The sequence below is a fragment of the Castanea sativa genome, chromosome 12 (assembly GCF_040712315.1).
Source record: "Castanea sativa cultivar Marrone di Chiusa Pesio chromosome 12, ASM4071231v1".
NCBI lineage: Eukaryota > Viridiplantae > Streptophyta > Magnoliopsida > Fagales > Fagaceae > Castanea > Castanea sativa.
In genome coordinates, this window is record NC_134024.1 from 27,243,691 (window position 1) to 27,360,792 (window position 117,102).

The window sequence follows — 117,102 nt, forward strand, 5'->3', positions numbered from 1 at the left end:
TCTGTTCTACTATTTTGTCCTATTTGGCTCCACTACATTCTCAATCACACTACATATACCATCATTACCCACATATTGAGTAGAGAGCTTTTCAGAAGAGAAAACTCTAGCCTCAACCCTTGAGAGTGTGAGATTGTCATACCCACAAATCTACACACCATCCATTGTGGTTTTCCTCTTCTCTTACCTCTCCATTTCTAAATCCTTGAGAGATTGATAACCCAAACACTTACTACACCCATACTGAGAATGGGTTTGGATAGAGATAATCTCAAGTCTGCGTTTTCAATGTTACGTTTTCTCTTTTTCTTTTTCTTTTTTAGCAGCAACATTTGACTTTTCCACTGTGAATAGTGCACCGTGCACTGTTCACGAGTCCCACAAATTTCACTTTTTAGCTACTTTTTCATTAAAAATGGGTCCCACAGCACTATTCACACATTTAAAAATGATTTTGCTACAGTATTTTCAGTTTCAGCAAAATAAGTTCTATCCAAACAAACCTTAAGTGTCCAGTGTGTTTTGGTGCTACTGGGAAGTATTGGAAGAAGCCAAACTTTAGCAGATGTAATCGGGCGTATTGCGGGATTCGGAAAGCTAGACAAGACACGGTTCCGAAAAGCCTTGTTAGAGTAAAAGCTTGGAGGGCTTAGGTGCATTGGGTAGACTAGGCTTGAAGGGTCTTTTGTTATTCATGTATCCCAACTTATTGTCTAGTGGATCGATTTACCGCTTGGAAGGCAGTGGAGAGGTTTTTTGCCGAGTTCTTCAGTTTCCTCCTCGATAACACATCAGCGTGTTATCTTGTGTTTGCATCTCTCTTCCCTACTCTTATAGTTGTTTTATTTGTTTGCTCGCATTTACTCTTGTTTCCACACTTAGTTTAAGTTAGAGTAAAATTAATCTAGCCGTAATCTATTAATTGAGGGTCTAAACAGCTCGTGTTTTTTAACACAAATTCGAGCTTTCACAATGGATAACAACAACGAATGAATGTTAGAGGATGGCTACAAAACAGCTTCACCAATGACCAAAGCGTGGCTACTATGGCTGACGGGCAATTACACTAGTGGCCTAAGGAATATCAGCAAAGGACAATAACACCATGATGGAGCACATGATTGAATTGGCAAATTTTGCATAGGTTGAACCCAAAAGAATGAGCGATGTGCCAACTTGTGTGACTTGAGAGTCTCAAATAAGAAAATAAGCCCTAAAATTAGAATATACAAAAATCAAAGTGCAAAAATTGTATTCGTAGAGAAGAATAACGGTTGTTCAACGGCAGCACGCAGCGGTCAAAAGTGTGCGGGCTCGAAATCGACTATAGCTTGAGTTTTTTAGGCTTTCTTGGGACAAGAAAGTAATTTATGCAATCAATTTGATGAAGAATCACAATTGGTGGTGTCAAGAGGGCTAGTTTGAGAGTAAGCCGATAAGTGACGGCTTGGTGACAGTATAATGACAGTACACTAACATTTAAGAATATTAGAATTATAATTAAATGATAAAATTTAGGACAAACTGCGTATTTGGTTTCTAACATTTACACGAAATTTTAATTTGGTTCATGACATTTCAAATATGTCAATTTGATCTTTAACTTTTTGGATTTGTGTCAATTTTATCTCTGTTGTTAAGTGATAGATAGAAAATGCTGGCATGGCTAATAGCTAAAATTTTATAAAAAAAATTATGACACATACGTGTATTGGCATGTAGAATAAAAATAAAAGAATAAAAGTTAAATAAAAATAGGTAAACCAATTTATGTTAAAAATTAGGATCTCACCCTGAACAAACAAATTTCACAGTGCCGCATCAACCAAAAATTAACAAAACTTGTATAGTTGCGGAGAACCACCGTAGGAAAAGAAAGTAGAAAGGCAATTGAAAGACCTACAATCATTTCAAAATAAAACTTTTCCAATACCATAGGAGATGGAGGTGGAGAGAGCCGAGAGGAGGATAGTGCAAGGTTAGGGGTATGATCAGAATTTAGTGAGAAGTCAGGGAACATGGTGTAAAAAATAAAACGGTGTCATTTGGGAGCCTCGAGTTCTTCTAGGATAAGTCTCTAGTTAAGACTTAAGACTAATGCATGCTTGTTTCGAAGCTCAATGGTAATACAACAAAAGATTTTTTAAGTCGGCGGTATCTTTCCACTATTTTCTTTACTAGTTACTAATGAACAAAGACAAAATGGGTACAAAACCTTGGCTATAAAGGATTTCGTGTCAAATAACCATAATCAAAAGAATTGTGTTTATGTTATTTCCTATATTTGATTCGTTACAATTTGCAACGAAAATAATAGAAAATTTTCATTTTGGATTGATTTTAAGTTTTTCAGTTGCTTTTTTATTTCCTTTTCTTACAGTTTCTCAGCAACCAAACAGGAACTTGTTAATTTTTGGTCTAAGCAGAGGGTTAGCCGCGTGAAACTTTGATTGCTCAAGATGAGATCCTAATTTTAACATAAAATGGTTTTCCTTTTTTAATTTTTTTTTCCACATAGCATGCAATACACATGTCATTTTTATTTTAGCTGTTAATCACATTAGCTTTTTCATCCATCATTTAACTACAGGGACCAAATTGACACAATACCAAAAGGTTAGAGACTAAATTGATCAATTTAAAAGACCAGGGACCTAATTGACATTCAGCTTAAAGGTTAGGAACCAAATATGTAGTTTACCCTAAAATTTATTATTTTCTAATAATTTAAACTTTTAAGAAAACTAGTAAGTTGCCTATGCGATACATGGATAATTTTGTGATATTTTATGTAAAACAATTTTGAATAATGTTGTACATAAATTATAAAGAAAAAGTAAACTAAATTGGAGTTAAGAACCATATACATTTGGAGATATTAAAAATTGGTTTAGTAACTTCACTACATATTTGTAGCCTTCTTAAGGTAAGATTATTATATTTTTAAACATTAAACCAAAAATAAATGCAAAAGAGTAACGAGACCACGAAAATAAACTGATTTGTGTTGTGTTCACATATTTCATACTATGAAATAAAAGTATACTCAACTCTCTGACTGTCTTCCACTCATCGATAGTGCGACATTAAGACATGGTGTGGGCAAGTGTGAATGCATGTGTCTTATAGATAATTTAAAATTAAACTATGGTAGAATATGACTTTACATTGCGCACCAAATAATCTCTCTATTTATATACTCAAAACAAAAACTAACTAACCAAATTACCTAATTAAACCTAAATCATATTTAAGCCCCTAATTTAAAAAGAAAAAAAAAAAAAAAAAAGATTACCTGTAGGGGTTTCGGTGTCTTGATGGTGGTGGGAGGTCAATATAACGGAGGTCGTGACCCATCAGATTCCTCTTTCTCTCTCTTTCAAATGTTTTGTTAGTCTTAGGTCTTTTATTTTAGTAATATATAGTGAAATATACTAAAAGACATGAAGAATAGTGAAAGGTGTGGTGTAAGCTTAGGCAATTAATGAGATAAATATAAAATAAGATAATATGAACTTTTGGGTAACAATAAAAAAATAAAAATAAAAACTTTATAAAAGAGGTAAAAAAATGCTAAATGCAAAATTAGAGTACCACTTAGCAGGACCTTGTGCACTCTTGCATGAGGTCTCTGAGAGAGAGACATTTTGTAACAACTTTTATTCTACAATATTTCTCCAAAAAAAAAAAATTTTTACCCATTCCTTGAACTAAATAATTATAATGGTTATGTGTTTGCAACTTATAATTATTGTTTCACTGCATATTTATAGCCTTCTCAAGGTAAGATTAATTTTTTTTTTAAATCATGAAACCAAAAATAAATGCGAAAGAGTAATGAGACCATGAAAATCAAATAATTTGTGTTGTGTTCACATATTTAATACTATAAAATAAAAGTATGTCCAACTCTCTCAATGTCTTTCACTCATTGATAGTGCGACATTAAAATATGGTGTGGGCAAGTGTGTATGCATGTGTCTTATAGATGATTTAAAACTATGGTAAAATATGGCTTTACATTACATATCAAATATTCTCTCTACTTATATATCCAAAACAAAAACTATCCAACCAAATTAGCCAAACCTAAATCATATTTAATCCCCTAATTAAAAAAAAAAAAAAATACTCATAGGGGCTTCAGTGTCTTGATGGTGGTGAGAGGCCAATATGACAAAGGTGGCATCCCTTCAGATTTCCCTTTCTCTCTCTTTCAAATGTTTTGTCGGTCTCAAGTCTTTTATAATAAAACAATACGTTTTGATTTTGTAGTGAAAAAATGCATTTTATTTAACAATCCACAACATTTTTGTGTCTCTCTATCTCTCTCCAAGGCCTTATCTGGTTAGTTATTACTATTAGTCCATAATTATTATTTTTTTCCATTTTTAAAATATTAAAATGGTGGGTATGCTAAAAGACATGAAAAAGAAATAAATGTGATGTAAGCTTAAGCAATTAATGAGAAACTAATGAGATAACAGTAAAATAAGTTAATGTAAACTTTTGGATAACAGTAAAAAAGAACTTAATGAAAGAGTTAAAAAAATGCTAAATGCAAAATTAGAACGTCACTTAGCAAGACCTCATGCACTCCCGCATGAGATCTTTGCTTATATATATATTAAAAAAATTGGTTCAAGTTACATCTGGTTAAACCATTGAATTTAAGTAAATCTAACTATAAAAAAAAACACTCATTAATGTTAATATTCTTATAATTTTATATATTATCCCTTATTTATAACATTCTATACATATTTCTAAACCCCAAAAACGGTCTCTCTCTCTCTCTCCTTCACCACATGTTTCTATATGCTCTCTCTTTCTCCTTCCATTGCCTACAGCCAAGTCGTTGGCACGGACAGCCAAGAAATTAGTGACTTATTCCAGAAGTCTGGAGAACTCAACTCATATTGATTTCATTCCTTACATTTGTTTGTCCTGACAACTGCATGTTATCCTACGCTTAGCCACTATTCATGTGATTTTTTTATGAAAATCATTTATTAATTTCATTGATAAAATGCAATGGCTATGTACTATGAAATTATTTGCTCAATTAATTAACAAAGGATTGTACAGTAAATCAGAAGTCATTGTTGTTGTTTTTTTTTTTGATAAGTAAGAAAAAAAAAACTTTATTAAAAGAAAGTACTACTTCATTCGAAAAAGATGAAGTAGCTTGAAAAACATATGTACAGGAAACAACAAAAATGAAATTATGTTCAAGAGAATAGAGAGTCTATGAACAAAGGCACAGAGTTACTAGAAATGAATCCCCAAGCAAGATGTGTGGTGTGTAGTTCAACAAGAATTGTATCTTGAATTATATGTCATTACAGCTAACAAGGATGCGTCTGTTAGATCTTTTGCTTGAAGGCTTCCCATTGATAGGACTTAGGAGGGCATGGCCATGGAATATAAGATTTTATCTTGATGTTAGTGATTGGGAACTAGAGTCAGTTGACTCTCTGTTTGATGATTATGTTCTAAATTTCCAAATCAATGAGGGTCCCAATCGAATGAAGCAGACGTTAACTAGTTATAGTCAGTTTGATGTTTGCTCAATGTCTATATTATAATATTAATATGTACATGATTAGTTCCTTTTTAGTTCCCTTCCTGCAAAAAAAAATTACAAGATAAAAATGAAGGGAAACCGACCTTTCATAGATCCTTGAAGGATTGAGTACAGGAAAGCATTTGGTTTTTTTCTTGGTTTTGTGGATGTTCTTAGAGTCATCTTTTGGTCTGGATTTTTTAAGTGTTTTATTCTGTGGATGCTGATTTTTGCTTTTGTCTGCTCCTCCTAACAATTTGTCTGGCCTCAAGAATGGGATAGAAAATTTTCAGTATGAAGATAGATAGGCCGGACACCTTGCAAGATCTTAGATAGTCCTGTTTTTGGACAAAAGAAGACCTGATAATGTCCTGGTAATGGAAAGTTATCAGGTCTCCTTTTTTGCTGCCGGCGATCTAGCCTTGGAGGTGGAAACCTATGGTAGTAGAGGTGGAAGAGCAATGGAGGAGAAAAAGAGAGCAGAGAAAACATTCAACTTTTTTGGGTTTAAAGATAAGTATGGAATATCATAAATAAGCAATAATAAATGAGATCAATTGAAATATTAATATTAATGATGGTTTTTTTTTTTTTTTAACCATTAAATCTACTTAAATCCAATGGTTTAAGAAAGGTGTAACTTGTGGGTTCCAATTAACTCAACTGGTAAAATCTCTGATGGTTGTATAAGAGATCTGGGGTTCAATCCCCGCCTACACCAAAAACTGATTGGTGTCTTAGTCTGATGATAAAGAGCAATCATCAGGAGCGGACGCCATAGGTTGAAACTCTTAATAAAAAAATAAAAAAAGGTGTAACTCTTACAAACTTACACCTTTTTTACACCATAGATTTCAAAAATATATAACCATTAAAAAAACACCATCAAATGCTATTATTTTCCACCTTATTATCTAATTGATACTAGCATTCTCTATAACCTTATTTATTTCTTTCCACCAACTAATATTTTCTTCAACACAATCTAACAAAAAAATTGAAAAATAATCCAAAACAAGAGTCAACAAATGACTTTCAACTTGCTCCTTAAAATAAATAAATAAATAAAGGAACTTAAAAAAAACTTCAAATAGCCTATCATACACTAAACTTATATTTAAGTTTATGTACTTAAAAAAAAACTTCAAATAGCCTATATATCATACACTAATTGTCGAACATATGAACCATCTTTCAGGGTCTATGCAACAAACTACTCTACTAAATGATAATATTCTCTTATACACAGTAACCAAAAAAATGCACACGAAAATCTACATCAAAAAAATGCACATGATAATATTCTCTCACTTTCTCCCTAATGTATCCAAACTTTCTAAGAAACCATAAGATCATCCAAATGGCATAGTTGACACCCCATTTTGTAACCTGTATTTAACCTCACATGGAGGGTAAAAAGGTAATTTTGTCTTGGAAATATTCATCTTGATTCTGGTCATTAGATCCTTAATCTCATTTCACCAAAATGATCTTGATGTTGTAACGATTAAATTGACCGGTCATAAGCCCTAATTGGATCATCAAATTGAAAGTTATCATCAAATCAAGTTTTAATGGCCGAGATGCACTATCACAAATTGAGTCCAACTATATGTGATTATGAACAATTGATTCTAATTGGTTATAATTATAATCAATTAGAGATTAATGATGTGTCATAATTTGATTGGTTAGGACTACATTTTATGGTAAGGTTGCACACACCTCATTAATTAGATAGTTAAACATTAATTATTCAATGAATAATTTGTGCAATTATCTTTTAATTAGAATAAATTTGGAATCGATTAAGTCTGAAATAAGAGTGATTAGAGTCATTTAATGTTAATTGGGAGCTAATTTGGGATCTATTAATGTTAATTGTGCTGAAATAATTTTCTAACAAATGACATCTGCTCATCATTTCATCGATATCTCTCGGAATATTTTGAATCTGTGAATGAGGTTAATTTTCCCAAAAACTAGACATTCGGGGCTTCAATTTGAGCACAAAAAAGAGATAATTCCGATCAAAATTGAGTCAGATATGATTTTTTGAATTGGCTTTACAGGCTATTACAGCAACTACGGGAAAACTGAATTTTGGCTTGCTCCTCACTCCCATCAATCTCTTCATTTAATGCACAAGATTTCCCCAAAGGCTAAAATGAGGTCTAGGTTCATGATTCTTTGTCAACCCTCATTAAATGGCCCTCCATTCATATTTCCTCAACCACTACTATATAAACTCCTATTTTCCTCCATTCCAAGACACAACGAAAAACCCCATCTCTTCTCCTCTCTTGAGTTCTAGTGAAGTTGAGTAGTCTTGTCATATCTTGGTCTTCCTGAGACTCAAGATATTGCATGAAGGTATAATCTATTTCCTTAACTTGCTTTATTGTGTTGCCATGATGAGAATTTAGAATTAAAGCATGATAGTAATTATCTAAATTCCCTTGAATATGTTTAAGTGTTCTTAAGTGTTCTTATGTATTCATCACATGTTCTTGATTGTTCATCACATGTTCATGCATAAACACTAGTTTTGATCTTAAATCTACATCAAAAATATGAAAAACATGTTTGTTTCATAATTATTTCAAATCCTTGAATCTAAGATATCACCATACACATACATTCACTAGAATTTATTTTTCAATCCAAATGCAATGCTTAATAAATTGACTTGGGATTCATCACATGCACATACATTAAATTCAACATGCAAATTGATTGACATATTAGATGATATGATATGAATGTTGGTCACCATAATCTAGAAGACTGGTTTCATTGGGCAAGGTGGGTGCCTAACACCTTCCCACCTTGTAATATAGCCTCAGAACTTAGATCAAGGGTTAATAGACCAATGTTTATCTTTGTAATTTTCAATTTCTAGATTGTAACTAGAAAACAAAGCCATGTACTTTATCTTAGATTGTATTTATGACCAAAGCCATGTAATTTCTTATGATCAATGTAAACTTAATTTTAAATCAATAAAATGAGAAATTTTTCTATTATGGTTTTCTTATTTATTCCAACAATTAAATAAGTGTCGAGTCCATTATAAAACTCTTAATCTAAAGGGAAAAATATAATAAGTCGAACCTCCATTTTGAGAGGCGATAACACGACACCACCCATTCACGTGGGTTTGGCCCAACACAACATTAAAATGGGCTAGGGGCGCAGTCTCTCACAGGCATTACCAATAAACACCAGCCCCATCAAAGCCAACCACATGAGTACAAAAACTTTCAATTGTTTAGCGTATGATAGGCTATTTGAAGTTTTTTTTTTAAGTTCCTTTATTTATTTATTTTAAGAAGCAAGTTGAAAGTCATTTGCTGGCTCTTGTTTTAGGTAGTTTTGTGAAATCAATGAAAATGGAATTATTTTTCAATTTTGTTTTGTTAGATTGTGTTGAAGAAAGTATTATTTGGTGGAAAGTAATAAATAAGGAGAGAGAGAATGCTAGTACTAATTAGGTAATAAGGTGGAAAACAATAGCATTTAATAGTGTTTTTTTAACCATTAGATCTCTTAAAAATCTATGGTGTAAGAAAGGTGTAAGTTTTTAAGAGTTACACTCGGTGTAACTTGAACTCATCTCATATATATATATATATATATATATATATATATATGGGTACAAGTTACACCTGATGTAACTTCATAAGAGTTACACCTTTTGTGAACCATTGATTACTATTAGATCTAAAGGTCAAAAAAACACTATCATTATTACTCCCTAGAAATTAGCGATTTAGACATTAACTCTTCTTATTAAAAAAAAAAAGCATTAACTCTCTCCTTTTTTTCGTCCATATCATCATCTTCTTCCTCTTGTCTTTCTTTTTGCACTATACTTTCAAGCCTCCACCATTCATAAAATTCTCATAGTTGGGTCGGAAGTCAGCCACAAAGCTTCTCTTTTGTTTATTTGTCTAGTGTTACTAGGTAATTTCATAGTTGACGTTGAGGAGACCACATGTGCTCTAAAACTATTGCAGTGAAAAGATATTTCTTAAATTTGGATTTCAATTACCAACATTAATAATAGTCTTGTATCTATAAAGGAGCTTTTAAGCGGATGGCATGTTTTCTGTTGAAGAAATTTCTTTGTGGAGGAACCATGAGAAGAACTTTCACATTAACTTTAAGAGAGAATCATGACTAAAATATTTTGTTTATATATAGAGACGTTATATTCAGAATTCTTTCAACAGCGACCCTAGCAAGAAGAAAAGGACTTGAGAGTTATTTTTAGAATTTTTTCCAACAAGGAGTCTAAGAAGAAGAAAAGACTTGAGATGTTATTTTCAGAATTATTCCAACCACCATTCATGATGGAGGCCTAAAAGTATAGTGCAAAAAGAAAGACAAGAGGATGAAGATGATGATATGGACGAAAAAAAAAAAAAGTTAATGCTGTGGTTTTATTTTTTCCTTTAATAAGAAGAGTTAATGTCTAAATCACTAATTTCTAGGGGTAATAATGATACTACTATGAGTGTTTTTTGACCCTTAGATGTAATAGTAATCAACGGTTCATAAAATGTGTAACTCTTGTAAAGTTACACCAGGTGTAACTTGAACCCATCTATATGTGAGATGGGTTCAAATTACACCTAGTGTAACTCTTCTAAAGTTACACATTTTTTACACCATAAATTTCAAAGAGATCTAACGGTTAAAAAAACACCATTAAATGCTATTATTTTCCACCTTATTACCTAATTAATACTAGCATTCTCTTTATCCTTATTTATTGCTTTCCACCAAATAATATTTTTTTCAACACAATCTAAAAAAAAAATTGAAAAATAATCCAAAACAACAGTCAGCAAATGACTTTCAACTTGCTCCTTAAAATAAATAAATAAAGGAACTTAAAAAAAAAAACTTCAAATAGCCTATATATAATACACTAATTGTCGAACATATGAAACATCTTTCAAGGTCTATGAAACAAACTACTCTGATAAATGATAATATTCTCTTGTACACAGTACCAAAAAAAATGCACACAAAAATTTACATCGAAGGAATTACTCCCAATCTACATCAAAAAAATGCACACAATAATATTCTCTCACTTTCTCCTTAATGTATCCAAGCTTTCTAAGAAACCATAAGATCATCTGAATGGCATTACTAATAAACACCAGCCCCATCAAAGCCAGCCACATGAGTACAGAAACTTTCAATTGTTTAGTGTACGATAGGCTATTTGAAGTTCTTTCTAAGTTCCTTTATTTATTTTTTTAAGAAGCAGGTTGAAAGTCATTTGTTGGCTCTTGTTTTAGGTAGTTTTGTAAAATCAATGAAAATGAGATTATTTTTCAATTTTTTTTGTTAGATTGTGTTGAAGAAAATATTATTTAGTGGAAAGCAATAAATAAGGAGAGAGAGAATGCTAGTATTAATTAGGTAATAAGGTGGAAAACAATAGCATTTAATGGTGTTTTTTTAACCGTTAGATTTCTTAGAAATCTATGGTGTAAAAAAATGTGTAAGTTTATAAGAGTTACACCTGGTATAACTTCACAAGAGTTACACATTTTGTGAACCATTGATTACTATTAGATCTAAGGGTCAAAAAACACTATCATTATTACTCCTAGAAACTAGAAATTTTGGAATTAACTCTTCTTATTAAAGGGGGAAAAAAAACACAGCTTTAACTCTCTCTCTCTTTTTGTCCATATCATCATCTTCTTCATCTTGTCTTTCTTTTTGTACTATACTTTCAAGCCTCCACCACTGATGAAATTCTCATAGTTGGGTCGGAAAACAGCCACAGAGCTTCTCTTTTGTTTATTTGTCTAGTGTTACTAGGTAATTTCATAGTTGACGTTGAGGAGACCACATGTGCTCTAAAACTATTGACGTGAAAAGATATTTCTTAAATTTGGATTTCCATTACCACCATTAATAATAGTCTTGTATCTATAAAGGAGTTTTTTAGCATATGGCATGTTTTCTATTGAAGAAATTTCTCTGTGGAGGAACCATGAGAAGAACTCTCACATTAATTTTAAGAGAGAATCTTGACTAAAATATTTTGTTTATATATAGAGACGTTATATTCAGAGTTCTTTCAACAGCGACCCTAGCAAGAAGAAGAGGACTCGAGAGTTATTTTTGGAATTTTTTCCAACGAGTCTAAAAAGAAGAAAAGACTTGAGATGTTATTTTCAGAATTATTCCAACCACCATTCATGATGGAGGCCTAAACGTATAGTGCAAAAAGAAAGACAAGAGGAAGAAGATGATGAAAAAAAGAGAGTTAATGTTGTTTTTTTTTTTTCCTTTAATAAGAAGAGTTAATACCTAAATCATTAATTTCTAGGGGGTAATAATGATACTACTACTATGAGTGTTTTTTGACCCTTAGATCTAATAGTAATCAATGGTTCACAAAAGGTTTAACTCTTATGAAGTTACACCCGATGTAACTTTAACCCATCTATATATGAGATGGGTTCAAATTACACCTGGTGTAACTCTTACAAACCTACACCTTTTTTACACCATAGATTTCAAAGAGATCTAACGGTTAAAAAAAATACCATTAAAAATTTATATAAATGTATTTCATAAAATTAACAAAATTTATCATAAAACCCTTTATTGTATTTTTAATATCACTACATAAAAATGAAAGAAGTTTTTTTCTCAAAAAAAGTTCTCCAGTCATAATATTTACCAAAAAAATTCATACCAAAAAAAATCATGCAACACATGCCAATAACCAGTCTTTATATATAATTAAAGCCAAAACTGAGAGAAAATCCAATTAGATTCTAAATTAGTTTCCAATTGTTATCTAATTTTGCGTCACGTGTCCAATTTAAGATCTTTTTTAAAAAAAAATTTTGATTCCAAATACCGATGGACTCACCATTCCAAATACATTGCAATATACTAACTTTTTTTTATGAGATGGTTTTTTTGATGAGATAGTTGCTCCTAAAAAAGGGCCATATATGGGACTATGATTTAATGAACAACATGTAATTTTAAATAGAGTGATGGTAGGTTGCTATACATACATATATATATATATATAGCAAAAACTGAGAGAAAATTTAATTAAATTCTAAATTTGAGTCTAATTCCTGTTGAAGAAATTTCTTTGTGGAGGAACCATGAGAAGAACTTTCACATTAACTTTAAGAGAGAATCTTGAATAAAATATTTTGTTTATATATAGAGACGTTATATTCAGAGTTCTTTCAACAGCGACCCTAGCAAGAAGAAAAGGACTTGAGAGTTATTTTTGGAATTTTTTCCAACGAGTCTAAAAAGAAGAAAAGACTTGAGATGTTATTTTCAGAATTATTCCAACCACCATTCATGATGGAGGCATGAACGTATAGTGCAAAAAGAAAGACAAGAGGAAGAAGATGATGAAAAAAAAAGTTAATGTTGTTTTCTTTTTCTTTTTTCCTTTAATAAGAAGAGTTAATACCTAAATCATTAATTTCTAGGGGTAATAATGATACCACTATGAGTGTTTTTGACCCTTAGATCTAATAGTAATCAATGGTTCACAAAAGGTTTAACTCTTATGAAGTTACACCCGATGTAACTTTAACCCATCTATATATGAGATGAGTTCAAATTACACCTGGTATAACTCTTACAAACCTACACCTTTTTTACACAATAGATTTCAAAGAGATTTAACGGTTAAAAAAAATACCATTATAAATTTATATAAATGTATTTCATAAAATTAACAAAATTTATCATAAAACCCTTTATTGTATTTTTAAAATCACTACATAAAAATGAAAGAAGTTTTTTTCCCAAAAAAATGTTCTCCAGTCATAATATTTACCAAAAAAAATCATGCAACACAAGCCAATAACCAGTCTTTATATACAATTAAAGCCAAAACTGAGAGAAAATCCAATTAGATTCTAATTGTTATCTAATTTTGCGTCATGTGTCCAATTTAAGATTTTTTTTTTAAAAAAATTGATTCCAAATACCGATGAACTCACCATTCCAAATACATTGCAATAACTAACTTTTTTTTTATGAGATGGTTTTTTTGATGAGATAGTTGCTCCTAAAAAAGGGCCATATATGGGACTATGATTTAATGAGCAACATGTAATTTTAAATAGAGTGATGGTAGATTGCTATACATACATATATATATATATATATATATATATAGCAAAAACAGAGAGAAATTTTAATTAAATTCTAAATTGGAGTCTAATTTCTGTTGAAGAAATTTCTTTGTGGAGGAACCATGAGAAGAACTTTCACATTAGCTTTAAGAGAGAATCTTGACTAAAATATTTTGTTTATATATAGAGACATTATATTCAGAGTTCTTTCAACAGCGACCCTAGCAAGAAGAAAAGGACCTGAGAGTTATTTTTGGAATTTTTTCCAACGAGTCTAAAAAGAAGAAAAAACTTGAGATGTTATTTTCAGAATTATTCCAACCACCATTCATGATGGAGGCCTGAACGTATAGTGCAAAAAGAAAGACAAGAGGAAGAAGATGATGAAAAAAAAAAAAAAAAGTTAATGTTGTTTTCTTTTTCTTTTTTCTTTTTTTATTTCCTTTAATAAGAAGAGTTAATACCTAAATCATTAATTTCTAGGGGGTAATAATGATACTACTATGAGTATTTTTTGACCCTGAGATCTAATAGTAATCAATGGTTCACAAAAGGTTTAACTCTTATGAAGTTACACCCGATGTAACTTTAAGCCATCTATATATGATACGGGTTCAAATTACACATAGTATAACTCTTACAAACCTACACCTTTTTTACACCATAGATTTCAAAGAGATCTAACGGTTAAAAAAAAACACCATTAAAAATTTATATAAATGTATTTCATAAAATTAACAAAATTTATCATAAAACCCTTTATTGTATTTTTAAAATCACTACATAAAAATGAAAGAAGTTTTTTTCCCAAAAAAAATGTTCTCCAGTCATAAAATTTACCAAAAAAAATCATGCAACACAAGCCAATAACCAGTCTTTATATATAATTAAAGCCAAAACTAAGAGAAAATCCAATTAGATTCTAAATTAAATTCCAATTGTTATCTAATTTTGCGTCACGTGTCCAATTTAAGATTTTTTTTTTTAAATTGATTCCAAATACTGATGGACTCGCCATTCCAAATACATTGCAATATACTAACCTTTTTTTTTATGAGATGGTTTTTTTGATGAGATAGTTGCTCCTAAAAAAGGGCCATATATGGGATTATGATTTAATGAACAACATGTAATTTTAAATAGAGTGATGGTAGGTTGCTATACATACATATATATATATAGCAAAAACTGAGAAAAAATTTAATTAAATTCTAAATTGGAGTCTAATTTTGCACCACATGTCTCATTTAATTTTTAAATTTGTGTGTCAAGTGAATTATTAAGTGCAAAAATCAAAGAGCCTAAATTCAATTAGATTCTAAATTGAATTTTAATTGAAGTTCAATTTTGTGTCATGTATCCATCTAATATTTTAATTTTTGTAGCAAGTGAATTATTTCGTATAAAAACAGAAGAGTCTAGATCCAATTAGATTCGAAATCATATATATATATATATATATATATATAATTGTGATTGTTTTAAAATGTATATGTACATATGCATGGAATTACACACTACTTTTATTAAATTAATGTATCAATTTTAAAACACAAAATAGAAAAATAATTAGGAAATTGATTTATTACCTTGTTAACATGACACGAATTATATTTATTACCATGTTAGTTTACAAGATTTTTATAATATAATTGGTAATAATTTTAACTTCTTAAAAAAATGATAATGTAATAAATTGACATTTGACTTTTGTTTTTTTTTTTTTTTCATTTTAAAATTAGGTAAATAGTATGTTTTTTAGATGATGTTCATGAGCACTTTAACTAAACAGTCAAGACTTAAACCATTTGGTTGCCAAGAAAGCAGAGGAAAAGAAAAGAAATATTCAATTTCTGCTAATAAAATGACATCTCATTTACTTATGAAGATGCAATTAATATATTTTCAAATAGTTTATTTTATTTTCTAATTAAGGACACGTGATAATTCAAAGTATAGCTTAGATGGCATAAAAATATTATTTATATATTAATGTTAGATACATAAATTCTTTTCATGTACCGCTTAATAATAAGGATTATTTTGACACAATACCAAAAGTTTAGAAGCAAAATTGACACATTTAAGATGTTAAAAACCATTTTGAAACATAGTACAAGTGTTAAAGACTAAAATGGTAATTAAACATGTTTTTTACATATTTTTATTAAAGATTAAATTCTATAAGGATGTGGTTAAGCCCAAGTTTTACACCCTTCAATTCTAACATGCCGCATCATCTTATCACGTATTAAAGAATAAGAACAACCACACTCAATCAATTATAATACTCATCTGCAAATTCAACCAAATTGGGAGTTTATTAAAATGTTATTAATTGTGGTATGATGTACTAAATTTTAAGTAAAAAACTGATGTAACATTTTTTATTGAATGGTGTAAAACATGAAGTTTACACCCCATTCTTACAAAATTCAAACTCTTTTTATTAATATCCTCAAAGCACTTTTTTTTATTAGCTAAATTTGGAAACTAATATCCTGTTTGGTTGTAAGGGAGATGAAAAGGAAAGAAGGGAGGAAAAAGTAAGCGAAGGGAAAGGGAAGGAGAGAGAGTTGTACATAGAAGGATTGCATTTAACAATTTCTTCAAAAGAAAGGTCTTTTTTGAAAAAATAATGGGACCATATGAAGGATTGTGCTAAGAAAATTTCTAGAATACAAACTTTTCTCAAAATTATGAGTTGTGAGAAAAATATGAAACTTCATCAAAAAAAAAAAAGGTATGAAATATTTGCGAATCAGTTAAATTGTGTATTCTCACTTTTTAATAGAAAACTGAAAAGTGAAAACGCTTGGGACCAGCACATATTAATCTAGAAAAACTTAATGAAAGAGGTAAAAAAAGGCTAAATGCAAATGCAAAGAGCGCCACTTAGCAAGACCTCATACACTCCCGTATGAGATCTCTGCTTTTATATATACTCTCGTATAAGGTTTCTGCTTTTATATATATATATATATATATATATATATATATATATATATATATATATATATATATATATATATATATATTGATAAGTAATTTATCATGGTATTAGATCATAACAGGTGGTCGTATGTCCCAAACTCAATAATTTATCAAGTATAAATTAGAAGAATTTATCATCAGACCAAAACACTAATCAGGTTTTGGTGTAGGAGGGGATTGAATTCCAGATCTCTTGTACAACCATCAAAAACTTTATCAGTTGAATTAACTGGAACCCACAATCTAAATGTGGACATGCGGAAAAAATGGAATGTAAGCTAAAAGTTTAAGAGCAAAAATGATAAAATTAAAACTGAGGAATCAAAAAAATAGCAACCCCTTCTTCTAAAAAAAATAACAATAACACCCATAAATATATATATTTTTTTTTAAAGGAGAGAACAACCATAAACTTGGTGCAATTCGTAGTCTAGTTTTATTGGTTTTATTAGGATTGACTAGTAAAAAATAAGTTTACCCAATTATAATAAACTATAAATGCCTAATAACAAAGATATCACAACTAAAATACTGACTACGATTAGCCCTTTCAACAAATCCTTAAAATTATTTTTTAACTACATGAAAGGTGCACATAGTTGACCTTGATGCTCTTTATATTCTTTGATGATTGGCCTACTTGTAATTTTATCGACGACTCGTTCTTCTTGCTCATTAAACATGGCCTATAAAATGTACTATAGTCTAGCTAACCAGAACAACCAAATCAACGATGCCCAATTGATAATCACAACATCAAACCCCATTTGTTTAGCTAACAAAACAAAACTTTCACAACAATAAATCAATCAAAAGTAAGGCTACAGAAATTGAAAATTAGACTTCAGAAAAAAAAAAAAAAAAAAATTAGACTTAGACTTTAGACTTAGACTTAGACTTAGACTTATAAAGTTCATTTGGATAAAACTGAAAATTGAAAACTGAAAACACTGTATCAAAATAATTTTTAAATATGTAAATAGTGCTGCGGGACCCATTCTTAATAAAAAAAATTGCTGAAAAAGTACGTGTGCACTGTAGTTTTGTCGTCCTGCAGCAGAAACGAAGAAAAAAAAATGCAAAACACAAAAATGCAGAAAAAATAATTCGGATTCAAACGCTGCAATAATGTACGTTTAGATATCGCTTATTTTGCTAAAAATTAAAAATATTATAGTAAAATAATTTTTAAATGTGTGAATAGTGTCTAAGATCCATTTTTAATGAGAGTTTGGTTAAAAAAAATGTTTATAAATTCGGTGAATAGTATACAGGATCTACTGAGAAATGAGACTTTGACTTTAACATAGACTTAGACTTAGACTTTAGACTTAAAAAAATCTAACACTGCCCAGTAGAGAGACAGAGTTCAGTGAAGGAGCACAACACCTTGAGGAGAAGATCAGCGCCACCCTAATAGATACACAAACCCAAAAGCGAAAATCAAACCGCTCATCAAAGATCTAGTCTAGTTGGCGCTGCCAAGAAAAAATCAAACTGAGTTCCTAATCGGAGAAAGGCTGTGAAGGAGAAGGTCGATTGGGAGGGAAGCTCCAGAGAGATGGCCTTAGTGCACTTGGCAATCTTGCAATTGACCTTGCTGTGGATAGTAGAAGCATCAATTGTCAACACCAACGCCTTCCCTTTAGCCAAGGACGGCTGTGAAGACCATTGTGGCAATGTCAGTATTCCATACCCATTTGGCACAAGGGAAGGATGCTACGCTAATTTTAGCTTTCTCATCACTTGTGATCACACATACAACCCTCCCTTGGCGTTTTTGACAGGTAGTAATATAAATGTTACAGATATATGGCTTTCGGGTGAAATGCGCATATATGCCTTCGTAGCCTATGATTGCTACAACGGAACTGGAAGGACACGATACTTTCAACCTTGGCTCCGATCGGGAATATTCCCAACCTCCAACACTCGAAACAAGTTCATGGCTATTGGGTGTGACACATATGCTGTGATAAAAGGTTCTAGAGGGACAAGCTACACAACTGGGTGCATGTCTTTATGTGATAGCACGAGGGATGTGGTTGAGGGGTCTTGCTCTGGTATTGGTTGTTGTGAAACTGCTATTCCAAGAGGAGTAATGGATTTCAATATCAGTGTAACGAGCTATTACAACCACAATAGCGTGTGGGAATTCAATCCTTGCAGCTATGCTTTTGTGGCAGAGGAAGGTACTTACAAATTTTCTAAACAAGATCTTTGGGATCTTAGAGATCAAGGTAATAAGATCCCAATGGTGCTAAATTGGGCAATAGGGGATCAAAATTGCAGTGAAGCTAAAAAGGGTCCTGAAAGTTATGCATGCATGGCTAACAGTGAGTGTCATGACTCGAACAATGGTCCAGGCTACCAGTGCAATTGTTCCAAGGGATACCAAGGCAATCCTTACCTTAAGGAAGGCTGCCAAGGTTGCCATTTTACTTGGAATTATTGTTGACTTTTGCTACTGATGGATTTCTTTTTCTTATTGTCAATTTTTATGTGTTTTTTTTTTCCAGATATTGATGAGTGCTTAAATTCCACCATATGCGTCCAAAACTGCACCAATTTGCCTGGTACTTATAATTGTTCCTGTCAGCTACCAGGATATGATGGCGATGGTAAATGGGATGGAACAGGTTGCAAACTCATACCAAGCCCTGAGAGGTTTCCATTGATTAATAGGATTTCACTAGGTGAGCAATATTGATCACTTGCTAATCAATCATATGAATTATACATAAAGTTTGCATATAGTAATGTCTGGGATAAAGGTCGAGCCTTGGTGTGATGACAAGTGTCTTTCACCAAAAGTGACAAGTCATGAGAGAGTTCGGAAATTAACCTCTCCAAATATAATTGGGTGTTAATCCAGAAATCAACCTCTCCAAAAATAATTGGGGTAAGGTTACCATGACCTCTCCCAGAACCCTAAGGTAAAATGAGCATGTAGGAACTTTAGTTTTTTGGTATGAAAGCTTCAATTTGCTGCAAAATGTGTAGGTGTCAGTGTCAGCCTCTTGGTTCTAGTTTTGGGCATTTCTTGGTTATACTGGGGACTCAAGCGTAGAAAACTCATCAAGCTCAAAGAGAAGTTTTTTAAACAAAATGGTGGCTTTCTACTACAACAACAACTTTCTAAGCACAATGGATCTATTGAAACAACTCAAATATTTACAGCAGAAGAACTTAAGAAGGCAACAAACAATTACCATGAAAATAGAATCCTAGGTCAAGGTGGCCAAGGAACGGTTTACAAAGGAATATTACCAGATAACAAAATAGTTGCCATTAAGAAGTCCAAAATAATAGATCAAAGCCAAGTTGAACAATTTATTAATGAAGTGTCTATTCTCTCCCAAATCAACCATAGAAATGTGGTAAAGCTATTGGGATGTTGTTTGGAGACTGAAGTTCCTTTGTTGGTGTATGAATATGTTACCAATGGTACCCTTTTCAATCACATTCACAAAACAGACCATTCTTCAACGTTGCAATGGCAATTACGTTTACAAATAGCAGTTGAAACTGCAGGAGCACTTTCTTATTTGCATTCTGCTGCATCCACTCCCATCATTCATAGAGATATCAAGAGCACTAATGTACTCTTAGATGATAATTACACAGCTAAGGTATCTGATTTTGGAGCTTCGAAGCTAGTTCCTCTTGATCATACTCAGTTAACCACACTAGTGCAAGGGACGCTTGGATACTTGGATCCAGAATACTTTCATTCAAGCCAATTGACTGAAAAAAGCGATGTTTATAGCTTTGGAGTTCTCCTTGCAGAGTTGCTAACTGGAATGAAGGCACTTTCTTTTGAGAGACCTGAAAAAGAAAGAAACTTAGCCATGCATTTTGTCTCGTCAATGAATGAAAGTCGATTGTTTGAAATTCTAGATCAACGAATGCTGAATGAGGGAAATGTTGAGCAACTTAATGAAGTTGCGATGTTAGCTAAGAGATGCTTAAAACTGAAGGGAGAGGGGAGGCCTACTATGAAAGAAGTTGCAATGGAGTTAGAGGGCTTGAAAGCAATGACAAAGCATCCATGGGTTAAAGGCAATATGAGTTCAGAAGAGACTGAGTACTTGCTCCAAAAACCAAATGATGATTGTGTTAGTGGTGTCAGTGGCAATTCTGCATGTTATGACAGCATAAGGAAACAAGTCAGCATATCAATACTTGATGATGGCAGATAATTATCTACTGTGTTAAAGGATGATATAATGCTAGACTTTATCATTGTACTTTTTATTCATAGTTTTTTTTATCATTTTAAAAATGTATTTTTGTTATTAGTTTGGGACTAGATAAACAGACAAGATGGGGTAGATTCGTAGATTAGTTTTAAAATAAATTTTATCTACTTGTAATAGATAAATATTAGATATCTGTTGAATTTAAATGTTATGTTTATCTTGTAAAACTATCTATTTATATGGTTTCATGTTGAATAATTAAGCAAATTGAAAATATGATTATTGAGTGAAGTTTCACTTTGGAGGCCTAGACTCACTCTCAGAAATCCATTTTACCAAAGTTGAGGATATTGGTTACTTTAAAGCAACAAATAAAAAATTGGGCCCATAATAACGTACCTTTTCTTTTCTTGCACTACGGTGAAGGATGCATTTGCACTTGACACAAGTCTTCTAATCGCTGCTTTGTTATTATATCTGATGAATGAAAATTTACAAATTCAGCTTGGTTATATGTAGGCTGTTTAGATGACTTGGCTGTGGTTTGGGCGAAGCATGTCTTGGCGCGTTAGTTTGGTTGCTTAGTGGTAACTGTAAATGCAAAGTAATGTGCATTTGTATTGCTCATCAATGGGAATATAATATTTAAATCGAATGTTGTTTTGTTTCTCCAGTACCGGAACCGTTTTAATAGAATAAACAACAGCATTATGAACTCAGAACACATTTTAATTTGATAGGCTACCACTTATGAGATAAATATTATTCTAATATTCTTCCTAACAGTTGCAACTTCCACTAGATGAGTGTAAGGTTGTGAGCTCAAGACTTTTTGGTTGGGTGTGTGTAACTTACCAATAAAAATAAAAAAAAGAACTCCAACATGTAATTATAAGATTTTAAAAAATACCTACCACTTTAAAACAAGACATTAAAGAACTTTATGAGTTATAAATTTCTACGTACTTATATTCGAATTCATCTATTATGTTCTAAAAAATGTAGTACCTAATATACAAAACCTTAATTTTGTCGGGTCTATAATATAAGAGATTATTGAGTGATCTCCATTTTTTTTTAAGTACACAAAATTTTGCATTCACAAACAATAATATTTTCCGTACCTAATGCACCCTTCTCACAAAAATTCATATCAACCTTGGGATGAGGCACCGTGAACTAATAATTGACACAGGAGAAAATTACATTAGTATGATAACTCCAAATTTATGAATGATCCTAAATATCATTTTATACCATAGGATAATAATATAAATTAAGGGGGGAAAAAAAAAATCCAATGTGCAATATCCAAATTTATACTGAAGAATGAAAATACAGCACAGAAGAACAGTATCATTTACTTCAGAAATCATGAGCAATATCCAAATGTATACTGAAGAATGAAAATACAGCACAAAAGAACAGTATCCTTTACTTCAGATATCTTGAACTGTTCTTTGGACAATTCATTTTACAACAAAACTGAGAAACATTAGCTTCCAATATCCCCTCAAAAATATTTACTGAAGCACAGAGCAGCAAATTTAACAGAGCCTCTCAAAACTCTCCAACTAAACTGGTGTCATAGTTCCTGTTCACTTTAGCAGGGTCAAGGCTACATATAATAGTTTCTGGAGCTGCTGACTAGCAATATACAACCGTAAGAATCATATCTTCCCCAAGTTATGTTTCCAAAAGTCAGCAAAGTCTAACCGTTTACAACCTACCAAAATACGTAAACAGTGCAGCAAAAATAATATTTTTGGCATCGGGGGATACAAGTACAAAATCAAAAACACTACTTGACCAAACCATTAAATTCAAATGTCGTCCTCTGCAAAAAATGTCATCCTTTTTGTAAGTCCGTCTGAACAGCAGCCAATTTCTCTTCATAGTTCAGAGTGTGGGCTGCAGTTAGAAGCATGTCCATTTTTTCTGATCCCTCTTCACGTTTACAACTCCATTTCTTTCCAAGGTTGTCAAATGCCCTTAAACTCCCATCCCTTCTCTCTTTCTGTTTCTTTTCTAGAGTCTCATATGCTCTTTTTGCCTTGCGTATTGCCTGGATCCCTATATCACATTTTCTGCAAAACCATTTCCCTTTTGGAATCATTGTGCGCGGTGGTTTCATGCAATAGATGTGATATGCATGATCGCACCCATCACATAAAACAATCTTTTCATCATCCTGATCCATGAGGCAAACTCTGCAAAGACAAGATGGGCAGTACCAACAGGGACCATATGATTTTAATTGCTTATTTGTCAGGCACCTCGAATGGTAGTATTTATTTGGACATTCGGAGTGGCTACAAGTCTTCAACTTTTCACCATCCACTATCTTGCTTCCACAAATTTTACAGGGGTCAAAGTTTTTGCCACTTTTTGATAGTTGAAGCCCATCATCAATACTACAATTTGAATTCTCTTCCAATTCAATAGGTGTTTCTTCAATTGTAGGTGAAATTCCATCATCATCTCCATTACTTGGGGTCTTGGGGGCATTCAACCTCTCACACACCACACAATCTTCATGGGGTGATCCGAAACCCCTTGCAGTGCAACCGGCACAATACCAGCTTCTGTGGGGAATCTCTATCACAGCAGGCTCAATGCAGGACATATGGTACATCTCCTCACACGAATCACATACTAAACAATTCCTTCCATCTGCCTTACCTCCGCAACGCCTGCAAGTGCAAACTTTGTACACACCACAATCTTCTGTTTGCTCCGGTTTAGTGTGTGAGTCAGATTCCCGGGGAAAAAACTGTTTTACAGTAAAAAAATAAAATAAAAATATTACTCAATACCAGCTTAACGTTTTGAGAAAAATCTTAAGTTCCTAACCCTATTATCTAAAAAATGCATTTAGCACAAATGAAGAACTTATCCAACTAACTAGGATATGGTTTCAGAATTCTCCTATTGCACAAAATTCCATCACAACATTCTGCGTAAAACCATTTCTTAATAGCCTACATAATACTGAAATTTGGATATAACTCGAAGAGTACAGAAAAGACAGGATTTATCACCAAAATTGAGAGATTTAAGAGACAAACCAAATTCATATCATAGGGAAAGAAATCAGAGGAAGAAAGAAGAAACTCAAAAGGGGAACACAAGGTTTCTACCTTGCCTGACAGTATCAAAACCTAGGTACCAGCAGAGTCTCAGAAGCAATTAGTTATCCAGCCTTACAGATTGCGTACCTCACATGTTTAAAGGAAAAAAAAAAAAAAAAAGGCCCAAGTTGAAATGAAATTTTTTGATACCTGAAGATGAAGAAAAACCCCAAGGCTTAAGGTTCAATGGCTCCCAAGGCCAGAGGTTAAAATGCATCAAGAAGTACGGCCCGTGCTCAAATCCTTTTTTTTTTTTAATTATGTAAGTAAATTTTGGCCTCAAGGGTGGAGGAAAGAGGACTTCCCATGTTCAAATCCTACCATTAACCCTTGGGTAGCCACTTACCAATAATTGTTTAGTGTGTACAGAACATGGGGCCTACACGGATATGCTACATGTTTCTTCTTCTTTTTTCTTTTCTTTTTTTGATAAGAAAGATGTATATTCAAAAAACTACTTTATGTAAAGAAGCACAAAGCATATCAAAGATTACAAAAGAAGAGAAAAAAGCAACAAACAGCAGATATGCTACATGTTTGCAATCAGCTCTATAGAACACATTACTTCAATAGCAATAGTAGAACAAACATGAGAGCACTGGAAGTTTTCCAAAATATTTCCTAAATATAACTTGTTCAGGGAACCAAATGCAACCTAAACTATCAAGATTAGTAATTCTAACATCCATCTGAATTCAGAGATCAAATTATTCCTAATGCTGATTACAGTAAATAGAGTAATAGTACTACAATTGAATATATAAACTCCCTTACCTCATGTTTTCCATCTTCATATGTGCTGTGTACCAATCCTCCCACCTTGGAGTACAAAGTTAAAAAACTAAGTTGAGATAAAAGAATACAAGCAAACCATAACATAATTCACAAACTCAAAATAACGACAAAATAAAAAATCTATTATATATCTTTAACATAAGGCACGTGGAGTGGCACAGCAATATTTGCAAGTTGGTTTTTCTCACCTGTTCATGGTAGGAAGTCCTTGACATGTCCGAGAGGCTCTTTGCAAGAGAAACAATTTCAGTTCCAACCCCTTGTAGCTTTCTCCATACCTAAAAAGTAATTGTTCAGATTTATGGCATGTCCAATGACAAAAAGAAATGGAATCATCTTCATGGAACACGTGGATGTCCTTAAGCTAGACACTAAACATTGCTTATGTTGCACAGTAGCTTCTACATTGCACGTGATCATGACCTGGAACTCAAGTTTCCTTGCAGTGAGACATGACCAATCAATGCAACACAACACATCAAAAAAGATTTTAGGGTTGATTCTTATCAAAAAAATAAAATAAAAAAGATTTTAGGGTTGAATCGGTTGATTATACAAATCCACCCTAAAACTATGGGGGTGCTTGCACTTTACACTGTCAACTTTAAAACCTTGACATCAACACCCCCATTGGGACAAATTTAGTAATTTTCACCCTACTGTTCAAAGGAACATTAACTTTAACAGTCACGTGCTATGCACATCATCACTAAAATGACTAGACTGCCCTTTCACAATTAAAATGACTAAACTGCCTTCTGCTTGTTAAGTTCCCGAATCTTGATTCCCCACCCCCCAAACCCCTCCACGCACATATATATACATATATCACAATGTTTAGGTAGGTGGCTTGCATACCAATGAGCACTAGCTCAAAAGACACCCTTGAATCTCGTGAGATCAAGGTAGAGGGCAAAGTTGTGGATTCAAGATCCACTACATGTGTGTGCACTGTGCAATTATCAATTTTTTTATTTTAAAAATAAATAAATAAAAAAAGCTTAGATAGCTTGTTTATATACTAGCCACACTACAACTGATCTCTAAAAAGTGTTGACACTATCAAAATGGTTCTATGAAATTAATAAGGAGTTCGTTATCATAAATTCAAAAGATTCAAGATACGTGCATCATTAAGAAATGAGTAAAACAAGATTTGCACAGATAGTAAGATTTGCACAACAAAAAACCTCCGGACATCACCTTGTAAGAAAAGTCACTATAATGTGTTTTAGTTAGCAAAGCAGAATCTTAGTCAGCAAGAGAACATAAATTATTTTCAGTATCACAAGAAGCTTCCTCCAACATTAGTCAAACTTGCCTGGTTAAAAAAGGCTCAAAATTTTATCAAGGCCTTGCATAAGCATGCACTAGAAATTCCATGATGTCCAAAATGAAGGACACCGAAGCCACAGCTTTGCTCAAGAAATCCCTCATCTAAACTTAAATCTCAACAGCAACTGATATATGTATGTAGATAAACCTATCTAGAGAAACAATTTCTCATACAACTTTTGCTAGTTCCCAACTTATATGTACACCTACTATTTGTGAAATCATCAAAGAGAAGCCCATCTTAATTCTCATTGCTTTTTTCCCCCTCCATTTATCTTTCATGAGCTTCATGATATCAGCAATTGACTCCCAAAGGTAAAGATCCAACATCTTCAACAATTCAGTTCTCCATGAATTTTAGCCAAATCTCATAATTAATAAAACAAAATTTTCCATAAGATTCATAAAGTATTATTTAGATTTACAGAAGCAGTTTTAGAACGACACTATTCCTCTATATCTATAAATATAGTCCCCTCAAATGTAAGAACCATAAAGTCCAGAAAGTACCAAATATGAAGAGCTTATGAATGGACTCTAGGCAGCACCAATACAGATGCAAATATGATATGATATGGACATAGGCATTACCAGTTGTGTTTCAATCTCATAGATTCTTGTGAAGGGCATGATCCAAATTTCTATTGTTTTGTATCCAAGGGCAGGGGGTTAAACTCAGGATCAGATTTGTTTGGATAAATTATCAGGATCATAATTCACATGAATAAATGTAAACGAGTGGAATTGGATTGTAAAGACACCAAAAAATTATAAAAGGGTGGTTCATGTCTTTATGCATGTGAAAAAATGGATTTTAAAAGTTCTTTCCAAAATTTAATTTTTTAATACCAAAAAAAAAAAAACAGCAAACACTATATCCTGTGTACTTGGTGCATTCTAGTTTATTCTAACAAAACTTAATACTTATAATAAATAAAAATGCAGCAAAACACTAACACTATTACTAACGTCAAAAGAGTAAGCAAGACCATATAAAGATAAATAAAAGAGTGAAAATAAGCAATTAACACAATAGGAAACTCAAAATTACCTGTTGAATATCTGAAGAGAAAAGCATAGGTGAACGTTCATAAGCTCCCTCTTTCATTCTCGTGTTTATGGTACTTAAGTCAAAAATGTCAGCTTTGATGCCTTGGAAATTCTCCAATATTAGCTTGCAGAGTGTGCTGAACTTGTCTGAAATTAAAACATTCAAAAAAGCTTGCTGACACTTCCTGGTTATAGTATAATGATCTGATTCGTTTATATATCCACTAGATATAATGCCAGGATGGCCATTAGCTGCTTTCTGAGATCCATCAGACATCCACCCAGTTTGTGAATATTTGCACCTATCTTCATTACAATGGTCAGATTCCTGCAAAATAACAATCAAAAGGAACTTAGTAATGATTAGAAATGATGACTAATTTCAGTTGAACCAATGCAACTTTGGCTGCAGCATAAACCTTAACTGTCATCATACAATCAATTTCACGGTTAGTTACAAGCGCCTCCCGAATGCACCCCTGTATACCACCTTCATCATCACTTAATGACTGATATATCTGTTCCAATACAACATTTCTACAGTGCCTCTGTGAACAATTATCTGAGCCATTCATCGGAAGACAGACTTGCTCACTAGAATTACTGCCTTTAACCATGCCACAACGTTCCTTTACAGTCTGCAAGATTTCAAATATAGATTGGGCAAAGAACAAGAACCAATAAACATCATTACAAACAGAACGCTTGAGAGTTCAAAGGAGGGAGAAAATATAACCATAGAGAAACAAGAAACACTTGGTTGTTTTTTTCTATGTTTAAGATATTTAATGAAAGAAAACAGTAATTTAATTCCCTATTTCAAGTCATTGATAATTTCGGACTTGATAAAACAACACAGGCAATTTCGGATGACCTGATTGTGTTTTCATTACCACCAAACACAGAGATGCAGCCAAGAGTGCCAGACATCCCCCTAAAACAGCAAATATTCAATTGTACCATACAAGGATTCTCTTATGTATGCCAAGGTATGAATGTATGCAGTCACATGTTTAAGAAACGTATAACCACAGAGATTCTCTGCACATGTAACCATCAAGTAGCCAAAAGACAAATTACCACAACGAAACAAATATTTGCTATAATTTATGATAGGTGAATCAACCCGTCTAATGAAGAGTCAATTAGAAAACCTTGGGCATGAATTCATCATTTTGATTAACAATATTGCATAGTGTTGTAAGGTCACTACCTGATAAATGTCAAGGATACACATCAAACAAGGACATACATTTTTGTACCATATTTTTTATAAGTTTTGGTCCCAAGGGGCAAGGGATGGGGAGATTCAAATAAGTGGCATCAAAAGTTCAAAACTAACTTGAATGAGTGTATGTGTCTTCCCCACATTTCAATTAAACGTACTTTTAGTCATGACCTTAAAACCCAGACCAGACCGGCCAGGTTAATTATAAACCAAAGTAGAATCCAGTTTTTTGCATAAGAAACCGTACGTTTAAAATTAGTTGAACCCCCTAAATTGCTGATGGAACCAGTGAACCGCTAAACCGTTTGCCGGTTCAACTGGGTCAAGGGAGTATTATTTTCTTGAAAAAAAAAAATGAGAAAGAAAAGATAAGGGGTTTTGAGCCCCAAGACCCTTCTCCCCCCCAACCCCCCAATATATGGCAGGCACGACAACCATCAAGGCACCTTCCTTTGTGTTGTCATATATGGAATAAATATCATATTTATTTTTCAATTCATTACATCACCACTCCTCCTCAATGTATTAATAATTTAATATCATTGAATTCTTTCATTTGCTAAACTTATTGTGATTCACAGGCGTGCTTTTGCATGTTAATGTGCTGTTTAAAGACTTAAATTTCAAATGGTTTTATTTTAAATTAAAATGCTTTCTACTTGAAGGATTACTAAACAAAATATTTTTTGTATGCTTTATTATTTTCTATTAAACTTATAAAAAACTTGAAGATTCATTTGAAAATTGTTTAAATTTCTTTAGATACTTTTTGGTCAATTTCACTAATTTTTACAAATTTAATATCATTATTTGTATTTTGATACATCAATAAATTAATTATGACGCCATCACGGTTCGACCTCTAATTGAACTCTTGTCCAACCTAAAAATCTTGAACGTGTCCATTTTCAGATGCTTTGAATAGTTATGTTTTTAAAACATTACTTCTAGTACATTATATAACAAAACTTTTCACAATTGGATTTAACATGCAATATTAAAATTTGTTCCCACTGCCATTTTGAATGTGGTATGTTGTGGGGTCTAGCTTGACAAATCTTTAATAACCAAAAAAAAAAAAAAAAAAAAAGAAGATAAAAATGGATGCATGTATGCTTATAGAGCTATAAGCCTATAACCAGTCAATTTTCGTCGGAGTTTTGAGCTCACCGTTATTTTCTTGGGATTGAATTTGCTTGTTGTTCTCATGATATTTTTTTTCTGAACAGAAATACGGTCTTGATCTTATGTCTGATAGTTGTTTCTAGGGTGCTTGTCATGCTGATACTCTTATGGACTCCACTGTTAAACTTAATGGTGTGGTGAACTGTTTAACGATGTTGGTCAATGCCAAGAAATGGTGGTGAAATTACTTTACCTTATTATTACTCGTCCTAACATTACCTATGATATTGGTATGGTTATTCAACATATGCATGTTTCACGTCAGCCTCACTATGAAGCTATTGTAGTATCTTTTATTAACTGAAGGGTACTCCTAGAAAAGGACGGCTGTTCAAGCCTTCTACTTCTCTATCTGTGGCAAGTTTTAATGATGCTAACTAGACTGGTGGTCATTTTGACTGATGGTCCACTTCTAGCTATTATACTTTGTTAAGAGGTAATCTTGTTACCAACGCAGTAAAAAGCAAACTTCCATCACCCATTCTAATGTCGAAGCTAAATATCAAGCTATGGCTCATACTACTTTCGAGATATTATGGATTTGCTCTCTCCTTCTGTCCTTCACGACTTGTGTATTGATGTTTCTACTCCTATGCAGATGCTATGACAAACAAACATATTGAGGTTTATTGTCACTTTATTGTGGATTTGTCCATGAGATAACGGACTCACTCTCTATGTTCACTCAAATGACCAATTGGGTGGAATTCTTACAACACTTTTTTCTCGTGCCTCCTTTCAGTGACAATCTTACAAGCCAGGCATGTTTGATGCATATTTCATAGAAACGATTAGTGAAGCTCATCCTTGTTAATTTTATATGAGCGAAAAGGTATTTGAATAATCTTGTCATATCTCTCTCTCAACCCTAATCTTTTATGATTGACAACTCAACTATTCCAATATTTCTTCATAGTTAAAGAGCTATGCTTCCCCTTTGTTATTTTTAAATCTATATAGTTATACAGCTCCTGTGCTTTTTTCAAGAGCCTATTACCCGTGCTGATTTTTCCTCAAATTAAAGATTAAAAGCATTTTAACTTGTTTCAGATGCAATTCATTCTATTACAACACAAACTTTAAACCTTGAAACTCATAACCATTTACAACTGCTCAAAATGGAATAACATAGCAAACCCATCGTGCAATTGAAAGTATAAAATGCAACAAAAAAAAAAAAAGAGATTTGAGCAAAAACCTGTGCTGCTAAACGAGATGCTGCTTCCACACAAACTCTCTCATCATCCCGATCTTTGCTATCTGCACTCGACCTCCCATGCCTCCGCCTCTTGTAAGTTCGAAAACCCTCACTCCCACCAGAGCTATACTCACAACCATCATTCCCAATACCAATTGAAATCCCATTATTCATTGCTTCAGTTTTCAAGTAGTGAAACCCTACAGTGCCTTCTGTAACACCACCATTGCTCGTTCCCTCTTCATCACCCATCACTTAAGCACTTCAAAAAACCCCAACTTTCCAAAAATTAGGGTTTCAAAGTAACACCTACATTCCAAGATTCAAAAATTTCCGTGAATTATCCCATAACAACTTCACAAACACCAACAATAATAACCTAAATAACCACAAACTAACCCACTAAAGCAAAAAAAAAACCCACTGTTTGTTAGCCAAGAAAACGAAGGAAAATAAACGAAAATGCAGTTTTCAAATCCCATGTTTTCTCTGACTCTTGGTTTCTCAGGAAATGAAAAAATTCAACAAAACCAAACCCAAAAACCTCCACCCAACTCATTTGAGTTACATAATTTGCTATCTAAAGTCACCAAGAACGAAAATAACACATTTTCTCGCCTTGTTCTCTTTTCTTTAGCTACATTTTCTCAGCAACCAAACAGAGCATTATAAAAATAAACAAAAGAACAAAAAAAAAAAAAAAAAAGAGAGAGAGAGCAAGAGAGAGAAATTGTTACCTGAGTGAAAATTTTGAAGCCCTAAAGAGAATCGAAACCACACGAAATCTAAGAAGTTGGGATGGGACTATGGTCTGTAAGAAGAGACTTATCCAACGATTTTAAAATCTTGCTAGTGTCAAACTAAAAAACACAGAACCTTTAATTTTTTTTTTTTTTTTTTTTTTTTTTTTGTGCCAATTTTATTGTTTTGAGTTATTGGGTCGGACCCGGGTGCGGGTTAACCCGGAAGTTGTGGGTTTGTGAATGATGGTGTAAAATCTTGGTACTGTGAAACAAAAAAAAAAAAACAGAGCCTTTAATTAATTAATTTTAAAAGTTAAAAAAAAAAAATAGTTTTTGTATATTTCATTTGGGTTTTCTTTTAATTTCCAATTTAATTTTTTTTGAGGTTTTGGGTCGGACCCGGGTGCGGGTTAACCCGGAAGTTATGGGATATGTCATTTTTGTGAATGGTCAAAGATTCAACCCCGCCTGAATCACTTGTCAGAAATCAGAATTCAAAACCCCAATGAGAAACAACAATGGAGCCTAGGAATGTGCATTTTGGTCTTTTGACAGTGCAGGGTAAATGGTTTTTTTGATGAATAGGAATAGGTCACCTAAAAGAAAAGATAGCACTAGCAGTTGGTATATATTGGAAAATTATGGATCTGTTCATGCCAGGCATGCGATGAGAGTACATTTATTTTGTCACTTACCAAAACCAAAAAGGCTATATTTTGTGCTAGCATAGCAGTATATGTTTTTTATTTTTTACCTTCTTCTCTTTTTGTTTTTTTGAGTTTTGTTTTGCCAGCTTTATGGAGAAACGGATGAGGCATGTTGGTGTTTTTTGAGTCTTCTTGTAATGAATCAAAGCTGTACTCAGCCGAGTCAGCCCAATAGACAGCCATCAATACAAACAGATGCACGTGTGCAAGGCAAAAGCATGAGAATAAACTTGCTGTTTTTATAGCATGAGAATAAACTAAAACTTTTTTTTTTTAGCAAAAAAAAGCTTGAGAATAAACTAAGGGCTTGTGCAAGACGAATTCGAGAAAGAGAATTGGTTAGTTAGAAATAACACGAGGCTATTAGCATTCACACCTGACTGAAAGGTGTTTTAACTTTTAACCAAATTGATCCACAAAATACTAACTTTTTTTCTGTTTTAGCCAACAAATTTTCAAATACAGTTACTTCAACCTCAATGCTTTACCTCTCATTTCATTTAGATATTTAACTTCTTCTCTCTTCATGTAACATTTATTTTCCTCCCCATTCTTCCCTAATTTCGGTCCAACTCAAACATCGATGATCTTGCCACCATCAATTGGTGTCAATTTATGTCAACCACCACCAATTAACGTCAACCCAAATCAACCCATCTTTTCAATTTTTTAGTGTTTCAACCTAAACGTTTTAGTTCTGCTTTGATTGATGTCATAGCTCCAAGCTCGCAATTCCTCTCTGAGCTTCACAAACTTCGATCTCCTTCCTTCCTATGGCATGAGAGAGTACATGGTTGCTTGTGTGTGTGCGCACGCGCGCGCGTGTGTGTGCGCACGCGCGCGCGTGTGTGTGAGAGAGAGAGATTGTGAGAAAACAATAATTATAAATTTGGCTGTTGATGAACAATATCTCAATAAGTGTATTGAGACATTGTTGATTTGTAATTTTGTAGTCAAATTGTTGCGCTTGATGTAAGAGAGATTTAAGTGAGTTCAGTTATATTTTTGCTAAAATGTTTTTTTGTTGAACCTAATGAGAGTGCTCTAAATTAGTTAAAGAGTAAATCTTTATCTTTTTTTTGTATGATTGCATTGTATAAATTTTAGAGTCACTATGTTTCAAACACTCTTTGTCGTGAGTCCCACATTGGTTAGGGGTGTAGTCCTACTTTTGTTTATAAAATGTAGTGGACCTCCCTTTATAACTAAAGATAGTGGGGCTTGAATGGGCATGAGCCCTATTTATATCACACATGTGTACCTCGTTTTTTCTTATGCATGTGAATTCGAAACTCAATTTTACTTTGGGCCTTCAATTTTTCTCTATTTTCATAATTTTTGAGCTTTTATAGCCCTTTGTAATCATTGATTTTGGCTTCTTCTTCTTTTTTTTTTGTTGAAAGAATTGATTTTGGCTTATTGGTGCTTAGCTTCCTTTGTAAGCTAATTTATTGCTTTACTAATATTTGACTAGGTAGAGCATTAGCATTGGGGTGTAAACACCCCCCCCCAGTTGCTATTTTGCCCACCAACAAGCCAAAACTCTAGCTCCATCCGGATATGTATAATTTAGAACTTGTGAACAGTGGGTTCTTAAATATAGAACCTATTGTAGCTTTGGTTGTAAAGCAAAAAATAATATTTTATTCTCACATTCTCTCTCCATATAAATAAAAAATCTCTTCTCTCTCTCTCTCTTCAACCACCACCGTTCTCTCTTTCTCCTTCTCTTAGACTAGAGCTTACTCTCTCTTTCTCCCTCTCTCAAACCTTGCTCTCTCACTCAAACTAGTGTAGATCGGAGGTAGCTAAGCACAGTTTCGGTCTGTGGTTAGTTGGCAAGGTTTGGGTCCATGGTTAGGTGGTGGGTCATGGGTTTGATGATTGATTTTGGGGTAGTGAGTCGTGGGTGGGCTGGGTTTTTGCCGTTATGGGTCATGGGCTGGGTTTTGCCATCGTGGGTTGTGAGCTGTGGGTCTTGGTTTTGCCATTGTGGGCATGGGTTTGTTGAATCGATGTTTGAGGCTTCGATTTGAACGTGTTATGGGTTGTGGGTCTTGGGTTTGATGGTCGTTGGTTGCTGGTTGTTTGGGTGGCTGTTTTAGGTGTTGTTTTGGTGGTTTGGATGTGGGTTTTGGGTGTTATTTTGGTGGCTGTTTAGGTGGTTTGGATAGGTTGGGGCAATGGATTCGAAGGTGTTGGTTTGGATCGGTGCTTGGCTAGATCAGTGGGGGTGGCAATGGTTTGGACTTTAGGTGGGGGTTTAGGTGGCTGTGGGTTGTGATTTGGAGGCAATGGTTTCAATTTCAGGTCAGTGGGTTGGGATTTGGGTGGGGGTGGTTGGTTCAATTTTGGTGATTGGTTGATGGTGGTGGTGCCTGAGCTTCGGTGGTAGGTGGTTGCTAGTGGTGGTGAGTTTGCTAGATGTGGTGGTTGTTGCTAGGTTTGCTTGAGAGAGAGACAGAGGTGTGGGTGTAATGAGGAAAGAGAGAGAATTTTTTTATATTATTTAATATTGTAATTTATATTATTTTAATAAGTTGTATTAAAAATAGAAACTGATATGTGGGCTAAGTTGTAAAATGAGATAATAAAATAGATAAAGTAAGATTTTAGGGTGTAAAATAGAACTTTTTGGCATTCTGGATGCTAGTGCTCTTAGTGACCTATTTAACACACTATCAAAAAACTTTTTCACTGGTTCTATTATTGCTTTCTCAATTAGACCACTCGATCAATGTTCATTTTCCTCAAAGTGTTCCTGCTCTTTGCCACCTATTTCTCCTTATCTTAGAATATTCTCTTGGTAGATAAAGGGTATATTTGCTTGGGATGATTTTGGGGAGGATGAAAAAAAAAGAGTGAAAAATAGGAGAGAAAATGGATGAGAGAGGTGTTTGGTTGGAAAAGGGAGGAGGAGAGAAAATTGGTAGAGCCCAACTATTTTTCTTGCGATGCTACCAAAAATTAATCTCTCCCTTATGAAGAGAAAATGGGGAAGTGTATTTTGGAAAATATTTTCCTTCTCTCAACAACTAGCAATTAACAACTTTTTTTTTTGTCTTTTTCTTCTTTTTTGTTTTTTTTGTTTCTTTTACTATTATTGTTTACTGGTTTAATTTTGGTTTTTTTTTTCTGCTTTTTGTCTTTTTCTTCTTTGCTTTTATCCGTTTCTTACTTCTTTTTTTTTTTTACTCTCATCTGTTTTGCATCCTTTGGCTTGTGGTATTTTTTTAAAAAAATAAAATTGAAGTGTCCATACACAATATTTTAATTAAAAATGTATTACTTTTTGTCGTATTTAATAGGGACATAATTGTAAATTTATAACAACTTTATTTTTCATCCTCTCAACCAAACACGTATGGGAGAAAACTAAATCTCTTCTATCCTCATATGAGAGAAAATTAAATCTCTTTTATCCTCCCAATTTTCCATCTTTTCTCCATTTTCTATTCTCTTACTTTTCTACATGGTCAACCAATCAAGCCGTAAAGGAAAGCTTTTATAGAAGGTTGTATTGAACCTTTGTGTGTGGGAGTACGTCCAACACAAAAGTATATCCTATAGTCTAATTTAAGGCATTGTTCTTGTTAGGATGTGTGCCCTTAAATCCTATTATACGATGCTATGTATAACAATATGTATGACTTAATGTTATGATTAATAAAATTGTTTTATTATTATCTAAAATAATGGTAACATAAATATTTAAACATTATCATATAGTCCATGAGATGCATTGTATGTGATTTATGTGAAAAGTCACAGAATATATAAATCACAAGTTCTTTGTAAACTCAGAATTATAGTTCGTAGTCGGTGATGAAATTAGGCATTTCATCTGCGAAGATTATAACATATCAATTAAGATGATTTATCTTGATCATGAAAGTGGAGACTTCTAATTGGTATGTTGATATGTTTTAAAAGTTAAGATATATTGAACTGGACCGCTGTAAGATTTATTATTCTCCTAACAACTGTCAAATGAATAATAAATCTCACGACTTCTATTTGCATGAACTCTTAATCCTGAGAGAATAATGGACCTGATCATAAGGTGTAGGTTACTTTAATATATCAAGAGTGAGATCTAACGTCACGATCAAAATCTCAGTATGTTGGACATCACATTTAGTGTTGATGGAACATATATTCTCAAGATAGAATTCATAATCTCTTAACAGAGATATAAAATATTCCATTGAGATAAGTTTAATGAGTTTGTTATTCAGAGTATTAGGCCTAACCACTTTAGTATGGAGTTACTAAAGTACATATTTATGAAATTGGATTTCATAAATATATGATGAATAACTTAAAGGATTAAACCAGGTATTCAAGGATTAAGATGCAGTAATCTTTAAAGTGGCAGTCTACATTCATGACTTTGTATTACTACGAATATTTTATGAAGGGGTTGCATGTATAATAAAGTCTTGGGATATAATTTATTAATAAGGCCTAGAGTGCAATTATATTTATAAAGTGGTATTAAATATAATTAATGGTAAATTTGGACTTGTCAAAAGTTGACAAAAAAAACCCAAGGCCCATTGGAGCTAGTGTCTTATTGGTCCATTTTGGTCATATTCCAAGCCACACACTAAAGCCCAATTGGAAAGGCCCAATAGGCTTGCCCAATTAGATAATCAGTTAGTTATAAAGGGAAAAACATACATCATTTTTTATTATGAAAAAAAGAGACATCATTGTGAAATGGTGTGCATGTGTAAGTAAAGTCACTCGATTAATCTCCCTTAAAAACTGATTGAGAGACCACACTTCTTAGGCGTAAAGTAGAATTGGAGTGAAGATTAAAAGTGTTTCCAAGTACTTCTAATCTTTCGTTTTGAATTTCACCATACCAAGGTACGCTATTTTGTTCTTAAATTCTGAAATTTACATAGTGCATGTTATCAATCATGAATGAAAATAGATCCATTTTTGTTGCTTTCGCCGTGTGTTTTGTATGAGATATAAAACTAGATTTTTCAACAATTGGTATCAGAGTTAAGTTTTCATATCATGTTTGTATAACATGTGATTGGATTTTTGAATAAAAGAAAAACAGTTTCTCGATGATATCAGGTTCACACTGAGGATGAATATTCTCTTGTTTTGTTCGAAGTGACCTTTGATATGTAATTTGAATTGTGCCGTGTCTTAATATGGTTATTGAATGGTTGTTGAATCTAAGTGATATAACCGTCAAGATTGTCATATGTGTGAACCAACTTTTTTTGCACCGCTTGTCTTGGAGTGAAAATCCTTGATGGTCATCTTGCATGTGTTAGTTATCTTTAAGGAAGTGATATTAGAATTCAAAGTTTAACTTCCTAGATTGGTTTAGGTATATTATATATATATATATATATATATATATATATCTTGGCATGAGTTTATTATAAAGCTTTGGCTTTTTGCATGATTACGTGGACCAATGTGGCATTATCTATATGCCATTAACATGCTTTCATTTATATAAAACTTTATAATTAATATTGCCAATTGTTTTTTATTTTTGCTAGACATACATGTATCAATGAATAGCATTCATTCTTGAATGATAAACGTGTAGATGTTAGTCTAGTGATATATATATATATATATATATATATATATATATATATATATATATATATATATATATATATATATATGATCAAATTTTATATTAATGCTAGGATTATTTATTTATAATGAGATTAAGATTATGTTTTCAAGGTGTCTAGCATTATTATGGTTCTTGATTTTAAAAACCTTTAATTTAAAATATCTAGTAGGAGAGAGATACAATGGTTGGATCTCATGGCCTCCATTGTCGGTTCATAATAGTGTGAAATATATACTTTGTCTTTGCTTTGAGTTTAGCATTCCATGCGGAGAGTATTTATTTCATAGTCCTACAAGATTGAATTTCTTGGTTTATAGTGGTTTGATCAAACACCTTATCTTAGCATTGAGCTTTGCATTCCATGCGGGGTGTTTTGTATTATGGTACTACAAAATAAGCCTATTAAGGGAGATGAAATGTGGCTACACATGATTCTAGACAATGGTATACACTAGACTAAGTATTATAATATCATTTATGCTGAGTTCTCACTATTATTACTTAGAGGCTAAATGTACAAACAACATATTATTAGTGTTTGATAAGAGTTATCATGATAACACTAATAATGAGAATAGTTCTCAATCAATTATAGTATTTAATATTCACTCTATGCTGAGAGATATTGAATATGGGATTGGGTTGTCGTTGCATATTTTATATTATGGTTTTATTAAGGTTCTATACTATATATTTATATGATAAATTGATAATATCCAGTTTACTTATTATATTCATATTTATTATTTTCAGATTTAAAATCATGGCATCATTTAGCCCACTTGTTGTTATTCTTAATTAAAACAAACTGACTAGATCCAACTATATTGACTTGAAAAGAAATTTGGACATTGATCTTACTGCTGAAGAGCACAAATATGTGCTTACTCAACCATGTCCTAACTTTCCATTATTAGATGCTCCTCTTGAGGAAAACAGCGATATGATCGTTGGTAGAAATCTAATAAGATGGCTAAGTGTTATATCCTAGCATCTATTTCAAATGTTCTACAGCATCAAATGTAAAATGTAGAACTTGTTTCGGACATAATGCTAAGTCTAAAGGAGATGTTTGGTGAGCAAGGCCGTTCTGCAAGACAATAAACTATAAGGCAAATTTATAATACTAAAATGGCTGAAGGTACTTCAGTGAGGGAGCATTGTCTTAGGATGATCTCTTATCTGAATACATTGGAAGTTTTAGGTGCCGATATTAATGGAGAATCTCAAGTGGATATGATATTCCAGTCAACACCAGAATCATTCAAGGAATTCAAATTTAACTATAATATGAACAAAAAGAATTATTCATTGTTTGAATTAATGAATGAGTTGGTAGCGGCGGAAGGCATCCTTGGTACTTATTGTGTTAATGCCAATAAGGCTGAAGCTTCTACTTCTCAACCTAAGTCGAAAGGCAAGGGTAAAAAGAAGAAGAAGAAGAAGGACTTCGCCAAGAAAAATGGTAAACAAGTTGTCTTAGGAGTTGCCAACAAAGAAAAGAAAACCAAAGGAAAGTGTTTCCATTGTGGTGAGAAAGGACATTAGAAGAGGAATTGTCCAATATTTAAGGTTGCTAAGAATAAAGGTATGAAAAGTACATTCCTTCTTGAAACATGTTTGGTACATAATCCCACAGATTCCTAGTGTGTGGATTCAAGTTGTACTAATTATATCTGCAAATCTTTGCAGGGGTTTCAGGAGACCCGAAAGCTGAATGAAGAGGAAATGTTTCTTACCTTGACTGATGGGAGTAAGATTCTAGTTGTAGCTATTGGAGTGTTTAATTTATGTTTTGCATCTAGAGTTTTAATATTAGAAAATTGTTTGTATGTACCTAATGTTCGTAGGAATTTGATTTTTGCAACTTATTTAGGTAAAACTGGATATTGTGTTATCCTAAAAAACAATGTTGTAATAAAGAAGGATAAAATGTTTATCTGTTCTAGGAATATTGTAAATAGTTTTTATATTTTAACTCCTGATAAGCATGAATTATACAATTCTGAACTAGATAATAACTCTCACGTAAAATCATTTAAGAGAAAGTTTCATTTTACAAGTGATGCATATTTTTGGCACTTGCGTATGGGTCATTAATTTAAACAGAATTCAAAGACTTATCAAAGATAGACTCTTATGGCCTATGGACTTTGATGGTTTTCCAGTTTTTGAATCTTGTTTGGAGGGTAAAATGACCAAACGACCTTTTAATGCAAAAAGGTAGAAGAATCTAAGAATTACTAGAACTAGTACATTCAAATGTGTGTGGTCCTAAGTCAATCCAAGCAAGAGGTGGCTATGAGTATCTCATTACCTTCACTGATGATTACTTTAGATTTGGTTATGTATACCTAATGAAACGGAAGCCTGAAACTTTTGAAAAGTTCAAAGAGTTTAGGATTGAAGTTGAGAATCAATTAGGTAAACGCATAAAAGTCATTCGATTTTATCGAGGTGGCGAATATTTTCTTGGGCATTTCAAGGATTACTTGACTGAAAATGTGATTATATCCCAGTTGACTGAACCTAGAACTCCACAACAAAATGATGTAGCAGAAAGAAGGAATATGACTTTTTTAGATATTGTTAGATCCATGTTGAGTTATTCGACTCTACCAAATTTTTTTTTTTTTTTTGGATATGTCTTGATTACTACAATGTATCTTCTGAATTTAATACATTCGTAGTCTGTTCATAAAACACCTGTAGAGTTGTGGACTAGGTGTAAGCCTAGTATGAGACATCTCCATATTTGGGGTTGTCCAAGATATGTGTTGAAAGGAAAGTCTAACAAGTTACAATCTAAAACAGAAGTGGTATTCTTTGTAGGGTATTTAAGAGGAATTATTAGAGGTTTATTCTATAGTCATAAGGATAATAAAATGTTTAGTAGCACAAATGAGAAATTCTTGAAAAATGACTATATGAATGATTATACTCCTAGAAGTAGAGTTGTTTTGGCTGAAATGAATGAACCTGTAGTTGAACAACTAATGGATGAAACTAGGGATGATGTGAGTGTATTAGATACACCACAAGACATTACTCATGAGGTGACTAGTACACAGGTGTCTTGTCGTAGTGGGAGAATTGTTCGGCCTCTTATAAAATTTATAAGTTTGGGAGAAACTTATAAAGCCATTCCAAAAGAGGCTGAGTTGGATCCCTACACTTATGAAGATGCAATGAATGATATAGATGTACATCATTAGGTCCAAGCTATGAAATCGGAATTGAATTCTATGTATTCTAATCAAGTATGGGATCTTGTAAAGGCGCCTAACGACATTAAACTTGTTGGTTGCAAATGGATTTACAAGAGGAAGAGAGAGATAGATAGAAAGGTTGAAACCTTTAAAGTAAGACTAGTGGCGAAAGGGTATACACAAAAAGAAAATATTGATTATAATGAAATTTTTTCACCAGTAGCCATGCTTAAATCTATCAGAATTCTTTTATCCATTACTGCTCATTATGATTATGAGATTTCGCAAATGAATGTCAAGACTGCATTTCATAATGGAAATCTTGAAGAAGAAATCTATATGATGCAACTAGAAGGTTTCATAGCAAATAACCAAGAGCATATGGTATGCAAGTTGAAAAGGTCCATTTATGGACTTAAGCAAGCTTCTAGATCATGGAACATCAGATTTGATCAAGCAATCAAATTATTTGGTTTTGAACAAAATCTTGATGAACCATGTGTGTACAAAAGACATCGAGACAAAACAGTAATATTTTTAGTGCTTTATGTTGATGATATTCTACTCATTGAAAATGATATAGGGATAATGTCATCGGTAAATGTTTGGTTATCAAGCCAATTTGAAATGAAGGACTTGGGTGAAGCTAACTTTATTCTAAGGATCAAACTTTGGCGAGATCGTAAAAATAAAATGTTAGGTTTATCACAAACTGGGTATATAGATAAGGTTCTAGAACAATTTAGCATGCAAAACTCCAGGAAATGATTACTTTCTTTTAGACATAGAATTCCTTTGTCTGATGACCAAAGGCTTAAGACTCTTGAGGAAGAAAATATAATGAGAAAAGTTTCTTATGCTTTTGCAGTGGGAAGTCTCATGTATGTCATGCTATGTACTAGACCAGATATCTGTTATTCAGTTGGCATGGTCAACCGATATCAATCAAATCCAGGACTTAAACATTGGCAAGCTGTAAAGCATATTCTCAAATATCTACGGAGAACGAGAGATTATATGCTTGTTTACCATAGTGAGGATTTGATTCCCATTGGTTATATAGATTCAGATTTTCAGTCAGATCTTAATTTTAGAAAGTCCACTCCAGGTTGTGTGTTCACCTTGGGAGGTGAAGCCATAAGTTGGAGGAGTGTTAAGCAATCTTGTATTGTGGACTCCACCATGGAAGCTGAATATGTTGCTGCTTGTAAGGCGGCAAAGGAAGCTGTTTGGCTCAAGAAATTTCTTTTTGATCTTGGCGTTGTGAGAATGGAGCAAGTTCCCATCACATTGTTTTGCGACAATAGTGGAGTAATTGCACAATCCAAAGATCTAATGAATCATAAGAAATGAAAGCACATTGAGGGAAAGTACCACATTATTCGAGACATTGTTGCTTGAGGAAATGTAGTAGTAGCAAAGATTAATAGTGCAAGTAATCTAGCAGATCCCTCTACCAAAACCTTGCTCCAAAGGACTCTTCAGTCACATTTAGAGGGAATGAGAGTTAGATTAGTGCACAACAATCTTTAGGGCAAGTAGGAGATTGTTAGGATATGTGCCCTTAAATCCTAGTGTATGATACTATGTATGACATTATGTATGACTTAATGTTGTGATTAATAAAATTATTTTATTATTATCTAAAATAATGATAACATTGAATATTTGGACATTATAATATAGCCCGTGAGATGCATTGTATGTGATTTATGTGAAAAGTCACAGAAGATATAAATCACAAGTTCTTTGTAAACTCAGAATTATAATTCGTAGTCGGTGATGAAATTGGGCATTTCATCTACGAAGACTATAACATATCAATTGATATAATTTGTCTTGATCATGGAAGTGGAGACTTCTAGTTAGTATGTTGATATGTTTTAAAAGTTAAGACATATTGAACTGAACCACTGTGAGATTTATTATTCTCTTAACAATTGTCAAATGAATAATAAATCTCACGACTTCTATTTGCATGAAGTCTTAATTCTGAGAGAATAATGGACCTGATTATAAGGTGTAGGTTGCTTTGATATATCAGACGTGAGATTTAAAGTCACGATCAAAACTTCAGTATGTTGGGCAGCCACATTTAGTGTTGATGGAACATATATTCTCAAGATGGAATTCATAATCTCTTAACGGAGATATAAAATATTCTCTTAAGATAAGTTTAATGGATTTGGTTATTAAGAGTGTTAGGTCTAATCACTTTAATAAGGAGTTACTAAAGTATATATTTACGAAATTAGATTTCATAAATATATGATGAATAACTTAAAGGATTAAACCGGGTACTCAAGGATTAAGATGCAGTAATCTTCAAAGTGGCAATCTACATTCATGATTTTGTATTATAACGAATATTTTATGAAGGGGTTGCATGTATAATAAAGTCTTGGGATATAATTTATTAATAAGGCCTAAAGTGCAATTATATTTATGTAGTGGTATTAAATATAATTAATGATAACTTTGGATTTGTCAAGAATTGACAGAAAAACTCAAGGCCCATTGGAGCTAGTGTCTTATTGGTCCCTTTTGGTCTCACTCCAAGCCGCACACTAAAACCCAATTGGAAAGGCCCAATAGGCCAACCCAATTAGAAAATCAATTAGTTATAAAGGAAGAAACATACATAATTTTTTATTATGAAAAAGAGAGACATCATTGTGAAATGGTGTGTATGTGTGAGTGAAGCCACTCAATTATTCTCCCTTGAAAATTGATTGAGAAACTACACTTCTTGGGCGTAAAGTGGAATTGGAATGAAGATTAAAAATGTTCTCAAGTACTTCTAATATTTTGTTTTGAATTTTACCACACCAAGGTACGCTATCTTGTTCTTAAATTCTGAAATTTACATAGTGCATGTTATCAATTATGAATGAAATAGATCCATTTTTGTTACTTCCGTTGTGTGTTTTGTATGAGATACAAAACTAAATTTTCCAACAGTTCTGCCTGAGAACTATTTACACTGAATTCTACTTCAAGTGGCATGAATCAACATTTAAAGATAACATATTTGCTTGGTTCTTTAGCTTGATAGGGTTTTTCTAGAACTTATTTTGAGATTCTATTCTTGTTGCTTTTTATTACTCTGTACTTGGATTAAACTTGTTTTTTGGTTGAAGAGTTTGTGCATTAACTAAAATATTTCCGACAATAAATACTAGGTTTCTTGTATATTTAAGTTATTAGGAGAGTGGATAAATGATCCTTTCAAATCTTCCTATATTTCCCATTTCTATTCTTCTCGGAGGTGAATCCCTTGAATCAATCATATCCCTTAACAATTTACAATCACAAAAATTTCACCTTTTCAATAGTAGTGTCATGATTTACTTTAGGGAGTACAGTATTAAAAGTCATGATTGAAAGAAATATTAATCTTATAAATCTTGATTGTCATTAATAAAAAAATAATAAACAATTTTACTAAAATGTTGTTGTTATACAAAATATAATATAAAAAATAAAGAAACAAAAATAGCTAATAACAATCAACTCAAAAAATTAATCTAAATACATAAAATTTAAACATGTAATTTGATTATTCAAAAAGTAATAAAAGTAAAAGTATTGAGAGTGTAAGGGTACGTTCGGTAGACTGTAATAGGCATTGTAATGTAATAATTATTCCTATGATTTAGTTATTCAATAGTTTGGTTATGTTTACACTATAAGAAATAGTCATTCCTTATGAATAGTCATTCTTTAAAATGAGGAATAATCATTCATCTCTAAAAAGTTGTAACGTTCCAAATTTATCGGATGTCCCCGAAGAAAAAAAAAAGGTTGTAACAGCTATTCCTTAGTAGATGTATTAATTTCTAAAATTAATATATTTCCAAATAAACAAACTTTCCATATGCACATAACAATTATGAAAATCATAAAAAATAACTAATCTCTCTTTCAAATTTAAAAAATATTGTTTTTATAGAAAATATAATTGTATGAGTAAGATATTTCCTAAAATATATCTTAAGTTTGATTTAAAATGCCTTCATTCCATTGTTTTCAGGGTTCTATTACTGTGTTGTCACCAAATAAATGAATAGTAATAAGTATTACATTATATTATCTTTTATTCCTTGTAATACCTATTCCTATTCCTATGTAATTCTCGTTACAGTTTATCAGACGTGCTCTAAGTGTATAACAATGTGCATGAATGATGAAAGTGTTAAGAGATACAAAGCCTCAAGGAGGCCCAAAGCTACATAATCCCATGGAGGCTTGAAGCCACAAGCCTTATAGAAACGCAAAAAATCTCCCAAAGTCAATGATGATGAGGGAGACAATCATCCAAAATGAACGACAAGCCCATTGAAGGCACTAACCTCTAAACGGATTGGCCCATAAGGTCCAAAAACATAGAAAAAGGGGATAAAGTTTATTAAGTCTCTTAAGAGGCCAAAATGGCCCAATACCACAATTTTCAGAAATTTCTAGCAAAAAAACACTGTTTCGGAATTAAATAGGGAAATACCACTTTTATGGTACTCGAGTTTGGCAAACTCGAGTACCATTTGGAACTCGAGTTTGGCAAACTCGAGTACCATTTGGAACTCGAGTTTAAGACACTCGAGTTCCTAGAAGTTTTGCCACCGCGGCACTGCTGAGGTGGAAATTTGGCGAATAAAAAAAATAATGTGGTACTCGAGCTTGGTATACTCGAGTACCATGTAACACAATACCCGAGTATAACATGCTCGAGTACCTTTTATAAATAAAATGTTGTTTATTTTATTTCTACAGTACTCGAGCTCACCAAGCTCGAGTACCTTGTAACTTTTTTTTTTTTGACAAATAAACATAAACATAAAATGTTGTTTATTTTATTTCTACAGTACTCGAGCTCACCAAGCTCGAGTACCTTGTAACTTTATTTTATTTTGTTTTGGCATTATCAACAAATAAACATAAACATAAAAATAAGTAGCTTTTTTATGTATTTATTTATTTAAATAGAAGCATTGTAAAATACAGAGATTTTAATTTCAAAATATGAATTTAATTTCTATATTAAGTAAAACTGTTCACTGTTTTCTCATAAAAATTGTTCACCCTCTTTTTTGCGTAAAAAATTTTCTGTTCACTATTTAAAAAATTGTTCACTGTTTTCTCATAAAACACCTATTAAAATCGTGTTTTCTAAATTTAAACGCCAAATCTAAATGCTTTTTCATGTTTGAATTTCACAATAATTGAATCTATTTTTCTGCATTGATAAAATCTACTTCTACATTAATAAAATTTTCTCTCTGCACATCATGTTTGCTGTATATTCGAATCTGCTTACTGTATTCATAAAATTTGTTTTTTGCATTAAGTAAAACTGTTCACTGTTTTCTCATAAAAATTGTTCACTGTTTTCTGCATAAACTATTTTTAGCATTCTGCATAAAATTATTTTCTATTCAGCATTATTTAAAAAATTGTTCACTCACTTTTCTGCGTAAATTATTTTTTGTTCACTATTTAAAAAATTGTTCGCTGTTTTCTCATAAAACACCTAGTGAAATCGTGTTTTCTAAATTTAAACGCCAAATCTGAATGCTTTTTCATGTTTGAATTTCACAATAATTGAATCTATTTTTCTGCATTGATAAAATCTACTTCTACATTAATAAAATTTTCTCTCTGCACATCATGTTTACTGTGTATTCAAATCTGCTTACTGTATTCATAAAATTTGTTTTTTGCATTAAGTAAAATTGTTCACTATTTTCTCATAAAAATTGTTCACTGTTTTCTGCATAAACTATTTCTAGCATTCTGCATAAAATTATTTTATGTTCAGCATTATTTAAAAAATTGTTCACTCACTTTTTTGCGTAAATTATTTTTTGTTCACTATTTAAAAAATTGTTCGCTGTTTTCTCATAAAACACCTAGTGAAATCGTGTTTTCTAAATTTAAACGCCAAATCTGAATGCTTTTTCATGTTTGAATTTCACAATAATTGAATCTATTTTTCTGCATTGATAAAATCTACTTCTACATTAATAAAATTTTCTCTCTGCACATCATGTTTACTGTGTATTCAAATCTGCTTACTGTATTCATAAAATTTGTTTTTTGCATTAAGTAAAATTGTTCACTATTTTCTCATAAAAATTGTTCACTGTTTTCTGCATAAACTATTTCTAGCATTCTGCATAAAATTATTTTATGTTCAGCATTATTTAAAAAATTGTTCACTCACTTTTCTGCGTAAATTGTTTTTTTTTCACTATTTAAAAAATTGTTCGCTGTTTTCTCATAAAACACTTAGTGAAATCGTGTTTTCTAAATTTAAACGCCAAATCTGAATGCTTTTTCATGTTTGAATTTCACAATAATTGAATCTATTTTTCTGCATTTATAAAATCTGTTTCTACATTAATAGAATTTTCTCTCTACACATCAAGTTTACTGTATATTCAAATCTGCTTACTACATTCATAAAATCTTTTTTTTGCATTAAGTAAAACTGTTCACTATTTTCTCATAAAAATTGTTCACTGTTTTTTGCATAAACTGTTTTTAGCTTTGGCGCGATTATTGCTCGTAAATGGTTTTTGTGTTTTTTTAAATATGTAACCATATGAATAATGGACAAACTCCATGAATGAAAAATGAGTGATTCATATAAATCACCTAATGGTAAGTGCCTCGAATAATTTGAATTTGTAAAAAAGTTCGAATTAGTTGAATGTAGAAATTTGGGAAAAATCGATGGAAAATCAATGAACGTACCAAATCGTGAAGGTGTACATAAGATGTACAAATAGTCTAGACTTGTTGAGAAAGTACAAATCTACTTTTACAGGGATGCATACACCTCCCATTGTAGTCTTTTAAAGCTGGCTAGCTTGCAGATTGTACTGCAACTTCTTTCATACTCATGGCCTGGGTACCTAATCATTAGTATTGAACAACTGCATTGTACAAACACTAGGAATTGCACATTTTTAATTACATTATTATGCCATTCTCATAATTTTTTTAAAGTATTTTTCATGTGTATTATTTTCATACTAAGCTACATTGCATTTCTACGAAATTTAATGCAATACAAGTGCTAAATGTCTCTTTTAGATTTCTACTTCCTATTGCTTCCATGCTTTAGAAACCAAAAGATTTTCTAGTTGATTGCTGAATGGGGAACAATACACAATATCTGGTCCAATCAGAGTCCGCTCACATAGGCTTAATATATGCAATAATCTTCCAATCAAAAGTACGAGTTGACATTAGAACGTAACCATTAGTAAAGGAAAGTCAAATAAATTTGAAACAAGAGGTATAGAAAAAGTCATGTTTCTTTAGCAATTTTATGAAACAAAGTCTAACAAGATACATAGCTACAATTAACACTGAATTAAATAAACTATCTATTACACGTGGAACAAGAACTTCTAGACAATGTCACTTTGCAAGAAATAGAAGTGGTATCAACTAAAAACATAACAAAAGTGAAATGTCCTACGATATTTAAAATATTTTTTTTAAAAGATTTTTGTTTTTCATAAAAAAAAAAAAGATATTTGTTTTGTGATGCGTTTGGATGGCTATCAAACTATCTATCATTTTGTGATACTTGTTGAACCCTGACCAGAAATACCCATGTGCTATTACTTCTAACCTGTAGTCACAGATTATGGGAAGAGTGTTTCGAGTAGCATCCTTGAAAATGACCAAAGATAGTAAACAGTTCTACATGTGCTGCTCAACAGCTCGGTACTATTGAGCCCTGACCAGAAGTACCCATCCACACTCACATGAATACACAGATATGCAACCCTTTTTAATGCACCGTTTTCAAGGATGCAGAGTATCCCTGGAAAGTTTATGCATCAATTTTGGGAGTGAGCTATCCACCATTCCTACACTGATGTTTGTAGTGCTACATCGGCTACTCAATGATTTGGTACATTCTTTGATTTTTCATTGAGTTTACACGATTTTTTTCATTCAACAATTTTGAAATTTTCATCAAATCAAGATGATCAGTACATTAGTAAACAGTTTTAAATTGAATTTTCACAATTTTGTACATTTGACAACTTCAAATTTGGATGATCTATACATCTAATGTAATTAATTTTCCATTGAGTTTACTCAATTTGGTATGTTCTTCAATTTTCATTTGAATTTTCATGATTTTACACACTCAACGAATTCGAATTTTTCAACAAATTCGTATTATCTGTACATCTAATGTACACTATTTTTCCTTGAGCTTTCACGGTTTTGTACATTCAACGAATTCAAATTTTTAAACAAATTCATACGATCTGTATATCTAACATACAGACTTTTCCATTGAATTTTCATTATTTTGTACTTTCAATGAAGTCAAATTTCTCAACAAGTCTAGACTATCTGTATATCTTATGTACACATTCACGATTTGGTTCGTTCATTGATTTTCCATTGATTTTTTCCAAATTTCTACATTAAACTAATTTGAACTTTTTCACAAATTTGAATTATTTGAGGCACTTACTATTAGGTGATTTATACGAATCACTCATTTTTCTTTCATGGAGTTTGTCCATTATTCATATGGTTACATATTTAAAAAAAAAAAAAACACAAAAACCATTTAAGTGCAATAACCGCGCCAATGCTAAAACGGTTTATGCAGAAAAAAAATGAACAATTTTTATGAGAAAACAGTGAACAGTTTTACTTAATGCAAAAAAAAGATTTTATGAATGCAGTAAGCAGATTCGAATATACTGTAAACATGATGTGCAAAGTGCAAATTTTATTAATGTAGAAACAGATTTTATCAATGCAAAAAAAATAGATTCGATTATTGTGAAATTCAAACATGAAAAGGCATTCAGATTTGACATTTAAATTTAGAAAACACGATTTCACTAGGTGTTTTATGAGAAAAAAGCAAAAAAAATTTTAAATAGTGAACAGAAAACAATTTACGCAGAAAAGTGAGTGAACAATTTTTTAAATAATGCTGAACATAAAATAATTTTATGCAGAAAGCTAGAAATAGTTTATGCAAAAAACAGTGAACAATTTTTATGAGAAAATAGTGAACAGTTTTACTTAATGCAAAAAACAAATTTTATGAATACAGTAAGCAGATTCGAATACATAGTAAACATGATGTGCAGAGAGAAAATTTTATTAATGTAGAAGTAGATTTTATCAATGCAGAAAAATATATTCAATTATTGTGAAATTCAAACATGAAAAAGCATTCAGATTCGGCGTTTAAATTTAGAAAACACGATTACACTAGGTGTTTTATGAGAAAATAGCGAACAATTTTTTAAATAGTGAACAAAAAATAATTTACGCAGAAAAGTGAGTGAACAATTTTTTAAGTAATGCTGAACAGAAAATAATTTTACGTAGAATGCTAGAAATACTTTATGCAGAAAACAGTGAACAATTTTTATGAGAAAACAGTGAACAGTTTTACTTAATGCAAAAAACAAATTTTATGAATGCAGTAAGTAGATTCGAATATACAGTAAACATGATGTACAGAGAGAAAATTTTATTAATGTAAAAGTAGATTTTATCAATGCAGAAAAATAGATTCAATTATTGTGAAATTCAAACATGAAAAATCATTCAGATTTGGCATTTAAATTTAACTAGGTGTTTTATGAGAAAACACGATTTCACTAGGTGTTTTATGAGAAAACAGCGAACAATTTTTTAAATAGTGAACATAAAATAATTTACGCAAAAATGATAGTGAACAATTTTTTAAATAATGCTGAACATAAAATAATTTTAAGCAAAATACTAGAAATAGTTTATGCTGAAAACAGTGAAATTTTTTTTATGAGAAAACAGTGAACAATTTTACTTAAGGCAAAAAACAGATTTTATGAATGCAGTAAGCAGATTCGAATATACAGTAAACATGATGTGCAGAGTGCAAATTTTATTAATGTAGAAACAGATTTTATCAATGCAGAAAAATATATTCGATTATTGTGAAATTCAAACATGAAAAAACATTCAGATTTGGTGTTTAAATTTAGAAAATACGATTTCACTAGGTGTTTTATGAGAAAACAGCGAACAATTTTTTAAATAGTGAACAAAAAATAATTTACGCAGAAAAGTGAGTGAAAATTTTTTTAAGTAATGCTGAACAGAAAATAATTTTACGTAGAATGCTAGAAATACTTTATGCAGAAAACAGAAAACAATTTTTATGAGAAAATAGTGAACAGTTTTACTTAATGCAAAAAACAAATTTTATGAATGCAGTAAGCATATTCAAATATACAGTAAACATGATGTGCAGAGAGAAAATTTTATTAATGTAAACGTAGATTTTATCAATGCAGAAAAATAGATTCAATTATTGTGATAAACAAACATGAAAAAGCATTCAGATTTGGCGTTTAAATTTAGAAAACACGATTTTACTAAGTGTTTTATGAGAAAACAGCGAACAATTTTTTAAATAGTGAACATAAAATAATTTACGCAAAATAGATAGTGAACAATTTTTTAAATAATGCTGAACAGAAAATAATTTTAAGCAAAATACTAGAAATAGTTTATGCAGAAAACAGAGAAATTTTTTTATGAGAAAACAGTGAACAATTTTACTTAAGGCAAAAAACAGATTTTATGAATGCAGTAAGCAGAATCGAATATACAGTAAACATGATGTGCAGAGTGCAAATTTTATTAATGTAGAAACAGATTTTATCAATGCAGAAAAATAGATTCGATTATTGTGAAATTCAAACATGAAAAAACATTCAGATTTGGTGTTTAAATTTAGAAAATACGATTTCACTAGGTGTTGTATGAGAAAACAGCGAACAATTTTTTAAATAGTGAACAAAAAATAATTTACGCAGAAAAGTGAGTGAAAATTTTTTTAAGTAATGCTGAACAGAAAATAATTTTACGTAGAATGCTAGAAATACTTTATGCAGAAAACAGTGAACAATTTTTATGAGAAAATAGTGAATAGTTTTACTTAATGCAAAAAACAAATTTTATGAATGCAGTAAGCATATTCAAATATACAATAAACATGATGTGCAGAGAGAAAATTTTATTAATGTAAAAGTAGATTTTATCAATGCAGAAAAATAGATTCAATTATTGTGAAATTCAAACATGAAAAAGCATTCAGATTTGGCGTTTAAATTTAGAAAACACGATTTTACTATGTGTTTTATGAGAAAACAGCGAACAATTTTTTAAATAGTGAACATAAAATAATTTACGCAAAAAAGATAGTGAACAATTTTTTAAGTAATGCTGAACAGAAAATAATTTTAAGCAAAATACTAGAAATAGTTTATGCAGAAAACAGAGAAATTTTTTTATGAGAAAACAGTGAACAATTTTACTTAAGGCAAAAAACAGATTTTATGAATGCAGTAAGCAGATTCGAATATACAGTAAACATGATGTGCAGAGTGCAAATTTTATTAATGTAGAAACAGATTTTATCAATGCAGAAAAATATATTCGATTATTGTGAAATTCAAACATGAAAAAGCATTCAGATTTGGTGTTTAAATTTAGAAAATACGATTTCACTAGGTGTTTTATGAGAAAACAGCGAACAATTTTTTAAATAGTGAACAAAAAATAATTTACGCAGAAAAGTGAGTGAACAATTTTTTAAATAATGCTGAACAGAAAATAATTTTACGCAGAATGCTAGAAATAGTTTATGCAGAAAACAGTGAACAATTTTTATGAGAAAACAGTGAACAGTTTTACTTAATGCAAAAAACAAATTTTATGAATGCAGTAAGCAGATTCGAATATACAGTAAACATGATGTGCAGAGAGAAAATTTTATTAATGTAGAAGTAGATTTTATCAATGCAAAAAAATAGATTCAATTATTGTGAAATTCGAACATGAAAAAGCATTCAGATTTGGCGTTTAAATTTAGAAAACACGATTTTACTAGGTGTTTTATGAGAAAACAACGAACAATTTTTTAAATAGTGAACAAAAAATAATTTATGCAAAAAAGAGAGTGAACAATTTTTATGAGAAAACAGTGAACAGTTTTACTTAATGTAGAAATTAAATTCATATTTTGAAATTAAAATCTCTGTATTTTACAATGCTTCTATTTAAATAAATAAATACATAAAAAAGCTACTTATTTTTATGTTTATGTTTATTTGTCGATAGTCCCAAAAAAAAGAAAAGAAAAGAAAAGTTACTAGTTACTCGAGCTTAGTGAGCTGGAGTACTGTAGAAATAAAATAAACAGCATTTTATGTTTATGTTTATTTGTCGATAATCCCAAAACAAAATAAAATAAAGTTACAAGGTACTCGAGCTTGGTGAGCTCGAGTACTATAGAAATAAAATAAACAACATTTTATGTTTATGTTTATTTGTCGATAATCCCAAAAAAAAAAAAAGTTACAAGGTACTCGAGCTTGGTGAGCTTGAGTACTGTAGAAATAAAATAATTGACTTTTTATTTATAAAAGGTACTCGATCATGTTATACTCGAGTATTGTGTTGCATGGTACTCGAGTACCACATTATTTTTTTATTCGCCAAATTTCCACCTCAGCAGTGCCACGGTGACAAAACTTCTAAGAACTCGAGTGTCTTAAACTCGAGTTCCAAATGGTACTCGAGTTTGGCAAACTCGAGTACCATAAAAGTGGTATTTTCCTATTTAGTTCCGAAACAGTGTTTTTTTGCTAAAAATTTCTGAAAATTCTGGTATTGGGCCATTTTGGCTCTCTTAAGACAAGAACATGATTGTCCAAATGAAGTACAAAGACCCAGTGAATGATAAAAAATTATCCTATGTCCCTAAATAAGAGGTAACTAATGTGTCTAAATAAAGGATGAACCCATTGAAGGAAAGGAATTATTGAAAGGCAAAAATCTCCTAGGTCTAGAGATGAGCATGGGTACACATGCTAAATGACAAGTGTTCCCTTGAGCTTGTAACAATAAGTGTAGACAAACCCTTTAAGAAATCAAGTCATTGAAGTCAATGGTCCCTTAAGTACCTAAGATAAAGGGGACACTCATCCAGGATAATGGACATAGTGTACCGAGTGGCAACAATGTTTTCAAGTCACTAATATGGAAGAGAAGCTCGCCCAGATGGATTGACAAGGTTTAGTGAAAAATCGTTTGGAGGCGAAAATTTATTAAGATGCAATAAAAACTTATCCCCAAACTGATGGACAAGAGCTAAGTCTTCTAAGTCCCTAATAGCATTAGCAATAGGAATTCTATAAAAGTTCTATTTTACCATCTAAAAATCTATTATCCATTATACTGACTCACTTTACAATACATCCTACATCCCAATTTTTATTTTTACATACAACCGAATAAAATAATATAAAAAATTAATAAAATAATAATAAAAAATATTTTTATCTATCCTCCTACTCTATTTTTCACTTCACCCGCAACCGCAAATACAACAAACCACCACACCCCAACCACAAATACAACCAACCACCACGCACCCATAGTCAAAACTAGCGACCTTCTAATCTGCCATGCCCAAAAAAAAATCTACCTCCACCCTAAGGTCTCCAACCCATAAACAACCTTCACCGCCACTGCTGCCACAATCACAACCACCAACAACAACACCACTACCACCACCATCAACATCCATCGTTGCCAAATTCATACCCATAAACCCAAATAAAAAAATGGATAATTACAGTAAACCCACCTGTGGTTAAGCCCATTTTCACTTTGCCTACCCGTGGTTCAATCATTTACACTTTGCCCACCTGAACTTCAATCTGTTACCCACCTTACCCCCAGACGTTAGAAAAACACATTTTTAGGGAAAAAACATAACAAAAATAAAAAAGCTAGGGTTTTGATTGCTTAAAGAACTTCTATAAGAACAAAGTGGAGGAATAGCACACAAATCCCACTTTAATCTTGGCTTCTCTCCCCACTGTGGTTGGGATTCAAAGTGGGTTTGAAGTTGGAATTGGGGCTGGGTTTGCTACTGTGGTTGGGTTTCATTTGAGCTGCCTCAAATGAAAATCCATGGCTGACCCTTCAAGCTCGTTTCCCTCAATCATCGACGCCACCTCAGTGGCGAGCTCCTTCTCACCAAAAAACCTTACCAATCCTGAGCTCTCACTCTAATCTCTTAAGCTTTCCCAGGTCGAGCCTCCATTGGACCTCCATGGCCAACCCTTCAAGCTCCAACAATAAATCTCACCGAGCCCTTTCTCTCACTCTAAACCCGGGGCAATCCTTGCTTTTTAATGGGTCGAAAACTCAAGGACTCCACCACCACCGGCGTTCTTTCTAGTGATTCAGAACCCCCACAAAACCCAGATAGTAAGATAAAGAAGAAGAAGAAGAAGAAGAATAAGCAAAGGAATAAGGACAAAGCCGAAGAACCTGAAGCTAATAATCCCAAGTGAAAGCACGAAGAAATTGAGGCCAAAGAGGAGAAGAGTAAGAATAAGAAACCAAAAGAGGATGACAAGGAAAGCAAAACCCACCAACGAAAAGAAAAGGATGAAACTGTGAAAGATTGTTTGGTTGTGGTGAGTGGGTATAATGTGAAATTGGGTAAGTGTGCTCTTTTGAAGTCCTTCACCAAGTCAGGTCTGCCCCAAGAGGTTTTGGAGTGCTACAAGAACTTCCAGAGCCCCTCTTCCATTCAGTCCCGTGCCTAGCCTCCTTATTGGATGCTCGTGACTTTATTGGCATCCAAGTCATCCAAGTCATCCAAGTCATCCTTGCTCCATGTACTTTGTTCTTATAGAAGTTCTTAAGCAATCAAAATCCTAGCTTTTTTATTTTTGTTATGTTTGTTTTTCTCTAAAAATGTGTTTTTCTAACATCTATGCGTGAGGTGGGTAATAGATTAAAGTTCAAGTGGGCAAAGTGTAAATGATTGAACCATGGGTAGGTAAAGTGAAAACGAGTCTAACCACAAGTCGGTTTACTGTAATTATCCCATAAAAAAATAAAACAAAACAGAACCAAAGCAGATCCATTTTTTGCCACAACCACCAACCCCAAGACTCGTGGCGGCCAATGGTAAGCAAAACCACGACCACCCACGAGCACCAACAACCCCACACCAGCCCACGACAATCTGAACCCACCTAAACCCCACCTGTGATGATCTAAAACCCACGGCCACCCATGACGATATAAACCCACCCACGATGATCTGAACCCACCCATGGCAAGCCATGACCACCCACGAGCACCTGGCAATCTAAATCACGGCCAACCAAAGCCCAAGAGTCGGCCACCAATTCAACTCCATCACCAAAACACCATCATTGAAAAGCCACCACTGAACCAGTAATCACCGATTCGGAGAGAGAGAGAGAGACTGAGAAGGGGAAAAAAGAATAAAGAAATATAGAGAGAAGAGTGGGAAATGGAGAAGAGAGAAATAAAGAGAGAAGAGACAGAGATGGAAATGGAGAAGTGAGATGGAGAGGAGTGGAAGAGTGGAAGAAAGGGAAAAAGGAATAATGAGAAAAAATAGAGAGTCTGAGGAGAGAGAAAAAGGAGTTAATAAAATAATAATTTTTTTATACAACTTGTGAATAGTGAGGTGGGAACAAAATTTGGGTTTAACAACTGGGATGGAGCTTGTTTTTAAGGAATTAGATTGTAAAATAGCAACTGGGGGTGTTTACACCCCCCAATACTAGTGCTCTAAAGACACAAAATCAAACAATGCAATTAAAACTTATCCCCAAATTAATTTTATTCCCAACAACAAACCAAAGCTGAACTAGTCTAGCTAGGGATTGAGGAGTCATTTCATGAGAAAAGAACTAGCCACATTAGACTTAGAAGGAAGTAGGGGATATAATGGAATCTTGCCTAAAGTCAATTCCAATAAGGGATACACTTAATTAGTGAAAAGATTGGAGAAAGACTCCTAATGGGGAAATTAATTAAATGCCTCATTCAAGTTTTATAAAAGAGCATTCTACATGACACAAAAGGTATATAAAATAAATAAATGGAGTTCACTCATGCAAAATATAGCTAAATTCTTTGCTAACTTAGGCATAATACACTCATCCTGTGGCTCACCCTAAGGGGTTCTTCAACCATTTCTCTCTTTTTTTGTAAATGCTTAGAGCATTCACATCAAGAATGCTATAAAATATAATATTTATCGTCTCAAAAAGTTACTTTATCTATTTTAACAATTCATTTTATAATATACCCAATATCAAAGGTTCTATTATTTTACCACTTCATTTAAATATTCTTTTTTTATGTTTTTTTTTAACTATCTTGTACTTGTCTGAATAAACAAATAATTTTTTTAACACATTGCTATAGTGGGCTGCTAGAGATAGTAGCCCACTGTAGCTCGATGTCAAAATTTATAGTAAATAGCATATTTAATGTAGTGTGTTTTTTTGGAATCAGATGTTAAAAAACAGTATTTTTAGCTTTTGAAACCTTTAATGTGGATACTCTTAGGGTATAAATTGGTTATGCAAAAGTTATGCATCAAATGAATGTAAAAATGTTGTGTCTCTATTCTCTAGTATTGATCTTTTTTTTTAGTAGGTAGACAATTGGAGAGTAGGAAGTGGGGTTCGATACAAGACATTATTGAAGTATCACTTAAATCCCCTAATATTACTATTAGATAGTAATCAATTCTAGATTGAAAAAATAATAATTAAAAAAAAAAAACTATTGTAAAGTTGCAAAGGTATTGCCAAGATTCCTAGCTAGTAAAGGTTTATTTCTTCCTCCCATATTTCACTTAGCCCAATAAATCACTTAAATATTCATAAGTACTTCATAAAATAGTTTTTTAAAAAGGGTTTATTTTTATTTTTTTAATGAATCAGATTAAAATAAAAGTATTTTACGAAAAAGTAAAGTACATAGGAAATACGAGGATAGATTATTTAATTGAGACCTTTTTTTTTTTTATTTTCTTGGATTAATAAGAGAGAAAATGAAAAAAATGACAGCTATATAAACAGAACAGGGAGTCATCCTTTTGTATAAAATAAAAAACAAAATTGGTTCTTATTGCTTAAATCTGCTTGCCTTTTCTCAAAAGGATGCAACGGTGCCGGCATCACAGAGTGGCGAGACAGTATTCATCGGAGAGCGAATCAGAGTCAGAATCATCCTCAACCTCAGTCTCAATCTCAAGCGAGTGTCAAAGGGAGACGATGATCACGACGACGATGAAGTGCTTGTCGTGCCAAGCGTCGTACGAGTCACGTGACTCTGGCACGTGCAAAGAGTGCTACGAAGAGGCCAACGAGACCGAGGAAGACCGCAAGAGAGAGATCGAAGACTTGAAAGCCAAAGTCGCTTTTCTCAGGTTCTGGTCTCCTTTCGATCCTCAACACCTCTCTCGCCCCAATGGGCCCTGCTTCACCGACGTCGTTCTTGTTGCTTCCTCCGACGATGGCTCCTCTTCTGGGCCTCCCATCCCCGTCCCGGCCCATAAGGCCGTACTGGTCAGTAACAGTAATTTTTTGTAACTCTAATTTGTAAAAATTGGAACTTTACTGTACTAGACTCTGAATGATTACTGTGATTATGGAGTTTTGTTTGTAATAATCAAGTTTGATTAGTGATTTAATCTTTGGCTACATGTAAAATGGGAGCATATATTGTTTGCTGCAGTGAGGTGATTATATTTGATCAAACAATTAATGTACAGGGTGCTCTCACATTTCAAGGGAAATGGGGAAAGTCTACTTTATGGTTAATCATTAATGATCTGTTTGTTTGGTTAATGTTTTCTAGAAAATTCATCATTTTAAAACTATCTCATTTTTCTTTGTAGCAAAACTTAAATGAGTTTGAAAATTCCCTTATTTAGCTTGCCATAAAATATAGTTGCTTTCTTTTTTTTTTTAACCAAAGATAGTTTTTCTTTTGACTTATTTTTTATGATGCTACAAAACACTGGAAAACAAATGGAGATTTTATTTTGGACACAGTTTTCCTCTATACGGGTTTGGAGGAATTTGCTCCAACTCATCATGCGGCGGCTCATAAAACCATCCATGTATAGTATTTAAACAAGTCACATGACTCTCTAAAGAAGCTATGTGACTAGAAGTACATGTGAATGGCTTTATCAATCCTACCGTGGTAGTTAGGATGAATTTTTGTCCGAACCAGTTTGGAAATAACTTTTTCCTTTTATTTCTTGCATACACCTTTTTTTTTTTTGATAAGCAATAAAGAAATTTATTGAAAAAAGAGAGTCACCCAAGTACACAGGAAGTATACAAGGGAAAACAAATCAAAGACGAACATTACAAAAATCAAGGAAATCCAAAATAGAAAGAAAAGGAAGGCTTCTCCACACGGAGAACCAATCAAGTAAGGTTCGGAAAAAAAGAGACTTAAGAACATGCATGGAACTCTTCTTGCATACACCTTTAGACTTGTAATATCTAATCTGAACCATGAACTGGATTCATTTCAAAGGGAGAGAATCCTAATACCTATTTTTGAACATGTTCGTATGGTATTTGCACTTGTTCCAATCCTATATGTTAATGCAGCGTATATATTTCGGCTGTGCTATTTCCTACTGGGACAGATATTTCAAGGCTTTAACTTCTTCGAACATTTTCTTATTTTATCAGATAAGCCGTTCCCCAGTGTTCAAAGCAATGCTTGAGAATGAGATGGAAGAAAGCCGGAGTGGTACCATCAAGATTGGTGATGTATCGTATGATGCCTTACGCTCCTTTGTCAACTATATGTACACTGCTGAAGCATGCCTTGATGAGCAAATGGCTTATGACCTTTTAGTATTGGCTGAAAAATACCAGGTAAAGCATCTCAAGGCTTATTGTGAGAAGTTCTTGGTGTCGAAACTGAACTGGGAGAATTCAATGCTGAGCTATGCCGTAGCACACCAGCACAATGCCAAGCTTATGCTTGATGCAGCTTTGTCAGTGATCACAGACAACATGGACAAGCTTACTAAACGGGAAGAGTATGCGGAGCTGGTGGAGAAGGATCCTCGGCTAATAGTGGAAATCTATGAAGCTTATCTCTCCAAACAGGTTAATACTGCTGCCCACAAGGATTCTTCGATGAAGTCATAGGCAAGTACTGGGTTTCTTAGTATGCTGATCTGAAGCAATGATTATTCTCCTGACTTGGGATATGAGTTCTTGATCATAATTCATTGTCTAGTGAAATTTTTATTGTGATAAACTAAAATCTTTTTGTTAGTCTGAAAAGGCATTCTAATGGTTTAAATATGTCTAGCTTTGTTGAAAGAGTTGCTTTGCTCCAACTGTCATCTTGTTGTAAGTCTTTGTGAATTATTAGTGTAACTCTGAAACTATCAATTAGTACATCTCATCTATGAAATGACATGAATGTTTTCTCTTGAATGATATATGAAAGGGAAAATTATGCTAACCTCCCTTGATGTTTTAGGAAATGACAGTGGCCTTCAAAGTTTTGTAAAATGATAGTCTCCTTGAGCCAAATACAATGAAATCCCTATTTTACGCTTGAGTTGCCCTATTTTTGTAGACTAAAACTTGCCTTCGCTTAAGTGATGATGTTTCTAATTTATCCATGGTTTATCTTTGAAATCCCTATTTGCCCGTATGTTATCCAATTTACTGTCGTTTCTTTATACCTCAAGAGTGGGAGGTGTAATTTTCCCTATATGAAATGACAATGTCAGGCCCACTTTGTTACTCTTGCTGGCTTTTTGTAACAGTAACACAACATTCCAATGGCTGGTCCATGACGTTCGTACGCTTACTGCTTAGCAAAGCCATGCCCATAAGCCTTTATTTCTTGTTATATCCATTTGTTTCAATTTGATGCTTAGTTTGAAACTGAAGGATGAGGAGGAACGTACTTAGGTCGAACATGAAAAAGGAAATTGGAGCTGTTGTCGCTGGGTGCTTTACGAAGCTTTTCAAATCTTCTGGCCCGGCAAAATTTTAACATGCTTCAAACATATCCAGTAAGTTTTGGGGAAGCGTGGAAGATAGCTTGGTTTCTGCTCTGACCAGAGAGTGCGTCCCACTGCTGCTTCTTTATTGGGTTCCTGGCCCAGGATCAGTTGTTTCCATTTTCTTTTTTTCTTTTTTACAATTTTTTTTTTCCTTTCCTGATAAGTGAGAGGAGATTTGAATCTTGTTGAAGATACTAAAGGTATGTCTGAGATTTATTTATTTTGTTGAAATTGAAAATTTTTGGTTGAAAGTAAAAATTAACTAAAATAGTATAGTGAGATTTATAAATAATATCAATAAGTGCAGTGAGGTTTATGAATAGTAGCAAAAATAAGCTAAATAAAAAAGTAAGCTGACTTTTTAAGCTGAAACTAAATATACACTAAGGGAGTGTTTGGTTCATGATTTCAAACAATTTTTAGTTTTTAAATAACATTACACGTATTTTTACATACTTTTTTACTTACACGTATTTTCAAAAAAACCTTTTAAACTTGTAAACTGATTTTTAAACACACGTACCGAACGAGTCCTAAGAGTGCCAACTAGTTGAACTACAAGGATTTTGGTTAAGATTTATTTTTTCAGAAATTCTGTCTTAGGTTATGAATTTTTTTTTGAAGCTGTACGTAGAATTATCAAGAATAGCCTTTTATGGAAGAGCTAAAAAGTAAAAACAAGCCCAGCCCAATTGGAGGGAGTTTTGTTGGAAATATTTGAGTGAAAAACAAGTTTAGATTCAATACTACAAACCCTAAAAAATTAGAAAGTATGGAAATTAAAAGAGAGTTAGAAAGATCTCAAAAAACTATAGAATAATGCAGAAGTATTGTCTTTAAAGGTTGATTTGTGCCACAAAGTAGAGCTTTGTGCAATTGACTTTCTTGGTAGAATAACCCCTCAAGAGTAAGCTATAGTGTTAGCCTTCACAATTGACTCATTCCCAAAGATGAAGGTTTAAGAACAACTATTTAAAATGCCTTTCCTTGAATCGAAACACAAGTGCAAAAAAATCTGTGTAAGAAGAAGAGAGCTGAAAGATGTGTCCAATGGTCATTATGCACTCCAACAGGCTAATCAAACGGTCATGCTAGTTATGTGGTCACGTGTGTGATACACATTAGTCCAAGTCCAATTCTAGGCCAGCTATTTTAAGGTATCTCTTAAGGTAAACAATAGGCTTATTCCTAACCAATGTGTGACAGGCAACAAAAAGCAAGTGTTTGAAAAACACAAACCCATGCCAACAAGTTCCACAATCTCAAATGAATCGGCTTTGTGCTTCTATTAAAACATAAGTTTGCACCAATTTTTTATTCATTGGAGTTGCCATACCAAAGCTAACTATATTTAGATCTTGATGATTTCGTTCTATTGAGCCAAATCGAAAGTAACTTGATACACCTATTCTTCTTGTGGCCCCAAACAGAGTATTGTGAGAATTGTTTGAAACCAAAGAGATCCAAATTCCAGTTTCTAGTGAATTCATTGCAGCGAATCTTTAAAAAATACCTCGGAGTGCTAGAAGTATGGTTTATGCGGACAAGAAGATTTCATGCCTTTTTCTTAATCTCCTTTTAATGTAATGCTATTGTAAAATTTGGACTGATCAGATGAGTGTTTCAACAGATGTAGCCGCTGGTTAGTTTGTATATGGTAAGCCTTAACTTACCTAATGAAATGTTGGTATTCATCTTTTTTCCGTCCAAACTCCTAACCATCTCGGGAATGCATTTTGGAAACTTACTAGTCACAAGAGAGACATCTAGTCCCTTTGCCCTCAATGCAAAGGCAGAGACAATAGAGATCTAATTCTATGCTATTATCCCCTAACAAGGAGTTGAAGGATTATTCTCTTTGATGGTTTATTTGGCAAGCTAAAAAAGAAAAGAACAAAAGAGAACCAATAGCTACTCTCCATGATACTGATATGGCCTCCCAAATCACTTGGTAACCAATCCTCAGCTCTCTTAAGTGTAAATATCCATTAAGACCTGCCTTGCAACGAGTTTGAAGTGTCTTTCCTATGCGTAGGTTGAAAATAAACTTATGAAGCTCTTCTCCAAGCGATTTTTCACAGGTCATAGGCGAGTTTATCAGAGACCAAACAAATTCTCTTCTACATCACAGAGCTAATCTGTGTGTTACAGCTCTAATAATCAAGACATTTTTAAGAATGAGAAGTGTGCTCAGCAGCAAAGGCTTAGGGCGTTCCAAAAGTTTTTACCAAAACTGATTTCAAGCAAGTCTCTCTTTTTATTTATTTATTTTTTTTTTCAGTTCCATCCCTAACAGAGTACCATGTGTTGGGAAGTGGGCCATAATATACAAGACAATCAGGGACAATTCACGGCATTCATCAAGGTGAAACGAAGAATAATAGCATTCAATGATGAAGGCAGCTGGTAACCAACAAAGCTTTGCAGAGAACCTGCCCAGTTAATAAGACAATCTCATGTCCAACCAGCCCTGCTTCTATCTGGGTTTAGATGCCACTGTCCCCTAGTTTATATGCTTTTTCCTTCTTTGTTTTTTGTATTTCTTCTTCCTTTCTTCTGGACAAACAGAAACAAAGAAGTAACTTAGAGACAGTTTTCATTAGAAGTACGTAACAGATCTTATAAAACCTATCAATCGATTTGGTACATCATAAAAACAAAACTTTTTCCTTTTCTTTTAAAATCATAATTATTCAAAATATCATATTGTGAATAATGGGCCGTCACGCTAATCTGCTATTCATGACCAATCTGATGTAACATTGGTTACATTGGAGAAAGAATCTGTGGTATAATTAGTTGCAGCACTTTCAATCTTGGTGAGCTTTCAGGGAGACTCCTTTCAGTGAGGACGAATCAGAATGAGGGATATTAAGAACTCACTACTGGTTTCACACAATGAAGCAGGTCACATACGTTTATCACATATTAAGATCCTCCAGCTTGAATGGGGTCCCTCGCCAGTTTCGCGTAGTGCAGGCACCCATCCCAGGGCAGATGCAATTTCATTTACTTCACCAATAACAGATATTGTGTCACGTATATAGACACGCCCATCTGGTCTTAGCATACGATCCATCTCAAGCATGATGGTTGAGAAATCACATCTTTGCCTGACACATAACATTTGGTGAGAAGTTAGTATGTACTGAGTATAAAATGAGGTTTGCATCCACAAGCAAAATATATGGAAATGCGAGAGAGCAAATTTCATACCTCTTTTTTTCAACAGAGAAGAGACCATTTGCATGCAACAGGTCATATGTTCTAGGATAAGTGTCAAATGGCTCACACCTAGAATAAGAATTTCAAGCATCACAACTTAAGTCCAAGTTTTTAGTAACAAGAAGAAGCAATGTGGAAAGTTTATCATTTATCACGACTTCTAAAAGCATCCAATGATATATCTTTCATAAATATCCAGTCACATGTAGGAAACTGTGAACAATTAACGTGAAAAATTACAGTTTGAAAATGTTATCAGCATCCAAAATTTTCAAGTGTGCTTCTATAGTCCTACTGATGTCTTGCTTCCTCTTATGCTACAACATGATAGTCTTACAGTTTCTCATTTTTTATACAAAGTTTACTTGGACAAGTGCTTTCCAGCAATCCAGGTCAATTGTTTGTGAGAGATTTTATTTGTTACCGTAGAAAACATCATTATTTTCACAATTTAGGTTGGACCCAGATGGCCATTATTTCCTTTGTATTTAAGTAACAAACAAATGGCTCTTGATAAACCACTGTATGGAGTTTGAAAAGAGGCTATGAAACTACCAAGGACAAGTACGAAAGCAGCAGCAATTTTCAAGAGATACTTGAAGGTGATAAGTACATACCAATCATGCCTAACTCCAATAAGTCCACGGTCATATATGACAGGCAAGGTATTGGGGCCACTAACAGGAACAACATTCATAACCCAGCAATTAATCTCAAGGTCATGCACTGCAGCTGCAAACCTGCCACAGTAAAATGATTTCCATTATCTTTATGGTTAAAAGGCATACTGAAAATGGAGAGGGTTTATAAAACATCCAATTACTATGCAAGAACATGGCAAAGGTATCAAGAGTTGTTAGAATGTACCCTCCATATCCAGCTCTCATGTCTAACACATTTCTTAATTTGAATTCTCTCCAGTGAAAAGCACCAACATAACCAGTGATTATCTCATTCCAATACTTTGACTCCGCCTTGAAGATTTCCTTTCTGGATATGTAGGCATCCATCTCTATGCTCTGGAGCCTGGCTGGTGGATAATGAAGGCGTGAAGGCCATGTAGTAACATTAGCTCCATCTCCATTCTCTGGTAATCGAGTGATGCATGTTCTCAAATTAACATACCTGCAAAAAGTATAAAAGTTGTTACATATTATTTATTTTGACAGTCCTCTCCTTCATACCTTGTTAAGCCTTATTAAGCTCTTGTGGGATGTTGAAAATGAAAAGCATAACGTATGTCCAATAAAGAAACCAGATAAACAACTACCAGAAATTGTTGTTAAATTAACATGCAGAAATTTAATACAAAACATATTTCCCTATCTTTTCTCCCAGAACAGTGATATGTACCAAGAAAACTTCTTGGTTCCAGCCAAAATTCTTGCCTTTATAAAAGTTATATGAGAATCTTTTTTTTTTGATAAGTAAAAGTTATATGAGAATCTTAATGAAGATTTGGAATACATTGTTTCTCCTTTATTTATTTAAATAGCCAGTTTATCACTACATTCCTATTATTTTCCTTAAGTTGCTTCATGCTGTAAATGCAGTCACGCCCTACAGAAGTCTTCTCTGTTAAATAATTAATTCAATCTTAAACATAGAAAAGATGGCAAAGAATGAACATTTCATTCTATATGACTAAACTCAACAAAAGACAGGTTAAAATCATTTTATCCCTAAGGAAAAATTGTGGAAACCATTCTAAACTAAAAGGCAATGTTTTGTTATAAGTACAATACCAAACTTTGTCTGGATCATCGTCAGAATCACACAATGGAGGTTGCAATTCACCAGCACGATTAAGATAGCAGCTGTTGTTCAAAGGTTTTTGCCATACAGCAAGATATCCCTCCTTCTTTACTAGTTCCCAACAAATGCGAGTAGCCAAGTTCTCCATTCCTGAAAGTGTAAATAAATAAGCCCAAATATGAATCTGTAAGATAGATAGGAAAACTATCACCAGAAGAGGAAAATTTTAGGTTTGGTGGGAGTTGGGGAAGGAGGGGGGGGGGGGGGGAGAAGTTAATAGAATGAAACAAAGATTATGAGACTGCACAGCAACAAACTAATAACTAACAATTTCTAAATAAGAAAAAAAACATAGAAGAACATTCATTGTGAGCTACCTCTCCATTGTTCTCGTAGGTTTTCTTCACGTTTATAAACAGCCTCTGCTGCCCAAATAAAATATCCTCCTGCCCTTAGCATCCTGTTGGCTTCAAGAAGCATAATTCCATCTGCATCCAAGCCAATGAAAATGGAATATCAATGTCAACAGATTCAGCAAAACAGTATCAAATACATTTACAATCCCTTTTATTTTTACTCCCTTTTCATTTATTTGTTTTGAAACTTGGTTCTCCTTATAAAGGAGGCCAGGTTATGCCACTGAGCTACAAGGCTCTTGGCTGAGAGTCACTTCAGATATGTTCCAAGACTCAAAAAAAAAAGCTTTTAATTTATCAACAGGCTGGAAATAGACCTAGAGCATCTTGATAAAGAAAATCAGAAAAGAGCTACTGATCAAATATTAGAAGCCAGAAATGTCTTAAATGCTATATATACAAGGGGGGAAAGGGAGTGTACCATTACGGGCCCAATTAACTCCACATTCTGAACAATGGATGAAATCAAAAGCCTGGCTAGGATACAACAGACGATGCGTAGCAAATGTAGCTACCATGGCAGGCACACCACGTTCTAGAGCAAACTGAATCTGGTTTGCATATTCGTCTTTTGGCGCTATTGACAGAGTGGTCACATTATGTTGCATCAAAAGGGCACCAAAATCTGCTACTCCACTACCAATGTCCAATGCTACTCGGGTCTTTTGGCCAAAACCAATGTCGGGAATCATCTGTGCATTCAATTAAAGAGACGGCAATCAACGTCATGCACATGCATACTAATATGTAATGAGAATTACAGAACAGGCTGACCTTAGAAATCCGATCCAAGTGACCAATCGCCCTTCGACCTCCTGGAAATAAGTACATATCGTTTTTTATCGAGATCCATTTTTGACTACCTTTAGCTTCAAACAGACTTGTACGGGGAACATTAGTCAACCACACCTGCAATTCTATCTCATAGTTAGTGAAAAAATAAAAGTCCCTCAAACGTCTGAACAAGATGAAGCAGTGATGTACCAGACTGAATAACTATGGAAAATGTTTTAAATAGAATGAACACTTAATTGGGGACAAATCAGTTCTTGTAAGTTGTAACAGCTGCGTAATTGGTTTTCCTTGCCACCAAAAGTCCCTAACGTAAACTTTTTTTTTTTTCCTTCCTTCTAAATATCATCAATTTGTAAATCAATCAATCTCATATAATCTAGAGGCAAATTCTATAATGAAGTTCAAAAAAGCTCATAATTTGAAAAGGTGCAATTTGAAAACGCGTTACCAAACGGGCACTAAAATCACTCAAACAACTAACTAAAACAAGCATAATGAATTATGAATAGTAATCACAATTTAAAAAAAGAATATAATAAAATAACCAGAAAAGCAGGCATATTTGATTGGTGGAAACAAAAGTAACCTGGTTTCGGCTCTGAGGCCAAGGTATCCTAACTTGGTAACCCTCGGGCCTCGGCACCACGCAACCCAAGGGCTGAGGAGGACAATGCCGCTCGTATTTTTCAACACTCTCACTCAAATTCAAGCGCTTAATCTCCTCCACATTGTCCAAACACGGCACATAGTTGCTCAGACTTTTATCCTCGCAAACCTTAAACTTCTCAACCTTAACCCTCTTACCACCATTTCTCTCTTTCTCCTTCTCTTTCTCTTTCTCTTTGTCTCTCTCATGCTCTAACTCCTCGTCATCAAAACCCTCGTCGATCTCGCCGACCTCGAAATCCGTCGACATCGCGCCATTCTCGTCTACTATTCCCATCCTTATCAACATGTCCATCTTCGGCGGCGGAGGAGGAGGCGGCGGCGGCGAAGGAGATGGCGGAGGCGGAGGAGGAGGAGATGACGTCGTCGTCGTCGCTTCGTGAAGCGTAGTCGGGAGAGGGGGTGGAGAAGACGGTGTCGTATTGGAGAGGAGAAGAGGGAGAGAGGAGAAGATGAGAGAAGGGTTGTAGGAGGAAGAGAAAGGGTTGAAGAGGAAGAAGAGGGAGAGGGAGAGAAGGGCAATCACTGTAATTTTGATGAAAGCCGGGGTTTTAACCACATCTTTAAGCCTCGTCGTCGTCGTCGTCGTCATGATTCAGCTTCTTTCTCTCTCTCTCTCTCTCACTCACTCTCTGTTTGTTTCTCGAGAAAGTGTGGGGGGAAAAAAATGAACAGATGTATCATAAATATACTATGAGTCTATGAGATGAGAATTGAGAGAGAGAGAGAGAGAGAGAGATGAACGTGAACGGTACGGTATAAAGAAGAGAGTGAAGAGCGGCAGAGAGAAAGAGAGAGAGAGCATGTGAGAATTTAAGGAAGCAAAAGACAAAAATGGGATTGAGGAAGAAGTTGCTGTATTTGGATTTATTTTAAAATCAGTGAATGTAGGGGACTGGGAACTCAGTGAACTATCGGACCTCACGTGGTGGGACTACGTGGGGGACCTTTCCTTATCTAAACAAATTAAGAAGGGACAAGGGGACCATATGTTATGTTTAAGTTCTTTTTACTGTGATAGTTACTAGTTACTACTTTAGAAGAAGCGTTAACTGGAAGCACGTGCACGCTTTAGAAGCCTTCGGGGTCAGTAAGGTATCGTTTTGTTTCTCGGTCGGTGTGAAATGTGAAATCAATTACTGATCCGTCAGTATAGGACTAGGGGAAGAAATATCGTATTAATCATTTTTATTTATATTTTTTAATTCCTTCTCTATTGGGATTTGTAGGGCTAACTAAAATATTTTTACAACTGATTGTAACTTTTTTATTATTTTTTTCTTTTGAGAGTTTTAAGGACGGTTCAGCAAAGATTATTTTTGCTCATTTATTGTACTATTCAGCTTATATTTATTATTATTTTACCTTTATTTACAGTATTTTCAGCAAAATATTTTCAGTTTTAGCAAAATAAACGGATCCCAGACAGACCCTTAATATATGGTGTTCGCACTTGAAAATAGTTATTTATTATCAGACCAAGACATCAATTGGTATTTAGTGTAAGCGGGAATCGAATGTTAAATTTTTTATTCAACTATCAGAGATTTTATTAGTTGAGCTAACTAGAACTCACAATTAATTGTAACTTTTCATTTCAGTACTACCTCTTTAATTTGACAACTATACTATAAAATATAGATGAAATTATCCAATTTTACATCTTGGCAAGTTGTTAATTTACAATGAGAATAACATCACAATTACATAACAACAAAAAAATCTTATAATTCAATTTGGTACCTCCTAGTATTTACAATAAATATAATCTTTGACTCAAATCCTCCCATCATCAACTATAGATATATCCAAAATAAAATTATATTCAATGATGAGAATCAACAAGTATCAAAGGATTCATTGCATATTCCAGTTGAGCCTATTACTAGAGCAAAATCCAAAAAGATCAAAGAAACACTTAATGGGCTGATTTAAGAGATTTAGATTAATTCTAACACAGGACATTCCAATCTTGGCCCAAAGGAAGATGAAGGTGAAATAAATTTAATCCAAGCTATTAAGGGCTGATTTGGCTTAATTGGGCGTGATTTATAATGTGGATTAATGGCTAATTAACTTTCCAGCTCCATATCAATTAATAGATATTTTTTCTATTCTGGAGTTGCTAATTTCAAACCAAATCTACCTTAATTTTAGGCTTCTATTATTTAAAACGTTTTTTTTAGCTATTTTCTTATCTTGGAGCTGCTAATTTCAGACCAAATCAACTTTTATTTAGGTTTCTATTATTTAGTACGTTTTTTTTTTTTTACTTTTTTTTTTCGAGCTTGGTGCATGATTTTAACTTGGTGCATGATTTTAACTTGGTGCACGTCACAAAACAAGAACAAGGAATAAAGAACACAAAAGGAACAAGATAGGATGATAATAGGAAACAAAAGATAAAGGGATAGTAAAAATGATTTTAGAACCTGTACTCTCATACCAAATGATGCGAACCTCAATCGACACGCTTTGAGACCCAACAAATAGTATTGGAATTCTTGCTCAAGAAAGCTAAAATTCAGATTTTGATAGAAACCCCGACCCAACGTTTATAAATGAAACGTGAACCAGAGGTATAAGTAACAGACTTTGATCCAATGATTATAGCTGAATCACAAATCGAAGGTATAAAATTTGAACGCCACAAGGAAGAATCTCTAATAAGTTCACAGTTCTTGAAGAACCAAAAGAAGAAGCAAAAACCTTGCGTTTTTTCTGATTCTTATTCAATAATCCTCTATTACAATGAGTGCATGCTATTTATAAGAGTTTAAATTCGGCCCGGACCTAGCGTAAAAGACTATTTTTACGTCAACCAATGAAAACATGCAACCTGTTATTTGACTTATTCTTGTGTTTCATCTCTCTCTTCTCACGAACCCACTTATCTTCTTCTTCTTTAGATTTTCTCTCTCTTCATTCCCTTTGTTAACTCTTTCTTCTCGCCTTTTTTTTTCCATACTATCAAATCCATTGCTTTCCTTCTCTTGTGTACTCATCTTCCTTGCACTGATCCATGCATCAACACAGTGGTAGTGGGCATTAAATCTGAAAGTTTTAGACAGAAACAAGTTGAAGGAAAAGAAAAGTAACACCAAAACTCATTCCGGCCAAAGCTTTCATTTTGGCTAACTTTCATTTTGGCTGGTATTCACTGAAAAGTACCGAAATAGCCAAAACACACTAATGGGCCGAAATTTGTTTTGGAATTTGTTCTAATGGTTTTGTTTGTTAATTGTTATGAATGTGTTAGAGGAGCTACTCTACATTCTAATTCTTTGCTTCTTTGTTTGTTTGGGTTCATAGTCTTAGAAATTAGAATAGAGTATGCCTATTTGGTAGTTTCAGAGTATCAATGTGAGTGACTGTGATACTCTGAACGTTTTTTTTTTTTTGCTTTTATTTATTTATTAATTTATTTATAATATTACTGATTGTGTTTTGTGTTGTGATGGAGGATTTTTAGCTCGTCATGTTAAGTTTAGAACTGATCTTGAATGAATTCAAGTGGCTTTGAATTTATAAATGAGATATTTCATGATTAATTTTTGTGGGTTTTGTTTGGTGTTGAATCTGGGTTTTTTAGGAGCTTAAAGATTAAAAGCTTTTACTTTTTGAGGTTGATATGCTTGTTTTCTGGCTCTCTTTTTACTTTCAGATTTAATGCCCATTGCCACTGTGTTGATGCATGGATCAATGCGGGGTAGAGCAATGGATTTGATGCTATGGAAAAAGGGAAAAAAAAAAAAAAGACACGAGAAGAGAGAGTCACAGAGGGAACGAAGAGAGAAGGAAAATCCAAAGAAGAAGATAAGAATTATAAAATAAGCCAAATAACAACGTGGAATGTTTTCATTGGCTAGCGTAAAAGTAGTGTTTTACACCAACTCTGGACCGAATTTAAACTCTATTTATAAGATATGACTGAAAATATAAAATATAAAAAACTTACTAAATAATAAAAGTCTAAATAAGTTGATTTGGTCTGAAATTAGCAACTCCAAAATAGGAAAATAGCTAAAAAAACGTTTTAAATAATAGAAGCCTAAAATTAAGGTAGATTTGGTCTGAAATTAGCAGCTTCAGAATAGGAAAAATATCTATTAATTGATATGGAGCTGGAAAGTCAATTAGCCATTAATCCACACAATAAATCATGCCCAATTAAGCCAGATCAGCCTTCAATAGCTTGGATTAAGTTTATTTTGCCTTCATCTTCCTTTGGGCCAAGCTTGGAATGCCCTGCATTAGAATAAACCCAAATCTCTTGAATAAGCCCATTAAGTGTTTCATTGATCTTCTTGGATCTTGTACTAGTAATAGGCCCAATTGAGACATGCAATGGGTCCTTTGATGCTTGTTGATTCTCATCATTTCCCCTCTCTTCAAAAGGATTCATCATCATCGTCAATTTGATGCTCTATTCCTCTAATAGGTGGCAATCCACTAGTCACATCATTAGGAAACGCATCCTTATATTCCTGCAATAAATAAACAATAACACTAGGTAAAGATTTGTCAAGTTCATTAGTATTAAAACGTGCCTCTTTGTACAAGAGTACAAATATAGGTTGGTTTGTATAAAAAACACTTTTGACATTACTCGCCTTAGCATAAAAACTCGCTTGCTTTTTTTTTTTTTTTTCTCTCATTTTTTTTTCACTCTCTTTTTTTTGTTCACTTTTTTCTTTTTTCTTTTTTCCTTTCAGTCTCTTTCTCATCATCTTTTTTTGAACTCTCAATCTCACAATTTTTTTTCAACTCATTCTCTCTTTTCAATTTTATTTGATCTTCATACACTTGTCTTGGAGTCAACAGTATAAGAGTAATGATTTTATTGTCTTTTACAAAAGAATACATATTCTTGAACCTGTCATGATTGACCTTCCTATCAAACTGTCATGGCTTGCCCAATAATATGTGACCCACATGCATTGGAACAACATCACAAAGTACTTCATCCTTGTACCTCCCAATTGAAAAAGAAACCAGTACTTGCTTATTTACCTTAACCTCTCCACAGTCATTCAACCACTGCAACTTATACGGTCTAGGGTGTTTCAAGGTAGGTAAATTCAAATTTCCAACTAAAGTAGTGCTAGCCACATTAGTACAACTCCCCCCATTAATGATCATACTACATACCTTGTTGTTGATGTGGCATCTAGTATGAAAAATGTTCTCCCTTTGTTGTTCAATATCATCATCCTTGACTTGGGCACTTAAAGCACGCTTAGTCACAAGTGACTCACCCTCCACTGGATACTCCACATTATCGTCACAAGCATCAAGTGAAGGAATCTTGTCATCATCGCTCTCGTTTTCAGTTTTCACCTCTCCATCAATACGTGCAATCACGGTCCTTTTATTTGGGCATTGTGAAGCTATATGACCTACTCCCAAACAACGAAAATACTTAATATCATGATTACGAGTTTGAGATTCGTTTTTACCTTTGTTGACACTAGGAACTTTATCTCTTCTTTTTGGTGGGTCGGTTTTGGACTTAAAAACAGACACTTCGTATTTCCTCCCATTTGACCCCCATAAAGTAGAGGAGCCCGAATTTTGAAATGACCGAATTCCTTTCCTTTTAAGCTGTCGTTCCACCTTTATTGCCATGTGCACCATGTCCTCCAACTCCATGTAGTGTTGCAACTCCACCACGTTAGCAATATCCCGATTTAGCCCATTCAAAAACCTCGCCATGGTGGCTTCTCTATCCTCCTCTACATTAGTCCAAATCATGGCAATCTCCATCTCCTTGTGGTAGTCATCCACACTCCTATAACCTTGAGTAAGACTCTGTAATTTCTAATATAAGTCTCTATAGTAATGATTAGGGACAAATCGACTCCTCATGCTGGCTTTCATTTCCTCCCAAGTCTTAATATGCCTCTCATCGTTTCTCCTTCTATTCATCACAAGTTGATCCCACCATATAATAGCATAGTCAGTAAACTCAATGACGAGTTTTACCTTTTTCTCATCGGAATAGTTGTGGTACTCAAAGATCAACTCCACCTTCTTCTTCCATTTCAAGTACGCTTCAAGATTGTTTTTCCCTTGGAACAATGGTATCTTCATTTTGATGTTTCCTAGATTTTTGTCAGTCACATCTTGCCATCTCAGATCTCTTCGGAAACCTCTACCACGCCTTTCTTCCCTTGGCATAAACTTGCCCTCGTTGTTCAATAAAGCTTGATCCTCTTCATCTTCGAACTCATCCTTATGGTAGTCATCAGAATCATCCACGCGGGCAAGCCTTTTTTGCCTTCTAGCATTAGGGATTCTTTGGGGATGCTTCTCATGCAAAATAGCAATAACAATGTCTTGCCTATCCATCTAATCCCGAATCTCATTAAACATCACATTCATGCATTCAAATTGTTGTTGCATAGCCTACAACATGATGGATGACTCCTCCCCTCCTTCACTGTTTGATGCTTCGCCCTTGGAAGACATACTTTTGAAACTATAGAGAAATGTTAGAAATAATTCCTTACAACACTCCCTCACGTGTATGCGCTCAAATTATGTCACTCACACTCATGTTTCACTCTTAAATTGGCTTTTTTCCAATATTGGTCTCACAGTCTCTTGCATTTTTCCACTTGTAGCTTCCCCTTTTCAATTATGTATTAAACTAATAAACTTGATGAAGAAATTCAACTTGTAGTATTTAAACTAATACGGACAATAAGAAAATATTACAGAAATAATAAATTAGAGAAAGAGGACAAAAGAAAACAATATTTTGGTCTGAGAAAACTGAAACTACAAACAATTTTTTTTTTCTTTTTTCAGTTCTGTTTTATAAATAGCATGCACTCATTGTAATAGAGGATTATTGAATAAAAATCAGAAAAAACGTGAGGTTTTTATTTCTTCTTTTGGTTCTTCAAGAATTGTGAACTTATCAAGAATTCTTTATTGTGGCGCTCAAATTTTATATCTTCGGTTCATGATTCAACTATAATCCTTGGGTCGATGTCTATTACTTATACCTCTAGTTCGCATTTCATTTATAAACGTTGGGTTGGGGTTTCTATCAAAATTTGAATTTTAGCTTTCTTGGGAAAGAATTCCAATATTATTTGTTGGGTCTCAAAGCATGTCGATTGAGGTTCGTATCATTCACATTTTTTTTTAGAAGAAATTACATTCACATATGTTTATCACTAGTTATAATAATTTTATACATTAATTGAATATAAAATTAATATGCCCTTAGATTTATTGTTAATTTTACTTAGAAAAATGTTATGTCCATAACATTTTCAAAACATAATCTTAGATGGAAAATTATTACTAGTGGGCAAAAAATTAACTTCAATGATAGGTCCAAATTAAACCAATAATAACTTGTTGGTAAGCAAAAAAAGTCATAGGATTTGTTGTGAATGTATCATGAGTTATGTTATAGGAAAACAATTTACAATATTTTTACAAACTATTAATGTAATAAATTCTTACGGGTTTCATTTGATATTACATTTTTATTTACCAATAACCACCTAACACATCAATAATTTACAAAAAAAAAAATTGTAAAATAATTAGTGGCTTTGGCATTTTTAACATTACTCTTTTAGTTTAGGATAGGGGTGTCAATTCGGGTTAGCGTGTCGGGTTTGTGTCATGTCGAGGTAAGGGTATTCGATTAAATGACTCAACCCTAACCCGACCCATTTAATAATTGTGTCATGATCCTTCAACCCTAAACCGACTTGTTAATAAGGCGGGTTGATTTGACCCAAACTATTTGACATGCTTAATAAACGAGTCATGTTGGGTTGACATGAATGTAACACAATCCATTTTAACTTGTATAATATTAAATATAACATCCATCTAGAATTTTTTTTTTTTTACATCCCAAAAAGTAGTGCATACACTTCAATTATAGGGTCTGAAAGTTCAAACACTCTTAACTACAAAGTTATAGTGGGATCTGGTGCTTTGGTGTTATTATTAATTATTTACAAATCAAACCTCATAGCTTGGGGCAAAAATTAGGTATACAATTAAGCATGCCGACATTTTCTTAAATATTCATTATTTCATTCATAGCTGGAAAAGCGGCAGCTGAAGACTAAAATGGAGCACTTATCAAAAAAAGGTTTTTGAATGTTTTCACGAAGTCCTTGATTACGCACTTATCAAATAATAAAATTAAAAGTCTTTGATTATGCATGGCAATGCCCATGCCTTCAGCATACTGTTCCCAATATATTCTAAATAGACATAGAATACACCCAAGCCTATTCAGACCCAAAGATTCTTTTCTTGAACTCAATTAATGTGTTTTTTTTTTCATTTACAACAATACAAGAACATAATGGAGTATTTAAGATTGTGGGCAACAGTGCCATCCAAATCCTTAATAAGGAGATCTCTCCCTCTCTCTACTGAGCAGAGAGAGAGAGAACAGCAGGGTTTGTGATCGGCTCCTAATGATTTCCCTTGATGGATGAGCAAGTGAGGTATCAAATATCAAAAAGAGTGCTAACCACTTCAGGTCCCAACTTGACCAGTAGCTAGTCTTCTGCTTCACCTTCTGGATCTTCTTCAATATCTTCTTCATCTTCATCCATGTCTTCCTCCATGTCTTCCTCATTTTCATCTGTGTCTTCCTTGTCCTGCTTCTTCTTGCCATCACTATTTCCTGAAAATAACAGGGGGAGAATAAGTAAGTTCATGATAAAAGTTTAATAGTAATCTGTCAATTCCTGCGAAGAGCAAGGATCGTGAATAACAAATAAAGGAAAAGTGATTTTACAATAAAAAGTACTAAAACATTAATATTGAAGGTGAAACAAGAGAGGGATGATATTTAGTAAAAGAGATTTATTTATTTTTTGATAAATGATATTTTAGAAAAAGAGATGTAACAAAATAAATAAGGGAAACAGAATAACACCAGAAAAACGAAGAACCAAGTATCCAATAAATATCATAAGGTGCGGATTATCACAAGGCCTGCTGATTGTATAGGAAGACAAAGTTTAAAAGGGAAGAACATATGTGAATTGGAGAAGAGACGGGACTCCATAACTAGAAAAGTAAAAAATGCAATTAAGGGAAAATTAAATCTGGGAAGCCTAGACCATGGATCAGAAGGATGTAATGAAAGATAGATAATATAATATAACAGGCAGGACAAATCACAGAATGTCAAAAGGTCCATTGAAGGCAGGTTACGACCAAGTTAACCGGCATCATCATTATAAAATTTGAGCAGAATTGTGATTTATCTCATTTAAACATGACTCAGCTAGAAACTGTAATATGCAAATTTCTAATGGTAGCATGCATAGCATCCATTGAAATATATATATATATATATATATATATATATATATAAGGATGTAGGGCTTGGAAGCAGGAACTCTGTTTAGAGGATATAACTAAATTGTTTATGAGATTATCAAAAAAAAAAACTAAATTGTTTATGAAGGTCTCAAGGAAAGCAGGTTTTGTGTCCATAAAGAATGAGAAGAAATCAAGCGTGTAGAAATTTTTTGGAGGAATGGCCAAAGTAGGTCATGGTAGACCTGCATAGGGAAGTCTTATGGCATCCTTGTAGTCAATCATCCATGGTATCCTTAGTTGATTACTTCAAAGTTAAGAGACATATTCCCAATATGTTATCAGGTTTATTACAGCCAAATATAATCTCATTGCTAGAGGAAAAAGTAACATGTTATTGCGAGAAATATACCATATTCGCTGAAGATGACTCCACCAGAACATAATCCTTCCTCAATCTTGATGAGTTGAAGAGTCATTCTGGGTCCAATCTCTTGAAGCTTGACAGCACTTTTTGTCGAAGCCTTGTTAATTCTACCAAGATCACTAGCCAAAGTCACAGTTGCTGTTTCATCATCTGCTTCACTTTCTGATCCATACCCAGCCCTTTAAAGTCACAAGGAACATAAATATAAAACCAGAACAAATGACCAAGATTAATCAATCCAAACACGCATGGTATTACAAAAATCTGTACTTTTTCCTTCTCAATTTGTACTTGGTTACGAGTCTCTCTCTCTGTGACTAGTAAGTTATAAGCACACACTTGTGGGAAGAGGGATTATCATTTTAGCAAGAGCTTATTGATATAGTTAAGTTGGCTGTTAGCTATGAGTTTCTTACTTTCACTGCCAACTAATGTACAAATTTTTAAAGCCTTAATTTTTCAAGGTAAGGCTATGCTTTTACACTTTTTTATTTTTATTATATATATATATATATATATATATATATATATATATATATATATATATATATATATATATATATAAACCAAGGAAAATAAGTTATACAAGCATAAATTTCATGAACCACCTGCAGACCTCAGGAAGCACAAAGATGACAAATTCTATTTTAAATTCTCATTCCAATTCTACATGCTAACATAATTTTCCTTGACTTCAAAAATACAAAATTAATAAGAAAGAATCCTTACTTTGTGACAAAGTCGCTCACGTCTTGAAGATTCCTTAAATCAGGAACTTGATGGTTCTGCACAATTTTTCTGATTCTACGGGAGACGCCCACGGGCTGTAATCTTATGGAATAATGCCGAAAATCAATAAGCTTTGTATCTTTGTTGTAATTAAGCAATACAATTCTCTGGCAAGAAGAAAGTTTGACCTGAAATGCACATTAAAACAACATTAAGAGGGGGATATAAGATCATAAGTATTGCTGTCACAGGCACCAACCCGAAATTTGTTTGAAAACTCACAGTGTTTATATCAATAGCAGGAAAGATGTTCTGAAACATTATAGTTGTGAGCTTTAGATGTTGATCACCAGTACCAAAACCGGAAAGAACAATCTGCCAATGATATAATCAGAGATTAACATGGGCAGAAGTTAAACAAACAAGGGTAAAAATTTCACCATATGTTTAAGTCAAATTATGCAACTGTATAGCTGCAGCACTTTCCACTTTTGAGATAAGCATTAATCAACTAACATTAGCTTATAAAAGATAAGGGCGTAAAGACATATGGAGGGTGCAGGTGCCAACCATTCAAGGAGTTACAAATCAGTTCTCCTGCACTCAGATATTATGATTAACTTCTTATGTCTCATACTAAAGGCTAGTAATGATGCACAGGACTACTGGTCATTGGAGAAAAAAGAAAGACGGAAATTGCATAGAAAGAGACCCGTTTTAGCATTTTCTTTCCTTTCACTAACATTTTAGAAAACCAAATAGCCATGAGTTTTTGTCTGTTTGTGAATTTGAGTGATTTTTCTTTTTGGGTATAAGTGGAGAATATAAAATTACCAGAGGAGGGTTTTTGAAAAGATCTTGAGGACATCTAGGACGCAATTGAGATTGTGCAATATCAACTGCCAATGAGTATTCGTTTATTTTAAATGTAAGAGTTGGGCCTTGTGGAGTCCTTCCAACCCTTAGGAAGGGTGCAGTTGCAGTTTTTGACAATATGAGGAAATGTGTTACACCCATAGGCCCAGCAACATTCAAGAAGTCTTTGAGATTATTCCGTTTCTTCTCCTGCAATATTAAATAAATAAACAATTAATTCAAAATTTTTGGCATAATAAATTAGGATTACCAAAAAAAAAAAAAAAAAAGCAAAACATTAGGACTGATATAGATGAATGCTTGGTGTTAGCGTGTGAGTGTATTCTCTTATCTCATCCCCTTCCCCTATATATATATGTGTGTGGGTGTGTGTTTCTCAAAAAAGAAAAGAAAAAAAGATATAGATGAATGCAGCACATAGGCAGCAGAGAATTCACTTCCAATCTAAAGTTAGCCTATTGCTGTAACTGAACACATCACAGTGGGAATCACATTTATAAAAAATAAATACAGGGGAAATCACAGTTTGCAAGAATTAAGATATACCCAATTAAATACATGATCTACCTGGCAGAATTAAATTCCTTTCTAAATTCCTCAATAAAATTATGATGAAACCACCATTCATATGCTACAAACCACTTCTTTCCAACTCCTAATACACAAGTCTTAAAGAGAAGTGAAGAAATATTCTCTAAACAAGAATTCTAAGATTGTGGCAAAAATGTTTCTTTTTTGATATAAGATAGAAATTTTCCTCTAGACTAATCTAAGTGTATATGTGTGTGAAACTCCCTCCTGGAGACTTGAACCCCAACCCTTGCTCCCTGCACCTTACAAACACTTATACTTGTGGAGTAACTATCATACTAAGGGTGTGCGGTGGTGGCAAAAATGTTTCAACCGCTTTTGTGCATTATAATTATTTTACACCCTTAAAAATTGTCCTCACATTAGGCGTACTTCCATCAATCCCATATTACCACAAAAAATATTTTAGGAGACGAAGACACACAAACCCACCCACACATTATGTGTATTTCCATCAATCTCATGTTACAACAAAAAGGCACTTTAGGAGACAAACACACAGAAGGAGGAAACGCAGATAATAAATCATTTTTACCTTAAGATTGAGAGCAGTATGGGGAAGCATCAACTTTCTCAAGTCCATTTGAAGTTGCCTAAGAGGACCAGGCAACTTCCCTCTCGAAAACACAAAGCTCTTAGGAATCTTATTGCCTGTGATATGATCCACACTAGGTTGATTCTTCTTCACAGCTGGCTTCATAAACACCTTCTTCTTCTTCTGTTTAAATCAAACAAAACAAAATCATGCAAATCCATTAACACTCATACAAACTAGAACCCCCCCCCCCCTCCCCTTCTTTTTTGGCTCAATAACTAGAACCCCATTTGGTTCCTCAGAGAAAAAAACAAGAGAAACACATCAGAAACAGAAAAAATCAAGTAAACAAAACTCCTAAGGCATAAGGAGGAGGTGCCAATTGAGCTACAGCCCATTGGATTTGACTTAGCTTCTCACACTACAAAATTTTCCCACCTCCCAATGAAAAACAAATAAACCCACAATTCATTTCTTTTCCTTTCTTTCATTTGCTCAGCAACCAAACAGTGTGTAGTAAAAATAAAAAAAACCAAACATAACAATACTTTCACTTACATTTCGGACACGAGCCATGGCTTCCACAAACCTTGAATTTCACAAATTCAGCCCAAGCTTCAGATCTTCCTGATTGAATTTTCAAAAATAAAATAAAACATTTAGCATAATCAAGAACAATTACAAAAGCAAAAGGCTAGGGTTTTTGAGGACCCAGCCACAGCTAATTCCAGAATTAAAATCAAAATTAAATAAATTTTATAAATTTAATTTGAAATTTTAAGAACCATGTAACAGAAGCAAGAGAATTAGAGAAAACAAAAAACAAAAGCAAATAAGAGGAAAATTACCGTTAGTGGTATTTGGTTCTTTGTGTTCTGCGAGTGTTTAGGGTTTATAGTTTTCCAATAGGGTTTTAGTTTGAGTTTAAGAACCAATTTGAGCCGGAATGACCCGAACATGGCGAGCCCTAATTTAACCCAAACTATTTTGGGCCTAAACTTGTTAGCCCAATGTTGGCCCACCAAATTAAAACAAAAAAACGTTAGTATGCTCCAGTCAATTCTAAATGGGTCAACCCGTACCCGATGTTGAAAAGCTGGGCAAAGTCGAATTAACCCACACAACCGGGCTCACCCTCCCTTAATTTTTGTGGTATGTACCATCTGCATTTGAGGAGCTTGATAACTTGATATAGAGACTATATCTAGTATTTTTTTTTTGTTGTTGTTTTGTAGTGAGGATAAAATTTGTAATTTCTGGATTGTTTAAACTTAAAAATTTATGTGTTATTTAACTTTTATTTTTGAGTATTTTGTTATTTGTTCTCTAATTCAAACTGAAAGGACAATAAAAAACAATATCATTATATTATTATTATTATTATTATTATTATTATTATTATTGTGTTTAAATTTGTCTGCTTTATTATAATCATGGGCTAATAGGATGAAGTAAAGCTAGAACTGAATGATAATTTTATCATTCTTCTTTGTATGTGAAAATATATTTACCTCCACAACTACTGAATGAATACATGGCGTTGTTTATGCCTTCTATTTTATTAATTTTTTAATTTATCTAATAGTTTTTGTTTTGATGTTTCCTAATTGAGAGAGAGAGAGAGAGAGAGAGAGAGAGAGCCTAACTACTTGTACGATTGCAGGTCATGCTATTTATGAAGATTTAAACTTCCTGTCTTTAAACTGTATAGAGAGACTTACAATTGTTTGTTAACATGAAAGTCTTGCAGTTCATGTAGACTGCATGCACTCTTCTTTACTTTTTTGAATTGCATGTTGGATAGTCTATAAATAGCAGCTTGAGCACCAGCTTGTACAATCAATAAAGCAAATATTTGCTCAGCTAGTTTCCTTGATCTCTGAGAGTGCGTAAAGAATTGTAAGTGTCAATGTTGTATGGGAGAATTGGAGGCAACTAAATGGATTAGCATTGTTCACAGGATTCCATTTAGTTTCCTCCAATATCTCATGTTCAACATTACATTCGTATGTATCAACTTTCGAAGCCTCATTGAATGAGTAAATAAGCAAATTGATAATGTCAAAGTCGTATATGAGGATTGAAGGAAACTAAATAGATTGGCATCATTTGGGACAGTCTGTTTAGTTTCCTCCAATATCTTATATCCGTTATTACATACATGTGTAAAACAAACAATTTTTCTAACACAAACAATTATTATTATAGTCATATGTGTGAGGATTCAGAAGGCTAAAAGAACTCTTAAGTTAAGTAACAACCAAAACTCTTAAGTTAAGTGGAATGAGTTGAGGTAGGGAGAACCAAATCTTGGTTAAGTCACACATCGCCGATGATGAGTTGAGATGCAAGTAGCCTCTTTAGAGACAAGAATTTTTATATTACCCATCTTTATATATATTCAACAATGAGAAATGATGTCTATTACACCATTGCGCAATTTTGAATTAATATAAATGTCAAAATTATATGTAATTATCTTTATACAAATTATTTCATAAGAAAAAAAACAAAAATCAAATCCTTAGACAAATTAGAATTATGCTTGTGCCGCATAAAGTGACACAATTTGTGCCACAACTCGCCCACGTGGCAAGTTGTGAGTGGTAGAGAGGTGTTCCTTCATGGACCCACCATCACCCCTACCACTCACAACTCGCCACATGAGTGAGTTGTGCCACAAATTGTGTCACTTTATGTGGCACTAGCATAACTCTCTACAAATTATTCAAGACACACTATTTGAATAATGTCTAGTTGAATTGTTGCAACCAATTCAGTAGGTATTAAAATATAATTAAATTCTACGTACTTATCCCCTTTTAACTTTTTCATCAAGTAAATCAACAAATTGACTTTCTACATTAAAAATGACAAAGACTTGAACCAAAACACGATTTCGCACCTTGGATTAATCAATGGGAATTTCGCAGCAACACACTACAGTCTTTGGCATTGGCGTACAAGTCTTACATAATTTTACTATCAAACGGTCCACTATGAAATGTAGAGTTGAAGATACTTTATATGTAATAAGAATTTTCAAATGTCATCGAAGAAGGAACTTGTATTTGTGTCCCACTAATACTAAAAAAAACTTATATAGTTCGAAATGGAAGTTATAACTTCAAATCAATGAGTTCGAAACCACCTACACTAGAAAGTAATTCAATGATATCTTAATTTATGAAAAGAGTAATTAACTAATTATCGTGAAACAAATATTTAAATTCTATGTATCTATTATAAATGAAAGAAAAAAGAAAATTTTCCAAACCATCCATTTCTACCAACATCTGTAACCACTTTTACCTGTAGTTTCCTTGTAGCTAACTTTTCCCAGTGCTATAATTAAAGGGAAATGCTAACCCCCTTAGGGCATTGGTTAATAATCCATTTAAAGAAAGTTTTTATTAGAAAAAAAAAAGCAATTAATGTTTTGAAATTTTTTTTCATTTCGCATAAAAGTGATATTAAAACTTTCTTAGAATAGATTGTTAACCAATGCTCTAAGAACATTCGTTAGCCGGACTCATAATTAAAAACACTATTTGAACATTAGAACTAGTGGAAGTGGAAGTGGCTCAGAAAAATATATTAAAACTACAAGAAAATAAAAAAGAAAAATCTGTCCCATAGAATTCAAAGCAATGGGCTGAAAAATATTGTTGTAGGGCGATCTGTTTCTGTGAAAGACTTTACCAAAGTCATAGGGAATAGGTGAAACTCTTGTGAGTTTTCCTGGAAGTGTATGCCTTATTTAATTATTGTATTTATTGTTTTTGACTAAATTAAATTAGCAATAAAAATTTTCATGACAACAATTTCTCTAATTAAATAAAGGAAATGTTAACAAATGTCTTTAGGGTATTGGTTAATAATCCATTTAAAGAAAATTTTTATAGAAAAAGAAAAAAAAAAACAATAATGTTTTGACAATTTTTTTCATTTCCCATAAAAGTAGTATTAAAACTTTCCTAAAATGGATTATTAACCAATGTCCTAAGGGCACTTTTTAGCATGACCCATTAAATAATATCTAAAAAAAGAAAAGAAATAGAATTAGTTTGGAAGACCACCAAGAAGTTTTTTTTTTTAATTTTTTTTATAAGAACAAGATTTTTAATTACGAAAGGTATAAAATATTTCCCAAAAAAAAAAAAAAACTAGGATGGAATGGAATTAACAAAGTTAAGAATTGTTCCTAAAAAAAAAAAAAAAAAACAAAGTTAAGAATTCGTTAGTTAATAGGGTCATCTACTGTAATTGGGGTATTCATTATTCCTCTGTTTTTTATGTTGGCCAAAGACTTAAAATTTGTTTCTTCTAATAATCTATTTCATTCTTCCAAAGAAAAGGAGAAAAAGGACGGAATCAAGTTGAAATTGGGTATCCAAATATGCTGAGTAAAGAGTAGAGATCAATACAAAAGTGAATAGTCTTGATATTTGATTTCTTTACCATAGATATTGGTCATTGCTTTTCAGATATGTGGATTGTGGATAAGCAATCTGGTGCGAATTTTGTGGTTGTTATTTCATCTGGCTATATCGTCACATACCCGTCACATACCCACATAGCAAAGTTGAGACCCTTCCAGTACGTACACTTGCTGAATTCTACATTTTTTTTTTGGGTGCACAATGCTAATTATTACTTATTTGGGAATATACATATATACTTTTTGATGAATGAAAAAAAATGGTATATACTATTACTATATAGCATATACTAATAGACAAATTGTAAGTTTGTTGCCAAGCATTTACTCTATGATACTGGGTAGCACATGAAATATGAAAGTGAAAAGAGATAGGTAATAGAATATATATGAAGCAGCTAAATAATCTTTTTTTTTTGATAGGCTAAATAATCTTGTTTGTGAGTAGAAATTGCATTGCATGTCGATGCTAATGCTTACTCATGTCATGCAAAACTTCTTAGTTCTTGCTATGATCTTATGCATGTTGCAAATTAAAAAGAATCAATTATGGGCTCTACCTATTTTCTCTCTCCCTCTCTCAAAAAATAAAAAAGAAGACCAAATTGAGTTTCATTATTTCATAGTTTCTGACGGGGGCCAAAACACTTGTATAAGACTTTGATTATGGACTTGTCACCTGAAGAAGATGCGAAAAGTGGCGTATGGATGGGGTAATATAATACTAGAACATTCCTTGGTTCTTTGCAGCATTGACTTGATTTTTCATTAGGTTTAATTAAGTGGTTTACATTTGTCCAAGAAGGGAAGCTCTAAATCATGATTATTAACAATAATGCACTTTTCATTTAGACTTAGACAGGTGGTATCTGTATAATTGAAATGGTACAAATCATGATTTATGTAGTAACAATAATGATCTGTATAAAAAAAAAAACAATAATGATCACGCTAACTCATAAAAAATAATATGATAATTAATAAAGTATAAAGTAAAGATGAAAATAGCAAATTGGACCAATAATATTTCTAAGTTGAACATCACAATGAAATTCGCCTTTTTCTGTACAATAAAAATTCCACAAAATGAATGTGAATCAAGAAATAGTAAGAAACATCATGTTCTTGAATTCCTGAAAATCAAGCTGCCCATCCAAGTTGGTGTCATAAACGTGAATCATAACTCTACAATCCTTGCCACTATTCTCATCCCAAAGCCCAAGCCTGGACAACACCTTTTGAAGCTCGTCACAAGAAATGAACCCATCACCATTCAAATCAAACACTTCGAATGCCTTAACAAGGTCGCTCTCTTCATTCTCTTCCTCTTCTTCTTCTACTCCCGCAACTTCGTTGCTAGTGCTTCTACTAGTATTGTTTTGCTTTGATGATATGGAACCATAAAATGACAAGAACTCATTCAAGTCGAGGCTTGATTTTCCCACTAGTGATTCGAGCTCGTCTAGGCTTATTTGGACTCCTATTTTTTCAAGAAGCCAATTTAGCTCCTCGAGACTCACTAGGCCATCTCCATTCTTGTCAAGCTTCTCAAATATCCTTTGCAAATCGTTTGTTTTGATGAGAGACATGCTGACAAAGTCACCATATAGGATAGATATGAAGGAGAGAATATGGTGTTTAATTGTTATAGTTGCAAATGGTGCTAAGGTTAATGGGGTATATATAGGCCAATTTTAAAGACTAGCTAGACCCTTTTTATTGTACCATTTCGTACCAAAAGGAAGCTAGCAAGAAACTTAATGGGAGTTTGCTAAAATAGACTTTTGATCAGATATTTGTTGATTTATTCCCTTTTTTGGACTTTTTAGGTTCTAGACAATTTATGCCTACGAATTTTTATCTAATATTCTACTTTTTATAGGATGGGAAATTTAGAGTTTGTGGAGAATAATATAGATACGGTACACAAGTCTTCTAATAAATTTTCCATCTATAAGAGCATTCACATTTAGTATTGCAAATGTTATATGTAAGAGAATTTTAGCATTAATGCACCAAACAAGCCCAGCATTTGGATGTTGAGCTTATTTTATTAGGATATATTATTGGGTTTTGGGATATATTATTTTATTGTGTAGATTTTTTATTTTAATGCGTTGTGTTGTAAAATAAAAGTTGGGATGTTGATAATATTGTAAAATGGTATGGTATAATCGATAAAGTAGCTTTTTAGAATAGTAAATTAAGATGGGATAGAATTTTGAGATTTGAAGGTTCTAATGTACATGAATTTTCTCTTTTGTCTATCTTAATAGGATTCAATTGGACAATATAGATTTCTATTGGCAGGTATAAAGTATAAACATTAAACAGAGAGTTTGCGTATCAGACTGGTTCCAAATCATGGGTCCGTCAAGATTTGTTAGAAGAAATTTTTATTGGAAAGTTGTGGTAGGTATATGATTTGATATTATCCTTCAACTTATGAGAAAGAGCTATAGTTTTTGTGTAACTTGTAAGCTGGTGGTAGTTTCAAATTCAACCCATTTGCTGTTGTTGTAAAAAGTCTAGATCTTGAATTGTAGTGTTAAGTAGAATAGTTTTTGCGATATAGACTAAATTTTTTTAATAATATTGTAAGCGTTTGACAGTTAACAACACAATTATCAAATTAATAAACATTGACATTTTCATTTTTTATATGATTTTTTTTATAAATTTATTCACTAATAAATTTTCAATGATTTGGATGATTAGATCTTAATGTCAATTATACATGTTGAAAAAAAAAATGTCAATTAAACTATGTTTTATTGATTTGTTTGAAAATATGGGGAAAAAAAATGAAAACATATATTCTCTCAAATAAAATAAAATATGAAATTGTTTAATTCATTGATATCACAAATTTGTTATTATTATTTTGTACATCCTACAAAATTATACTTTAAATAATATATGTTACTAAATTAGAATATAGTAATAGAAATAATCTAACATATACAACCAAGAAGGGTCAAATATCCTCTTATTGAAATAGGATGAACTCATGTGATCATGTCTTAGTTTACTCTAATTTTCTGTTTTTCATTGATTCCCACTTTAATTCCCAACACTTTAAGCAAATGAAAACTTGTCACCTAGGTGTCAGTTTGGAAACAACTTATTGAGCTTTTTGCTAAAAATATGCTAAAGTATATTTGTATCTTAAAAAAAATTGAAAGGATAAAAGCTAAACTTATAAGCGAGAAAAAAATGAAGTTTTAAAAAACTATACATAAAAACTAAAAGCTAAACTTATAAACTGATGCCGAATGCACAAATATAAAACTTTTACAAATATTTAAAAGGTTATATGAAAATAAATTAGATTTTTGTAACAAATGAGGTCTTTTATTAATTTAGAGTACCACCTCAATTGTAATCCTGAGGGACATAATAATACTTACTCATCAACAATGGTATCTCAATTCCATTAGTAACCGAGAAAAAGTAATTATATTTATCTCTATACCCACGGCCTTGTTATTTTAAAATGAGATCGATACTTTTAGTCAGCACCTTAATATTTGTCGATATTAGTTCCTGTCTATTTGATCCTTTGTCAGGTTCTTAAACCTCCAAGCATGGGCAGTTCTTAATTTTGTTTTGTTTTTATATATGCAATTCTTTTATTTATTTCTTTTGGAAAATATCTTTAAGAAGAATTTAAAATGGAAAAAAATAAACACATGACAAATTGTGATTAGTGGAACACAAAATGTAGTATAGAAAATTTGTATTCCTTTAAAAAACAAGGGTTTCAGTTCATTTTAGTAAATAAAGTCAAACAAAGAAGGAAAAGAAGACAAAAGAAGAAGAAGAAGCAAATTGATAATGGTGGTCTGTAACTGTAGATTGCAGCCTTTCACTAGCATGAAGAGCCATTATCACAGTGAAGATAAGAAGCCAGACGCTTAGTTGTGACTTGTGAGTCAAAACTTGGACACTGGAAAAAGTTAGCAATTAGCTAAGGTAATTGCAGCAGAATTTCCCCATAGCAAAAACCGAGAAGATGCACTTGGCAAAAATTTCAAATATATATAGTCAGAAATTTGTGAAGCCTTTTGTGTATTTTGTTCAGGGGATTCGACCATGCAACAGATCATAGTTAGCAACCAAATTTTATACTTACATTCCGGTTGTTTCAACGAAATACATTTTCTAAACATTTTTTTTAAAGACCTAACTTGTTTTCTTGTGTTCTATTGTAACTTGTAACACTGAAAAATTAACTAGAAAACATTTTATATTATTTGACTTGCATAAAAAATCATTAATTTTTCTTGTAATTCCAGATAATTAGATGAAGAAAAATTTTCATTCACAAACTCCCCTTCCCCCCAAAAAAAAAAAAATTATATATTTTTTGGGGCATTTGGGAATCTCAAATGAGAATACAAAGGAATTCACCATGACTTCCTAATCCTTCTTCCTTTCTTTTACTTTCCTTCCCTCTCCATTCTCCTTGCAACAAATATATATTATCCACAAATGGTGGCATTATATTTATGGGGTATTTCATACCAATTTTGTTTCTATTTAAAAGCTGAAAAATGCAATACCACTTTGTTTTGGGAACTTCAAGGCATGCCTATTGATGGAATTATACGAAATGGGCAATTACTTTATGTATAACAATTCCTTAGACTTAGATGTAATATATTTAGTTTATCAATTAAACTCAAACATATAATTTTATTGAAGTAATAAAAAAAGACAACATTTTTTTTGGGGTATTTTATTGGTTTGTGTAATCAGGTGTATAAGTTTAATTAAGGACCTAATGTACCGCACTTAAGATATTTTAACTTAATTTTACCAGAAGCACACTTGTACATTTTCAAAGAGAGCATCATCCAGCGAAACATCAGTAAGCTCCATTTGTCACACAAATTGTGCAAGTACAATTTAGAGCAACAACTTAAATAAAGTAAATTTTATTTTCATTGTTGGAAATAAGTTATAACAAAAAAAAAATAGTCATTGGAAATTTATGTTACTTCTTGAAAAATGTAACACAAGTTTTTCCTTGCAAATGCAGAGAGAGAGAGAGAGAGTTGCAATCGCAGTATTAATTAAATGCTAACGCGTTTACAAACTTGACTGAGCACTTGCATTCACAGTATTAATTAAATACCAATGTGTTTACAGAACTCAGCACAAACCTTTTTATTCATATATGAGGGACAATCATTTTATTTTTATTTTTTATTACTCTGTCTTGAACGAGAAAAAATATACAAAGATACGTAAAAAAAATCCTACAAAATTTTTTGACAGAGAGCTCAGATCTCATTATTTGCCAAAAGAATTTTCACATCAACCTTTAGCTATTAATTAAGTCATAAAAGAAAGATTATCATAAAGGAAATTATTTTTGGCTAGAGGCAGGAATACATGATATGATAAAATTCTCTGGTTAACCTTCAGGGTTCCAAGGTGAAGTTTCCAGACTCAGTGTTTCTTTTCAAGCTGCTCTATTTTGTTGATTTTGAAACCCCTGATCCTTAGTTCCTCCGGCACTGAAACATCTTTATAATCAATATTTTCAAGCGTCCAACCTTTGTTCTGTACAGAACCTCGTACTTTTACCTGTTTAAAAAGGTAAAAATCAATTAAATCATCAAAAAAAAAAAGCATAATCAGAGGTCTAAGACGTAATCATTTCAAATACCCCTGAAAAAAAGATTGACACAGTTAACAAAATAAAACAAATTTAAATAACCAACACAAGTGACACCAACAGTGGAAAATAAACAAAATGAAGAGGTGGTAAACAGTAATGAAAAGGATATATACAGATAGTTTCTGAGATGATGTTTTTGATTAAGGAAAACAGGGTCAAAATGCAAAAAAAATCCCCTTGGGTTTGAGTTGGTTGCAAAAACACCCCAGTTTTAATTCTTCAGTATAACTCCCTAAGGTTTCCATATCCAACAAATTGACCCCTAGGACTAACTTCCGTTAGTTTTTAAGGATGAAAAAAAGACATGACTACATTAAGAGGATCCACCAACTGATTCATGTCACTAATCACATGATGATCACGTAATTTTTCCATCCATTAGAGCTAATGGAAATTGGTCCTAGGGATCAATTTGGCAGATATGGTAACCTTAGGGAGTCATAAGGAAAAATTGAAATCTCGGAGGACGTTTTTGCTACTAAATCAAACCCCAAGGGGTGTTTTTGCATTTAGGCCTAATATATATATATATATATATATATATATATATATATACACGTGTGTGTGTGTGTGTACACACACTCGTGTGCGTGTGTTTAGAAAGAGCACTGATTACAAATTTGGGAAAATAACACTAATTAGGCTATATTTGCTACACTCATGATAATAAAGAGACTTTTTGAAGGGTATAACTTGGAACATGTAAAACAAATGTATGTTCACAAGGTAAAAGAAAAGTAGCATGCAACCAGAAACCTGTCAAGGAAAGAAAAATAAAGAGAACATCAAATTTCGCCACATGGGCAAGCTGTGTCTATTCGCAATTTTCTAATCCATCTTTGCTATCAGATTGTCTTAACTTACCTCTGCATCATCAACAGCGTCAATGAGCAGAGCTCCATCCAAGGAGAGATCCTCAAGAAAGACATTACGTCCCTTAATGACCATGGTTGACCTCTGAGAAATGGTGCTACTTCCACAAACTTTTCTTTTGATTTCTGCAAACGTAAGACCCCATTTTGGCTTCCATGTAATACGAGGCCACACTTCTACCTCTTGCCCATTGAACACCTGTACTACAGGATCGGCAACTTGGACACCAACCTGGTAGACAGACAAAAAGAACCCCCATAATTCAAACACAGAGAGAGAGAGGTTCAAACTTTACAAGCACTCTAGATTTGTGTAGATTATGTTGCATTATTTTTCAGGCAGTCCTGTTTACCAACAACTGAACTACTCACATTTCACATCTACTAGAGTTTACACATAAAGTTAACACGGTGGTACAATGGCAAGTGCCCTTAGTCAGCACCATGATTAGTAACACTAGATAATAAATTATGATATTACTTACCTTTCTAAGAATAAGGCTGTTTGCACGATAGATGGCCATTTCTCCTGAAGTTGCACTATGATATGGATTTCCTTTTGGTACCTTCAATTAAAAATTTAAGTAGATGATAAGAATAAGAAATAAAATCAAACTGAACTTAAACCCAAGTTCAAATTTAAACCTAGTTAAGAAAAGAAGATAAAGGAAGTGGAATTGCTAAACACTTAAACCATTCAAATAATAGTCTTGTGCAAAAAAATAAAATAAAGGTAAACAAATACTTTCAATATTGACAGACCAAGGTTTCTGGATGGAGGCAGCATGGAGTTACCAAAAAAAGGGAAATGCATGCATAAATATGAATGAGTAATAAAAAAACAGATATATCTATCCATAACAAGTAACATGAGTGGGTTATTCAGTTTCATTGTCAATTGTTTTCAGAGTTATGACCACAATATATACAAGCCCTAGAAGATAAATGAAAAGAGTACATTATCTTTCAGGGTCATCTTTTCTGTTAATAGATCGGCTTGAGCTACCAGGAGGTTACATGTTATACTGAAAACTTCCAGGGGGAGATTCCATGATTTATGGAGAAATCACAGTGGTTTTGTGTACTTTTTCACCATTTTACATATAAGTGATAAATTTTTAATTAAAAAATCACAAAAAGAAGTGCTATTCTAATTCATGGGGTGTATACAAAGAAAGAGTAGAAAACAATAACAAATTTGAAGAACAAATAAATTAAATTCTGAACAATAATCATTTGAGAAGTCCATGAAATGAAAAGTGGAGAATTGAATGGAATTTTATGTCTACTCATCCAAAGTCTTGAGAAAAGCAAACTTGATAGGTGGCACCGGTGACTTCCTTCACTCAAAAGTAACACCAGATTAGGCATAATGAAGCTACCATTCAAATTTCACCACTATTGAGTTTTGCCCAAATTCACCTTCCAAGAGGCCAACATAGCTGTAACTGAATTAGACATCATAAGAGTAGATCCCACAACTCCAAAGAGACAGAACAATATCAGTGACGATTTTTTATTTATTTATTTTATTTTATATATATATATATATATATAAGTAATTAAAAATTTATTGATATAAAAAAAAGAGTCGCCCAAGTATGTAGGGAGTATACAAATGGGGACCATACAATTAATCAATTACATAAATCTATCAAATCAAGAACAAACATCCAATCCAACAAAGTTATTAAAAAAAATAATTTGAGAACAGGCTTAGTTTTCTCTGTATCTTTGAGACTCTACTTGTTCCGCTCCCTCCATAAACACCATATCAAGCAATGTGGGGGCAGCCATCCACAAATGACCATTCTGATGACAAACAATATCAGTGAAGATGATCCGCGTACTCCCCATTGGATTTACACATACAATACCAATCCACAATTATTACCCCCCATTTTTCTCAAATTATCCGTCATTAGAATTTTCCCTAACACTGCAATCCAAGTGTAAGAAGTAACTTTAAGTGGAGCTCTAACCTTCCAAATGCTCTCCTCCATGGAAAGAGGCAACCCCTCACCTCCAGATCTTAGTACCCTATAAAAGTTTTAACTTGGAATCCATAGTTAGTTGACGGAAGCCACAGCATTCTATCATCTCCCTCTTGGTCAACATTAACTACATACAACACATTATAAAGTAATCCAACAATTCTACCTCCCAATCCTAGGCTACTCTAATAAATCGAGATTCCAAGGAAGTTTTCCATTAAGCCCTTTCCATATTTTCTATTACAAGAGCATCTCTGCCTCTAGCAGGTCTGTACAACTCAGGGTACTTGTCCTTGAACTTATTGTTACCAATCCAGTGATCCTTCCAAAAATGATTCTGGCACCATCACCCCTAGTTGAGAATGACCAATTTTGTTTTGTCCATTTCTTATGTTTTTCAATAGGAGCCTTGCACAACATCATTACACCATTCATCCTAAACAATACCATATTTGTTGTCAATCACCTTCCTCTACAATCTGCCCCTTTCCTCACATAAGGCCACAGCCAATTTCCAACCAAGGCTTGATAAATAACAAAAGTTTTCTAATCCCCACACACTATCATAATCTATCAAATGAAATTTGTTTTCATCTCCAATGCCACCCCAAAAAAGTGCTGGGCAGTAGAGTTTGAACCCAGTGCCCAAGCACCACAAGAGGTGCTGAACTAGGTTTCCCTCGAACCCCAAAAAAGCATTTTGAGAGCTGGAAATTACCTTTTCTAACATCTATGTCAACCTATTTTCCAAAACCTAGCAAATATTTTGAAACACTACCAAACAGACTAATAGGCCTGAAAATAAGTTCTGTAAAAGTATAGTTGTACCTGGAAAAAAGTGAGGCTTTAAGAAGTTATATCTAGACAAAAATAAAAAATAAGTGTAGCTAAACAAGGACTTAAAAAACATTTAACATCTTTGGAGGCACTTGATAGCACAATTGTAGATCACACACTGGTTAATTTAAGAATATTAAGTGAATTAATCATAACACTGTATCAAGCAATCTATGTATGGGTACAAATATCTAATATGGATGATATAATTTCCAGGATGGTTCAAACAATTGTTTCAACAATGGAAGTGCGTTACTGACCACAAATTTGCATAAAATGAGGCAAAACTTCTGAATATCTTCTTTAACAAAACCATCACATTGTGTTTACCACTTGATAATTGAGGATCTCTTGTATGGAGGGGCATATATTGACCATATAAATGTATGTAAAATGTAGTCATAGAAAAAAGGGGGTAGTCTATCTTATACTATGGCATGAATTTTAATTAGTTCCAACATCATAAAATCCCAATGCCATCAATTAAGGAAATGCACTGTATCACACTTTTATAAAATAAAAAAATTATTTAATAAACCATCAGATTAGAATATAACTTGTCTTAGTCAAAAAAGAAGTTTCATTTTTTTTAGAAAACCCTCCAGAATAGCATTCTAACAAACAAATTATTTACACAATATTCTTACCTTAGCAGCATCCTCAGGGTTGTTCTTCACAGGTGCATAAGCAAGCCATGCATCCATCACCTAATCATTGCAGAATAACTATTGAGTAAACAGTGAGTGTCACAATAGTGGCAATGCCTTTATAGCATACACCATCACAAAACAATGTGAAGTGCTTTTATAAGAGGGCAAAACACCAAATCCATCTAAACATCTAGGCAATCAAATTTAAATGGTTTCAACTTGCTGAAAATCCACTTATTCACTCAAGAAAGAATAAATTACCGTAAATCCAACTCTTGCTGATGGAGGCAAAGTTTTTGGATAGTCTTGCATCATACATTCTAGTCTTGTCGAGGATTTAAATGAAGTTTTGCTAGCATCTTTGTATCTGCAGTAAGATGCCATAGAATATAGGATTTAATGATAAACAAAAAGTAGAACTAGTATGTATTTGCAACATTACACACACACGCACACAAAGATTTTAGGAGTCTGTTGACACCAAACAAGACCATTTTGGTAATTCATGTTCTCTCAATGCCCATCGTGCTTGCTAAAAACCAAGTCAAAAGATAAAAATGCATTTATAATATTTTTAGATATTTATAACTGAAAGCACTTAAACTTAGTAGAAAAACCACATAGATAAATTAGAAGTTCTAAGGTAGCAAATACAGAAGACTTACTTTGGATTAACAAACTCCTTTATAGCACCTCCAGTTTTTGTGAGTTCGTCAATGTAAGGACCAAGTTCCAAAATCAACTGGGAAAAAAAAGAGACAAACAAGTCAAGCCTAAGCATACAACAGTTCCTTTAAATAGATGTGCAGTATATCCAAATCTGAATCAAATACTGAAAACAAGATATATGATATTGTAATCTTATGCTAATTCAATGATACCTTTGGTAATATTTATTAGAATAATGTTAAATGATTAGATACGTGATTTGCTAATAGAGGATGTAGTCTTGAGTTCAAATAATGTCTCCAATCTACATTCCATTAAAAAGTTAAAAATCTCACGTGTTAGGTCTCACTTACAAAAGAGAGTCTAAGCCCATGAGCAAGGGAAGGTGTTAGAACAATGCTTAAATGATTAAATTTATCATTTTCTAATGGCTTAAGCTTTTAGTACAATAGTAATTTATCAATTTTCATTTAAAAAGAAAGAATTGATGTTGTTAGGATTGGTAAATTTATCAAAAAATCCAATTAAAATTATATTTAACCTCCTTTTTTTATAAATTTTTTGTTATCATTGTGTTGTGATGACATTATTCCATGGCTACATAGATCCCAACATGCGTGGTAATGAAATTATAAATGTCTTTAAACATCCATGAGAGAGAGAGAGAGAGAGAGAGAGAGATGGGAAGAAGGGAATACATGAGACACTACTCTCTACCAATTTCCACAGTTCCACTCTAGTTCTCAGCTTTTACGCTTTGGTAACCAAATTTATGAAATTACACACTAGTTCTCAATTTTTATGCTCAGGTAACCAAATTTATTAATATGATACACTGTATTAGTTATATACAGAAGTTTTTACTGGATATATCCACCCCCATTCAGTTGCCTGCTAATGCGGTGGGGGAAATTCTGAAAACTTATCATGAAATTTTCATTAGCAGCTGAAAATATCAGTGAATTTTCCAGTATACTCAGCAGAACTCATATTAAAGTTGAAAATGCCAAATCCAATAAAAAAAAAAAAATTAAGAAGATTATAAGGGACAAACAACCCTTTTAATGGGGAAAGATTATGAATTTGTTGAAGAAGATTACTTGATTTATATTTCCTGGGAAAGGAGAATAGCCAGTCTCACAATTAGCATCTCCATCGGGATTTCCAGTTGCTCTAAGCAGAGGGTCGAGTTGATTGTATTCCACATTGATCACCATCGTCCTCCCTGGAACAATTTTATAGGTGAATGATTAAAGACTGGAATAGGAACAGTATTGTCTACACGGATGCCACAATAAATGTAAGTTTCACAAGTATATACAATGTTTTATACAAAGAATTAAGCACAGTAACAAAGTTGTAGAACTGGTAAGAATCTAGACTGATATGGCAATTTTTATCTTCCCCTGCAACACAAGGAAGAAGGCATTGAACAAATGAATTACAAGTTTCGAGGATTTTCAACATCTCTTCAGTGACATATTCTCTACTATCTATCCTCCTCTCACTCCCTGGGCCTCCTTTTCATTAAGTTTCAGGACACAGCAATTGTCTTATTGATAATGCAAACATATATATAAGACATGACTTTTGAGTCTTCATTCATGTTATTGAATGATGGGTCAGTAACTATAGCTTTGTTACTACAGTCTAAGATCCATGCAAATAACATCCAGGCAAAGACAGTAATGATGCAAGTTGACAGTAATGAACCAAAAACAAGGGAAACATGCGTTCAATAAAATAGCAATATACCATCAGCATGAGTAAGTTTGGTAATTCCTCCAATAGCTTCTTTTGCTTTGCGTGGAACAGCAAGAGAGTTAACATGGTATTGTCTGGTAGCACTTACACCCAGAGCAGCTGGAATTGCCTACACAAACAAGTAAACAATGATCAGTGCTTTGGTCTTATAATCAAGCTATAAATAATAAGACATATTTGGATTAAAGAACGAAATATTGAAACAACCAACCTTGAAGAGAAGTCCATTTGTATCTTGGAAGAACAGAACCCATCTCAATCCAGCATCATGCCTGAAATAATCATGAACCACTATTACAATCATGAAAGTGCATATTACAATGCCAAATTTGAAATCAAAACACATTACAGGACACTTTCACTATATACAGTACTAAAATTCTGAAGGTAACCTTAGGCTATTAAACTTCCAATTGATAAAAGGATTGTAAACCTATAAATTTACACTTCAGATAGGCGCACAAAAATAATGTTAACAGGAGATAACTGTGAGGCATAAATCATTATTATTGTTTACCAAACAAAGATGTAGCTATTAGCTATAGCTTACTGTTACGTAGTGGCTTTCAATCTGCTAGAAGTTCAAATATTTTTAAGTGTTCCAACCAGTATTAGATGCATGTGAGAGCACACTCACACGAGATCAATTAATTAAGAGCCCATAGTTGTAGTCAAACAAGTAGACCAAAATGAGCAGTGACAATTATACAGTGAGCTTTTTTTTCTTTTTTATTTACTTATTATTATTATTTTTTTTTTATAAATCAGCCGTTGAGGGTGAGGGGACTTGAACCCTGCACATCTCCATTGGAAACATCAAGAGGTGCTAGGTGAGTTACAAAGCTCTTGGCAACAGTTACACAGTGAGCATAAGGATGAACTCATATGGACAATAACAAATTCCAGAAACTAGACGTGCTTTTGAGAATTACCAAACTTTCAGAATGCCACTAGAAAAGAGAAGTGCGTGCACATCACCATGGCCATGAGGTTTTGTCTATCACAAATAGAAAAAGGTTAAGTAAACACATATACCATGAGGTTCCAAGGTTAGAGTAATTACAGAGACCTTAAAATTTATTAAAAAAATTCTAATCTGATGTCAATGACTAAATTATGAAGCACACTAAATTTGATGGCTACCTGAATTCTATATTTGTTACGTAGGTCAACTGCAAGTCTGGCATCATTATCATCCAAGCATGCAACTTTTTCCTGTAATAAATAGAAACTTAGCATTTCAATGAGGCCATTTTACATCTACAATAAGCTTTCTCCATAACACTTCAATGGCCCATCACATACCTGCTTTAAAAGTTTCACTTGCGTAGGTTCCATTCCGAAATAAGAATTTGATTCTAACAGCTCTATGGTACGTGCATGTGTGTCATCGGAGGTCATTATAACAAAAGGAATCTTTGTCTGGCAATCATCTACAAACAAAAAGCAACATTACTTCAAACACAAAAGAAAAAGATAGGAAGTAGGTTAATGCAATAATCATCCTCATGTACTAGTCTTCATTAACCAAGTGATGCCCAATTACTTAAGACATTTAGATCGATGAATAGAAATATCAAGAAAGATAAAATACAGAATAAAGATATCTGTTCAGAGGTGGAGATGGCACCTATTAAGGAAAAGGTGAGGGTGAGTCGCCCAAGGTGGTATGCCAAGTGCTAAGGAGATCAATAGTTGCACTAATGAAAAAAAGTGATCTGATTTAAGTTCCATGAAAGGGATGAGAAAGACAACTAAGACCAGGATAGAAGTCATAAAGAATGAGGTAAATAAATAAAAAGATGACAAGATGATGGCTTCAAATAGGGTAGAGAGGCGGAAAAACATATATACAGCTGACTGCAATTTTTTGATAAAGGATTCAGACAACCCACCCTAGTTAGTTGATAAAGGATTCGTGCAAACCCAACCCAACATTTTGGGATTAAGCTTACGTGAGTTGAGTGGAGTATCTAATTATGAGGTTGCAGTTGCTACCTTTGCACATAAGAGGAAAGTCTCAACAAGGTAAACGGTAGGATAATTATGACCTTTGTCTTGATGAACTGCTAATTAGAGAGATGTCAAGGAATTTATGGAGGGGGAAACTTAACGCATAATAGTTGTGGAAAAATATGGGTCCTTTAAGCAGGCCAGAACACAGATATAACCCAGGGTTGTGGTATATGGAAGAGCATCACACAGGCCTTTAGTTGGTTTTCTTTGGGTATAAGATGTTTGATAGGTTCAAGTGACTTAAATGAGTTTTTGGCAGGACAACTGAAGCAGTGAGGATTTTTTTTTTTTCATTTTTCTTCAATATTTTCTACTTAATTATTTTTAAAAATGGATTTAGTTAAAAAATAATTAGCAATTCTTGAAATGTCCTGTCTTACTGATGCATCATCTCTATGAGTGCTTGATTATGTGGAGAGCACATTCATTGGGAAGGAGTAGCCAGTTGAGCTAGAGCTAATACTCATTGGCCTCAAATTTTCAAGTACTAATTGACTGTTCATTTGTATCTTCCATTTGAACTTTTTTTTCAAAGTTTCAAGTTATTTGGTCTCACATGGTGCAACACAGAGTCTTTGAAGTATCTCTAAAAAAGAAGACAACTCTGGGAGAGAGAGGAAACTATTTAGAATGACAGAAGCTGCCTAAGGAGATGGTACTACATCCTGTTCTGTTCCTATTGGCATCTTACAGTTTTATCTGATATGGTTTTAGAGGACTCCAAAATATGACATCAGAGATAATCGGTCCTCTTTCCAGCATTCACATAGTATCTAAATTTTCTGTTTATCTTTTTGCTGTGAAGGTTTTGCACTAATGATTGATAATAAATGGTGCATGGCAATTTAGGAAAAACTGAAAAAATAAAAAACATCAAGATAGAATTCTAACCCCAGTCTCTATATATGACATGACATAACCGTTGGATGGTAACAAACCTTGTGCGAGTCTGCAGCTAGCATCTTGAAGAGCCAGAATAGACTCAATGTAATTCTGTAAGAAAAGCGTTCCTGTAGTGGTCTCTGCTGGAAGAGCCACCTGCAAGTGGTAAAGACAATCAGCTGAAGATATTGGAACCATTTTTAATCAAAATATGGGTAAATAAGTGAACAGCCTGCTAGTACAAGTGCCCTGTCGTGTTAACTATAAGACCTAGCTTTCATGTAAGTTCACATGCATCTACTAATCTAATAATGGGATCAATTACACAAAAACAGACCCATATGAGCAATGAAATTTGAACATAAATAATTAAAATGACCATATGCCAGACATAAATTACTTCCAGGGGATATTGGGTCAAGAAACATGTGCATACCAATGAGGATACAACAAGAAATGCAATGGTAAGAAGTTTTAAATTGCTTAAAATTGGGGGCAAAATGGGAGAAAATCAAGCAACAAAATATGACCTAGAGAATTTATACCAAGGGACAATCTACTAGGAGATTCAATTCAATTTAAACTTCAAAGACACCAAAAGAAAAGGAAAAAAAAAAGGGCTATAAAAGGACAATTCAGGGCTAGAAGAAGACGAAATTGATGGTTAAGTGTTAAGCCAATAAGAACAAAATAGATGTAGCTGACCCCAATGGTATATAATTATGTTGGTTGTCCAGATTGATGAAATTAAAAACATTACAATCCACCAAAGAACTAATTATAACCCAGGAGTTGTTACCTTTATTCCATTTTATTTTATAAGTAATAAAAAAATTTAGAAGTCAAAAGAACTAATTTTTGCATGAATAACAAAAAATTTTATTAAAACAAAATGACGCGAATCCAAGTCAACAGGAGGTATACAAGAGAAACACAAGGAAAAAAAAAAAGATCTAAAAGAAGTACCATAACAATTATATTGCAGTTACCTTTATTCCATTGTATCCCAGACGTTCCCCAAGCCCTCCTGCAACAAGAACAAATGCGGCTTTTCGGGCTTCCTTGACGCCCATGCCCTCAAAATTGATAAAGTTGTCATCACCATGAGTCAGAACTTCACCTTTTGGAACCTGCAAAATTATTTACTCATATATCAAACAAGTTTTATTAATCTGTTAAACAATAGGGAATTGTGGGCTCAGTACTTCTTACTGAATATCTGAACCGTATTTGTACAGATGAAGTACAAGGGGTCAAGATTGAGGATGTATGTATTGCCCAAACAAAAAGAACTCATACATACAAATGGGATTACTTTAGATGCTCCAAGTATTTACACAATTTCATTGTTTAGCTGACTAAACTAAGTCAGAAATAATAATAATAATTATAAAGCTTATGTATCACTTTGGTTTTGACGAATCAAAAGAAATTAATAGGTCTCCTCCAGAACACACCATCTGCCCTAATGGAAAAGTAACATAAACATAATTCTTTTTTTTAGAATCAATATCGCCATAATTCTAAACAGTAACAAAACTGACATTACCCTATGTTTGGATGGAGGGAGATGGAGCAGGGAGAGGAGAGAGAAGGTGGCTGGAATATATCTGGTCCAAACATACCCTTAGACAAGTACTCCATGGAACCAAGTCGTTATGTTCTAAAACTACTAGATGACATAGTATACCACACATGTCACATAGAAGGAACATGAACTTCCTAAATCCCCACGCACACCTGTAGCACTTGTGTTTTGGACTCCCTGCCTTCAGACTTGAGGTCTTTAAGAAGCACACTGGATGCTTCTGAGTGACAACAGAAAATGCTCAGGTGGCAGGGTGTACAGATTTATGCATACCAAACAATTAATATTCCAATTAGATGAGAGCACTAAAATGGAATTTGATATTATAGAATTTTCCATTTATTATAAAGTCAAACTTGCATGTCTCTGTGCAAATAGTATGCTGCATTTATGCTAGGTTTTTGTGCCAGTTTAGATTGAAGGTCTCATTCATGATTTTATAAGCATGAGATCTGTATTCACTTACGGAAGGTGTGAAGCCATCAAAAGGGTTCTTTCCTGCTTTTGAATCTGCCAAGAGTTCTCTGGCAGTTTTAATATAAGATGCCAAACCCCCAGGATAGCTTGAATCAAGCCGAGCCACCTGAAATAAAATTGCAATTAGAAGAAGAAATGGAAAGACAAATAGCTAATTTAGAATTAATCAAGCACATGAAAAGCCATTGTTAAGATCCAGTTTATTTATTTTTTATAAGTATATAATCATTTTATTGAAAAAGACTACTTCATGTACATTGAAGTAAAATAGAAAATAGTAAACACAGCGTAGGCGAAGAATTACACATGTTATGCACAAAAAGACAATGATTTTAAAAGCTCAATCATGGAGGTTTTTGTTTTTTTAATAAAACCAAAAACTCAGCCATGGAGTTACTATTAGTAAATCCCCATGCCTGAGACCACTCAAACAATGACCATTGTTACGGGCCAGGACAGAAACCAAAAACAGAACTTAAATGGAAAAAGGAGCAGGATGAAAACACAAGCTTTTTTTAAGGAGGAAAAAGGTCCTCACTCACTTAACTCATCCACAAGGCATTGGTGTTACTAAATCAAAATTCATTTTGCATTTCATTGAGGAATATATACATGCACCCAAAATTATATATATTAACAAAAGTTTTTTTTTTTTGAATTATCTGTGGGACATTTTAATGAGCAATAAGAACATGCTGGCACGTTTAATCTCAATCTGTAAATCATTAACAAAAATTTGTCTCCCTAATTAGTGGCTTCTCAAGTTTAATTCAAACCAACTCACTTATGCCATTTCAACTAATGTAACTTATGTCCAATAATCAATAAATCATAATTTTTTTTCTTAAATGGAGTACCTTAGGCCTAATAAAAATATAGGAATTTGCGCCCAAAAAAAAAGTATGCGCTCAATGTCATTAAGAGAGATCTGCCAACCACATTATTTAACATACCATCTGCATAGATTTTCACTGCACACTAATTCTTCTAAGTTCTAAACCCCAGTCACATCCGAGAACAACATTTGCTTTTTTTTTTTTAATCATTTTATTGTGCAACTCGACCCAATTCTGTTTCTTCAAAGCCAGATTAGTTTGCAAATCAAATCCCATATGGTCTTTCTCTTATGCGGAACTAGAATTTTAAGAATTGGGGAGGAGGCAAAAATAATATAAAAATTGAACCGATCTAAAAGTGCCATACAAGAAATATGGAGTTTATTTTTTTGGGGGGGGGGGGGGGGGGGGGCATCATATATCTTTCAAAAATGTCAGGTGAATTTAGGTGTAAAAATCTATTATTTGAGAATTTAGTGAGGGCTATGGCCCCCCCAACCTTCTCTATGGTTCTGCCCCTCATTTAACATCGGTTTACATGAACTTGAATATACATTTTTTCTTTCGATAATTCGATTATTATAATCATGGAGAGAAGGGATTTGAACCCCAAACGTCTCCATTGGAAACACCAGAAGGTGCTAGTTGAGCTCTTGCCGTGTATACATTTAAAATTCGCTTCAAATCCATTACAATATAAAAGAAACCAAAACCCCATATTATGAGCCAGGAACTCCTCCAATCTCACTCTACAAATTCATTCTCAATCCTAAAACAATTCACAGATTTCTATATATAGATCCACCAACCAAAAAACAAAAACAAAAACAAAAAATCCATGTGAAAATCTAAATCTTCAGATAATTCTAAATTCCCAAACCATAATAAGCCCAAAAAAAGAGAAAAGATACCTGATCAAAGAAGGCTTTTTTTTCATCATCTTCAACACCAGGCTCAGCCCAATGCTCAAACAAATGGGTCTGCCCTGTCTCTAGCAACATCTTCGCCAGCTCAATCTGCCACACCACCACCATCCCAAAAATTCGATAAACAAATCAAATAAAACACTCCCACCAAAATTGTACTCCATTATACATATAAAGGTGGAAACTTTTTTGCAAAAGTTACATGTTTTTATACAAAAACACCCACAAATATATATATATATATAGAGAGAGAGAGAGAGAGAGAGAGAGAGGAGTGAAAAGGGGACCTGTTGAGGGGAGAGAAGGTGAAGGTTGTGCTGCAGATTAGGAGCAGAGGAGGCGAAATCAGCATTGAGGTCGAGTTTTGAAAGGCTTTCTGTGGCTGTTGAAGCCATTGCTGAGACTGAGAGAATTTGGAATTCTCAGAGAGAGAAGAGAAAATTGCAATGAACTTAAAGCTACGTAAAATAATGAGAAAGACACAGCTTTTTTTTCTTTTAAGGGCAGAACTTAAATACGTACCTTAGGTACCTCACCTTTTAATTTTTTTGACACCTGTCTAGTCGTTACCACCGTCTCTTTTCTGTTTTATAGCTTCGTATCTCTCATACGCACCATCTGAAAAGAACCCAGGTTGGCTATTAGGATTCTCACTTCCAAACTCTAACAAAAGAATCCGTGCTCGAAAACAAAAGAGCCCGTTTAGTGTATATGTTTAAAAATTGAAAATTATTATTTAAAAATATTTATAAAAATACGTGTAATTAAAAAAGTGGATAAAAATACGTGTTATGTTGTTTAAAAACTGAAAATGATTGTTTGAAAACACAAACCAAACACTCCAAAGGGGCTGATTTGACAATAAGAAACTTCTCACACTCAAAACTCTTAAATTTAGGATAAAGGGGCGATTTTCTCCATTAAATCCTTTATTTACATTTGAACTCATATATGTATTTAGCAACAAAAAGAAAAGACTCATGCTATGTAGTATATAACTATGTGTTTTGCCCTCTTTTAGAATTCTATAGGGTTCTGAAAAGGACGATGAACTAAGAAAAGAAAAAAAAATAGACGGGTGTTAACGTCTGTTACTTGAATTATTTAATGAGACAGGTGTCAAGTATATTTAAGTTTTGCCCGTTTTCTAATCATGTGGATCTGAGAATATTTAAATAAAAAAATAAAACATTTTGGTCACTGAATGGTCGAAGTAGAACCAGAAAATAATGCTAATGTGGCTGACATGGCTGTTTGTTAACTGGGTCCACCTCTCATTTTCTCTAGATTCTCTCTGTTTTTTCTTCTTCTTTTCTTGGTAATTTACTAATTTTACTGTGGTAGAAATATGTCTGCACAAAATAAAAATTTTAACCGTAAAATTGTGAGAATACAATGATAAGAGAAAAGCAAAGATCCTCCAGCCAAGCTTCTAAAAAGGCAACCTATTGTAGCACTTTAAGGCTAAATATGGAATAGGACTTTACTGTTAGTTTGTTATAACGTTTAAACAGGTATAAAACTCAAGAATAATTTGCTAAAAATATATCTACAACTTTCAAAACTACTATTGTTTCAAAATCCTAAATTTTATCCTCTTTTATCTCTTCCCTTTTTAATTTTGAAATTTATGTTCTCTTTTACTTTTTCTCTAATTTCCAAAATGAAATGGCTGCAAGTTTTACCGCCAAAAGTTTTGGTTAACTACTCAAAAATATATTTTCAAATTTTTCTAAACTATTATAATAAATTTTAAAAGTTTGACACTTTTTTTCCTAACCATAGAGTCATCTACTATATATATATATATATATATATATATATATATATATATATATTCATACACATTTGACTTATCTTTTTCCTAAATATTAGCACACTCCAATTTAAATATATGCACACAACTTTTCATCCTTAAATTTTGTAAAGAGATTTTTTAATAGTTTAGAGACAAAATATGGATGAAAAATAACTTTTTTCACTAGTTTATAGACCAAAAATAAACTTTTGGTAAATTTAAGAGCATAAATTAAAAAACTTTCAATGTTTAAGGACAAAAATGAAATTTTTAATAGTTCAAGAATGAAAAACAAATTTTTGGTAAAATTTAGGAACAAAAATAATAATTTACCCTTTATTATATTTTATTTTATAAGTTGATTTGGTTTGAAAATGTACATTTCTCTTCTACATTGACAATTTTAATTTCAAATGTAGAAGATGAATTATTACCAACAATGTGATTGTGTTTATGTTTAGGTATATATTGATTTGGTTTGTTGTATTCATTTGTTTTCTTTTCAAAAACTCTGTTTATATACTTTTTTTTTTATAGGTAATAACAGCTTTATTGATAATGAAAGCATATTGAATTTACGATTGTAAACTCACTGCACTGAAAAGAATACAAACCAATCAAAAAGAGAGACTAACAAAATTAAGAAAATCAATCAAAGAATGACAATGCGTAAACCCCCAAATCCGGGACCACTCAAACAATGTCCTAAGTAGCAAAGACTTCACACAGTCTACAAGTCTCTCAATTTCCTCAAAAGTACGGGCATTGCGTTCCTTCCAAATTAGCCACATAAGACATGCTGGAACCATATTCCACACTTTTGAAGTGTGACTCCCTAACCAATTCCACCATGCAGTAAGAAGAGAAACAACATTCTTCGGCATCACCCACTGAACCCCAAACAAATGAAGGACTTCACTCCATAAGGTATAAGCATACTTACAATGGATCAATAAATGATCCACAATTTCCTCTTCACAACGACAAAGGCAGCACCAATTCACAAGAGGTAACTTCTTCTTAACAAGGTTGTCTATAGTAAGAAGCCCACCCCTAGCAATTGTCCATAAGAAGAAAGCCACCCTTTTAGGTACCTTAATACACCAAATGCTCTTCCAAGGAAAAGACACCGACGGGGATGCTAGCAATGAAGTATGAAAGAGCGCACATCAAAAACACCACTACAATTCAATTGTCATATCATGGTATCATCACCCCTAGGTAACTTGGAGGAGATATACGCAAAGAAATCATAAAAGAACCCTATCTCCCAGTCTTGAAATGCACGACGAAAATGAAAGTTCCAGCTTCTACTACCCCCATTTGGAGCATAATCAACCATTTCAGAAATCATAGCTTCCTTGTTCACAACAATATCAAACAGTGTCGGATATTAATCTTTCAAGGCAGTGGGGCTACTCCAAGGGTCATGCCAGAATCTGATACGAAAACCCTCACCCGCCGCATATAACACATGACCAAAGAAACTCTCAACCCCCTTCCTAATGTTCTTCCACATACCACAACCATGTGTCCCTTTAACAACTCTCGTACACCATCCCCCACTAGCCTCCCCATATTTGGAAATTATAACCTACCTCCATAAACGTGTGACCTCCTTCCCAAACCGCCAAAGCCACTTTCCAAGCAAAGCTTGGTTAAACAGCCCAATTTTCTCAATCCCTAAGCCACGAGACTCCACTAGCCACACAACTTTCTTTCAAGCAACAAGTGAGAATTTAAAGACATCATTAGATCTCCCCCAAAGGAAATTTCTTTGAATTTTCTCTAATCTATTCGCCACATGTTGTGGAATAGTGAACAAAGATAAAGTATAAGTAGGGAGACTTGATAAAGTACTCTTCAATAAAATAAAGCCTACCTCATTTTGACAAATATAGCTACTTCCAACCTGCAAGCTTTTTTTCCATCCTTTCAATGATAGGGTTCCAGATTAAGGAATCCTTATAATGTGCCCCCAAGGGCATCCCCAAATAAGACATGGGTAAACAGCCTACCTTACAACATAAATACGAGCTAAGGCATCAAAGTTCCCAACCTCACCAATCAGCACAATCTCACTCTTACCAACATTTACTTTTAGTCCTGTGATAGCTTCAAAGAAAATTAGAATCATACGAATATGTAATACTTGTTCCTTGGAAGCATCACCAAAGAGAATAGTATCATCAGCAAACAAAAGATGAGAGATATGCAAACAAAAGACTGGGATGTGCTTGAAATCCACTGAGAAAGCCTCCATCTTCTGTCCTTTTCAACAACCTACTCAAAACCTCCATTACCAATAAGAATAGGAGTGGAGATAAGGGATCCTCTTGGCGAAGACCATGAGAGCTGCCAAAGAAACCAACTGGAGACCCATTAATAAGCACTGAAAAACGAGCAGTAGAAATACACATCTTCATCCATCTCCCCTACTTGTCCCCAAAACCCATTCTCTCCATAAGATAAAATAAGGCACTCCAACTTACATGATCATAAGCCTTCTCAATATCCAATTTAACAATCACACCTGGAATACCACTCTTCAATCTACTATCCAAGCATTCATTTGCAATGAGAACAGAGTCCAGTATCTATCTGCCCCCAACAAAAGAATTTTGAGAGTTGGAAATAAGTTTATCCAAAACACAACGAAGTCTATGTGCCAGAACCTTTGAAAGTAGCTTGTACAAACTACCCACCAGGCTAATTTGGCGAAAATCTCTAATATTGACTGCACTAAGCTTCTTGTGAATCAAACACAAAAAGGTGGCATTGAGAGATTTTTCAAAGATACATTCTTTATGGAAGCCTGCAAAAAAATCCAAGATCTCCTCCTCAAGAACACACCAGCATTTTTGAAAGAAAGCCATAGTGAAGCCATAAAGACCAGGGGCCTTATCACCCTTAGCTTCCCGTAAGGTTGCAATGATCTCTTCCTTCTCAAACTCCATTTCTAAAGCAATCCGATCAGTTTCATCCAGATTTGCAAACTCTAACCCATCAATATTGGGCCTCCATGATTCAGTCTCTTGATACAAGGACTTATAAAAACCCACCACTTGATCATGAATAGCTGACTCTTCCTCATACAAAATGCCCTCTACCTCCACACCTCTCATAGGTTTTGTACGTCTATGAGAATTAGCAAGCCTATGAAAAAATCTAGTATTATTATCCCCTTCTTTTAAGTACAAAGCCTTCGATTACTGCCTTCAAGAAATCTCCTCCAAAGAAGCTAAATACTCAATATCAGCCTTTATCTCAGCCCTTCTTGCACTATCTGCCGGTGACAAAGTTTGCATCCCTTCTCTCGAATCTAGTTCCATAAGTTCAGATAGCAAGTATTTTTTCTTAAAAGCCACATCCCCAAAAACATGTTTATTCCAATGCTTCAAGTCTCCCTTAAGAGCCTTTAATTTACAAGCAAGAACATAACTAGGAAACCCTACAAAATGGTATTCGTTCCACCAACCTCTCACAAGATCCACAAAACCCTCCACCTTAAGCCACATGTTCTCAAATTTGAAAGAAGTTTTTCCCCTCATCATTCCACCTGCCTCCACAAGAAGAGGATAGTGGTTCGAAATCACTCTAGGAAGAGGCCTTTGAATCACATCCAAAAAATGATCCTCCCAATTAGTGGATACTAGCACTCTATCAATTCTGGACATAGAAGGGTTCTCTGAGTCACGGAACCATGTATACTCACCCCCCACCAAAGGTATATCAACCAATAAATTTCTCTCAATAAAGTTCGAGAATTTGAACATGGCTAGACTGAAAGAAGAACAACTGAGGCGCTTTGCTGGATATCTGATAATATTAAAATCACCAAAAAGACACCAAGCAGCACTCCACGTCCCTCTCACACTATCAAGTTCAGTCCACAGAGCCTCCCTAAGACCATCAGCATTCGGGCCATACACCCCTATACATATCCAAGCAAAATCGTCTGCCACACCCTTCAACAAAACAGAAACAGAAAAGCCTCCAATCATACAATCAATTTTTTTATACACCCTTGTATCCCAAGTTAGAATAACCCCCTCTGTTGTATGAATAGCATCCAAAGCCTCCCAGTCAACAAAAGGGCTACTCCAAAGACTTTTCACAACAACAAAATTGACAGAATCCAACTTGGTTTCTTGGAAACACACTACATCACACTTCCACTCCTTGATTAAATTCTTCACCGTATCCCTCTTTTGAGGATTGTTTAATCCTCTCACATTCCAAGATAAGAGTTTCAAATTCATGGACAACTAACTAAGCCCACCCCACAGAAATTCACAATCTCTTTGGTTTGTCGACTAGATTGCCCCTCATAGTTAATGGAAGAGACTAAATTCCTTAATTCCTTAATTCCTTTTTTTGATGAAGATGCATTGCGATGCACACTGCCAACTGTGGCTTGTTTTTCCCAAACTTTCTCAAGATTTTGGAATAAGGCAATGCATTGCTGCTCACATGAGTTAATAGGGAACCCATAAATTTACTAAAGCATTTGATGTTCCTCTTCACCCATACTGAAGGTTGCAGATCCTCCCCCACAAGAAAATCATCTAGTTCAGCCTCCTCTGAAACTAAATACATACCCTCTTGAGGATCCCATTTAGCCAAAGGCACACACTCCAAAGCATTCCCACCATCCTCATCATTACCTGACCCCGTGGGGTTGACCCAGTCCAGTAGCAAGATTTCATCATCCTTAGAATCAGAACCCAGCTCAAAAAGGGGGAAAAAACAATTTTTACCCAGCATATGTTGGTGACGAAGCATATTGGAAATTCCAAAAATCAATAGAGGCAGGGAAGCAGATGGTTCGGCATTGACAGGTTGCCCATCGGAGTTATGGACAGCCCCGAAATTTGGGAAGTCCTCCACTGGACCATCGGCAATCATCTCAGTAAAACCCATACAACTTACCTTAGCCCCGCTTGATTTAGGGTCCACTAGGTGACCACCGACAGCCCCAACCTTACAACCACACCCATCGGACCTTGTAAGGACACCACCTATCTCGCCGGTACCGGGAAACACCAGCAGTGGCTTCTCGGTTGAGACATGGGGGTTCGATCCATCACCAATCTGGGTTTCCGTCGAAGATGCGTGAGTTACGATCTCATCTGCCCTCTCATCGGTCCTTAGGAGGTCCCTATCCAACTCGCCGATGCTCGGAGACAACGTCGGAGTCTTCTCGGCTGAAGCATGTGACCCCGAAGCTTCTCCCACCTCCTATGACCTTCTGTTATTCAGCCGTAACATATTTTTAATGAACTCATTGTGGGCCTTAGTGGGTTTAGGCCCCTGAGCTTGATTAAAAGTCAACCTGGGCTCTAACAAAATAGGGCCCAACTTAGCTTCTTTTGGTTTAACAAAATGACTCCAACGAACCTTATGGTGAGTATTCCCATCTAAATCAACAGTAACTTTCAAGGAAAAGTGGGCTTGGGTCCATCTGGCAGAAGGGCCACGCAAGGGGCGGCTATTAATAGAAAGTTTATTTGAAACTTGAAATCCCCCAAACTCTCCTTCTGATTTAAATTCCTAGAAATATTTGGAAACTGATTCTCCAAACTTAACTCCCTTCCTGATTTCACGCTTCCATTAAGATATTTCCAATCTTGATTCTTTGAATTACCGGTGGACTTTTCAAGCCCACCACCGCCAGCAGCCACCTCCTTCCCCGGCCTAGATGCTAGTTTTCCCAAAAAGAATTCACGTAGCTTCAATTCAAAGAAAGCCCAACCTCCCTTATTCCTCCCTTTCGGGACACACAAACAACCACGTCTTGCCCCATTATGATATTCAGAAATCTCCAAAAAGAGACCACTCTTGTTCGACCTACTAGAGAGTTCCAAAATTTTATACCACTTATGGAACCGTTTGAAAAAGTGTTTCTTGCTAAAATCCCACCGGTGCAACTCTACCAAACAAGTAATGGACCAGTCCAATCCCAATCTACCAACCCGTAAAGAACCATGATGCTTACCATTTTTTTCATTGATGGAATAAGCATCCATACGAACCCCATCGAAAGCCAAGAGGAATGACTTTGAATCAATACAAAAAGAAAAGGAATGCTTTCCTACTGGTATCCCTAGTTTGGGGTAAAAAGGCTTGGTATTGGGTTTAGGCAGTAACTGTGTAAGCTTGGGATTTGAGGGAAAAGAGGGCTGGGTTTGGGTATAACGAGGGATGCACTGACCAAACTGAATTGGCCAGTAGTGCTTGTGGTGGAGGGAGGGGGTAAGGTGGAGGGGGGAGGTCGGCGGAGGGAGGTGGGAGGGGGTGAGTCATTCTTTTAGTGTGGAATATTCTGTCTATATACTTTTACAACTTGGGTGGAACCATGAAAGAAGAGTGTTACTTTTTTAGCAATCAATGGTTAATGTGGATTTTGAGTTTTTTTTTTTTTTTTTGAGAATCATGTGGACTTTGAGTTGAGTTAAAAGAAAAAATATATATATATATATAAATAATTATCACAGTAAACCTATAAAAATAAATAATAACAAAAAGTCTCATCGCGAGAAACGTGTACTGTGTTTGATGCTGCTAGTTTCAAACTAAATGCTTTAAGCTGGAACTACAGTGAGACAGAGACACTTGGGTAGGCAACCAGTACCACAATGATGTCTTGTATATATGTCAATGTCTCTTGTGAAGGTTAAAGCTTGACAAACAGTTGTGTGTGATAGAAGAGTCAAGAGTATTGTAGACTATAATCTTAATCCACAATTAGAATATAAGAACTAATAATAATTTCTATGATTGTAAACTCTCAAAGAATTATAAAACTAATGCCAAGTGTCTTGCAGTTGAGTGACATTATTTACTCTCCTTTCATAAGGAGAACCAAAGTTCATATCCACTTTCTCCATTATTATAACTATAGAACTATCAAAAACAAATTGTAAATTTAATCATGTTTATAGACAGGTCTTGAATCATTATAATTGTAAACAGGAGACAAGGAGCTAAATATATTTAGGTTTCACCTTTAAATTGCAATTTCAAATAAAAATGGGCTATCATTCTAGCCCTCAGGTAATGTAGAGTTGCTTATATTAATAAAATAAATAAATAAATAAAAACAGTTCATTTTGTTCAAACACATTGAAAAATATTTCAAACTTATAGCTACTTCAAAAAAATAATATCATTATTACTGGTATGTATTAATTAATTATAGCCTAGACAGATTAATTTTCCCAGTTTGATTGTAGATAAAGTTATTCATTTTGGTAAGCTGTATGTTTGCATAGGTGGGGGAATTAGTGTGTGTTTTGGTAATTGACTATTTATCCACTCGACACATTTTCTTTAAACCTACTCCACGTAAATGTCACGCTGTATTTTATTTATTTATTTTCTGTTGTTGTGATTGTTCTCGTCCAGGATTAGATGGATTAATTAAGCATATGCTTAGCCACGTACAAGCATATTCTCGCTTTAGAATCTTTTTCTTCTCTTAAAAAAAGATTCTTATTCTTTTTCCTTTTTCACTTCTGAGTTTAAGTGAGTGCGGTACCACTCCCAGCTGCCGATCACCCCCTTGCAATAATAATATATTACCCAAATATATATATATATATGTGTATATATTATTTGATTCTGTTTTATTATGCATTGCATAAATATATTGTCTTTGTTTTCAGATACGCTCTGTTTGTTTCAGCAATGATGTTTTCTAAAAAATGAATCATTTTTTAAGAAGCATTTTCTATAAAATTATTTCATTTTCTAATATTTAATAGCAACTTTAAATGAATTGAAAAATAACGTCCTCCTAACTTCTTTTATTTAGCTTGTTGTGAGATAGACTTGTTTTACAAAAAAAAAAAAAAAAAATTAATGGAAAACAATCTCTAAAAATAAGTCATACTTTTTATGTTGACCAAAGATAGTTTTCATTTTACTTATTTTTTTTATGATACCAAATACTAGAAAACACAAAAAACTATCTTTGCATAAGGTTTTCCATCGATACAAATGGAGCATAAATGAAAATAAAAAATTGCTACTTGTTGTGCTTATATAGTGCCATGCTAAATTATTCTTGTCGCCATGTTATATCATATTACTATATAATGAGAATTGGGCCCTTAAAAATCTTGATTACACCAAGTGGTTATATAACATATCTTTAACAAGTCTCTACACCCTCATTAATTATTAAGTAAATCTACCTAAAATTAAACTCTATTATCAATAATTTACTTTGTGGTGTTTTTATGTTTATGTCAAGAACTATATAATTTAAGGGTTTATAGGAGAAAAACTTTGAGTAGTAGCATATTGTAACTATATCAACAAAAAAAGTTTTAAGAAATTTAAAATTTTATTTCAACAAAAATTCTATTACCAAAAGTTTTAAGCAATTTAAAATAAAAATTAATATCTATTTTAATTATTTTGATTATATATGTATCACAATTTTATGTTTTAATATAGTAAAAAATTTACATAGTACATACCATATTTGCACCAAATAACTCAATATATGTATGTATTACATATCATAAAATTTGATGTGGGATGAAAACGCTCAAACCGTCCCTGGACGGTCATCACCTCGGCAGCCGTCCAGGAGTTATCCTCAGGACGAGGGTAACGGACAAGGCCGTCCAGAGGATGATAGCGAAGCTACATCCTTCGTCCAGGGGATGCGCGCGGTCTGCCCCGAGAGGACTCGTCCACATAAAGCCTCGTGGACGAGTATGCTACACTTGGAATTATCAGGCACACTCGACGAAGGAATTACAGTACGAGGAGATCATACTTAGAAGAATCTCTGGATATAATGTGACAATCCCTTATCCCACGCATAACCGTCATGTATCCGTTGTGAAGTAGAAGTGTAACTCCTAAACGGTTATGGCAGTTACGTTTAATCCTCCTTGAATCCAAGAGAGGTCCCAATTTCGATAACCGTTCATGAAGGCACTATATAAAGACTGATTCAGACAAGGCAAAGTATGTGAATTTTACTTCAAAAAAGTTGGAACTCCAAAAACATAGTGAGAAAAACTAACTTTACCATCGGAGGGTTTTTGGCCGGCAGCCCCGGTCGCCTTTGATTGGCTTCTCTTTTTTCTTCAGGCCACAGAGAGAGCAAGTGGTCCTATCAAGTCCGAAGCATCCAGCCTACTGATCTTCTTAGCATCATCAGTTGGCGCCGTCTGTGGGAACTTGAATAAGAACAGTGTTCTGTTCATTCGGTTATTTGTTCTGTTTTCAACGATTGGCATTTCCCAGACAAAAGGCTAAATGGCTAGGACGAGATCAGTTTCGACCAGTGAACTCACCGTTGGTAGGATTCGGAGGAATGAATGTACAACCTGTGGGCACCATCACGTTACCGGTGGTCGTTGGAACATATCCGCAGTAGATAACCAAGCAGGTAAATTTCCTCGTCGTCGATTGTGCATCGTCATATAATGCAATTATTGGAAGGCCAACTTTGAATAGCTGGAAAGCGGTAACCTCTACCTACCACCTGTCCATTAAATTTCCAACCGAGCACGGAGTAGGCCAGGTACAAGGAGATCAGCTAGCCGCCAGAGAGTGCTACTTGGCTATGCTGGCCGTAGACGAGCACATGCAGGCGATGAGTATAGACAGAAGGAGGGTCGTGGCTGAACCCACTGAAGCATTAGAAGACGTCCCTTTGGACGAGAACTAGCCCGAGAAGTCTACTAGAGTTGGGGAGAGCATGGAAGAAGGGGCAAAGCACGCTTTGATTCGGTTTCTGAAGAAAAACCTCGATGTCTTTGCATGGAGTCATGAGGACATGCCTGGCATTGATCCGAGCGTTATTACCCATAGCCTGAGCGTGTGTCCCTATTCGAAACCAATGCGTCAGAAGAGAAGAGTTTTCGCTACCGAGCGAGACAATGCCATTAAGGAAGAGGTGCAGAAGTTGGTCGCCGCGAAGTTCATCCGAGAAGTTTATTACCCAGATTGGTTGGCGAACGTGGTCATGGTCAAGAAAGCTAATGGCAAGTGGCGAATGTGCGTGGACTTCACTGATCTAAACAAAGCTTGCCCCAAGGATAGCTACCCATTGCCACGCATTGACCAGTTAGTGGACTCGATGGCGGGTCACAGGATACTTAGCTTCATGGACGCTTTCTCGGGTTATAACCAGATACAGATGGATGAAGCGGATCAGGAGAAGACCTCATTCATCACGAGCCAAGGTTTGTATTGCTACAAGGTAATGCCCTTTGGTTTGAAGAATGCAGGGGCGACCTACCAAAGGCTGGTTAACCGTATGTTCCGTCCCCAAATCGGGCGAAATGTAGAGGTTTATGTGGACGACATGCTGGTGAAGAGCCAGGATGAGGATAAACATCTGGACGACCTTCAAGAGACTTTTGATACGTTGCGACGGTACAACATAAAATTAAATCCGAGCAAGTGTGCTTTCGGGGTTTCATCCGGGAAATTCTTGGGGTTTATGGTGTCGCACAGGGGAATTGAGGCGAATTCGGATAAAATCCAGGCAATACTGAACATGGAGCCACCGAAAAATATCAAGGAGGTCCAGTCTCTTACTGGACGAGTCGCCGCCCTCAACAGGTTTGTATCGAAAGCCACTGACAAATGCTTACCATTCTTTAAAGTCCTTAGGAAGGCTTTTGAATGGACGGACGAGTGCCAACAGGCCTTCCAAGACCTGAAGACGTATCTCATGACGGCGCCACTGTTGAGTCCGTCTGTACCTGGGGAAGAGTTGTACTTGTACTTGGTAGTGTCCCCACACGCAGTAAGCTCAGCATTAATCAGAGAAGAGGGGAGAATCCAGAAACCGGTCTATTACACAAGCCACGCGATGAAAGGGGCAGAAGGACGATACCCGATAATAGAGAAACTAGCCTTTGCATTAATCACGGCTTCCAGGAAGCTGAGACATTATTTTCAGGCACACGTCATCAACGTCCTAACGGACCATCCCATAAAAAAGGCGATGAGCAAGTCGGAAGCTGCTGGACGGCTAGTACAGTGGGCCGTTGAGCTCAGCGAATTTGACGTCAGATACATCCCAAGGAGTACGATAAAGGCGCAGGCGTTGGTAGATTTCATCGCGGAATTCACCCCCAGCCAGGACGACCTGAACAAGGGCGAAGGAAATGAAATGTGGGTGATTAATGTAGACGGATCGTCCACACTGTATGTAGGAGGGATTGGAATTGTACTGAAGTCCCCTGAGGGTGACAGGCTGGAGTATGCGGCCCGTCTA

At 33.7% G+C, this 117,102-nt stretch overlaps 9 protein-coding genes across 14 annotated transcripts; 2 read left to right on the forward strand and 7 right to left on the reverse strand.

Annotated features, from left to right (window-relative positions):
- Window positions 1-18,070: 18,070 nt before the first annotated feature.
- On the forward strand, window positions 18,071-21,173 carry LOC142619552 (wall-associated receptor kinase 2-like). The gene is made up of 3 exons (XM_075792689.1): window positions 18,071-19,145; window positions 19,236-19,412; window positions 19,720-21,173. Exons 1-3 carry the CDS (start codon window positions 18,278-18,280, stop codon window positions 20,916-20,918), a joined length of 2,244 nt encoding a protein of 747 aa, XP_075648804.1. The 5' UTR covers window positions 18,071-18,277; the 3' UTR covers window positions 20,919-21,173.
- Window positions 21,174-22,254: 1,081 nt separating this feature from the next.
- On the reverse strand, window positions 22,255-31,711 carry LOC142619553 (PHD finger protein EHD3). 2 transcript variants are annotated; one of them, XM_075792691.1, is made up of 7 exons: window positions 31,578-31,711; window positions 30,841-31,149; window positions 27,655-27,867; window positions 27,231-27,557; window positions 25,033-25,122; window positions 24,824-24,868; window positions 22,255-23,691 (listed from the first exon to the last, which is right to left on the reverse strand). In XM_075792691.1, the coding sequence occupies exons 2-7, from the start codon at window positions 31,090-31,092 to the stop codon at window positions 22,768-22,770; spliced, it is 1,851 nt and encodes a 616-aa protein (XP_075648806.1). In that variant the 5' UTR covers window positions 31,093-31,149; window positions 31,578-31,711; the 3' UTR covers window positions 22,255-22,767. The 2 variants fall into 2 exon arrangements, with proteins under 2 accessions (XP_075648806.1, XP_075648805.1); XM_075792690.1 differs by having other exon boundaries at window positions 27,649-27,867.
- Window positions 31,712-58,117: 26,406 nt separating this feature from the next.
- Window positions 58,118-60,495, forward strand: LOC142618343 (BTB/POZ domain-containing protein At4g08455). Its single transcript, XM_075791266.1, has 2 exons — window positions 58,118-58,587; window positions 59,734-60,495. The coding sequence occupies exons 1-2, from the start codon at window positions 58,180-58,182 to the stop codon at window positions 60,199-60,201; spliced, it is 876 nt and encodes a 291-aa protein (XP_075647381.1). The 5' UTR covers window positions 58,118-58,179; the 3' UTR covers window positions 60,202-60,495.
- Window positions 60,496-63,313: 2,818 nt separating this feature from the next.
- LOC142620014 (putative methyltransferase PMT10) lies at window positions 63,314-68,717 on the reverse strand. Of its 3 annotated transcripts, none has more exons than XM_075793448.1 (10): window positions 67,854-68,717; window positions 67,247-67,381; window positions 66,894-67,164; window positions 66,434-66,544; window positions 66,047-66,206; window positions 65,169-65,426; window positions 64,919-65,041; window positions 64,293-64,370; window positions 63,993-64,189; window positions 63,314-63,632 (listed from the first exon to the last, which is right to left on the reverse strand). In XM_075793448.1, exons 1-10 carry the CDS (start codon window positions 68,523-68,525, stop codon window positions 63,580-63,582), a joined length of 2,058 nt encoding a protein of 685 aa, XP_075649563.1. In that variant the 5' UTR covers window positions 68,526-68,717; the 3' UTR covers window positions 63,314-63,579. The 3 variants fall into 3 exon arrangements, with proteins under 3 accessions (XP_075649563.1, XP_075649565.1, XP_075649566.1); XM_075793450.1 differs by having other exon boundaries at window positions 63,314-63,629; window positions 67,854-68,711; XM_075793451.1 differs by having other exon boundaries at window positions 63,960-64,189; window positions 67,854-68,711.
- Window positions 68,718-76,106: 7,389 nt separating this feature from the next.
- On the reverse strand, window positions 76,107-81,352 carry LOC142618682 (peter Pan-like protein). Of its 2 annotated transcripts, none has more exons than XM_075791668.1 (8): window positions 81,258-81,352; window positions 80,968-81,032; window positions 80,410-80,592; window positions 79,242-79,472; window positions 78,690-78,782; window positions 78,408-78,595; window positions 77,664-77,857; window positions 76,107-76,607 (listed from the first exon to the last, which is right to left on the reverse strand). In XM_075791668.1, the coding sequence occupies exons 2-8, from the start codon at window positions 80,983-80,985 to the stop codon at window positions 76,480-76,482; spliced, it is 1,035 nt and encodes a 344-aa protein (XP_075647783.1). In that variant the 5' UTR covers window positions 80,986-81,032; window positions 81,258-81,352; the 3' UTR covers window positions 76,107-76,479. The 2 variants fall into 2 exon arrangements, with proteins under 2 accessions (XP_075647783.1, XP_075647782.1); XM_075791667.1 differs by having other exon boundaries at window positions 80,968-81,036.
- A 4,396-nt stretch (window positions 81,353-85,748) lies between these two features.
- On the reverse strand, window positions 85,749-86,511 carry LOC142621213 (putative calcium-binding protein CML44). Its single transcript, XM_075794530.1, has one exon. It carries the CDS (start codon window positions 86,437-86,439, stop codon window positions 85,948-85,950), a length of 492 nt encoding a protein of 163 aa, XP_075650645.1. The 5' UTR covers window positions 86,440-86,511; the 3' UTR covers window positions 85,749-85,947.
- A 3,508-nt stretch (window positions 86,512-90,019) lies between these two features.
- Window positions 90,020-104,657, reverse strand: LOC142620926 (UDP-sugar pyrophosphorylase). 2 transcript variants are annotated; one of them, XM_075794236.1, is made up of 18 exons: window positions 104,573-104,657; window positions 104,338-104,453; window positions 104,036-104,140; window positions 102,278-102,394; window positions 101,213-101,353; window positions 100,280-100,379; window positions 98,631-98,758; window positions 98,469-98,540; window positions 98,258-98,322; window positions 97,537-97,597; window positions 97,317-97,434; window positions 96,662-96,786; window positions 95,558-95,634; window positions 95,154-95,259; window positions 94,890-94,949; window positions 91,897-91,977; window positions 91,404-91,643; window positions 90,020-90,445 (listed from the first exon to the last, which is right to left on the reverse strand). In XM_075794236.1, exons 2-18 carry the CDS (start codon window positions 104,443-104,445, stop codon window positions 90,308-90,310), a joined length of 1,842 nt encoding a protein of 613 aa, XP_075650351.1. In that variant the 5' UTR covers window positions 104,446-104,453; window positions 104,573-104,657; the 3' UTR covers window positions 90,020-90,307. The 2 variants fall into 2 exon arrangements, with proteins under 2 accessions (XP_075650351.1, XP_075650350.1); XM_075794235.1 differs by lacking the exon at window positions 104,573-104,657 and having other exon boundaries at window positions 104,338-104,533.
- Window positions 104,658-108,131: 3,474 nt separating this feature from the next.
- LOC142620458 (uncharacterized) lies at window positions 108,132-108,973 on the reverse strand. The gene is made up of 3 exons (XM_075793822.1): window positions 108,554-108,973; window positions 108,341-108,445; window positions 108,132-108,203 (listed from the first exon to the last, which is right to left on the reverse strand). Exons 1-3 carry the CDS (start codon window positions 108,971-108,973, stop codon window positions 108,132-108,134), a joined length of 597 nt encoding a protein of 198 aa, XP_075649937.1.
- Window positions 108,974-109,066: 93 nt separating this feature from the next.
- Window positions 109,067-110,110, reverse strand: LOC142620459 (uncharacterized). Its single transcript, XM_075793823.1, has one exon. The coding sequence runs from the start codon at window positions 110,108-110,110 to the stop codon at window positions 109,067-109,069; it is 1,044 nt and encodes a 347-aa protein (XP_075649938.1).
- Between the last annotated feature and the right edge of the window lie 6,992 nt (window positions 110,111-117,102).

Excerpts from the sequence above, each read along its gene's own strand:
- LOC142619552 (XM_075792689.1), top strand. The coding sequence starts at position 18,278 with ATGGCCTTAGTGCACTTGGCAATCTTGCAATTGACCTTGCTGTGGATA. Across the intron at positions 19,146-19,235 it reads CCTTAAGGAAGGCTGCCAAG|ATATTGATGAGTGCTTAAAT; the intron begins GTTGCCATTTTA and ends TTTTTTTTCCAG. Across the intron at positions 19,413-19,719 it reads GATTAATAGGATTTCACTAG|GTGTCAGTGTCAGCCTCTTG; the intron begins GTGAGCAATATT and ends CAAAATGTGTAG.
- LOC142621213 (XM_075794530.1), bottom strand. The coding sequence starts at position 86,439 with ATGTCTCTCATCAAAACAAACGATTTGCAAAGGATATTTGAGAAGCTT.
- LOC142618343 (XM_075791266.1), top strand. The coding sequence starts at position 58,180 with ATGCAACGGTGCCGGCATCACAGAGTGGCGAGACAGTATTCATCGGAG. Across the intron at positions 58,588-59,733 it reads CGGCCCATAAGGCCGTACTG|ATAAGCCGTTCCCCAGTGTT; the intron begins GTCAGTAACAGT and ends TTATTTTATCAG.
- LOC142619553 (XM_075792690.1), bottom strand. The coding sequence starts at position 31,092 with ATGGGTGATGAAGAGGGAACGAGCAATGGTGGTGTTACAGAAGGCACT. Across the intron at positions 27,868-30,840 it reads CATCTCGTTTAGCAGCACAG|ACTGTAAAGGAACGTTGTGG; the intron begins GTTTTTGCTCAA and ends GAAATCTTGCAG. Across the intron at positions 23,692-24,823 it reads ATGAAGATGGAAAACATGAG|TTTTTTCCCCGGGAATCTGA; the intron begins GTAAGGGAGTTT and ends ACTGTAAAACAG.
- LOC142620458 (XM_075793822.1), bottom strand. The coding sequence starts at position 108,973 with ATGAGAGGTGTGGAGGTAGAGGGCATTTTGTATGAGGAAGAGTCAGCT. Across the intron at positions 108,446-108,553 it reads ATTTTCGCCAAATTAGCCTG|ATACTGGACTCTGTTCTCAT; the intron begins GTGGGTAGTTTG and ends GGGGGCAGATAG. Across the intron at positions 108,204-108,340 it reads TTGAGAAGGCTTATGATCAT|CTCTCATGGTCTTCGCCAAG; the intron begins GTAAGTTGGAGT and ends TTTCTTTGGCAG.
- LOC142620459 (XM_075793823.1), bottom strand. The coding sequence starts at position 110,110 with ATGAATTTGAAACTCTTATCTTGGAATGTGAGAGGATTAAACAATCCT.
- LOC142620926 (XM_075794236.1), bottom strand. The coding sequence starts at position 104,445 with ATGGCTTCAACAGCCACAGAAAGCCTTTCAAAACTCGACCTCAATGCT. Across the intron at positions 98,759-100,279 it reads TAGCTGCAGACTCGCACAAG|ATGATTGCCAGACAAAGATT; the intron begins GTTTGTTACCAT and ends TTTTGTTTGTAG. Across the intron at positions 94,950-95,153 it reads CAGCAAGAGTTGGATTTACG|GTGATGGATGCATGGCTTGC; the intron begins GTAATTTATTCT and ends TGCAATGATTAG.
- LOC142620014 (XM_075793448.1), bottom strand. The coding sequence starts at position 68,525 with ATGACGACGACGACGACGACGAGGCTTAAAGATGTGGTTAAAACCCCG. Across the intron at positions 65,042-65,168 it reads ATGAGAGCTGGATATGGAGG|GTTTGCAGCTGCAGTGCATG; the intron begins GTACATTCTAAC and ends TTACTGTGGCAG. Across the intron at positions 64,371-64,918 it reads ATTGGAGTTAGGCATGATTG|GTGTGAGCCATTTGACACTT; the intron begins GTATGTACTTAT and ends TTCTTATTCTAG.
- LOC142618682 (XM_075791668.1), bottom strand. Across the intron at positions 78,783-79,241 it reads TTTTCAAAAACCCTCCTCTG|ATTGTTCTTTCCGGTTTTGG; the intron begins GTAATTTTATAT and ends TATCATTGGCAG. Across the intron at positions 78,596-78,689 it reads CTGCTATTGATATAAACACT|GTCAAACTTTCTTCTTGCCA; the intron begins GTGAGTTTTCAA and ends TGTGCATTTCAG.